Below are 144,179 nucleotides of genomic sequence, written 5' to 3'. Positions count from 1 at the left end.
TGACCAAACCTCTTTCACAGGTCAAGCATGATCAGCACACTAGGTCTATGGGTATTAGATACTTATATGATTAGGCCTAGTGTAAGTGGGAGATTGTTAGTGTATATGCCCTAGGCCATTATCTTGAACCTTTTTGTATGTCGTTTTGGTTATTAATAAAAGAGGTTTTTATCATTATTATTTGTTTGCATGTTACATAATAATGATTATCATCCCTGGTTACTTATTATTGTGTTGATAATAATAAAATATAACTGGTATGATTATTGATTGATAATCATGAGATGATTATGTATATGTTGATATAATTCAATAATCATAAATACTTGTTAGAGAACAAAGTATTGGATGGACTCGCATTTAGATCACTACATGGGTAATTGTCATAAGTGAATCTCAAAGTAGTTATGTCTTAATCCTTTAACTTGAGATTGTCATAGTTTCCAACATAAGGACTATTATGTTTTGACATAACCAAACGTTGTCTTTAATCGGACAATCATAAGGTTATGATTGAGCATAATAGAAATTATGTAGAGGATAATGAACAATCAAGATAGGATTTTGTAACGACCCCAAAATGGACCGTCACCAGTGCTAGGATTCAGATCGGCTTAAGGCCGCCAGAACCCGTAGCAAGCCTGCTATACTCTCTGAGTACCTGTAAAATCTCATACATTATCATACATTTTCTGTGAAAATAAAAACTTTTCTCTGGACCAAGGCTTAACCTGTGCATGCACTATCTCTGTACTCTGTACCCCTGACTAGAGCTTGCTCTAGATGGGTTATATCATACCTGTTAAGCCTGGTATTTCACATACTTTATAAAACAGTTCTATAAATAGACCATGTATACAAAAGATTTACAACACAAAAATAACTAAGTCAAGCACAAGTCTAACTTTATACACAACTGTTACATCTCTTTAAATTTACATGTCCACTATCTTCTATTACAAAACTCTTCTCTCTTACTGTACTCTGCTGGACTGCCCTGTACACTGTACACTGAACCTGCAAAACTGGGGTTAAGGGAGTGGGATGAGCTCTATAGCCCAGTGAGTAAAACAGTAAAACAAGTCATTAACACATGATTTTATGGAATGCGTCATATCACAGACAATTCACATCACGAGTAAACCTGTCACCATATAGTCCCGGTAACTCTGCCGTGCCAGGGTGTAGAATCGAGCACCTGGTCTTCCTATCATATATGTATATGTGTATATAACACCTCTATACTTACCATTGCCAGGGCGTAGTCAAAGGCTCCTGGACTTTGCTATACCTGCCAGGGCGTAGTCAAAGGCTCCTGGACTTCTCTATACCTGCCAGGGCATAATCAAAGGCTTCTGGACTTCTCTCAGAGACTATTGGATCATTCAGCATTCACCCACATCAACAAATAACTATGCAATGCAACATATTCGTAGATTCTAATGCAAACAACCTACTGTATACTCATGATGCATGAACTATGCTAAAAGCATTTCATTTCTCAATTAAAAACATTAAGTTTAGTTCCACTCACCTCTGGCTAGCTGGACTGACTCTGCAGGCTCTGACAAACTCTGGAGCAGTACTCACTGCTGCTCTCTCTGGTTCCTCTGGTCTGTGTAGGCACAGATAAACTCAAATGAGGGACCAAACTAGTTTAGGAACACCTCTATTAAACTCCCCAAGAATCCCCTTAAACTCACTCAAACATCCATGCAAAGCATGCAAAGGAAGGCTGGACAGAACACTTTCGGCGGCAGGTTCGGCGGCCGAAAGTCCTCTCCAGAGACGAAACTCATGCTCCTTCGACGGCCGAATCTCTACTTTCAGCGGCCGAATCTCTACTTTCGGCAGCCGAACTGTAACGACCCGAAAATCGGACCGCTACCGGCGCTAGGATCCGGGTCGACTTAAGGCCGCCGGGACCCGTAGCAAGCCTGACATATAACCTGTAAACCTGTATAATCCCATGCATGATCACAACATGCATAAAAAATTTAAAACTTTTCTTTCATTCATTTCTCATACACCAACTCAACCTGAACATACATGTACATAGACATGATCATAATCATGATCCCTCTGTGGGATCTCATCAATGCCTCAACGGGCGATACAACATGAGATGAGTTGGTTTAAACATAAACATTATAAAACATTTCTATAAATCATGTATCAAAGGGGTTACAATACTCATGGGGTCAAGCACATCTATAACCTCAATATACCTCATTACATAACATACTGTAATCTCTTACATTACATCATAATACATTTGTCATGTCCACAATCTAACTATTACATAGATAAGACATACTTCAAACTCTGGCTAACCTCCTGGTCTACCCTGTACCTGCACATCTGGGGTTAGGGGAGAGGGGTGAGCTACAAAGCCCAGTGAGCAGAATAGTGGAAACAATATATTAAAATTTCATGCTTTCATGGAATGCAACACATCACAACTAATCACATCTCGGATGGTATTGTCACCTATAGTCCTCTACATAGTCCAACTGTGCCGGGACGTAGAATGGGTACAACCGGTCTTTCTCTTAACATAACATATCATACAGTCCAACTGTGCCAGGGACGTAGAATGGGTACAACCTGGACTTCCTCTTACATCGTGCCAGGGACGTAGAATGGGTACAACCTGGACTTCCATACCATATCATGCCATAACATCATCATCTCGTGGGAGGACTAAAGGATCATCCAATAACCAATCCACATCAACATCAATATCATAAATGCAATGCAACATATTCGTGAATACTAATGCAAACAACCTACTATAGCTCATGGCATTCATGATGCATGGGTCATGCTCAAAATTCATATTTCATTTATTTTAAAACTTAAGGTTTATTCCACTCACCTCTGGCTAGCTCTGACAAACTCTGTAGCAGCTGGCTCACTGCTGGGGTCCTCGGTTCCTCGGGTCCGAACCTACACAGGTGGACTCCAATGAGGGACCAAACATACATAAACATAACTCTAATATACTCCCCAAAACCCCCTATAACATCATGAAACAATCACATATAAACATGCAAGAAATGGTTGAACAGGGCACTTTCGGCGGCACCTTCGGCGGCCGAAAGTCCTGGACAGAGACGAAACTCAGGTAGGTTCGGCGGCACCTTCGGCGGCCGAAAGTCCCAGACAGAGACGAAAGTCTCCTTTCGGGGGCAACTTCGGCAGCCGAAAGGCCTGCCTCCCCAGCCATGTTCGGCGGCCGAAAGTACCTTCGGCTGCCGAACCTGGTTTCTGCCAAAGGGCAGAAACTTGGCTCCCTTTGCACATTCCGCCTCCAAACCTTCCAAACATGCATATTTTTCAACCAAAGCATGCATACAAGTTCCTAGGGGCCTCAAACATGCATATACCCCATCTACAACACTTCAATCATACACAATCAAGCTACATTGTTCAAAAAGTCATCAAAAACCCATAGGTTCAACATATACCCTAACATGCATTCTACCCCTTAAAACTTCATAAAACTTGTTTAAATCATACATTGAGCTTAAGATCGGCTCTTACCTCTTGAAGATCGAGGGTTGAGGAGATCTAAACTTGGAGATGGGAGAAGTTCCAACTTTTGGTCTCCAAGCTCCAAAACTCGTTCTAAGCTCAAAGATCTTCAAAACCAAAGTTATAAACTTGTAAAGATCATGGAAAAAGGAAGGAAAAACTCAAGATTGGGGAAGGATGGCGGAAGGCTCACCTTGGCCGAAATGGGGAGAAAAAGCTCGCCCATTTTCGGCTAAGGGACCCTTTTATAGGTGGCTGGCCAGGCCACGTTCGGGGGCCGAATGTGCCTCCGCATCCATGCAATGTTCGGCGGCCGAACTTGACTTTCGGCGGCCGAACCTGGAATGCCCTCACTCATGCTTTCGGGGGCCTAACGTGCCTCCAAAACGCATGCATGTTCGGCGGCCGAACTTGACTTTCGGCGGCCGAACCTGGGTTTTCCTCCAAAGACTTTTCATGCAAAAACTCATTAAATTTTCATACTTAAAACCATGAAATACCTTAAAACATTTTAAGAAAACATGTTTCTACCCTACTAGAGGCTTCCGACATCCGAGATTCCACCGGACGGTAGGAATTCCGATACCGGAGTCTAGCCGGGTATTACACGAACCCTTTCGGGGGCAAGTTTCGGGGGCTGACAGGCACTCCAGAGACGAAAGTCTCTAACCTTCGGCGGCCGAACTCCCCTCCAGAGCCGAAAGTCCAAAAGCTCGGGGGCAAGCTTGGGCAGCCGAAGCCACCTTCTCATGGGTTCGGCGGCCGAATGTACCTTCGGCGGCCGAACCTGAATTCATCCGCAAGGCAGAAACTTGCTCTGCCTCTCGCCAAAAGCACAAAACTCTCCCAATCTCAAACACCTCAATTCCTCAACTTGCATACACCTAAGTATATGCTCAAAGGGGTCAGAAACTACCTTAAAACCCCAATAACACAAACACATAACACACAAACAAGCTTTTCTCACAAAAATATCAAAAACTCTCCTTTAACCCTATTCATGCAACTCTCCCCCAAAACCTAAAAAATCTTTCATAAATCATGAAAACAAGCTCAGGATCTTCACTTACCTCTTGAAACCAAGAAGATAAATGATCCTAATGTGGAGTTTTGGAGCAACTCTTCTTCAAACTCTCCAAACTTCAAAATTCAAGTTTCTAACTCAAAACCTTCAAACAAACATAAAAATTAATCAAATCTTTCCATGATTTAATGAAAACATGAAGAAAACTCTAAAAAGGATAGGGTCTCACCTCAGAAGGTAAAAGAAACGGTGATCTTATCGTTTCAACCGACTGAGGGCAATTTATAGGTGGCTGGCCAGACCACCTTCGGCGGCCACACGTGAAACCGAAAGCCATGCATGTTCGGCGGCCGAATGTTACCTTCGGCGGCCGAACCTGGCTTTTCTGCCTTGGTTCTTTTCTTTCCAAAAACTCATTTCCTTATACTTTAAAACTATGAACATATCAAAACATTTTAGAAAAAACATAAATCTAACCCTTCTAGAGACTTTCGACATCCCGAACTCCACCGGAAAGTAGAATTCCGATGCCGGACTCCAGCCGGGTATTACATTCTCCCCCCTTAAGAACATTCGTCCTCGAATGTTCCGAAAACAAACAACTAACATATAAAAAGGAGGAAACTAACCTCAAAACAAAGATGGATACTGCTGAAGCATAGACTCCCGCGTCTCCCAGGTGCATTCTTCTAGATTATGGTGGTTCCACAAAACTTTCACCATCGGAATTTCCTTGTTCCTTAGCTGCCTGATCTGCGTGTCTAGAATCCGTACTGGCTGCTCTATATAGGTGAGATCTGTAAGAATCTCCACATCAGGCTCACTCAGAACCTGACTCGGATCTGACACAAACTGCTGTAGCATAGAAACATGAAATACCGGGTGAATTCTCTCCATAGAAGCAGGTAAATCTAGCTTATACGACACATTCCCGATCCTCTGCAAGATCTCAAAGGGTCCAATGTACCGTGGAGCTAACTTACCTTTTCTTCCAAAACGAACCACTCCTTTCATTGGAGACACCTTCAGCAATACCATATTACCCTCCTGAAACTCTAACTACTTTCTGCGAACGTCTACATAACTTTTCTGTCTGCTCTGAGCTGTTCTGATTCTCTCTTTGATCATGGGCACCACTCTACTGGTAATCTCTACTAATTCTGGTCCTGCAAGAGCCTTCTCTCCTACTTCTTCCCAACACACAGGGGATCTGCACTTCCTCCCATACAAAGCTTGATAAGGAGCCATCCCTATGCTAGCATGATGGCTGTTATTGTAGGCAAACTCCACCAGAGGTAGATGCTGCCTCCAAGAACCGCCAAAGTCTAACACACACAGTCGAAGCATATCTTCTATGGTCTGGATGGTCCTCTCTGACTGTCCACCAGTCTGTGGATGGAAAGCAGTGCTAAAATCCAATCTCGTGCCCATCGCACTCTGCAGACTCCGCCAAAATCTGGAGGTGAACTGAGGTCCTCTGTCTGAGACTATAGACACTGGAACTCCATGTAATCTCACTATCTCATCCAGATATACCTGTGCCAACTTATCCACAGAATAGTTACTCCGAACTGGAAGAAAATGAGCAGATTTCGTGAGTCTGTCCACAATCACCCATATAGAGTCTATCTTGTTGGACGCTGCTGGTAAGCCCACTACAAAATCCATAGCTATGTTCTCCCATTTCCACTCTGGAATCGGTAGTGGGTTAAGCATTCCAGCTGGTTTCTGATGCTCTAGTTTCACCCTCTGGCAAACCTCACAGGCTGTCACGAATTGCGCCACTTCTTTCTTCATGGCTGGCCACCAATAGACCCTCTTCAGATCCTGATACATCTTGGTGGCTCCTGGGTGAACACTATATCTCGCATTATGAGCTTCCCTCAAAATGTCTTCCTTCAAACTGCTACTATCTGGTACACAAAGTCGACTCCCATAGCGAAGGATCCCTTTGCTGTCAAATCTGAACTCTGCATTGTTGCCTGACTGAACAGTCCTGGCAATTTTCATCAACTCAGGGTCCTCATGATGTTTCTGAGCTATCTGCTCCAGAAACACAGGTGTCACTCTCATCTGTGCTATCAATGCACCTGTACCAGACAACTCTAGCTGTAACCCTTCCTCTATGAGCTTGTAAAGCTCCATCACTACTGATCTCCGCTCTACTGCTATATGGGATAAACTGCCTAGTGACTTCCGGCTTAGGGCGTCTGCCACAACATTCGCCTTACCCGGATGATATTGGATCTTACAATCATAATTGCTGAGCAATTCTACCCATCTTCTCTGCCTCAAATTCAGCTCTCTCTGACTCAAGATGTACTGTAAACTCTTGTGATCAGTGAAGATCTCGCATTTAACCCCATAGAGGTAATGCCGCCACATCTTGAGTGCAAAGATAACTGCTGCCATCTCTAGGTCATGGGTAGGGTAATTCAACTCGTGCTTCTTCAACTGTCTAGAAGCATAAGCAATCACCCTATCACTCTGCATCAAAACACAACCCAATCCCACTCGAGATGCATCACAGAACACTGTGAAATCCTCATTACTGACAGGCAGAGCCAACACTGGTGCTGATGTCAATCTCCTCTTGAGCTCCTCAAAGCTCTCTTCACACTGGTCTGACCAGACAAACTTCTGGTTCTTCTGAGTCAGTTTGGTCATAGGAGCCGCTATTTTTGAGAAGTCCTGAACGAACCTCCTGTAGTAACCTGCCAGTCCTAAAAAGCTTTTAATCTCAGTCACTATAGTGGGTCTGGGCCAGTTAGCTACAGCCTCTATCTTCTTGGGGTCTACCTCAATCCCTTCTGCTGATACTACATGTCCCAAGAAGGAAATGCTCCTTAACCAAAACTCACACTTAGAGAACTTGGCATACAAACCATGCTCTCTCAGTGTCTGTAGAACTATCCTCAGATGCTGGGCATGCTCCTCTGCATCTCTGGAATACACCAAGATATCGTCAATGAAAACAATAACAAAGTGATCCAGATACTCGCTGAACACTCTGTTCATGAGATCCATGAATGCTGCAGGGGCGTTAGTCAACCCGAACGGCATCACTAAGAACTCATAATGCCCATACCTGGTCCTGAAAGCTGTCTTTGGCACGTCTGCCTCTCTGACTCTCAACTGATGATACCCAGATCTCAGATCTATTTTAGAAAAACAACCTGCTCCAGCTAGCTGGTCAAATAGATCATCAATCCTAGGTAGAGGATACCTATTCTTGGTAGTGACCTTGTTCAACTGTCTATAGTCAATACAAAGTCTGAGGGATCCATCCTTCTTTCTGACAAAGAGCACTGGAGCACCCCAAGGTGAGGTACTCGGGCGGATGTAACCTTTATCTACCAAGTCCTGCAACTGTTCTTTCAACTCTTTTAACTCTGCTGGCGCCATCCTGTAGGGAGGAATAGAGATAGGTCTAGTACCAGACAGCAATTCTATTTCAAACTCTATCTCCCTATCAGGTGGTAGTCCTGGTAAGTCGTCTAGGGACACATCTAGAAACTCTCAAACTACTGGTATCAAAGCTGGTTCCCTAACCTGACTGTCTAGCTCTCTCACATGAGCTAGAAACCCCTGACAACCCCTCCTAAGCAAACGACGAGCCTGAAGGGCTGAAATCAAACCTCTGGGTGTACCTCTCCTGTCTCCCTTGAAGACACACTCTGACCCATCCTGGTCTCTGAGACTAACTATCTTCTCTCTTGACAGGAGCGGTTGTCGAAGCCGGTCAAAAATAACCTTCTTGGTTACCTATAATTTATAACTGCAGATAGTGGTGAAGGATTGAATCCACAGAGAATTGATTACCTATCTATTTATCTCAATCAAGACCAAGAGAACTAATTGAAAGCACAAGTGAAAGCAAGTAATTGAAAGAGAAATAGGAACAAGTGCAAGGAAAATAAAAAGGGGGGTTTTGAGATGATTTGACTAACCACTATTGAAAGCAATTAAAACAGCAAGTAATTAAAATAAAAGAAGAAATCAATATGAGAAAAGTCTAGTTGAAGATATGGATCCACTTTGGTTGTTTGGGTTGATCATTGAAACATGGTTATCTTGATTGATTCAATAGGTTGGTTATGGGAGTGGAAGACGCTTCTCACCACCATGTCTTTCCTTATGAACAAACTGATTAGGGAACGTCCTCTAACCAATTACTAATCAACAAATTGCCAAGGAACGTCCTTGGGCCATAGGCATCAAAACAATTGCCAATTGCATGAAGAACAAGAAAGATCCAAACCCTAGCTACTCAAACGCATGAGATGTTGCTAGATCATGCAATTCCTTAGTTTTTACACCAAGTGTTCTTAGATCAGAATATTTTCAGCAATTACGGACTAAAAAATATCCTAATCAACAATTAATTAACTTTGCAATTAAGAATCAAGTGGCCAATTTGATCAAAACAACAAAGCAATCTTGGAATCAAAGCATAATTGCATGAATATTGAATAAAATCAAAAACAAAAGTTTCTGTTCAGATCTCACAACCTTTTAAACAACCTTAGTTTCAACCAATCCTCAACTAGAAAGAGAGTTTCAGCCACTCATGGCTGAACCAAAACAGAAAATAAAAGAAAAGAAAGCAAAAGATGAAAAACTAAGGTGGAGAGAGCCTTGGAGAGGCCTTGCCGATTTTTGGGAGGATCAAAAGCTGTCTTCTTGTCTTCTTGAAGCCTTTAAATAGATCTTGAGAGGCTGCCTAGGGTTTCATGGAAGTCTAGGAGACTTTTAGAGGCTGTCCAAAGTGTCCTTGGTGTTGCATGTGCCTTCTTTGTGCATGTATGAAGGCAAAAACGAGTTGCATGTGATGGAAGGCAAGTAGGGGCACTTTGGTCTTTTCAATTGCTGTCCAAGGTCTTCAAGATGTTGCCCTAAGAGTTAAGAGGCTTCCCATGCACTAATAAGGAAGGTGGAGCCTCCTTTTGAATTTTGAATGTGCATGACACTAAGTGGGAAACATGTGATCTTCAAGATTTGGCTTCCTTAATAAGCTTGATCTTGAAATCCAATATTTGAATGTGAATCTTGAAGATTTGGATCTCAAAATACTTCCCTTGTTTAGCTCCTCAAATATGGCAACTTGAGATATGGCTTCTTGAATGAGGAAAGAGTGCATTGGGAGGCATTTTCGGCTGCCTAAAATGAGTTTCGGAGGCTGGACTTTCTAGGATCCAGATCGGCTTAAGGCCGCCGGGACCCGTAGCAAGCCTGACATATAACCTGTAAACCTATATAATCCCATACATGATCAACAACATACATAAAAATTAAAACTTTTCTTTCCATGAACATCAACCAAACTCAACCTGTGCATAAACATTAACATAACATTGATCCCTCTGTGGAATCTCATCAATGCCCCCAAGGGGTGACATAACATACGTTGAGTTGGTTTACATAAACATCATAAAAAAATCTCTAAGATCATGTAATAAAAGGGATAACAACCATCTATGGTCAAGCACACCTCTAACATCCATATACATCATCTCATTACATAACTATAATGATTAAGACATTACATTACAATTCGATCATGTCCATTGCTAGCTATTACATAAACATGACTCCTTTACTCTATCCGGACTCCCGCACTATACTGTACCTGCAAACCTGGGGGTAAAGGGAGAGGGGTGAGCTAAAAGCCCAGTGAGTAGGACTATAAAACATATTAACACTATGCTCTATGAAATGCATCATAACACAGACGATTCACATAAGGGTTGGGTGAACTTGTCACCAATTAGTCCAAGCTAACTCTGTGCCAGGCCGTAGCATGGGGTCCTGGTCTTCCTGTCATACATACATTACTTACCATTATCCCAGGGCCTCCTCTGGGCTCCTGGTCTTCGAGTCCATAACCGTGCCAGGCCGTAGAATGGGGTCCTGGTCTTTCCTTACTCTGTGCCAGGCCATAGAATGGGGTCCTGGTCTTCCTGTCATGGACTAATTGGGTCATCCAACATTCACCCACATCAACAACAATCGATGCAATGCGGCATATTCGTGAAACTAATGCAATCATCCTATTGCATAATCATGATGCATGAAACATGATAAAACATTTAATTTAAAAGATTAAGTTTAGTTCCACTCACCTCTGGCTGACTCTGACAACACCGAAGCAGCTGAACTCACTGCTGGGGACCTCGGTTCCTCGGGTCCGAACCTAGACAGGTGGACTCAAATGAGGGACCAAACATACTAGAACATATCTCTAAACTACTCCCCAAAAACCCCCTAAAACATCATGAAACAACCATAGAAAAACATGCAAAGGAGGCCTGGACAGGGCACTTTCGGCGGCAGGTTCGGCGGCCGAAAGTCCCTCCAGAGCCGAAAGTCAGGCAGGTTCGGCGGCACCTTCGGCGGCCGAAACTCCCAGACAGAGACGAAACTCATGCATGTTCGGCGGCACCTTCGGCGGCCGAAACTGCCAGACAGAGACGAAAGTCTCCTTTCGGGGGCAAGTTTCGGCAGCCGAAAGGCCGCCTCCCCAGCCATGTTCGGCGGCCGAAAGTTCCTTCGGCTGCCGAACCTAGTTTCTGCCAAAGGGCAGAAACTTGGCTCCCAATGCACATTTCGCCTCCAAACTTATCAAACATGCATCAAACCTATTCTACAACACACAAACGCAAGCATACATGTTCCTAGGGGTCTCAAACCATCATAAACCCCATCTACAACACATCAAGCATCCACATTGTTCAAGAACACACATTTATACCCATAAACATAACCATAACCTAAACATGCATTCTAACCCATAGATCTTGCATAAAACTTATTCAAAACATAAAACGAGCTTAAGATCGGCTCTTACCTCTTGAAGATCGAGAGAGACAACCCAAAAACTCGGAGTTGGGAGAGATTTGGTTCTTGAACCTCCAAGCTCCAAAACTTTGCTCAAAAGCTTAAATCTTCAAAACCAAGTTAAAACAAGTGAAAATCTTGAAAGATTTAGAGGAAGAACATCAAAAATGGGTGAGGGACGGCGGAGAGCTCACCTTGGCCGAAAATGGGGAAAAGCTCGCCCGTTTTCGGCTAAGGGACCCTTTTATAGTGGCTGGCCAGACCACGTTCGGGGGCCGAATGTGCCTCCGCATGCATGCCATGTTCGGCGGCCGAACTTGAGGTTCGGCGGCCTAACCTGGACTTCCCTCACTTATGCTTTCGGGGGCCTAAAGCACACCCGCAACGCATGCATGTTCGGCGGCCGAACTTGAGGTTCGGCGGCCGAACCTGAGTTTTCCTCCAATGCTATTTTCAAAAAAAAAAACTCATTTTCTTTCATGCTTAAAACATAAAACACATTAAAACATTTCATAAAAACATGGTTTTACCCTACTAGAGGCTTCCGACATCCGAGATTCCACCGGACGGTAGGAATTTCGATACCAGAGTCTAGCCGGGTATTACACTGGACGCAAGGTTCGGCGGCCGAAGGTGCCCCCGAAGGTGGATGACTTTCGGCTTCCGAAAGTGCTTCCGAAAGTGGGTGACTTTCGGCTTCCGAAAGTGCTTCCGAAGGTGCTTCCGAAAGTGGCTGTTTTTTGGCATTCTTTGGCACTTTTAAGAGCATTTTCTCCAATTTGTTTCTTCACACCTAATATTTGCAAAACATGATTAAAACCACAAAATTAGGTAGAATAGGTGCAAATAAACATCAATAAGATCATGAAAATATGGACTAAAATATGCTCTATCATCTCTACAGTCCAAAGTAGCACTATATGCAGATAGCCAATCCATCCCCAGAATGACATCAAAATCTGTCAAGTCTAGAAGCACAAGGTCAGCTGGAAGGCATCTACCCTCTATGAACACTGGACTGAAATGACAGACTGACACTGCCACTGATGGGTCACACTTGGGTCCACTGACCCAGAGAGGATACTCTAACTCAGAACTGATCAAACTCAATCTCTCTATGGCTCTCGAAGCAATAAAGGAATGAGAAGCACCGGGGTCCATCAAAGCATACACATCTGAACACCCAATGATGAGCTTACCTGACACCACTATGTTCGACGTGTTCGCCTCCTCCTGTGTCACAGTGAAAATTCGTGTTGGGGCTACCGGATTTCCACTTCGGGAACCTGCTGCTGAAGTAGAGGCTGCCCCTCTCCCTCTACCTCTGCCACTACTCTGAGGTATGACTGGAGCTGCTGGCTGTACTACTGGCTGTACCATACTGCCTGAACTCATCTGCTGGGATGGTGCCATAAAAGTCACCTGAGGACAATCCCGAGCAATATGCCCTTCCTGTCCACATCTAAAACAAGCTGTAGATCCCAACCGACAAGCTCCTCCATGTGGTCTTCCGCATCTTCTGCATACTGGATAAGATGTGCCAGAGCTTGAGCCACTACCCATTCCCAGACTAGACTTGGCTTTACTCCAGAACTTATTCTTTAATCCTTTTGCTCTATCCCATCTCTTGCTGCCTGACGTTCCTGAACTGGGGGCCTTAGAATCCGAAGCCTGTGCCTTTGACTGTTTCTGAATATTGGCACTAGCTTCCATTTTCCTGGCTGCGTCTACTATAGAATGGAAACTCTCCTTCTCTGCTGGAAGAATCAAGGAAGAATACCTGGGATGCAGTCTCATAGTATATCTCCTTGCCTTCTTCTGATCAGTATCATAGGCTTGACCCACATACTGAAGCAAATCCAGGAACTTATCTGTAAATTCATCTACACTCATCTCGTCTGTCTGTCGCAACTGTTCGAACTCTATTACCTTCATCTCCCTAGAACATGGTTTTACCCTACTAGAGGCTTCCGACATCCGAGATTCCACCAGACGGTAGGAATTCCGATACCGGAGTCTAGCCGGGTATTACATTCTCCCCCCCTTAAGAACATTCGTCCCCGAATGTTCTTCAACTAGCACATGCAAGGTAATACAACATATCATACACCTAAAAACACATAGAGACTAACCTGAAAAGAGATGAGGATATTGTCGGAGCATAGACTCTCGTGTCTCCCAAGTGCATTCTTCCATATTGTGGTGGTTCCAAAGGACTTTCACCATCGGGATTTCCTTGTTTCTCAGCTTCCTGATCTGGGTGTCTATGATCCGCACTGGCTGTTCAACATAGGTGAGATCCTCTTGGATCTCCACATCAGGCTCACTAAGAACCTTGCCCGGATCTGACACGAACTTTCTCAACATAGAAACATGAAAAACCGGATGGATTCTCTCCATTGAAGCAGGTAAATCCAGCTTGTACGATACATTCCCAATCTTTTGCAAGACTTCAAAGGGTCCGATGTACCGCGGAGCCAGCTTACCTTTCTTCCCGAACCGAACCACTCCTTTCATTGGAGACACCTTGAGCAATACCAGATCCCCCTCCTGAAACTCTACTAGTCTTCTGCGGATGTCTGCATAACTCTTCTGTCTGCTTGCAGCCATCTTGATTCTTTCTCTGATTAAGGGTACCACCCTGCTGGTGATCTCTACTAGCTCAGGCCCTGCCAAGGCCTTTTCTCCAACTTCCTCCCAGCAAATAGGTGACCTGCACTTGCTTCCATATAAAGCTTCATATGGAGCCATCCCGATGCTAGCATGATGGCTGTTATTGTAGGCAAACTCCACCAAAGGCAGATGCTGCCTCCAAGAACCGCCAAAGTCCAGCACACATATTCTTAGCATATCTTCTATGGTCTGGATGGTCCTCTCTGACTGTCCGTCTGTCTGTGGATGGAAGGCAGTACTGAAATCCAACCTGGTACCCATGGCATCCTGCAGACTCCGCCAAAACCTGGAGGTGAACTGGGGTCCTCTATCTGACACAATAGAAACAGGAACCCCATGCAGTCTGACGATCTCATCAACATACACCTGCGCCAACTTGTCCACAGAGTAGCCACTCCTGACAGGGATGAAGTGAGCAGATTTGGTGAGTCTGTCCACAATCACCCATATGGAGTCCAATCTGTTGGACGTCGCCGGTAACCCCACTACGAAGTCCATAGCTATGTTCTCCCATTTCCATTCTGGAATAGGTAGCGGGTTAAGCATTCCAGCCGGCTTCTGATGTTCCAGCTTCACCCTTTGACACACTTCGCAGGCTGACACGAACTGTGCCACTTCTTTCTTCATCGCTGGCCACCAATACACTTTCTTCAGATCTTGATACATCTTGGTGGCTCCGGGGTGAACGCTGTATCTCGCATTATGAGCCTCCCTCATAATGTCTCCTTTTAGCCCTACGTCATCTGGTACACATAATCGACTCCCATAGCGGAGGATCCCCTTACTGTCAAATCTGAACTTACTGTCTTTGCCTGACTGAACAGTCCTGGCAATCTTCACTAACTCTGGATCCTCATGCTGTTTCTGAGCCACTTGCTCCAGAAACACAGGTGTCACTCTCATCTGAGCCACTAAAGCACCCGTACCAGACAACTCCAACTGTAGACCTTCATCAATGAGCTTGTAAAACTCCTTCACCACTAGTCTCCTCTCTGCCATGATGTGGGATAGACTGCCTAGTGACTTCCGGCTTAGGGCGTCTGCCACGACATTCGCCTTACCCGGATGATACTGAATCTTGCAATCATAGTCACTCAGCAGCTCTACCCATCTCCTCTGTCTCAAATTCAAATCTCTTTGACTCAGGATGTACTGCAGGCTTTTATGATCTGTGAAGATCTCACATTTTACCCCATAGAGGTAGTGCCTCCACATCTTGAGTGCAAAGATTACTGCTGCCATCTCAAGGTCATGTGTGGGGTAATTCAACTCATGCTTCTTTAGCTGCCTCGAAGCATAAGCAATCACCCTCTCATTTTGCATTAGTACACAACCCAGTCCCACACGGGACGCATCACAAAAGACTGTAAAGTCCTCATCACTAGATGGCAGAGCTAAAACTGGCGCTGAAGTCAACCTCTTCTTAAGCTCTTCAAAACTCTCTTCGCACTGGTCGGTCCACAGAAATTTCTGGTTCTTCCTGGTTAGCCTGGTCAGAGGAGCTGCTATTTTCGAGAAGTCCTGAACGAACCTCCTGTAGTAACCTGCCAAACCCAAGAAACTCCTGATCTCCGTCACTGAAGTGGGTCTAGACCAGTTAGCCACAGTTTCTGTCTTCTTGGGGTCTACCTCAATACCATTCTCTGACACTACATGCCCCAAGAACGAAATGCTCCTCAGCCAGAACTCACACTTAGAGAACTTGGCATACAAGCCATGTTCCCTCAAGATCTGTAGAACCAACCTCAGATGATGGGCATGCTCCTCTGCATTCCTGGAATACACTTGGATATCATCTATGAAGACAATAACGAAGTGATCCAGGTACTGGCTAAACACTCTATTCATGAGATCCATGAATGCTGCAGGGGCGTTGGTTAGCCCGAACGGCATCACAAGGAACTCAAAATGCCCATATCTGGTCCTGAAAGCTGTCTTTGGCACGTCCTCTTCCCTGATCCTCAACTGATGATACCCGGACCTCAGATCTATTTTGGAGAAACAACCCGCTCCTGCTAGCTGGTCGAATAGATCGTCGATCCTTGGCAATGGGTACTTGTTCTTGGTAGTGACTTTGTTCAACTGCCTGTAGTCGATACAAAGCCTAAGGGATCCATCCTTCTTTCTCACAAACAAAACTGGAGCACCCCAGGGTGAGGTACTCGGTCGGATGAAGCCCTTGTCTACCAACTCCTGTAACTGCTCCTTCAACTCTTTCAATTCTGCTGGCGCCATCCTGTAGGGAGGGATAGAGATCGATCGGGTTCCAGGCATCAGTTCTATCTCGAACTCTATCTCCCTAGCAGGTGGTAAACCTGGCAGCTCGTCTGGGAACACATCTAAGAACTCTCTAACCACTGGCACCGAGGCGGGCTCTCTAACCTGACTGCCAAGCTCTCTCACATGAGCCAAATACCCCTGACATCCCTTCCTAAGCAACCTACGAGCCTGAAGGGCTGATATCAGACCTCTAGGTGTACCCCTCTTGTCTCCTCTGAAGACAACCTCAGACCCATCCAGACCTCTGAACTTGACTACCTTGTCCCTGCAGTCCAAGGTAGCACCATGGGTAGATAACCAGTCCATCCCTAGAATGACGTCAAAATCTGTCAAATCTAGAACCACTAGGTCGGCGGACAAGCATCTCCCCTCAACAAACACAGGACTACACTGGCAGACTGACTCTGCCACAGATGGATCACACTTGGGTCCACTGACCCAGAGAGGACACTCTAACCCAGAAGTCATCAGACCTAACCTCCCCACGGCTCTCGGAGCAATAAAAGAATGAGATGCACCAGGGTCCATCAAGGCATACACATCTGAACAACCAATAATTAAGTTACCTGCCACTACGGTGTTAGATGCATCTGCCTCCTGCTGTGTCATTGTGAAGATCCGTGCTGGAGCTGATGGACCTTCACCTTTGAAACCCGCTGAAGAAGAGGATGCTCCTCTCCCTCTGCCTCTGCCACTGGCCTGAGTCATGGCTGGAGCTGCTGGCTGCGCTACACTGCCTGAAGCTGTCTGCTGGGACTGAGCCATCGGGACTGCTCTTGGACAATCTCGAGCCATATGCCCCTCCTGACCACATCTGAAACAGGCGTTCGTCCCAAACCGACATACTCCTTTGTGTGGCCTACCACACCTCGCACAAACTGCATTATCCGCACCAGAGCTTGAGCCACTCCCAAATCCCAGACTGGACTTAACCTTATTCCAGAACTTGTTCTTCTTACCCTTGGGCTTACCCCATCTCTTACTGCCTGAAGCTGCTGCACTCAGGGTAGAGGGATCTAATCTTCCCCCACCCGGAGTTTTAGAACCGGAAGACTGTGCCACTGACTGCTTAACTGTCCCCTGAACGATGGCACTGGCCTCCATTTTCCTGGCCATATCTACTATGGCATGGAAGCTCTCCCTGTCCACTGACTGAATCAAGGAGGAATACCTGGAATGAAGCTTCATGACATATCTCCTTGACTTCTTCGAATCTGTATCCAGACTTTGCCCCGCAAAAGGCAACAGCTCCAAAAATCTGTCGGTGTACTCCTCTACACTCATTTCATCCGTCTGTCTCAACTGTTCGAACTCTATCATCTTCAGCTCCCTTGAACTGTCGGGAAAAGCCCATCCTGCAAACTCGTTTGCAAACTCTTCCCAAGACATGCTGTCCACCCTCGGGTTCGCATAATTCTTGAACCACTCCCGTGCCTTCTTGCACTTAAGCGTGAACCCGGCCATCTGAATGGCTCTACTGTCATCAGCCCCAATCTCATTTGTGATTACTTTAACCCTTTCAAGATACACAAATGGGTCATCCCCTTTTTCATACTGGGGAGCACCCAATTTCATGTAGTCAGTCATCTTAACCTTGCTCCCACTGGCTGAGCTAGGTCTAGATGGCTGAGCAACCGGGGCTGCTAGTTCTGTAGGTGGTAGAGGTGGTGCAACATTTTCTGAGGTAGGGTTTACTGGATTTGGATAGTAAGGTGGGGGTGGATACATTGGGTACTGTGAGTATGGTGGGTAGTATGGTGGGTATGGCATCTGTGTGGGATAAGGAGTGAAGCTAGGGTAATCCGATGTGCCTCCCATCGAATACCCGGGGTTTTGTGAGAAGGGTGGGTAGTAAGGTGGTTGAACAAATCCCGAGGCCTGAGTGCCTCCTTGGGACTCTCCCATACCTTCTTCTGACATGCTAACTCCCAGACTGCCATCCCTTCTCTGTTCTACATCCATATCATCCCCCATGCCCTCAGACATTCCTCCCTGAACTGTTCCTCTGACTGATCTGCTTCTACCCAGATCCAAAGACCGTCTAGGGTCTCTTGCTGCTCTTTCTCTGTTAGACCTACTAGACATTGCCCTAGGCAATGCTGGAGGACGGGCGCTCATGCCCTCATCCTCAGGTGGTACTCCAGTCAATCTTGCTGATCGACGAGTTCCTCTCATCCTGTTTTCTGAAAAACAGTGCACAACACATAAACATTAGCATCATATGGTCCATGTGAGCACACATGAACCCGCATCACATACATCACATATCATAGCATATCATTAATGCACATGCATATCATCATGGCATTTCACATCATCATGCAAGACAGGACTCCACATCCTATCCTAGTGGACATGATCTTTCCTACTGTGCTTGACCTTCTATAACATCTATGAGCCCAACACTCTAGGTCTGACCATATGAACCTAGGGCTCTGATACCATTCTGTAACGACCCGAAAATCGGACCGCTACCGGCGCTAGGATCCAGATCGGCTTAAGGCCGCCGGGACCCGTAGCAAGCCTGACATATAACCTGTAAACCTGTATAATCCCATACATGATCAACAACATACATAAAAATTAAAACTTTTCTTTCCATGAACATCAACCAAACTCAACCTGTGCATAAACATTAACATAACATTGATCCCTCTGTGGAATCTCATCAATGCCCCCAAGGGGTGACATAACATACGTTGAGTTGGTTTACATAAACATCATAAAAAAATCTCTAAGATCATGTAATAAAAGGGATAACAACCATCTATGGTCAAGCACACCTCTAACATCCATATACATCATCTCATTACATAACTATACTGATTAAGACATTACATTACAATTCGATCATGTCCATTGCTAGCTATTACATAAACATGACTCCTTTACTCTATCCGGACTCCCGCACTATACTGTACCTGCAAACCTGGGGGTAAAGGGAGAGGGGTGAGCTAAAAGCCCAGTGAGTAGGACTATAAAACATATTAACACTATGCTCTATGAAATGCATCATAACACAGACGATTCACATAAGGGTTGGGTGAACTTGTCACCAATTAGTCCAAGCTAACTCTGTGCCAGGCCGTAGCATGGGGTCCTGGTCTTCCTGTCATATATACATTACTTACCATTATCCCAGGGCCTCCTCTGGGCTCCTGGTCTTTGAGTCCATAACCGTGCCAGGCCGTAGAATGGGGTCCTGGTCTTCCTGTCATGGACTAATTGGGTCATCCAACATTCACCCACATCAACAACAATCGATGCAATGCGGCATATTCGTGAAACTAATGCAATCATCCTATTGCATAATCATGATGCATGAAACATGATAAAACATTTAATTTAAAAGATTAAGTTTAGTTCCACTCACCTCTGGCTGACTCTGACAACACCGAAGCAGCTGAACTCACTGCTGGGGTCTTCGGTTCCTCGGGTCCGAACCTACACAGGTGGACTCAAATGAGGGACCAAACATACTAGAACATATCTCTAAACTACTCCCCAAAAACCCCCTAAAACATCATGAAACAACCATAGAAAAACATGCAAAGGAGGCCTGGACAGGGCACTTTCGGCGGCAGGTTCGGCGGCCGAAAGTCCCTCCAGAGCAGAAAGTCAGGCAGGTTCGGCGGCACCTTCGGCGGCCGAAACTGCCAGACAGAGACGAAAGTCTCCTTTCGGGGGCAAGTTTCGGCAGCCGAAAGGCCGCCTCCCCAGCCATGTTCGGCGGCCGAAAGTTCCTTTGGCTGCCGAACCTAGTTTCTGCCAAAGGGCAGAAACTTGGCTCCCAATGCACATTTCGCCTCCAAACTTATCAAACATGCATCAAACCTATTCTACAACACACAAACGCAAGCATACATGTTCCTAGGGGTCTCAAACCATCATAAACCCCATCTACAACACATCAAGCATCCACATTGTTCAAGAACACACATTTATACCCATAAACATAACCATAACCTAAACATGCATTCTAACCCATAGATCTTGCATAAAACTTATTCAAAACATAAAACGAGCTCAAGATCGGCTCTTACCTCTTGAAGATCGAGAGAGACGACCCAAAAACTCGGAGTTGGGAGAGATTTGGTTCTTGAACCTCCAAGCTCCAAAACTTTGCTCAAAAGCTTAAATCTTCAAAACCAAGTTAAAACAAGTGAAAATCTTGAAATATTTAGAGGAAGAACATCAAAAATGGGTGAGGGACGGCGGAGAGCTCACCTTGGACGAAAATGGGGAAAAGCTCGCCCGTTTTCGGCTAAGGGACCCTTTTATAGTGGCTGGCCAGACCACGTTCGGGGGCCGAATGTGCCTCCGCATGCATGCCATGTTCGGCGGCCGAACTTGAGGTTCGGCGGCCGAACCTGGACTTCCCTCACTTATGCTTTCGGGGGCCTAAAGCACACCCGCAACGCATGCATGTTCGGCGGCCGAACCTGAGTTTTCCTCCAATGCTATTTTCAAAAAAAAAAAACTCATTTTCTTTCATGCTTAAAACATAAAACACATTAAAACATTTCATAAAAACATGGTTTTACCCTACTAGAGGCTTCCGACATCCGAGATTCCACCGGACGGTAGGAATTTCGATACCGGAGTCTAGCCGGGTATTACACTGAATGCAAGGTTCGGCGGCCGAAGGTGGATGACTTTTGGCTTCCGAAAGTGCTTCCGAAAGTGGGTGACTTTCGGCTTCCGAAAGTGCTTCCGAAGGTGCTTCCGAAAGTGGCTGTTTTTTTGGCATTCTTTGGCACTTTTAAGAGCATTTTCTCCAATTTGTTTCTTCACACCTAATATTTGCAAAACATGATTAAAACCACAAAATTAGGTAGAATAGGTGCAAATAAACATCAATAAGATTATGAAAATATGGACTAAAATATGCTCTATCATCTCTACAGTCCAAAGTAGCACTATATGCAGATAGCCAATCCATCCCCAGAATGACATCAAAATCTGTCAAGTCTAGAAGCACAAGGTCAGCTGGAAGGCATCTACCCTCTATGAACACTGGACTGAAATGACAGACTGACACTGCCACTGATGGGTCACACTTGGGTCCACTGACCCAGAGAGGATACTCTAACTCAGAACTGATCAAACCCAATCTCTCTATGGCTCTCGAAGCAATAAAGGAATGAGAAGCACCAGGGTCCATCAAAGCATACACATCTGAACACCCAATGATGAGCTTACCTGACACCACTATGTTCGACGTGTTCGCCTCCTCCTGTGTCACAGTGAAAATTCGTGCTGGGGCTACCGGATTTCCACTTCGGGAACCTGCTGCTGAAGTAGAGGCTGCCCCTCTCCCTCTACCTCTGCCACTACTCTGAGGTATGACTGGAGCTGCTGGCTGTACTACTGGCTGTACCATACTGCCTGAACTCATCTGCTGGGATGGTGCCATAAAAGTCACCTGAGGACAATCCCGAGCAATATGCCCTTCCTGTCCACATCTAAAACAAGTTGTAGATCCCAACCGACAAGCTCCTCCATGTGGTCTTCCGCATCTTCTGCATACTGGATAAGATGTGCCAGAGCTTGAGCCACTACCCATTCCCAGACTAGACTTGGCTTTACTCCAGAACTTATTCTTTAATCCTTTTGCTCTATCCCATCTCTTGCTGCCTGACGTTCCTGAACTGGGGGCCTTAGAATCCGAAGCCTGTGCCTTTGACTGTTTCTGAATATTGGCACTAGCTTCCATTTTCCTGGCTGCTTCTACTATAGAATGGAAACTCTCCTTCTCTGCTGGAAGAATCAAGGAAGAATACCTGGGATGCAGTCTCATAGTATATCTCCTTGCCTTCTTCTGATCAGTATCATAGGCTTGACCCACATACTGAAGCAAATCCAGGAACTTATCTGTAAATTCATCTACACTCATCTCGTCTGTCTGTCGCAACTGTTCGAACTCTATTACCTTCATCTCCCTAGAACTGTCAGGAAAAGCCCACCCTGCAAACTCATTGGCGAACTCTCCCCATGACATACTGTCCATTCTAGGCTCCACATAATTCTTGAACCATTCTCTGGCTTTCTTACATTTCAATGTGAAACCCGCCATTTCAATGGCCCTACTATCATCAGCTCCCAATTCACTGGTTATCATCCTAACTGATCTGAGGTATTCAAATGGATCATCTCCCGTGTTGTATTTAGGAGCATCCAATTTCAAGTACTCTGTCATTTTCACCTTATTTCCCCCAGACGAGCTAGGCTGCTGTATTTGGACTACGGGAGCTACTGGTTCTGATGGTGGTGCTGGTTCATTTGGCTCTGGGTGTGCTACACTTGGGTGGATAGGGGAGGGTGGATACATAGGATATGGTGGGTAATAAGGAGGATAAGGCATACATGGCATGTATGTAGGATATGGAACAAAACGAGAGTACTCCGACATACCTTCCATCGGATACCCTGGGTCCTGAGAAAAAGCTGGATAATCAAAACCTGAGGCCTGAACGCCTCCCTGAGATTCTCCCATACCTTCTTCAGATCTACCCATGCCCATACTTTCATCTCTAGACCGATCAATCTCCATAGCCTCCCTCACTTCCTCTGATCTTTCTCCTCTCATTGTACCTCTTCTGCTCTCATCTACAGACCTTCTAAGGTCTATTGACGTACCTTCCCTGCTAGATCTCTGAGACCTTGCCCTTGGCAATGCAGGAGGACGAGCAGCTGTTCTCTCACTATCTGGTGGGACTCCAGTCAATCGAGCCGATCGACGAGTTTCTCTCATCTTAACTCTGGAAAACAACACATAACATAGCACTTTAGCATATAACATCACATATCAATAATGCACATGCATATCATAGCATTTCACAGCATTAAACAGATAGGACTCAACACTCTATCCTAGTGGACATGATTTCCTATTGTGCTTGACCACCTCTAGCCTCTATGAGCCCGACACTCTCTCTATAGGTCCGATCATATGAACCTAGGGCTCTGATACCAATCTGTAACGACCCCAAAATGGACCGTCATCGGCGCTAGGATTCAGATCGGCTTAAGGCTGCCAGAACCCGTAGCAAGCCTGCTATACTCTCTGAGTACCTGTAAAATCTCATACATGGTCATACATTTTCTGTGAAAATAAAAACTTTTCTCTGGACCAAGGCTTAACTTGTGCATGCACTATCTCTGTACTCTGTACCCCTGACTAGAGCTTGCTCTAGATGGGTTATATCATACCTGTTAAGCCTGGTATTTCACATACTTTATAAAACAGTTCTATAAACAGACCATGTATACAAAAGATTTACAACACAAAAATAACTAAGTCAAGCACAAGTCTAACTTTATACACAACTGTTACATCTCTTTAAATTTACATGTCCACTATCTTCTATTACAAAACTCTTCTCTTACTGTACTCTGCTGGACTGTCCCTGTACACTATACACTAAACCTGCAAAACTGGGGTTAAGGGAGTGGGATGAGCTCTATAGCCCAGTGAGTAGAACAGTAAAACAAGTCATTAACACATGATTTTATGGAATGCGTCATATTACAGACAATTCACATCACGGGTAAACCTGTCACCACATAGTCCCGGTAACTCTGCCGTGCCAGAGCTTAGAATCGAGCACCTGGTCTTCCTGTCATATATGTATATGTGTATATAACACCTCTGTACTTACCATTGCCAGGGCGTAGTCAAAGGCTCCTGGACTTTGCTATACCTGCCAGGGCGTAGTCAAAGGCTCCTGGACTTCTCTATACCTGCCAGGGCGTAGTCAAAGGCTTCTGGACTTCTCTCAGAGACTATTGGATCATTCAGCATTCACCCACATCAACAAATAACTATGCAATGCAACATATTCATGGATTCTAATGCAAACAACCTACTGTATACTCATGATGCATGAACTATGCTGAAAGCATTTTATTTCTCAATTAAAAACATTAAGTTTAGTTCCACTCACCTCTGGCTAGTTGGACTGACTCTGCAGGCTCTGACAAACTCTGGAGCAGTACTCACTACTGCTCTCTCTGGTTCCTCTAGTCTGTGTAGGCACAGATAAACTCAAATGAGGGACCAAACTAGTTTAGGAACACCTCTATTAAACTCCCCAAGAATCCCCTTAAACTCACTCAAACATCCATGCAAAGCATGCAAAGGAAGGCTGGACAGAACACTTTCGGCGGCAGGTTCGGCGGCCGAAAGTCCTCTCCAGAGACGAAACTCATGCACCTTCGGCGGCCGAATCTCTACTTTCGGCAGCCGAACCCTTTCGGGGGCAAGTTTCGGGGGCTGAAAGGCACTCCAGAGATGAAAGTCTCTAACCTTCAGCGGCCGAACTCCCCTCCAAAGCCGAAAGTCCAAAAGCTCGGGGGCAAGCTTGGGCAGCCGAAGCCACCTCCTCATGGGTTCGGCGGCCGAATGTACCTTCGGCTGCCGAACCTGAGTTCATCCGCAAGGCAGAAACTTGCTCTGCCTCTCACCAAAAGCACAAAACTCTCCCAATCTCAAACACCTCAATTTCTCAACTTGCATACACCCAAGTATATGCTCAAAGGGGTCAGAAACTACCTTAAAACCCCAACAACACAAACACATAACACACAAACAAGCTTTTCTCACAAAAATATCAAAAACTCTCCTTTAACCCTATTCATGCAACTCTCCCCCAAAACCTCAAAAATCTTTCATAAATCATGAAAACAAGCTTAGGATCTTCACTTACCTCTTGAAACCAAGAAGATGAACGATCCTAACGTGGAGTTTTGGAGCAACTCTCCTTCAAACTCTCCAAACTTCAAAATTCAAGTTTCTAACTCAAAACCTTCAAACAAACATAAAAATTAATCAAATCTTTGCATGATTTAATGAAAACATGAAAAAAACTCTAAAAAGGACAGGGTCTCACCTCAGAAGGTAAAAGAAACGGTGATCTTATCGTTTCAACCGACTGAGGGCCTTTTATAGGTGGCTGGCCAGACCACCTTCGGCGGCCACACGTGAAACCGAAAGCCATGCATGTTCGGCGGCTGAACCTGGCTTTTCTGCCTTGGTTCTTTTCTTTCCAAAAACTCATTTCCTTATGCTTTAAAACTATGAACATATCAAAACATTTTAGAAAAAACATAAATCTAACCCTTCTAGAGACTTCTGACATCCCGGACTCCACCGGAAAGTAGAATTCCGATGCCGGACTCCATCCGGGTATTACAGATTTGTCCCTCTCTATGAGAGAGATATCTTCTGGGCCCCTCGATAAGTGAGACTAAGAAATGCATAGCCGTGCTCAAATGAATTGATAGTGTGATCAATATCATTTGAATTTATCAGTCTACTTAGAGATCGAGAAATCATAAGTTTGAATATTATAAGTTTGACATTGACCATGACTTATGTTCAAACTAGATATCGTGTGACAAAGGGATTAATTCATGTTCTATTTATTAGGCTTTATTGGACTATTGATCCTCATATTAGTTGGGTAGTCATAATGTCTTGTTAGAGGCCACTTATGACTTATGGGCCTTGTGGGACTGGGCCTATTGCCAATTAATGTGAGCCTATTGGGTCACACACAAAAGAACGTTGTTGATGTGCTATGTCATATTAATGGGCTAAAAACCCAAAGCCCATTAATATAATTAATAATAATAAAGTGTTATTATTATTAATCATTAATATAATTAATAATAATAATAAAGTGTTATTATTATTATTGATATTAATTATTAATATAGTCAATAATAACAAAGTGTTATTATTATTAATTATTTATTATTATGAGATAATAATGTTTAAAAGATTTGCAGTCTATCTGTAAGTGTTACATATAAAGGACTCTATCACATAAGATATTTGAGTATCTGCGAGATTGTGATAGTGGGTTCTGAGCACAACTCTTTTAGGAAAAGAGTTGGTGGAAAACAAAAGACTGAAATATATAAATACTCCTACTACAAATTGTGGGGTTGACGACGTTTTGAGAAAACTCAGTCTAATAGCTGCAGATTGTGGAGCACATAATCTATCCATCTTTGAGAGAGCTAGCACTCTAGAAGGATAGAAGACGTTCGTGTGGATACCATAGAGGGTGTTCGTTTGAAAAAGCAGCACCATCAGTCCAACATTGTATCTTCTCAATGAGATTAATAGGTTAGTCTCATATTCTTCTTGTGAATTAAACGAAGCACTCGGATTCTGGGAAAGGAAATTAGAGAAATTTTATTTTTCCGTTGCGCCTTTGGGTTGCAATAATCTCGGAATTTCCTAACATGAGGTGCACACAAAACATTCTGTAAACGAAAATCTTTGGATGAAGAGGGTAGAGAAACAGAACCTGTATGAGTAATCATTATACTAGTACCGTTGCCCATTGTAATACCTTCAAGACCAAAATAAGCATGTGGTGGCATCAGATTCATTGAATTATCAGTAACATGATGAGTGAAACCACTGTCAACAACCCATGGATTTGGTTCATTGCGGGCAGCATACATGGCTTTGGCATCAATATGACTATGAGACTTGGATCGACAAACACTGGCAACATGACCGATCTTGCCACAGAGTTGGCATTGAACAGTAGAGTATGAAGATTGCTGCCATTGTGGGTGAAATGGCCGTTGATGATTATAGTGTGAGTAGCGATGCTGAAATGATCTCTGGTGATTCTGATTATGCCGAAATGATCTCTAGTGATTCTGATTGTTCCATCGCCGTTGCGGTCGTTGATTAGTTTGCGATGTAACAGTTGATTGAGCAACCTGCACAATTATTATAGGCTGAGGCTTCTTGGCATTTTCATGTTTAAGAAAGAGTTCATGATCTGTCAGTTTATCATGAAGCTCTTCAAGGCTGATTGGAGTGTCCCTTGCACGAATAGCCGCACTGATCTCCTTATAATCTGAACCAAGCCCACTAAGAATTTTCACAATTAACTCAGTGTTGTCAATTGGAGAGCCTGCAGCTGCTAATTCATTTGCCAAGTTACGAATATCTCTAAGATATTCCTCAACAGTTTTCGTGTCTTTCTGCACTTTGGTAAGCAAATCGCGAAGAGTAAAAATCCTTGTTTGTGATTTATTAGCATAAGTGATATGGAGGTGATCCCAAACTTGTTTTGAAGTGTGAGCATTAGCAATGGAAGGAGCAATCGTGGGCTTGATAGACGGCATGAGAGCATTGCGAATCAAATTGTCTTGACGAGACCATAATTTGTATTCTGGGTTCAAGATGTCCAAATTAGCTTGCTTGATCATCTGAGTAGGAGGTTCAACAGAACCATCAACAAAATGAAGTAAATCATAACCACATAAAAGAGTAAAAATCTGGGCTTTCCATGTTGGAAAGTTTGTACTGCCGGACAGCTTGATAGGAAGCTGTGATGAAGGGTTGAATGTGATGATTTGATTGCTTTGAAAAATGGTTGATGTATGTCCAGTGTTAAGGACGGTGGGAGTTCTTGGTGAGGATGAGTGAGATTCAGTTTCAGTTGCCATTGGATCGATTTGATGATCGTGGGAAGGAAGGAAAAGAGAAACGTATCAATTTGGCTGTGGCTCTGATACCATAAATAAGTTAGAATAAACTGTGTTTCTTGTATATCTGAGTTAACAAAGATTACCGTGTATTTATAATACATATACAGATAAGATAAGAGTCAATCTAAAATACAAATTTAAATTGTGATAAGTGTGGTTGTTAACTACTCCTAATATCACGTTAAGGTAGTTTCACTAATAGAAATAAATAATAATGTATTAGTTTAGTGGATAAGTAGATTTGCTCCTTAATCTCTTATTATTCACTTTTTAAACTAGCACTCAAATGTTCAACTACTAAGTTTATACTTATTTGCCGGAAATAATAAATTATTTTCCATAATAAATATTTTTTTTAAAATATTTTATAACTAAATAATTTATTTTTTATTTTTTAATTTTAATTTAAAAAATAAAAATTATTAACAAATTTAGATGAATGTTCAACTCTTGGATACATTGTTTATTTTGAAATTTGTTTAATAAATGTTAGATTTGTGTTATGCAATTAATATATTTCACACATTGATGTTAAGTAATATATTAAATTTTATAGTTAAATAATAAGAAATTAATTGAAAATAGGTAATATTATATTATATTACATCAATTTTTTTTCACAAATAATTATATATTATATTCAATAGAAATGTATTCACGTTTTTAAAATATTATTTATTTTGATTCTTAACTTCATTATTTTAATTTTTCAAAAATGCTTCCTCTTCTAAAACTCTTAACTCTCTCCATTCTTGGTGGATGTAATATTTTATATTATCCTCAATCAATTATTAATACTTAAATTATTAAACATGAATCATTTCAATAACTTAATTTTCAAAAATATGATTATAATTTTCTCATTTATATATATATATATAATTTGATTATTTATAATTTATGTCGAATAAATTTATTAAGAGTTCAAAATATTTTCTTTTAATTTTAAATTACTGTTCAATATCAAATTTTTTTATTAAAAAATACGTATTATTCTGTTAAATACTTGTAAAAATGAAAATTTAGTGAAAAAGAAAACAATAAAAAATTATATAATTGAAAAAAAAGGAGTTATCAAATATTATCTACTAGCTAGACTTTTCAATTCCATACCAAACTTAAACATATACAAGTCAATATTAGAGACTCCCAGTCTACACGTCAAAGGAAAATTCCCTTGCCATCTTGAACTGCAATTCTTGCAATTTAGCAGCCCTAACCCTTATGTAAAAATCTATAAATACCATCTCTAATTCTCACTTCCATGCATCTCACTCACCACCTTTCACTTGCTGTTTTTAGGCCAATCTCTCTCAAAATGGTAACCCAGCAAAGAATGATGAGCCATCTGTTTGCGATCACCCTGGCAATTATTCTTGCAGGAGCACTGCCTAAAAATGTGATGGGCCAGTCTGTGGCAGACCTTGTCACACAAGATTTCTTTAATGGGATAATTAATCAAGCTCCTGCTGGTTGTCCTGGAAAGAACTTCTACTCCAGGGATACTTTTCTTCAAGCTCTCAATTCATATTCTGATTTTGGAAAATTAGGTTCTCCTGATGATTCTAAACGCGAAGTTGCTGCCTTTTTTGCTCATACTACTCATGAAACTGGATGTAAGTGCATGTCTCCTCCATTTCTTTTCTTTTTCCTTGTTTTTTTTTATGATCTTGTTGTCGATGTGATGCGTTCGATAAGAGTCTCACGAATATACTCTTCAATTCAAAATTGTAACAGTGTTTTCTGAGTCTTGCTTTCATTTTGATTTCAGTTTTCTGCAACATAGAGGAGAAAGACGTTCCTCCTACTGAAAACTACTGCGACACAAACTTCCCACAGTATCCATGCACCCCAGGGAAGAGATACTTTGGGCGAGGTCCAATTCAACTATCATGGAACTACAACTATGGAGCAGCTGGTCAAGACAACCGCTTTGATGGCTTGAACAATCCTGAAATCGTAGCCACAGATCCTGTCGTATCATTCAGGACTGCCCTGTGGTATTGGATGAAGAATGTTCGGCCTTCTGTTTCCCAAGGATTTGGAGCTACTATCAGAGCCATTAATGGTCCTGTTGAATGCGATGGAAAAGAACCTGCCAAAGTTCAAGCTAGAATTGATCTCTACACCAGATATTGTGGCCAATTTGGTGTTGCTCCTGGGGGTAATCTCCAATGCTGAGATAGTTCTGCAGTTGAAGATTTTAGAATAATAATGCACGCGATTGTACGAGCTTCTACGAGTAGATTTCCAGTTTGAATCTTCTAATTTATTATAAAAGAGAATGAATTATCTCTGGTTATGTAGCTTGAGACTCTTGTATGTGTGCAAATAATAAACAGAATAACAAATACATATTTTTCTTTAATTTATTTCCCTGCTACTTTTTCTTTTTAATTGGTAGAAATAAATAATAATTCAAGTGGAAAATGACTTATTTTTAATTAAAAAATTTATTAACAAATTTAGAAAGGTTTTAAGGCTTTAATAAATTTAATAATATTAAAATAATTTCTTAGATTGTAAGATTTCTAAGAGATTGATGAAGCTATTATATTTGGGAAATTAATGTGGTTTAATTAATAAAATGTGAAGATAAAAGGTTGAAAGTTTGAGATACAAATGAAATCAGATGGATACATTGTTTATCTTAATAAATGTTAAATTTATGTTATGCAATTAATATATTTCACACATTGATGTTAAGTAATATATTAAATATTATAGTACTAAAAAATATTGAATTTATATTGTATAATTAATATTAATATATTAAATTTACAAAAGTTAAGTGTAAAATATTCAGAAAATTATACTATATTATCATTGAGTCGATCGAATATAATCTACAACTAGAAATATTTAGAAAATCATACTATATATTAAATTTACACACGTTCAAAACAAGTTTCGTATATAATCTACAACTAGAAATTAACAAGAAGAGGAGCTGCGCAACTTCAAATATAATTACCACTATAATACCCATAAGCCTCAAGCTTTTCAGAGCACACAAACACGTGTATTTTTCTCTCCTTGCATACCAAAACCAGTTTCCAAAAATGATAGCCCTCCGTCTGAGTCTGAGAATAAACCTAGTGACCATGGCTCTATCTATATTAGTTGTGGCTGGAGCCATCCCCAAATTGGTAATAAGCCAGAACTGTGGTTGTTCAGATAGCGCATGTTGCAGCCGTTATGGGTATTGTGGCTACAGCGAGGACTATTGTGGGTGGCCGGGGTGCCAAGAAGGACCATGTGACCCTGCACCAACCCCTAATAATGTTTCTGTTGGAGATTTGGTACCTGCATGTGTGACTCAGACAAATGTTATTTATTGCCAAAATTCTTTTCATTTTAATATTCGAAGGTCAAATTGCTTAACAATTTTTCAGGTATATCTGACTGAAGGGATGTTACAAATTATTTCAATTTACATTAAATATCAGTTTCATTCCAAAATTTTTACAACTTTTCTTTCTTTTCTCTCCTTACTTTTCAAATCTGAGTTTATGGAAAATCATAAAATTTTTTGCCCATAGTTTTTAAAAGTTTTGTTATATTGTGAAAGAATATAATAAAATTTTTTGTTAAGAGTTTTGAACCAAACGAGTGCTACGAATCTAAAAATTATATCAGAACCTTACATCAAGTTTCCGCACATCCCGTTTAGATCTCTTATAAAGATCAGGATTGAAGGTATCATGAACCACATCTCTTACATATTCTAAATGAATCTCCAATCATCAAGAAAGATCTCGGCAAATAGTTAAAGAATCCTAAGCCAATGCAACTAAACATCATATCATGCACTAATTGTGTATCCAAACCAATAAAGCACTCATAGTCTATTTCTAATAGACCAATCCAGGATTGAGATGGATTTCACAAGGAAACCTATGTTAAAAATAATTACATAATCAAATAATAAGTATGAAAAATAAATAACATAGATTTAAAGTGATTTATTAATTTTGCTACGTCCATGGCCACTAAGATTTTTTTTTATTTTTCTAAGAATTTTCAATCAGAATATACTAGAAAAATATTACATATTAGGTATGGCCTACGATTTATAATATATCATTAAATTTCATATTTCAACAACCTAGTTTCATAAAGATTTAACTAATTGAGATTATATAAGGGCATCTCCAGGTATGTCTCTAATATGATTATCCTCTTAACCTTTATCTTGAAATTTCCGATAGATCACCTACTGATTTCAGTACTAGAAAGGTTATCCACAATCAACCACTCATTATTCTTTTATTTTGCATATCAAAACCCAGCAACTAATTCCCAGAATCCCACAAAGCTACAAAATAATCGAGAAAAAAATCAAGGCAATTCAATATCAAAATCCCATAAGGCAACAATATCATTAAGGAAAAAATTAAGACAATTTAATGTCAGAGTCACCAAGGAAAATCTTTTTCCATCTAAGGGGAATATTTGTTTATTCAGTATCAAACCATCCATAGCAATTATATCAACTATATTAAGTTATTCAGTAACTCTTTTTGGCATCTTGATACTTTCTTGATTCTAAACATTAAAAAATTTTGTTCTCTACAGTGCTAAAAATTCTTGCATAAAATCAATATAATTCATTACTAGAATCCTACGTCAAGTTCATCAAAGGAAAAATCAAAGCAATTTGTTAGCATCCCAAAAGGCCATAAGTTCATCAAGAAAAAATTTAAACAATTCATTACCATAATTCCACAAGGCAATAAGATTGTCAAGAAAAAAATCAAGACAATTTCTTAGTAGAATTCCACAAGGCGACAAGTTCGTTAAAGATAAAAAAAGACAAATCATTACTAAAATTCCATAAGACAAAAAATTTGTTAAGAAAACTATTAAGGCAAACTTTACTAGAATTTCACAAAAAAAAAAAGAAAAAGATACTTTGATGGTTCCACCTAAAAAAGCCAAATCTTGCTTACGTAAAAGAAAGGCGCTTCGATCGTTCCATCCAAAAAAACCGAATCTCACTTTGCAAAAAAAAAAAAAGCACTTCGATGGTTCCATCTAAAAAAGGTGTAGTTCATTGGTTCCACTAAAAGAAGCCAAATCTCATTTACGCAAAAAAAAAAAAAAATGCTTTGGTGGTTTCTTTTAAGAAGCTAATTCCCACTTATGCAAAAAAAAAAAAAAAAAAAAAAAAAAAAAAAAGAGAGATGCTTTGATGGGTCATTCCTACAGAGGTCAATCGAAGAAGGCAGATTTGATCTAATAGGGTTAAGCTAGGGAACTCAACACAGCCTTGAGGAATCTCTCCCATGAGAGGTTAATGTAATACCCGGCTAGACTCCGGTATCGGAATTCCTACCGTCCGGTGGAATCCCGGATGCCAGAAACCTCTAGAAGGGGTAAAAGCATGTTTTTATAAAATGTTTTAATGTTTTTAAGTATGAAATTAAAGGAGTTTTTCATGAAAAAGTCTTTGGAGGAAAACTCAGGTTCGGCCGCCGAAAGTCATGTTCGGCCGCTGAACATGCATGTGATTAGGAGGCACGTTAGGCCCCCGAAAGCGTGAGTGAGGGAAGTGCAGGTTCGGCCGCCGAACCTTATGTTCGGCCGCCGAACATTGCATGGATGCGGAGGCAACTTCGGCCCCCGAACGTGGCCTGGCCAGCCACCTATAAAAGGGGCACTTAGCCGAAATGGGCGAGTTTTCTCCCATTTTCGGCCACAGCTAACTTTCGACCTCCCTCTCCCCAAATCTTGTGTTCTTTCACTAGATCTCCTCCATTTTTCTTGAGTTTTAAACCCACATTGCAAGTTTTAAGCTTTAAAGGCAAGTTTTGGAGCTTTGGAAACTCAGGAACTCTTTTGCTTGGATCTCCGAGTTGGGTCGTCTCTTTCTCGATCTTCAAGAGGTAAGAGCCGATCTTAAGCTCAATGTATGTTTTAAACAAGTTTTAAGAAGTTTTATGGGGTAGAAATGCATGTTTGAGTTAGTTGAGCATATGTTAGGTTTATGTGATTTTTTTTTAGCAATGTATGTTGGAATGTGTTGTTTGAAGTGTTGTAGTTGGGGTATATGTTAGTTTGAGACCCCTAGGTGTGATGTGTGTGATATATGCATGTTTTAGAGCTAGTTTATGCATGATTTATGGTTTTGGGAGGCAGGAGGTTCATTTGAACCAAGTTTCTGCCCGTTTGGCAGAAACCAGGTTCGGCAGCCGAAGGGAGTTTCGGCCGCCGAACCCCTCTTGTGGAGGCAGCATTCGGCTGCCGAAGGTGCCCCCGAAAAGAGACTTTTGTCTCTGTCTGGCACTTTCGGCCGCCGAAGGTGCCGCCGAACCTGCCTGACTTTCGTCTCTGGAGGGACTTTCGGCCGCCGAACCTGCCGCCGAAAGTGCCCTGTCCAGCCTTTTCATGCATGTATTCCTATGAGTTTTTCAGGATGTTTTAGGGGGTTTTTGGGGAATATATTAGAGTCATGTTTAAGTATGTTTGGTCCCTCATTTGAGTCCACCTGTGTAGGTTCGGACCCGAGGAACCGAGGACCCCAGCTGTGAGCCAGCTGCTACAGAGTTTGTCAGAGCTAGCCAGAGGTGAGTGGAATGAACTTTAAAGTTTTTAATTAATGAAATTATTAATTTTGAGCATGAACCATGCATCATGATTGCCATGTAATATAGTAGGTTGCTTGCATTAGTTCACGAATATGCTGCATTGCATAATTGATGATGATGATGTGGATGAGCATTGAATGATCCTCTAGTCCTCGATATGATATGATGAGATATAGTATGATATGTTATAGTATGATTGCCGGTTGTACCCATTCTACGTCCCGGCTTATAGTAAGAGAATGATACCAGGTTGTACCCATTCTACGTCCCTGGTATATTGGAATGTCATGTTACAGTTATAGTAAGAGAAAAGTCCGGTTGTACCCATTCTACGTCCCGGCACTTTGGATTGTAGAGGACTATTGGTGACAATATCATCCTTATGTGATATGTTTATGATATGTTGCATTTCATGAAAACATGAAAGATAATATAATATTTTACACTATTCTGCTCACTGGGCTTTATAGCTCACCCCTCTCCCCTAACCCCAGATGTGCAGGTACAGGGTAGATCAGAAGGTTAGCCAGAGTATTGAAGAGATATGTTATGTAATAGATAGAATGTGGACATGACCAATTGTATAATGTTGTAATGTTATGTTTAGACATATATTGTATAATGTTATGGAGGATTAGAGATTGTGCTTGACCATATGAGTTTTTGTTATCCCATTTGATACATGATCCATAGAGAAAGTTTATGTAAACCAACTCGACTTATGTATTTTTGCCTCTTGAGGTTTTGATGAGATCCCACAGAGGGACTATAGTTATGTTTTTGTATAGTTCATGTACGGGTTGAGTTTGGTATGTGAGAAAATGTATGAAAGAAAAAGTTACAGGTTTATGTATATGTTTGATCATGTATGGGATTTACAGGTTTACAGGTTATATGTCAGGCTTGCTACGGGTCCCGGCGGCCTTATGCCGATCTGGATCCTAGCGCCGGTAGCGGTCCGGATTTTCGGGTCGTTACAGAGTGGTATCAGAGCCCTAGGTTCATATGGTCGGACCTAGAGTGTCGGGCTCATAGAGTTATAGAAGGTCAAGCACAATAGGAAAAGTCATGTCCACTAGGATAGGATGTAGAGTCCTGTCTTGCCATGATGATATGTTATGATTGCTATGTATGTGATGAGGATTCATGTGTGCCCACATGAACCATATGATGCTAAAGTTTGCTTGTTATGTGTTGTGTTTCAGAAACAGGATGAGAGGAACTCGTCGATCTGCACGATTGACTGGAGTACCACCTGAGGATGAGGGCATAAGCGCCCGTCCTCCAGCATTGCCTAGGGCAATGTCTACCAGGTCAAGCAGGGAAAGAGTGATGAGAGACCCTAGAAGGTCTTTAGATCTGGGAAGGAGCAGATCAGTCAGGGGGACAGTGCAGGGAGGAATGTCAGGAGACATGGGGGATGAGATGGACGTAGACCAGAGGAGGGATGGCAGTCTGGGAGTAAGTATGTCAGAAGAGGGCATGGGAGAGTCCCAAGGAGGCACACAGGCCTCGGGATTTGTACAGCCACCCCACTACCCACACTTCTCACAAAACCCCGGGTATTCGATGGGAGGTACATCGGATTACCCTAGCTTCACTCCTTATCCCACACAGATGCCATACCCACCATATTACCCACCCTACACACAGTACCCCATGTACCCACCTCCACCATATTATTCAAATCCAGCAAACCCTACACCAGGGAATGTTGTACCTCCTCCACCCCCAGCAGAACCAGAAATCCAAATACCTCAACCTAGCTCATCTGGAGGGAGCAAGGTGAAGATGACAGACTACATGAAGTTGGGTGCCCCACAATTTGAAACGGGTGATGATCCCTTTGTGTACCTTGAGAGAGTCAAGGTAATTACAGATGAGATAGGGGCGGATGACAGCAGAGCCATACAGATGGTTGGGTTCACCCTAAAATGCAAGAAGGCCCGTGAATGGTTCAAGGCCTATGTAAAACCAAGGGTGGACAGTCTTTCTTGGGAGGAGTTTGCCAACGAGTTTGCAGGATGGGCTTTCCCTGATAGCTCAAGGGAACAGAAGATGATTGAGTTTGAACAGCTAAGGCAAACAGATGAGATGAGTATAGATGAATACACAGACCGGTTCCTAGAGTTGTTGCCTTATGCTGGGCAGAGTCTGGATACAGACCAGAAAAGGTCAAGGAGGTACATCATGAAGCTACACTCCAGGTATTCTTCCTTGATACAGTCGGCAGATAGAGAAAGCTTTCACGCCATAGTGGATATGGCCAGGAGGATGGAGGCTAGTGCCATCATTGAGGGCAAAGTTAAACAGGCAGTGGCACAACCTTCAGGTTCCAGGACCCCAGGTGGGGGGAGAGTTGACCCTTCATCCTTGAGTTCAGGCAGCAAGAGGTGGAGTAACACCACCAGGAAGTCAAAGAAGAGCAAGTTCTGGAACAAGATCAAATCAGGTCTGGGATTGGGAAGTGGTTCGAGCTCTGGAGCAGGAAATGTTGTATGCACAAAATGTGGAAGGCAACACTGGGGAGTGTGCCGGTTAGGGACCACGGCCTGCTATAGATGTGGGCAAGAGGGACACCTGTCACGGAAGTGTCCTAAGACAGTTCATACAGTACAGCCTCAGCAGACAGCATCAGGTAGTGTGGCACAGCCAGTAGCTCCAGCTGCTACACAGGCCAGTGGCAGAGGCAGAGGGAGAGGGTCAGCCTCTTCTTCAGCGGGGTTCAGAGGTGAAGGTCCATCAGCTCCAGCTAGGATCTTCACCATGACATAGCAGGAGGCTAACACATCCAACACCGTGGTGTCAGGTAATCTCATCATTGGATGTTCTGATGTGTATGCATTAATGGACCCGGGTGCATCTCATTCTTTTATTGCACCGAGAGCCGTTCAGAGGTTAGGGTTGATGGTCTCTGGGTTAGAGTGTCCCCTATGGGTCAGTGGACCCAAATGTGACCCGTCAGTTGCAGAGTCAGTCTGCCAGTGTAGTCCAGTTTTTATAGAGGGGAGATGCATGTCCGCCGACCTGGTGGTTCTAGAGTTGACAGACTTTGACGTCATTCTAGGGATGGACTGGTTATCTACCCATGGTGCTACCTTGGACTGCAGGGACAAGGTAGTCAAGTTCAGATGTCAGGATGGGTCAGAGGTCGTCTTCAGAGGAGACAAGAGGGGTACACCTAGAGGTCTGATATCAGCTCTTCAGGCTCATAGGTTGCTTAGGAGGGGATGTCAGGGGTTTTTGGCTCATGTGAGAGAGCTAGACAGTCAGGTTAGAGAGCCCGCCTCAATGCCAGTGGTCAGAGAGTTCTTAGATGTCTTCCCAGACGAGCTTCCAGGATTACCACCTGCAAGGGAGATAGAGTTTGAAATAGAGCTGATGCCTGGAACTAGGCCTATCTCTATCCCTCCCTACAGGATGGCGCCAGCAGAGTTGAAAGAGCTAAAGGAACAGTTGCAAGAACTGGTGGACAAGGGTTTCATCCGACCGAGTACCTCACCTTGGGGTGCTCCAGTGCTCTTTGTGAAGAAAAAGGATGGATCCCTCAGGCTTTGTATCGACTACAGACAGTTGAACAAAGTCACCATCAAGAACAAGTACCCGTTGCCAAGGATCGACGATCTATTCGACCAGCTAGCAGGAGCGGGTTGTTTTTCCAAAATAGATCTGAGATCCGGGTACCATCAGTTGAGAATCAGAGAGGAAGACGTGCCAAAGACGGCCTTCAGGACCAGATATGGGCACTATGAGTTCCTTGTGATGCCGTTCGGGTTAACCAACGCCCCTGCAGCATTCATGGACCTCATGAACAGAATATTCAGACAATACCTGGATCACTTCGTTATTGTCTTCATAGATGATATCCTAGTGTATTCCAGGAATGCAGAGGAGCATGCCCATCATCTGAGGATAGTTCTGCAGACCTTGAGGGAACACGGCTTGTATGCCAAGTTCTCCAAGTGTGAGTTCTGGTTGAGGAGCATATCATTCTTGGGGCATATAGTGTCAGAGAATGGAATAGAGGTAGACCCCAAGAAAGTAGAGGCTGTGACTAACTGGCCCAGACCCACTACAGTGACAGAAATCAGAAGTTTCTTGGGTTTGGCTGGTTATTACAGGAGGTTCGTTCAGGACTTCTCAAAGATTGCAGCTCCTCTAACCAGATTGACCAGGAAGAATCAGAGATTTGAGTGGACCGATCAGTGTGAAGAAAGCTTTGAAGAGCTGAAGAGAAGGTTGACTTCAGCACCGGTGTTAACTCTGCCGAACAGCAATGAGGACTTCACAGTATTCTGTGATGCATCCAGAGTAGGCTTGGGTTGTGTGCTAATGCAGAATGGAAGGGTGATAGCTTATGCTTCTAGACAGCTGAAGAGGCATGAGTTGAATTACCCCACGCACGACCTTGAGATGGCAGCAGTTATCTTTGCCCTCAAGATGTGGAGGCATTACCTCTATGGGGTAAAATGTGAGATCTTCACAGATCATAAGAGCCTGCAGCACATCTTGAGCCAGAGAGAGCTGAATTTGAGACAGAGGAGATGGGTAGAACTGTTGAGTGACTATGATTGCAAGATCCAGTATCATCCGGGTAAGGCTAATGTAGTAGCTGATGCCTTAAGCCGAAAATCACTTGGCAGTCTATCCCACATTACAGCAGAGAGGAGACCAGTGGTGAAGGAGTTTTACAAGCTCATGAATGAAGGTCTACAGTTGGAGTTGTCTGGTACAGGTGCTTTGATTGCACAGATGAAGGTAACACCAGTGTTTCTGGAGCAGGTGGCTCAGAAATAGCATGAGGACCCAGAGTTAGTGAAGATTGCCAGGACTGTTCAGTCAGGCAAAGATAGTGAGTTCAGATTCGATGACAAGGGGATCCTCCGCTATGGGAGCAGACTATGTGTACCAGATGACATAGGGCTGAAAGGAGACATTATGAGAGAGGCTCATAATGCGAGATACAGTATTCACCCTGGAGCCACCAAGATGTATCAAGATCTGAAGAGAGTGTATTGGTGGCCAGCTATGAAGAGGGAAGTGGCACAGTTCGTGTCAGCCTGCGAAGTGTGTCAGAGGGTGAAACTGGAACATCAGAAGCCGGCTGGAATGCTTAACCCGCTACCTATTCCAGAGTGGAAATGGGAGAATATAGCTATGGACTTCGTAGTGGGGTTACCGGCAACATCCAACAGACTAGACTCCATATGGGTGATTGTGGACAGACTCACTAAATCTGCTCACTTCATTCCAGTGAGGAGCAACTACTCTGTGGATAAGTTGGCGCAGGTGTATGTAGACGAGATTGTCAGGCTGCATGGGGTCCCCGTGTCTATAGTGTCAGATAGAGGGCCCCAGTTCACTTCCAGGTTCTGGCGGAGTCTGCAGAGTGCTATGGGTACCAGGCTAGATTTCAGTACTGCCTTCCATCCCCAGACTGATGGACAATCAGAGAGGACCATCCAGACAATAGAGGATATGCTCAGAATGTGTGTGCTAGATTTTGGCGGTTCTTGGAAGCAACATCTACCTTTGGTGGAGTTTGCCTACAATAACAGCTATCATGCTAGCATCGGGATGGCTCCATATGAAGCTTTATATGGGAGGAAGTGCAGGACACCTGTTTGCTGGGAAGAAGTTGGAGAGAGGTCCTTAGCAGGGCCTGAGCTTGTAGAGATCACCAGCAGGGTGGTACCCATGATCAGAGAAAGGATCAAGGCTGCTACCAGCAGGCAGAAGAGTTATGCAGACATTCGCAGGAAACATGTAGAGTTTCAGGAGGGGGATCTAGTATTGCTCAAGGTGTCTCCAATGAAAGGGGTGGTTCGTTTTGGTAAGAAGGGTAAGCTAGCTCCACGATACATCGGACCTTTCGAGATCTTGCAGAAGGTTGGGAATGTGTCGTACAAGCTGGACTTGCCTGCATCTATGGAGAGAATCCATCCGGTTTTCCATGTTTCCATGTTAAGAAAGTTCGTGTCAGATCCGAGCAAGGTTCTTAGTGAGCCTGATGTGGAGATCCAAGAGGATCTCACCTATGTAGAGCAGCCAGTGCGGATTCTTGACACACAGATCAGAAAGTTGAGGAACAAGGAAATCCCTATGGTAAAAGTCCTTTGGAACCACCACAACATCGAGGAGTGTACCTGGGAGACACGGGAGTCCATGCTCCAGCAATATCCCCATCTCTTTTAGAGGTTAGTATCTATGTGTTTAGTATGTATGTTACGTTAGTGATATGCATGTGCTAGTTGAGGAACATTCGGGGACGAATGTTCTTAAGGGGGGGAGAATGTAATACCCGGCTAGACTCCGGTATCGGAATTCCTACCGTCCGGTGGAATCCCGGATGCCAGAAACCTCTAGAAGGGGTAAAAGCATGTTTTTATAAAATGTTTTAATGTTTTTAAGTATGAAATTAAAGGAGTTTTTCATGAAAAAGTCTTTGGAGGAAAACTCAGGTTCGGCCGCCGAAAGTCATGTTCGGCCGCCGAACATGCATGTGATTAGGAGGCACGTTAGGCCCCCGAAAGCGTGAGTGAGGGAAGTGCAGGTTCGGCCGCCGAACCTTATGTTCGGCCGCCGAACATTGCATGGATGCGGAGGCAACTTCGGCCCCCGAACGTGGCCTGGCCAGCCACCTATAAAAGGGGCACTTAGCCGAAATGGGCGAGTTTTCTCCCATTTTCGGCCACAGCTAACTTCCGACCTCCCTCTCCCCAAATCTTGTGTTCTTTCACTAGATCTCCTCCATTTTTCTTGAGTTTTAAACCCACATTGCAAGTTTTAAGCTTTAAAGGCAAGTTTTGGAGCTTTGGAAACTCAGGAGCTCTTTTGCTTGGATCTCCGAGTTGGGTCGTCTCTTTCTCGATCTTCAAGAGGTAAGAGCCGATCTTAAGCTCAATGTATGTTTTAAACAAGTTTTAAGAAGTTTTATGGGGTAGAAATGCATGTTTGAGTTAGTTGAGCATATGTTAGGTTTATGTGATTTTTTTTGAGCAATGTATGTTGGAATGTGTTGTTTGAAGTGTTGTAGTTGGGGTATATGTTAGTTTGAGACCCCTAGGTGTGATGTGTGTGATATATGCATGTTTTAGAGCTAGTTTATGCATGATTTATGGTTTTGGGAGGCAGGAGGTTCATTTGAACCAAGTTTCTGCCCGTTTGGCAGAAACCAGGTTCGGCAGCCGAAGGGAGTTTCGGCCGCCGAACCCCTCTTGTGGAGGCAGCATTCGGCTGCCGAAGGTGCCCCCGAAAAGAGACTTTCGTCTCTGTCTGGCACTTTCGGCCGCCGAAGGTGCCGCCGAACCTGCCTGACTTTCGTCTCTGGAGGGACTTTCGGCCGCCGAACCTGCCGCCGAAAGTGCCCTGTCCAGCCTTTTCATGCATGTATTCCTATGAGTTTTTCAGGATGTTTTAGGGGGTTTTTGGGGAATATATTAGAGTCATGTTTAAGTATGTTTGGTCCCTCATTTGAGTCCACCTGTGTAGGTTCGGACCCGAGGAACCGAGGACCCCAGCTGTGAGCCAGCTGCTACAGAGTTTGTCAGAGCTAGCCAGAGGTGAGTGGAATGAACTTTAAAGTTTTTAATTAATGAAATTATTAATTTTGAGCATGAACCATGCATCATGATTGCCATGTAATATAGTAGGTTGCTTGCATTAGTTCACGAATATGCTGCATTGCATAATTGATGATGATGATGTGGATGAGCATTGAATGATCCTCTAGTCCTCGATATGATATGATGAGATATAGTATGATATGTTATAGTATGATTGCCGGTTGTACCCATTCTACGTCCCGGCTTATAGTAAGAGAATGATACCAGGTTGTACCCATTCTACGTCCCTGGTATATTGGAATGTCATGTTACAGTTATAGTAAGAGAAAAGTCTGGTTGTACCCATTCTACGTCCCGGCACTTTGGATTGTAGAGGACTATTGGTGACAATATCATCCTTATGTGATATGTTTGTGATATGTTGCATTTCATGAAAACATGAAAGATAATATAATGTTTTACACTATTCTGCTCACTGGGCTTTATAGCTCACCCCTCTCCCCTAACCCCAGATGTGCAGGTACAGGGTAGATCAGAAGGTTAGCCAGAGTATTGAAGAGATATGTTATGTAATAGATAGAATGTGGACATGACCAATTGTATAATGTTGTAATGTTATGTTTAGACATGTATTGTATAATGTTATGGAGGATTAGAGATTGTGCTTGACCATATGAGTTTTTGTTATCCCATTTGATACATGATCCATAGAGAAAGTTTATGTAAACCAACTCGACTTATGTATTTTTGCCTCTTGAGGTTTTGATGAGATCCCACAGAGGGACTATAGTTATGTTTTTGTATAGTTCATGTACGGGTTGAGTTTGGTATGTGAGAAAATGTATGAAAGAAAAAGTTACAGGTTTATGTATATGTTTGATCATGTATGGGATTTACAGGTTTACAGGTTATATGTCAGGCTTGCTACGGGTCCCGGCGGCCTTATGCCGATCTGGATCCTAGCGCCGGTAGCGGTCCGAATTTTCGGGTCGTTACAGTTAATGTCTTAGTTAATCCCCAAACTCTCATTCAGCTCAATGACAACAAACTGTTATGCTCAACCCTTAATGGAATCCTTATATCTCGCAAATATTGACAACTCAGCTCGAGAACCAAAATAGTAAAACCCGTGATTAGATCTAACCAAATGGAAGAAGATACAGAATAACTCGAGGGAAGGGGCAAAACTTCAATACAAGCAAATGGACTCAAAACAACACATAAACAAGATGGAGTTGGGAGATAACATTTGAAGGGTCACTCTAAAGTGACAGAAGACATCGATGAAAAAGGGAGTAAATGGAAAAGTAAGACCGAACTCGTGCTGCTTTACAAAAAAGACCAAATTACGCTCCTGTTGAGCATCTACCAGGCCTACCGGTGGTAGATTTGGGAGAACTATTCGCTCATTAGGCAAGGGAGCCCTAATTTTGAAGATTGTGGTGTCAACAAGGTTGTGAGAAAAATAGTGGGAGAAAGAAGAAAGAGTGACAGAAGACACCAGACCAAGCACCTCAGAAACCCTAGTAGAAGCCATGAGAGGAGCAAGACGTACCTCAGATTGAAAAATCAGAGATTACAGAGAAGAGAAAGAACAAGATAGCAGAAGCAATGCAAAAGGCAAAGCAACAAACAAAAGCACAAGTTTGAAATGACAAAAGGCAGAGAAATGATATTTTGACAGAACTTTTCTAGAGCCGCGTGGTAATAATTGGGATCTCGAAATTTACCCCCCTTATAAATCATAAAATAATTAATGAGTAGGTAAATGGGTACTTGATGACAACCGGGCTCCAAGCGCTTGGACCTTGGTGAAGCCTAAGTTAGAAAGACTAGGCCTAAACTCCTGGAGAGCCCAATGTGCGGCTCTAAGTCTCGTATGGAATCAAAGCCAGTCTGGACAAACCGGGTTGGATATGAATCTGTCTTTAGGATCATTATCCCGAATACCCATCCTCCTCATGGTAAAATAGACCCCATAATGCTTAGGATCGTGTTCAAGTAGCACAGAAAAAATTAAATAGCCACCTAACAAAAGAGAAAAGAATACCATACATTCGTACGTACTGCCAGTGTGACTGCAGCAGGAGAGTACGAGTACAAGACAATAATTACACCATCACTAAAAAAACAAAAGAAATAGAGAATAAAATAATATGTAAAGAAAATAAAAAGCTAAACTTATAAAAATATATTCTAAATCTAGACTCACTCTTAGATCTTAGACATCATAATTATGTAGCTGATTTTCTTGTCAAAATAAGAAGGTTTAGGTAGAATTGTTTTGTAGTCTTTTTTTTTTGTTTTGTTTTATTTTACTTCTTTATCTTTCTGGGCGTTTTTATCATCACCAATGGTTATTAATTTTGTATTTGGTGTATTGAGTCGGACTTATTGGTCCTGAGGGCCACCATCGATAGTCTTTTTTTTTTTTTCAATAAAATTTTAACTTTTAGAATTTAATTCAATTACATCCATTCATGCAATATTCATTATAAGTGTAATTCATCACTTTATGTAATTATATATACATAAAATATTTATTTTTTATTACTAAATAAAATAATTAAATTCACAACAGGTCATACTTAATGTAATTTTAAATTAGATGTTCCGTAGATTAATTTTAATTGATATATAGATATATTTAATTAATAAAAATTTATAGTTTAATGTTGATATAATATAATAATAATTTAAAATAAGTTATAAACTATTATTATAAAATAGAATTACGTGATAAAAATTTAATAAATACGTATATAGTTTCATATTTAAAAAACAAGAATAAAAAAAACTCAAATATTGTTACTTTTGATTCAAAAATATGAAATTAAATAAATCTATCAAGTAATATGTTTTTAACTAGATCAAGACACATAAAATTTTAATTTTTTAAATATACAATCTTTCCTACTTGTATAGCATGTGTACAAGAATTTTCAGTACAAAATATTCATTCTAGGCTTTAGCCAATTTGAACAGAATGACATAAAACAAATGCCAATGTTTTATTTACCCTTTTCTTTGGCATCCATTTCCTATAACCCAATAGCTAAAACACAAGTATACTTTGATTTCTTAATAAGTATATATTTTGATTTCCAAAATGAAGAACAAAAGAAATTTCTTTTCTAACTATCTTTTATAATTAAAAATAAATAAATCAATAAAATCTCGCTCACTCTCACCCATCAAGAATAAAACAAACTAATGACCAGGTCCTTTAGGGCTAGGTCCTGATGCCAAGCGTTCAAGCCAACACCCCATAGCACTCTTAGCCTTCTCATAAACAGACGAATAACTCTCCAGATGATTTGCAGCCGCAAAATCCTCCGGCAAAACCCTAGTCGCCTCCACCTTAACCTGGCCAAAAACACCCACCAAGATCAAGAAAATCGCCAGAACAATGGTTGCCTTGCTGAAGCTCATCATCTTCTCCAAAAGAAAAGCACTGCAGTAGCTTGAAAGAAAGAAGTTAATTTTCTGAATACCCAGAAAGAGAAGAAGAAGAAGAAGGAAGTTGTGTTGGAGTTGTTGAGTGATTGTGGATGAGAGGAGATGGAGAAGGTAGGTGGTGTATTTATAGGAGGACATGTGTAGGACTTGACTTGCTATGGCTCTTTCAAGTCTGGACACTGGCGTTTATGCGCGGTTGGATTTTGGAAGGCTACGTGTTGACCAAAGATATTTATATATGTATATATTTGAAAGAGTCGTATAATGCAGGCTAAAGTTTATTTGTTTAGCTCTGCTGGGTAAAGTTCAAACATGTGAATTTTCCTTGTTTTTTTTTTATAGTTTGAATGCGTCCCCTCATAATACTTTGATAAGTTCAAAAACGGAATTTGAATTAAATCTATTTGATTCGATTCGATTTTATTATTCCACTCTTTACATTTTACATATTATTTTTAATATTATAAAATTTAATTAAAATATTATAATTATAATTAAAATATAATTTTTATATACTTATATTACACCATATTATTTTTAATATTATAAAATTTAATTAAAATATTATAATCATAATTAAAATATAATTTTTATATACTATATTATAGTAATTTTGGCTGATCGATTCAATTCAATTTTATCGAAATTTTTTTTATTAAAATTAAATTAAGTTAAAATAATTAAATTTTTAAAAATAAAAAATTTTTAAAAATTAAACTGAATTAAATAAAAAAAATATAAAATTAATTAAAATTTTAAATTATTTCAATTCAATCAGCTATTTCAATTTAAATCAAATACTACTTAATAAATCATTATCAAAGTCACCTACCACCCACCATAGATCAGCAACACATATTTAAAAATTCTTTGATAATCAAAGTTAATTGTTCTTTCCCAAGTACCTATCGCCAAAAAAAAAACATTAAAATCTGTATTTTGCCAAATAGTTTCAATATATCATAAAAAAGATTATTATTACATTCTTAAATTTTTAAAAAATTCACTAATTCGTTATTTTTTAAAATTATTCAATTAAAATGCCTCTAAATTTTATAAAATTAATCTATTTATACTTTTTATTAGAAAAATCATTAATCAACTTATTTTATCATTAATCTAAAAACTGAAATAGTAATATTTAAAATTATAAAAACTAAACTATATAAATATTCAAAGAGGTTGATAGTTTTTAATATAAAGATTAAAGGGTTTAATTTTACAAAGTATAGAAATGTTTTAATTGAATAGTTTTGAAATTAGGATGAAATAAGAAATTTTCTAAAAATCAGGAACCTAATAATAAACCACTCTAATATATATATATATATATATAAAATTCTTTCTGTTAACGAAAATGTTAAAGAAAATATTATTATTTGTTTAGTGCTTATAATTTAAAAATATCCATCTTATTTAGTTTTTTTACCAAAAATTAAGTTTTATTTGATATAAATATTAAATAATTTATAAAATATATAAATATTTTAATTGAGTGATTAAAAATAAAAATTAAATAATTAATAATAATTTATCTTTGCTTCTAGTCAAATGCCCCTGTTGATATTATGTGAATAGTGTGGCAATTTGGTCGTTGCAGGTGGAGTTGGTAATACTGAAATATTTAAGGGAAAGAATTTTAGAGTCAATGCATGATTTGCAAATTTAAGTCGAAGATTGGAAATTTTGAATATTGACTAATAATTTTTATTTATTATTTTTCAAAGGAGTATGTAAGAAAAATGGAAAATCGTGTAAACCAAGCAAGGAATTGTTAAAGCTCAAGAGGAGAGGGCATGCCTTCACATGTTTTGAAGTCTTAGAAATTTTTGAGAAGATGGGTGGGTGAGTGAGTTGGTGATTAAAGACTTTGTGCCTATGACTATGACTTGGGTTCAATTTTAATGTGCATCTTATTCCTTTCTTTCATGGAATTTTTACTCTTGTAAAATTCATTTAATTTTTTTTCTTACCAAGAAATACGAAGAAAATTCCGAGTAGAGTAATAAATTAACACATTTTTTTACTGGCTACATAATTTCAGTCAAGCATAGTCATATTGTTGAAGGGAGACTTTGAAGTAAAATGTAAAGAAATTGCCATGTTTACAGAAGCAAGATCACATAGCAGAATCACACAATTCATACCTCTTAACAGCAATACAAGCCATCATAACTTGACCAGCAGCCTACTGCTGTGGACCTGACTGCATCCATGGAAGTCAGCAGCAACTGCTACACAAGAAATTCTTGATTTGCTGCAAATTTTGAAGGCTAAAATACTAAAAAAAAGCTGTTGCAGCTACAAGCTAAATCACATGGTTTGCTGCAACAGAAATGCATGTAGATTACAATTCCATGGAAGAAGGGGAAAAGAAATTACTAGTTTATTCAAGTTTGGTGCGACTATACAGTGGTTTCTGTTTGGATTTCAACTGTAAAATCTAATATTTTAGCAGAAGAGAAGACCAACTCCGGCTTTTGTACCTGGAGATATGGATTCCAGTTTTTGCACATTCAAAGGAAATAATTTTAGTATTCCCTTCTCTTTTGTCTCAATTCATTGAGCTCCATCTCGATCTCAGGATCTCGAATCCCGCTGCTGACAATTGTTCTTCCGGGCGGTAATTCTCCTCTCTGTTAAGCAGACAAAGAAAAAGAAATCGTCAAGAGACGATTGAAATACAAATTGAAGGAATTTTTACAAAGAGATTTGTACTCTTTACTTAGGTTTTTGGATATACTTTTTTGCTGCCGGAGATTTCTTTCTTCAGATTCTCAAGATCATCATCAACTGATGAGCTCTCAAGCAATGCAAACTGCAAAATGTATGCAAGCACATAAATCAATTGTACCCTGTTAAACTTTTCATCAAGAAATCACCACTGCTAGCTCATCCATGCTGTTTGATATAGAAGAAAGGAAATAAGTCCAATTAAGTCCCTGTAATAAGCTCAATTCAGTCTTTTTGGCCAAATAAATCCCTAAACTTTACCTTTAAGGCCAACTAAGTTCTAACCTAATAAAATATTAGTTTTTTCACAATAAATTATTATTTTTTGTAATTAGAAATATCAAAGATTTAGTATTTTAATTAACATAAAAATTTTAAAAAATACATACAAAAATGAAATTTTAATATTAAAAAATAATATTTTATTACTAAACCATAATATTCTATTAGATCAGGACTTATTTGGTCTTAAACGTAAAGTTTAGGGGTTCATTTGGACAAAAAAATTGAATTGAGCTTATTTGGAGGGCAGGGGGCTTAACTAAACTTATTTCCATAGAATAGCTCGTATGATATTCAAGTTCTGAAGGTTCAATTGGACATTGGGGTAAGATGCTTTAAAATCTTGTACATACCAAGGACCATGGATTGGTATGTACAAGAAGTCCAACAAGCCTACACCAACATTTCTAAAGTTGTAGTTTTTCAATAATATTCCATTGAAAATGTTGAATCCCACATCGGTTGTGGAAAGGGGTAATGTGCCCCTTATATGGGCTATAGGCATTCCTCCCTCTTGAGCTAACTTGTGGGGTGAGTTAGGCCTGGCCCAAATTTAACAGAAAAATAAAAATAAAAAAGGCAAATGTTAACCTTGAAAAATTAAATACCCATAATCTCTACAATAGTGGCATAAACAAATACCACTCTGGGATCAGTCATTTTGAATTTAAAGGATGAGGGAAGAAGCAAGAGTCCAACCCGAGTCCTCGACTGCCTATTCTGCGACGTAGATATTACTGCAGTAACATAAATCCCTTTTTTTTTCCCCTTAAAATAACTCTAGTAAGTAGAAACGCCACAGAATATTTCCCAATAATACTTCCAGATTACAAAGATCTTCATTGATTTAGAATCAACCTAGTAATAAAATTCCAAAGACTATGTTTCTTCTCTAACAATGAAGTAAATGCTGTGTCCATTTGTGCCTAACAAACAAGTAGCACAAAGTCTAGGTCTAACAATATTACATAATGAATGGACATGCAAACATCAAGAAATGCGACTAAAAATTAGATTGCTATGACTTCATAGTTCATAACCCACTGCTTTGCATGAGAACCAAAGATAAAAGATAGTGAAGGACAGATGACCCCAGAAATTCACAAGCATAATAGGAAAAGGAGAAACATGATAATACCTTTCCGTCCAGCTCACTTGTGGCTAACTGGCCAAGGGCTTCTGCTTCTGATTCCATTGCCATTACTATCAAGATGAAAATTACAAAGAAAGAAAAATAAAAGTTAAATCTGCTCGACACTGCACTAATAGCACTGTGACAAAATCGTGCACTTAAATATTTTGATTAAAAACAAATAAAAATTTACTTGGAAGTATTTTTGGCATGACCTAGACAAAAGCTCAAACAACTCAAAAGCATCTAAAGGTCACTTCTACAAATCAACTTCAATAATCAATGCCCAAGATGGCAAGCAATGCTCAATTTTGATTAACCACAAAGCACAACAATCATAAGACATACCCCACGACAAACATCAATCCAATGAAACTAGCAGTAGGTTATTCAATAAGGAAATGTGATCATTGTGTTTTGAGAATTTAAACTACAACTAATGGCAAAGACTTCATTGTCATAAATAAAGAAATGGTGAAGCTACAGGCAAGAATAGCGAGGAATCAAGCAAGCACTTTCATAAAGTATGGTGCAATTTATTCAAAATAAACAGGAGAAACACCACTAAATTGGTTTTCCTCGTGTACATCTTATGCATGTAATGCAGGATACTGTAGCAGTGATCCAGTTATGAAATATGAATAAGTTTGGCAAATATGGGGGAATTAACAAATAAAAAGAGGACGATGATCAACAATAAGAAAAGAGAGGCTGATATGCTCTTATGTACACTGAAAAAGTAACTAATCAACGATATAAATCATTTAAGCATAAGTGTGCAAGTCACTGTCTAAAAATATAATTGGGAGATACTAACACAAAATAGATAGGGATTAAGAATTAGATGAGTTAAGCCAAAGTGGGGCAGAGAGACAAAATTAACACACCAACACAACTTTATCAGTGTTGTATAAGCACACCGCTTTTATATAAAGACAAATATAGATGTGAGAAAAAAGAATTCTTTAGGATATTAAAACCATATGAATAACCTCATGAATTACAATAAAAAGGTAAAGACTTATGAAACACCTGATTAGTTACAAGTACAATGGTAAAACTTCAGATAAAGAAAATTGACAGAATCTTTCCACATAAAAATAGTTGGAAACCAAAATCAAGAGGCAAAGCATGCAAGCAGACACATATATTGTACTCCATGAGCTATTAGTCACACAACTGAGTCCATTCCATATTTCATGCAAGTGCATGTAGTTGAGATTAATGAATTGCACAAAATAGCAGAGGTATTAGATACAGAGAAATACATAGATTGATTACAGATGTGTTACCTTTCTCTTCCATTTTTTCAAAAGCTGAAAGAGCATTACTTGTATTCACATTCCCCAGCATCTCATTCACTTTGGTTTGAGTTCTAAAGCAACAAAGACAGGCCATTAACAGCAAATATAAAGAGCTGCACAGAGGAAAAGGGGTCTTCACAACAGGAAATGGTGGCAGAAACAAACTTTGCAGACTGAGCGCGTGCTTTCAGTGTATCTTTCTTAGACTTTGCCTCCTGTATCTTGCTCTCCAGAAGCTACACAATGGAATTCATTGAATAAAGCAGTAAAAAGTTCATGAATACATTATTCTAACAGCTGAAAAAGATAAATATCAGATAAAAGGAAATTATAAGATGTACAGTCACAGGGAATTTGGCAAATTCAAATTTGCCAATTAGCAACCTAAAAAGACAAATCATTTCTTGTTATATCTCTGGAACCCAATCAGAATCCAAAAATAGGCAGAATTTTTTTTTTTTTGAATAATTGGTTCACACCTTTCCCAACTCATCCCATTTCAATTATAACTCAAAAAAGTTAACTCTGATTTATGAGGAATACATGGTGCACTAGCTATTGACACTAGAAATATGATGCAGGACAAACAAGAATTAACATACCCGAGTATTAGAGACAAGGTTCTCAACAACACTTTTCTGTTGATCCAGTTGAGCTTTCAAGGAATTAGCATTATCCTGCAAGAATTAAAACAGAAGCAAATAACTTTAAGAAGTATTTTTGGAAATATGGTGCCTGCATGGCCCAGCTTGCAGCATCTATATCTGCATTCTGAGCATATTGCATCATACATTATCACAAAAAGAATGATAAAGAATCAGTTCAACATTTGCTATTTATAAAGTAATTGGAAAAAACATAAAGCCAAAGAAGGGGAGAACATCCTAAACAACTGGATCAGTACTTAATTAGGCATCCTTGCATGCAGTCAAAAGCTATGACAAAGATGCAGCTCTCAACAATGCGCAAGATTCATCTCCACTTATCCTATTGTGCTCTTACTTAAAATTTATGGATACTCATTAAGAATGCATGCTTGAAGACTATGAGCAATTTAGACATTGATGTGATATTTTAGAACACGGACCAGATGAATTTTCTCTCTGTTACCAAGGCATTAGAAGTCAGCTGTGTTCATTATCAAATATAAAAACACACAGAATAACAAATGAACAACAAGAAAGGAAAAACAGAAGGGCTAACTTAGAGAAAAGTTGCTCGGAATTCCACCTAGATCAACTGGATTGTTGATTTTATTATAAAAATATCAAATTTGAACAAACTTAAGTACAAAATCTTTCAGGAAGAGGCCAACTTACAGCATAAGATTTACGTCTTTTAAGTGCTTCACGTGCAAGATCTTCCTCTCCTTTCTGAAGAGCAAGCTGCGCCTTACGATACCTGCATGGAATTTTTAGAGTGAAAATGATACTTCATTGCTACCGCACTAAAATAATTCTAGATTTTGGTTGTGGATAGTGTAATAAATCCAAATTATCAACAGAAGTTGGCTCATTTATTAAACTTATAAATAATTGAGTGGAAGTAATAGGTTCAACACTCAAGTTTTCTGATGAAAGAAAATAACTTAATCAGTAAATAAATTTAGCCATGTTTTACCAATCCTCAGAAGCTTGTTCTGCAGCTTTGTATTTATTCTCCAAACGTTTTTGAGATGCCAATACCTGAATAGAACATGAAGAGGAAAACTTTTAAAGAACACTAGCAAAGTAATATTGAGGCCATAGGTGATCCTTTTTTTTTTAGCAAGTCTCATGCAATTCATTAATAGTGCTTAATTTGTAGTTCTTAAAAATAGAAGAATATGGAAAAATAAAACTGAAAACAAGTATAAAATATGAACAGAGAATGAAAATCAGAGGAGGAAAAAGAGAACAAACTAAGATATTAAAACAGAGAATAGGAAAAAAGAATTAAAGATCATGATACTGACTTGTGCTGTGGCCTGACGCATCTTTGTCAAGTCATCATTCATTTCAAGCACTGTTTGATCTAGAATTTTCTCCGGGTCTTCAAAACTACTCAAGATTGAATTTGCATATGACTGTAATTAGAAAAGAACTACATTATGTTGTTTGCTACAGCGAAAACTGCAATTAGTCAATTACTAGTAACAATGATCATATAAAGGATAATACTGCGTTAATGCATAAATGAAGGTGAATAATTGTTATGAGTCTCACCTTGACAACTCTAGCGAACCGATCAAAAAGGTTCATACGAGTGCCAAGAGCACCTCCACCTTGTCTATAGCAATGGGACCTAGTTGAAGAATTAGTCCTTATCCTAACTTTTAGAGCTTTAACTGCAAATGAAATTAAAATTTTCACCCAAGACATCCACATGAGTTGAAACATGCAAGTAGAGGGGCACTGTCACAGTAGCATACATGTATGCGCATGAAATAGGCAGAGACATATTTCAAGCCAACAATAAACTAGAAAACTGAAAATTACTAAACTTCAGAACATCTGCAACAAGGTTTCCACTCAGAAAATCTGCAACAAGGTTTCCACACAGAATATCTTCTATAAATGATTAAACTTCAGAAAGTTAGAACATCTCCTACAATGACACTTTCAAATAAACTTGAGCATAATCTCATCCTTCAATGAAGGAAATTTAAATTAAGAACATAATATTGGACAAGAAAAGCAATTCAAGCTAAGAGCTAAACTCTTACATCTCTTGTCACGTGGCATTATCACAGATGATGATCAGTTTGGCTTAGAATTGTAATTCGGACAAGGAATTTTTACTAGTCACTCACATAATGAATGATAATTAGTTATCTTTCTAACCAATTTTAAATACTTGGAAAGTTAGTTCCTTCCCCACACAATCAATTAGCCTATTTCGGTCTGTTATCAACCACATTAAACTCTATCAATCTTCTGCTTCACATAGTAGCATCAACGTCTAGCTCTAAAGAAAACCCAAAAGCCCATATCACCATAGAGGACAATTCTCGAGTTATCAGAATAAAAACTGAAAAATAAGAGGTACCCAATAACATATAAGCAAAGAAGACATGGACGCGACAGAAAGACGGTACCTCCGCCATTGAAAAACGACGTCGTGAGATGTGGCCGGTTGACCATAGAGAGAGTGCTACTGCTGCTGTGGTTGGAGGAAGAAGAAGAAGACGAAGTGGTGGAATGCGGCGGTGGCAATGGCAAGGTCAATCCTGTGATTAACTGGGATTTTGCAGCCATAGTTTTGCAACGAAAGAGAAATCAGTTTCGGTTGATTGCTTCAAAAAATCTATTTTCTTTTTCTGGATAGGAAAGAAGAGACCACTGGGATCACTTGGTTCACTCTGTCCATTATTTTGTTTTCTTTTCAATGTGATTTTTACCAAAACTGAACCGGGCCGGATCATTCGATTAACCAAGGTTGGGCCTTTTCCTTAAAGTTCCTATCATTTCAATTTAAAAAATTTATTATTTAGCGATAGAAAATTCTTTAATTAAACATTTAATTTTAAAAATATTATTTAGATATTTTTAAAATATTAAAATATTTATTAATTAATTTTTTATTAATTTTAATTATTTAATATTTTATTATTTAATTTTTATAATATAAAAAAAATTATTAATTAATCTCTCAATTTTATAAAATAACTACTAATTAATTCTTTATATTAATTATTTTCTCAATTTTATAAAAATAACTACTAATTAATTTTTTATATTAAAAATATTTTAAAATCTTCTACTATACTTCTAAAATTAATGAATCGATTAATCAATAAATTTTTTAAAATATTAAAAATATTTTAATATATTTTTTAAAATCATATACTAATTAATAAATTTTTTTCATCATATAAACTAAATAATAATTCTCCCCCTCAATTTTTCAGACCTCATAAATTTATATTTTTTTTTAATCAAATTCATACTCTTCAATGAATTATTTTAATGGATCTCGTAGCTAAATTGTAGACTCTGCAATGAATTATTTTTCAGGAAATCCAGCTGATTACCTAACAATGATTGTCAATCTCATAAGAATGTTCATGAAGCCATTTTTGAAATTCAACTTTAATGGTTTCAAGCTGCCATGAACAAATAGTTTGAGAAGCTCATAAAACACCCGTCATTTAGTACTAAATGGATTGATTGGTAAGACATGTTTAGAAATTCCTGTTCGATTTCTCTCCCATCTCTTAAATACCTACTGTTAAAAGAAAATTCATAAAACAAGCAAAATACTAACCTTAGCCAATGTAAAAGGATGCTCAGTGGCTTAGATTGCTTGTCCTCTAATGTTAGATAGAGTGACCACCTCTGCAATTCCACCAAACTCGGAAATGGAAGTAATGGGAAGTGAAGAAATTGGCCTCAAAGGCCTATATTCCTGATCGTCATTGTCGCCGTCCTCATCATTTACAGACGAGTGAACAGAGATAATTCAAACTTGTTTTTGCTTACCATTTGGTCAATTTTTAACCTAATGGTGAGTTTGAATGGAGGAATTTAAAATGTGAAATTTGAAGTTTAAGAGCTATGAATTTAGAAAATCTGTGAGCACAATATTTCAAACAAAAATTTTAAATTATAAGGCCAAAGTTATATGTGCTTTTATAAGGTCAAGACGCATAAAGATAGTATTCACCATAATTTTTAAAAGGTCACCAAGTTCTAAAAACAGATGCACTGCAAAAGACAATCATCACTTCTCTTGCCAGGTCAGCTGCATAAGACACTGAAGACAAGTGACACAATCTCTGTAAGGGCAAAACTTCTGTCCTTAGAGCCAAAAACTAGAATGATTAGGGCTTCACAGCTTCCGTATAAGAAGAAATAGCCTCTGATCAAGCTCAAAATGAGAGACATGAGAAGGATCTCCTTTCAGCATCATTAGAAGCCCACCATATGAAACATATATCTCCCTGAAGCCGAAATCGAAAGATTGGTCAGGCTACTAAGTTTAATTAAATCTCAACAATGCACTAGTAAAAATGAAGATCAAGATCCAAACAGTTGAGTGTATTTGACAAAAAAAAAATCCAGAGTTCAGTTGCATACCCTTTAATTTTTTTTCCTGAACCTTCCTCTGAGATCTTGTATAACTTCCCATGCATTATGTATTCATATTTGTCTGCAAGGGTTCTCCTTGCTCCCTGCATCAGGGGAACAATCCATTAGCTATACAACATTTGTCCTCCAATAGCTTGAAAATTTTACTTGACATTGACAGGAACCAGTTGATATGATTTAAAAAACATATGAAGTCAAAGAAACACTATTAGCGGCATAGTGTTGTGGAATCATTATTATCTTTGTTATCATTGATGGGATATTGATAATCCAAGAAAAGATATGATTTCGGAAACATGAAAAACAAAATGAAGGATAACAAGACATGCTACTTGGTAATATCTAAGTTGAAGAATCATTGCACAGTGCACATATAACATGTGTGTGTCTGTGCATTCAATCATCAAACAACTATCTCTCTCTCTCTCTCTCTCTCTCAGCTCACATACACACGTGTGCGTGTGTGAATATCAGCCATCATACAACTCCTTTCTATACCATCTCAACATGTTATACCTTTAACCTAACGGATTTAATGCTACACATAACATAAACTCATCCAATAGCTATGGTACATTCAACTAACTCTTTCATTAGACATGTCAAATAACATTAATCATCAATCTAAGACTGAGGCATGCACAATATATTGATATTAGACAACTGAATACTTGTATCACAACCAGACCTAAACAAAGATTTGCTAAAGGGATAAGAGAAATTGGTAAATAATCCCGTGCAAACAAATAATCTGCCAGCTCGCCTCAGAGTGATTGCCCAGCTAGGTGCATAAAAGGAAGAGAAGTACAAAGACCATTCTGACTTGACACAATCATACAAACAAAACAAAATGTACTACTACAGAATAAAAGTAAAACAGGTGACATGCATCTCTAATCAACTGATAAACCAAAAACAAAGAGGTTTCAGATTAAGTATTGAGAGGATTTCCAAACCAATAACTTTGTAAAACTAAAACAAGCACAAGGTTTACCTGAATATAATAGCCAGTGTCGGGTGTTCCATCCAAATTTAGAGTGTGTGCCAATGCCATGGTGAATTTATCGCCTACATCCATTGGATATATTTCCGTGTTCACATCTAAGTGCATGAACATGTCACAGTTCTGGCTGTGTGCCTCAATTCGTGAAACTACAGACATAAAAATAACTGGTAAATTTGAAATTTCTATATGAAAAATTTAAGTATAGTTCACATGAAGTAAAGAGCAATTACATGCACAATGCTGACAGATTTCACAAAATCATATTTAGAAGTGCTTTATGAATTCCTTTTCCTCATAGTAATATATAAAGTATCATAGCCATCTGTCAAAACTGATGTTAATAAATAAAATATAGTGTTATGAAGATCAAGCAGTCACTGAAGTTCAATATGTCATAGCCTACAAGGTAATTTCATATCCATAAATTTCCTACAGATGGTGGGACAGAGGGAAAGGGTTTAACGATACCAAAATCCCTTAAGACTTAGGAACTCATTATTGTCATGAAGCTCACAATTCTTAAACTATGTGCATGCTATGAACCACTTGTAACAGAGTTGACCTCAGGTTTCACCAAATAACTTGCATTAATATGCTATGGTCTATGGACAAACTTAAAAGTATAATAATACAGAATAAGAATCACAGAATGAAAAGCAAGTGATTTTCATTCACAAGATCCAGTTAAAAGATAATTGAGATTCACCACCATATGATTATCATACATAACGTGGATCTAGCATATATATATATATATAGATAAGCCTTTGATGATCCTGATAAATCTTCCATGATTTTCTCCATATGCTTTCCTTGAGTTTTTTTTGGCGGCATTAGCGCAATGGATGAAGCTCTCTCTATCCTCGAACCATAACAAATTGGATGAAGCACAGATTTTCATTTAAAAATGAGGATTATTTTGCAAACTAGCATGATAACCTTAAGCAAGTTGGAAGTTGCATGTCCAAGTTGGTAATATGCTACAAGAAAGTTCCCTAGATGACGAATCCAACAAATCATAATATGACTTAAATCTCTTAATCAATAATACAAGAGGCATGGAAATAAGGAGAAACTCAAAAGGACAAGTCAAGAACCAAAATCCATTGTCATTATATAAGCAATGCAAAAGAAGAGATACAATGAGCTGAAAGAAGTTATAAAAAAGCATACCTTTATCAAACTTTTTACCATCTGGATTTAGTTTATCAACCACAAAAATATCCTCAAAAAGAACTATGTTCGACATGAGTACTGCAGAGTTCAACCCCAACACAAATGAATACCCAAAAATATGCAAGGAGAAAGAAAGAACAAGAAAAAAAAAGGGCCAGCAATGGAATATCCAAGTTAACGTAATTAAGAGACTTATTAGTCAGTCTCTCATCTACTAGTTAGTCCTTTCATATTAGCTATTAATAGCTAAAATTATTTTCAAAACATTATTTTTCAACTACCGAGTTCTCCTACACTAAATAGTAATTTTCTTAATTAATAACAAGAGAAAAGAAAGCAGAAAAGAAAGCAACCAATACTTTCAAGTGTAGCAGTTAGTGAACTAAAAGCTCAAATCCTCGAAAGGCAAGTTGAATGAGACTAAATCCACAAGTTAAGAACTTTGGTACAAAAACTGGATTTTCCGTTTGCTGTTCCAAAACCCAATAAGGCAAACGGATTCCAGATTCTTCCAGTTTCCCAGAAACCAAACATGGACGTAAATAAAAGAATTATCGAAGCCCTTAACCACAAATTGAAATTCCTAGCAAAGATAACATACTAATCTTGTTTCTGAACTGAAATCAAATACGAGGTTTATGTCGGAAGAGAAGGAGAGAAGCACTCACCGTCACAGGAGGTGAACAGAGACTCTCGCTCTACAGGTTGCAGAGAGGATGAGACAAAGGGAGAAGCGAGAACGAGAATAATAGATAGGCGCAAGCCGCATATATAGTGTCTGCAGCCCTTGGCCAACTGGACAACAAAAATTCAATAATTTTATCTCCATTCTAAAATCATTATATTTAAAATTTATATATATTTTATAAAATTAAATTAATTCGTCATTTATTAAAAATTCATTACTTCAACTTATTTTAATTTAAATAAAAAGACTTAATAATAGTAATATTTAAAATTATAGCAATTAAATACTAGATATAATTAAATTATATAATTGAAATAATATAAATATTTAAAGTGGTCAGTAATTTATTTAATAAAATAATTAAATTAAAAAATTTTAATTTTATAAAATATATAAATATTTTAAATAAATAATTTTAAAATAGAAATAAACTAATAAATTTTTAAAAAATAATATTAATTCTACTAAAGAATTTCTTTTTAAAAAATTACAACTAAGGAATTTTAGCAAAATCCATATATAAGTCTCTATTTTGAATAAAAATAATAATTATATCCTAAAACTTTTATTTCATCTAACAAATTATATCTTCTATTAAAATTAGGTAAGTTTACTTCGTTCTACAATATTTATCATTTAATATTTATTAACTTAAACTAATAAGAATAATTAAATAACCTTAATTTTACAAAAATTTATAATAATTTATTAAAATACTTTTTAGTCATTTTTTTTATATATGTTCTGCAGTTTAATATTTAGTTTGACTTGAAATACTAATTTTTATTATTTAATAATTATTATTTTTTAGTAATATTTTATAATTAAATCAGTGAATATTGAAAAAATTACTCTCTTAACAATCACTAAGCTGTATTTTTTAATATTTATATTTTTTATAAATATACATACTTATTTATATTTTTATTATTATTTTATATTTAACAGTTAATTTAATATTTATTTCGAATACTCTTGCTTTAAAGATTATATAAATAATTAGCTATTAATATCTAACTGATAATCAAACTGATAATATACCGAATAAGGCTTAAATAATTTAAATACTATTATCTCCCGTCTTATAATTTTTATATATTTTATTTTTTCATATATATTAAAAAATATATTTTTATTGATTTTTAATTATATTTATTTTAAATATATTAAATTTTATTAAATATTAATATATATTTTGGAAAGTTTTTTAAAGATTAAATAAAATTATAATAGTAAATTTGTATGTGATTATAGTTAAAAAAGAGTGAAAGATAATTATAAAAAATTATAAAAATTATTAGATAAAATAAATAATAAAGATATATATAAAAATAATAATTAATTTTAAATTTTATTTAAATACATTTATTGCCGGTTGTAATTAATATTATATTAAAATTTTTAAAGAATATGGGAAAAAAATTTTAAAATGACATTTATTATCAAACGGAGATAATATTAATTTATTATAAAATAATAAAAATGTCCCCCAACATTAAATACACTAAATAGGAGAAATTATAAAATAATAGATTATGGTTTAATGCAAATCTAATTATAATGTCGGAAAAGAAGGAGAATAATATGATTTTTATAATTTTTTATAATAATTTAATTTTATTACTATACAAGATAAATTTAATTGGTATTCAAAGTTAATTTATTTTAATTTTTATCTTTAAATATTTTAAAATTTATATAGATTTAAAATACATAGTTCCATTTGTATTTAAATTTTATTTATTATTGTTTTATTTAAAATTCTAAAAAATAACTACAGTTATAAATTATTAATTACTCCTATAAAAACGTAAATTAACATATTAAAATTGGATTTTATTTAAAAAATTAAAAAACGGATATTTTTAAAAAATTGAAAACATGTAATAATATATACATAAAAGATTATCCTTTTTACATAAAATAAATTTACTAAACAGTCGAATCATTTTTTTTTGGAAAAATTATTTTATAGTCCCTGAGCTTTAACGTAATTAATACTTATGTCCCTCTATTTTGGCGACCCAACACTTAAGTCTCTCACTTTCTTTTCTGTCCGAATTCGTAGTCCTTCCGTCCAAAATAGTCGTTTGGGACACGTGAATTGACAAAATTAACCCTCTTCTTCTTCTTCTTCTTTCTTCTTCTTCTTCTTCTTTTTTCTTCTTCTTCTTCCTACTCTTTCTGCAGCTTCTTCTTCTTCTTCTTCTTCTTCTTCTTCTTCTTCTTTCTTCTTCTTCTTCTTCTTCCTACCCTTTCTGCAACTTCTTCTTCTTCTTCTTCTTCTTCCTACTTCTTCTTCTTCTTCTTCTTCTTCTTCTTCTTCTTCTTCTTCTTCTTCTTCTTCTTCTTCTTCTTCTTCTTCTTCTTCTTCTTCTTCTTCTTCTGAAATTTCACATTGAAAGAAGGGTATTTTTGGAAAAAATTATCACATCTCACCTTTGACTCTTTGACCAAACGGTTTAAATGGACGGAAAAACTACGAATTTGGACGGAAGAGAAAGTGAGGGACTTAAGTGTTGGGTCGCCAAAATAGAGGAACATAAGTGTTAATTACGTTAAACCTCAGGGACTAAAAAGTAATTTTCCCTTTTTTTTAATTTTATAACCTTTATTTTATATATTAGTAAATAAACGGTATACAATTTTATTTATTAATTATTAATTCAATAAACTAATTCTAAATTTTAATTTTTTTATTGTATATCATTATGTTAATTGATTTGAGATATGAAATTATAATTTATATGTATCTATTTATAATTTATAATTAATTTATACATATTATTGATACTGCACAAAAAATTGTCTACAATGAGTTACGAATTGTCCAATATGAGTTATGAGATATTATCGCAAAATAGAGCTATGTGCCAAATATCTGATAAGTTAATACTCAGTTCCATTCGAGAAAAAAAAAATCTGAACACTTTCACACTCGATTCTTCACCAAAACCCGCCCTTTCTTGAAGAGTCGAGCCTTCACATAAAGTTATTGTCAGCAGATACAATCCAGCAGACTCCTGTTACACCTATAATAATGGGATCACCGACCAGCTAAACCAATATGATCCTTATCAAATAGCCGCTCCATCATCATTGGATTATCAGAAAATACTATATTTAACTCCGTTCTCTTACAGTATAAAAGCCAACTATCACAAAGACAAAAGGTACACAATTCTCTTACACAACTACTCTTAAGTTCTAAGCCATTCCATTCTCTCGCCCTTCTCTTCAAGCTTACTAACTTGAACGTCAGAGTGGTTGCTGTAGGCGCCAACCATTCACTTTTTCTTTTTTGCAAGTTTAGCCAACCACATCACAGTTTCATTCTGACCGCATCATTTGGTTCCGTTGTTAGAAAATCCATTGAATCTTTTCTGCCTATTTGGATTAAAGCCGGTCTCTTACTCATTTTCTCTTAGGAAGAAATCTCTCTTTTCTTTTTCTCAAAATAGCCTATAGTTCACGAGTTGTTGCTAAGGTTGCTACCAATGAGGGTATTATCATTTTTTCTACTCTTGGAAATGGAAAAAACACGCCCCAAATGGCCAATAAAGCATATTTCAGCAATCTAAACAACAAGCAAATGATCCAATACATTCAAAAATTGCAAGCTACTCTCAAGTAATATAAAGCTCGGGTAGAGGCATCAATGATGGCTTCTAGGGAAAGGGAGGAAGCCTCCATTGACACCTCTAAGACTTGGACAAAGGCGATCAAAAAGTGATTCAAAGGGAAGGTCGAGTTAGAAGAAGATGAATCAGACGATACTCCGAGAGATGTTGACTGGAAGCTGATGCAGGCTATTCAAATGTACCAGAAGAGCAAAAGGAGGACTTTGGCCTAGATGTGCCTTACCTCTTTCGGAAGAAATCTTAGCAGAAGCATTTCTAACCAAGTTTAAACTGCCTAGCTTAGACAAATATGATGGAACAACAGATCCCATGAGTCACTTGGCGATCTTTAGGATGACCATGCAACTTTAGGATGTTAACGCCTTCATTTTGTGCTGAGTGTTTCCGTCAACACTCACAGATTTGACTCAGAAATAGTACCAACATCTGAGTCTAGATTTAATTCAGAATTTTATGCAATTCGCTACTTTGTTTAAATCTAAATTTATTACTTGTATATTTTCTAAAAAACTCTCCTCTGACTCGCAGATGATCCGCCAATGAGAGGGCGAGTCTTTAAAAAGCTTTATCTCATGGTTCAATGCTGAAGTAATACATGTGGAGAAGTTAAATTACAAGATAGCGTGTAGAACATTTAAACATTTAAGAAGTTTTATCTCATGGTTCAATGTTGAAGTAATACATGTGGAGGAGTTAAATCACAAGATAGCGTGTAAAATATTAAAGAAAGGAACACGCAATATCAAGTTTATGGATTCCTTAATAAAAAACCAAGTCGCAACGTATCAATAGTTGATAAACAATGCACAAAAGTATATCAGACTGGATGGCTAAGTCAAAGTAATGAGAGAGGACAAAAGGGCGAACCAAAAACAAAATAAAAAACTAGAGAGACAAGGACATGAAGGAGACCACATGAATTACTCTGTCTTCCGAAGAAGGGATGATCAAAGTAAGTATAAGAATTATACTCTATTAAATGACTCATAGACTCATATTTTAATGTAGATCAGGAAAAATAACAAGGAGGTAAGGTGGCCCTCCAAACTCAATCTTGAGAAAGCGAAAATGCGAGATAGGACCAAATATTGTCGTTTTCACGAAGATCATATGGTCATACAAAGGAGGAGTGTCGGTAACTAAAAGATGAGATCAATAGGCTAATAAGGGACAATACTCTTTGAAAGTTCGCCAAAAAGGATAGGGAAGAGAGGAGATCTGAACCCGAGGCAGCAACTCCTGAAATCAACCCTGACTGGAAGCTTGTGGGGATTATTCATGTAATTGCAGAAGGGCCTAGTAATAATCAGGGAAAATAAGCAAATCAAATATGTAACAGCCAGTCTAATAAGTTTGGCGAAAATCGAAAAAGGACTATTTAGGATTTTGAAGGTTCTTCACATAGGCTCTTGGTCTTATAGGTTGACCAAATTAGATGGCCGAGTCATGAAATATTTGTAATATTAAGGGAATTTTATTAATAATGGTTAACGAGGTTTTTTTTTTCATGTGTTATATTCTTCAGTGATAAAGAACAATGGGGTTGCCTTCTTCCAAAAAGATTAAGAGGCATTCATGACAGATCACAATGGGGTTTTGCCAGGGCAGAAGACCGGACGTTGGTCCCACTTATCAAAGCATTCATGTTACACCACAAAGCGGATTTTATCAGGCCAAAAGACCAGACGTCGGTCCCATTAATTAAGACATTCATACCAGGCCACAAGGCGGGTTCCGCCAGGCCAGAAGACTGTCGTTGGTCCCAGTTGTCAAGGCATTCATGCCATATCATAAGGCGAATTCTGCTAGGCCAGAAAACCATCGTTGGTCCCACTTATCAAGGCATTCATGCTAGGCCACAAGGTGGGTTCTACCAAGCCAGAAGACCGGGCATCGATCCCATTAATCAAAGTATTCATACTAGATCACAAGGCAAGTTTTGCTAAGCCAGAAGATCGAGTGTCGGTCCCACTAATCAAAACATTCATACAAGGTCACAAGGGAAGTTCCTCTAAACTAAAAGATCGAGTATTAATCTCACTTATCAAGACATTCATGCCATATCATAAGGCGGGTTCTGCCAGGTTGAGATACCGAACGTTGGTTTCACTTATCATTATAATATTATTTTATCAATTTTAAATGCCTTTTAAAATATCGCTCTAAATCATTTTATATTTGAATTAAAGTCTTCGTGATATGAATATCATAAAAATTTTGTAATTTTTTGTGATTTTTTTTTCATAATTTATTCAAACAAGCGATTTTATAATATTTTGAATCTAAATAAAAATAGGCTTATATAACTATTGACTTTTTTTAGTAGGGGAAGGGGCAATAAAGACTAAAATCTGGAGTCCCTAGAGGATTATATATGAATTTAACCATTGAACCAAATCAGACCTTAATTGATTATTTATACTTTAATGACTAGAATAGGTATTTGGACTTTAATGAAAAATTCAGGGGCTGATTTGAACTTTTGTGCGCATTCACGTGCGGGAGAGTCCAAAAGTCCGTATCGGTGCACTAGCGCTCAATGCTTATGCCCTCTCGATTGGTCCTCCGCCAGCCAAAGCTGGTACATGCATGGCAATGGAGTAACAACTAACAATGACACAGAGAGAGAGAGAGAGAGAGACGAGAGACGAGAGCAAACGAACAAGTGAAAAGGAAGCTGCATAGAGGAAGACGATTTCTGTGATTCTTTCAACAGAGGCAGCTCCACCAATGACCATTTCGCAGAAATTGCTTCCAATAAGGACTAATCTCATTCTTGAGGTGCCATTTTTGAGATTCTAAGTGGAGGTTGGCTGATTATGGAACACATTCTTCTTCCATGTCCTTCTTCCATCAATCATCTCCTACCTCATTCTCGTAAAATTCATAATATCCCTCTTTGCAATTCAAAAAGTTTCATGACAATTGCAATTTTTATTGTTACGGTCGATCACATTTTCGCGAATTCTTGTAATTTAACTAGCAAATTGGGTGTTAAGAGTCTGATACCGTTAATTTGCGTCTGAAAAGGAGCAGCGGTTGCAACCTGTCGCAAGCGCTTCGTTGTAAGCTGACAAAGGGCCTAAGCGGCGTCGTTTCTTCTCTCACATTCTCCTGAACTGGGATTTTCTCGTCTTCGACAAGTAATGTACTTCTCAGTATGGTCCTTCGGTTTTTAATGCTGTTTGAAAATTTTGATTCTACACTGCTAAAGTGGCCTTATTCATAGGAGGAATCAAATAGCTTGAAGTATATAGAATGCATGACCATACTGCTTCTATCAATCTGGAATTATAAAAGAATTCTCTTTTAGATTAAATGTAAGCCTGTTTTGTGTCCTTGACAGTGTGCATTAATGGTGTTTGCTAAAGAAAGGTTAGTATTTATGATGAACTAAAAGGGAAAAAAAATAATAATAAAAAGAAGTCCAGAGTTTAAGGACTTTGTTAACTTTTAAAGGTTTACAATCACATTGAATAAACAATGCTAGTTTGAGGCTATATCTAGACTTATACCAAATCAAAGTCAGTATTCTCTTGCTTTACTTAACCTCTTAACCTATTGCAAATTCCTAGCTTAGCCTTTTCTACATCAATCCTAAAACAGTAAATTGCTGCTGGTCCTGAAAGCCTGCAATCCTAACATTTTCAACCCTTTCATTAACGAATGCTAATAATCTTTAGCTGCCTTCACAAATGATAAACTTTGAAATCTACCCAGCAATAACCCACCGCACTATGCAAAAAAACCTACTCTACTCTATATTACATTACAAAACCTTGTACAGAAAATTTGAAATTAAGAATTGGTTGCCCTGAGTGTTTATTGTACAGTATTATATCTTGTAATTTATGATAAGTAGAAATGCTAATGATAGTCACTTTTTTAAGTGATTTTATAACTCTCTATTCTATTGGTTGAAAAGTGTTTATAATATTCATTATTATTCTCTCTTTTAATTAATCATTAATTATTATACTCTTCAATCAATAAAATGGAGAGTGTTAAACAATCATTTGAAAAAGTAACTCGCAAGCGTTCGTCTTATGACAAGTATCCAATGTTTTAAATTTTGAACAGTTTAAATTGTGTTTCAGCGTGGAGAGGGGATATCAACAAAAGAATTACTGAAACCTGGACACTCAGGACCATCTGTGAATCTTTTGTAATATATATCCTTCAAGTTAATCTTTTATTTTGTGTTTGCCTGTTTGTAGCAGTCACAGATATGGAAATAATTGATTTTCTTTTGAATAAATACATATAGTGTAAATTAATTTTTAATGAAACTGAGAGTGAAGTCTCTTACTGCTTTTCTAAGATTGCTAAACATAATCTGACACAATTCTCATCCTTGAGCATTTGAGGCACAATTATGTTATGCCATGGAAGTGTCAAGCTGTAATATATCAGGGTAAAAACTGGTTCATTTTGCCTTGCAGTACCCGTTTTCTTTTTACTCAAAAAGCTCATAGAGTTACTACGTTGCTCATGGGAATTTTATCTATGATAACTTTCAACATTCTTTCTATTCTGATTAGATATTAAACATTGTAACATCTCCTTGCTATCAGTTTTTAATTTTCCAATTGACTTCTCTAGAAATACTAACTTTTACTTTGTTAGGAAGGAATTGCATGTAGATTTCCTCCATCAGAGGACAGAGACAAGTTACCAGAATTAATTGTAGAACTTTGACTTTTTGGTGGTACACTAACAGAAGAGGGAAGTGTATCCTTAGTATGCATTAATTGATTCTGAGAAATGTACAGACAAACATGATCAATATTTGAAAATTCTTGGAGTCGCTTTGAATTATAATGAAAAGATAGCATTTGTTACTATTTGCTTCTGTAATATTCTTACGTGGTAAGAAATGAGAGCTGTCAATTCCATGCTTACCTTCTTATTCTTATTTGTTCTTTCTCTCTCTCCCCTCTCTCCTTTTTTTTTTTTTTTTTGATTGAAGGATTGGGGTGGGAGGAGGAGACACAGGGAATAGGAGTCATCTTAATCACAAGGCCATTGAGAAGGGCTTTGAGTATTTTGAGAGTCAATGGTAGCTTCCTTATTTGTGTCCATGGGGAACTTTTGTTCTCCCACATTTAAGCTTTCGTTTTGCTTGTATTTAAGTGTGAATGATGCTTTTGGAACTTATTTGCAGTTAGGATCTATTTTTCAGTAAATGCAGTAAAGCTGCTTAAACATGCAGATCCTGTTTTGTATGCTACAATAACTGACCAAAGCTCATCCATGGTGTTGCAGGTATATAAACTTATCTCCATTGTTCTGAATTCTTTACTGCATGTTGTAAGGTCATATAAGGGGATAAGAATATTGGCTATTTCACTATTTCAGGACATTCAACTATCCTACAAGTGCCTTGACCAAAATATGTAACTGGTAAAACAAAATTGGTAAACTTGCTAATCAGTTTTGGAAAATTTTCCTGAGATCTGCTCTTCCCTTAGTGTTATAGATTGTGTTGATACAATTTCTAAACAACAAATACATGAGATGGACTTCTTGCAAGTCATTGTTGCAGTTTGAAATAAAGGGCTCATCATTTACTTGCCATACAGCTATCGAAACTTATGCATGCTTAGCACTCATCTAATACAAGCACTTTTCTTTTAAATGCAGAATGAATTATAATGCCAAGAAATTATTAATTTTCATCACGTCTAGTGTAGAGGATGCCTGTCATTAATGCTCAACAGCTACTTTTGCAGAAGAGACTGATGATCCACTTCTGAGCATCTACCTTCTGTATCCTCTCATACCCTTCTGTTTCTTGAAACATAGTACTGACAGATGTTATCACATGAGGTATAAGGAAGGTTAGTACAAGAAAAAAAAGTTTAAGTGAAAAATAAAACAAGTATAAGGACTTGATCTCAGCTTTTAAAGCTTATTAACATTAAAAAGCATGGCTAGTTTGAGGGCTAAATCTAGACTTGTTCTAAATTTTCTTCTTTTCTTGTTTTATTACCCCTAATAATTGAACATTCAAAAACCTAATCCTTATGTAATTACCTAACCTTTTCTCAGCAATTGGTCCATCATATTTAATCCTAAATCTACTAACTTCTCATTGTCCCTGAAAACTTGCATTCCATATCTTCATTTCCTGCATGTAATGCAGCCCAAGCAAAGAACATCTTTACTCAATTTTATTCACTAATGCTAATATCTTTATGCAAGTTATGAATTCAAGCCAGAACGCCATAATTTTCTTACTCTGCATTACAAAATGATGATTATTCATGAGTGGTAAGAAATAATTTGACATAAATTTGTTCTTACCTCTGTTTACAGATGGTTTTAGGTGACAAACTTGAGTGGAAGGCATTAAATACACAGGAGTTGATGTTACTAGTTAAACTTTGAGTCATTTTTAAAAGACAATGCTTTTTAGTATACCATCCTTGCACTTGAGAAGTTCAAATTTCAGTATCATGAGTATCAAATATGTGAAAAATATTACAGATGAATATGATTCTAAAATGAAATAGGTAACACCAAACCACCTTTTTCATGGACATTCAAGAGAGAATGACAATGATCAAGGATCAAGTATGTACTTCTAATTTCTATGTTATTTTCCCTGCTAAACACCACAAATATTTGTTCTATTTGGTTAGTTGATCCTGTTTGACAGAACTCATATTGCATTTTTATTACAATTGGTTAGCAAACATCCTCTTCCTTTTTAAAGCAAATTTTATGTTGTTTTGTGTTTTCAGCATGCATCCCTATGCAACAAAATCTGTATGCTAATAGTTAAGCTTACAACTTCCTTGGGGGATAAACCCTCAGTATTGACATGTCAAGATGTAGCACTTGATGTTAAAATTCTTAACGTCTCATCATCAAATGGTGACTTTTCTTGTTACTGAATGAGGCTATAATCACTTAATGTTCCCCACTTATTTTGCCTCATTAATTAGTTAATGGAGACACTTTGAAGCTTATCCTTAGTATTTCTACTTGCTTTTCTTGTCTCTTTTGTGTATTTTCCTGTACGCCAGGTGTCCGCTTTGGATATTTGTAATTAATATCAGCTAACAAATGTGCTTTTCTTTTTCCTTTTTATCCATCAGTATTATGCACAAAAGTATTCATCTTTTTCTTTATCCTAATTTGTAACCGGTGTATCCTATTTTTCAATTATTATCATTTTCTTTCCATTTGATTGATATCCTGCTTTTAATATCATTCACTTGATTCTGACTTTCTAGAATTGTTTAGTTGATACGGGCTCATCTCATGACGCCAAGATTATTATTTCTCATTTTTATGTGAATATATTAATGGGCTTTTTTTTTGGGGGGGGGGGGGTGTTTTACTTCTTCTGTTGTATGAATCCTTTGCTAAATTAAATTATTTGTCCTCCATATACTTCCAATTTCTTCTCACAGTAACTGAAAAGTGTAAATACAAATTTATGGATTGAGCATAGAGTACTATAATATTAGGATCGCCCTTATGGCTGACTACCAGTCTACCTTAGAGACAGATGGACCGATATGTATGTGATTGTGTCAAACTGTATATTTTAACTAAAGGCATCTAGCTCAGGAAGTGGAACAGAAGTCGGTCATTGATTAACCTCATAAATCAATCTAGTATATCAAGAAATTTGTTACCCTTCCAATCCTTTTAAATCACCAACAACCAAATATATAACGAAAGAAGTTATCATGTCTCACTAAGTGTTTCAATTATGGTTCTTCAGTTTCCATTTGGTATCATTAGTTTTTGACTGATAAGTCTGATATACATCAAAATAAGAGATCGTGAGGAACAGTAGACTTCTAACATATTCCTTTGTCTATATGCAGACATTATATAATGATTTTTCGTTTGTGGAATAAACTGTTGCGCAGATTTTGACAATTTAAACTCTTGAAATTCTCCAATGGAGAGTAATCTTGTCATCATATTAGTGGCCTACACTATGAATGTTGCTGCACTTGCGTAGTGTTCAAGATTCTTGCTGCTTTTTTTGTCCGTCTTTTGCGGTTGTCTTGAAAGGGTTGTTATGTGAATATGGGCTATCTGTCATCAAATCTAAATGTGACAAAATTTTGCAATCAACTTGGACTTCCAAGTTTATTGCGTCAATCAACACTTGAGCCGAAAGAAATGGTTCAGTGCATTTGTTCTTCATGCTATTGATATATTTTCCTACTTGAAATGTTTTCTTCAACTACACTTCATTGTCATAGTGGGTTCACATTCACATAGTGGAAGCTACATATTATTGAAAACTACCTGTCGATGATGGCAGGTGTTTATTTTTTAAAATATCCCCTTCAAATATACCTTTTTGAGGGTTAAACTTCAAACTAGTTAATGAAACCCTCAAAGATTATTATTGTTTCTTTAGTTCATGGTGGGAGCTATACATTATTTGAAAAGTACCTTACTGTGATGAAGGCATGTGCTTATTTCTGCAGATATCACCTTCAAGTGCGCTTTTTGGATGGAAAGTCCAAAACTAAAATAGTTGTTGAACCTGTCAGAAAAGATCTGTTTTCCCTGTTTAAAGAAACATAAAGTTATTATTCTTTGATCCCTGAAGTATACATCAAAATGCATCTAGTTTTTATTAGAGAATGTAAAGTTGTTGTATTACATCATGGTTAGTATAAAAATTCATTTGAAGGAATGAATATATGCCAACAGTTGACATTTGCATCCTTGTCTTCTACCTAATACCCACAAGCTGAAAAAGTGTGTTGCACTCAAAAGAAGAATTTTTTTTTATTCTACTTCTTAGTTTCCACAACTAAATTTTATTTTTCAAAGAACTATATTTTATCTTCTGAAGAAAAAAAAAAGTCAAGATAGTTGTGAGAGGTATTCATGATATCACAAAATAGGAAATGAAAATGATTGAAATAGAATATACATTGGAAGAAGCATTAGCAATGAGATGTTTTGTAATGCTTAGTTTGGCAGGTAGGTGTACTCTTCTTGTGTTAAGATAAAGAAACTAAGGAAACCTTTTCAGATGGTTCTGAAGCTAGCTTTCAGCAGTTATACAGTTGAGAAGTTTAGTTAACTTGTGGCCCCAGAAATCCTTATTCTCAAAATTAGGTGACTAGGCATCCTTTCACACCATATCAACTAGGGAATTGTCCAACCTTTTTCATCCAAACCTCAAACAGAAAAGGACTTTATCCGACGGATCTGCTATGACTATGAAGATTACTTGTCTTTTGTATTTGCCTTAGTATAAGCTTTCCACCAATTAGATGTTAATTAGCAACAACATTAATTCTCTCCACCAATTAGATTAAGTTAAGCATCTTTGATTTGAATATGATCACTAGACTCATACCAGTGACTAGTCGTAGGCAGTTCAAACAAATGGCAATACCTTGTCAATGGTCATATTCTGGTGATCAAATGGGAAGGGTATGTGTCCCAAGAAATAGAAAAAGAAAATAATCTAAATACAAGTTGTACTATTTTTTCTATTGTTTTACTTTTCTTTTGGCATTGAACAGCGGCTAAGAGACTGATGCAACAAGAAATTGTAGAGCCTGGGCTGAAGTTGTTATCAATGCACACGTGCAGAAGAAATTGAAGAGCAAAACTAAGTCTTGGTTGGGAATGAAAAAAATCTGTGAAGGCTACAGGAGTAGGTAAAACAGGTGAACTGTGAACAGTAAAGAAGCTGGTCCATCTGTGATTGTTAACCTATATTTATTAAATACAATTTATTTCTTCACAGGTTTACTGGAATCTGCTAATCTGCTAGAGGTGGAGATTGCCATTTGCCATTAGCCATTGCAGGGATTGCATTTAAAATTGTTGAGATTATGAAGGTCAGAAATAAGAGAGAGAGAGAGAGAGTTGTTAAGAGTGGAAGAAAAGGGCTGAGAGGTAGCAGTGAGAGTAACCAATCAGTTGGGAAATGGTGGGTGTAAGATGGGAGATGGCTTTCCCTCGCTGTTTCAACAAGCAATTTCTCCTACTTGGAGAATGGTAGGCCAACGGTCAAAAGAAGACGCGCCATCTCTGCTATCTCCTTTTTTTTTTCTTTTCTTTTCTTTTCTTTTCTTTTTAATAATTCTTTTGTTTTTAATTTTATATATTTTACAGAAAACATATTTCTCTGAAGATATGTGATTTTTTCCTCTGGCTTATGTTTCTGTTTGCCATACTTTACGAGCTAATTTCATATACGAAAAGTTGACATTATTTATTTATTTATTTTAAATGTTATTCATGCAGGACCAGAAGGAAATGCCGACAGTTTTCTCTTTTTTAAAAAGTCGGACTGGGGACTCAAATATAGATTTATCTGCATTATGCCTTTAATTTAAGGTAAAGGTGAGAAAAATAAGGTTATGTAAGTGCTGGATTTTTCATTTTTAACTGTCGGGTTATGAATTGAAATTTAATTAAAAAGATAATTGAATTTTGATATTAACATAACTTTGTAATAATCCTTTATTATGTTAAGAAAATTTTTAAGGTGATTTGCAATTTAAAGTCATCTTATATATATATATATATATATATATATATATATGAAAAGTATTTTTGGACTTGTAATTTGTTTTTTAACTTATATTTAAAAGGATATAACATTATTTAATATTGTCTAATTTGAGTTAAAGAATATTTAATTAGTTGAACTAATATTGTTAAAGGTTATGTCTTTTTCTCTTGCTAATGAATCAAAACAAAAATACTTGTTTTACAAGAGACAAAATTCTTAAATCCAAACTTAAAAAAGTGTTACGTTTGGTTTTTTTAATAAAAAAAATTATTAGATAAATATGATGGACTTTAATGAATAAAGAACATTTCAAAAATAAAAAAGAAATGAGGAATTTCTGTTTAAATAATTTTATTCAGACGGAAATTAAATTTATAGAGAATATTTTGTTTTAATAAAATATATAAATCTTAAATTGGTCTCACCCATCACACCTTAGCTGCAACTAAAATAATATTCTTTTTGTGTCATAATTTTTATTAATTTTATTTTTTTATATATTAAAAATATAATTTTTTATTAATTTTTTAATTATATCATTTAAAAATATTAAATTTTATTAAATATTAAAAAATATTTTAAATACTTATTTAAAAAATACAATAACTAATAAGAGATTTTTTTAAAATGATATAAAATTAAAAAGAATTATAATAATTTTTTATATGTTATTGTGAAAATAAATTTTTAGAATAATTTAAAAATAAAAATAAACACAAATTATAAGACTGACTGAAGAAATAAATTTCATGGACCAAACATCCCCTTACCAAAATGAGAAAACTTTTCAAAGAAGGTTAAAATACAAGGTTACGGTAACAAATTAGTTTTGCAGCCGCCGGGCCTTTTGACAAAGTTGGTTTAACTAATATTAGTCCTTTTTTTTAAAAAAAAAAAATTACTATTTATTCTCTTATTTTTAAAAAATATATTTTAAAAATTTATTAATTAATTTTTTTATTAATTTTAATCATTAAAAATAGAAAATTTTAAAATAAAAATTAATTAATAAATATTTTTACAAAATAAAAAAATCAACTAATAATTTTTTATACTAAAGAAATTAAATAGTAAAACACTTAATAATTAAAATTAATAAAATAATTAATTAATAGATTTTTTAATATTTTAATATATTTTTTAAAATTAAATAATTAATTAATAAATTTTATCATAAACTAAATAATAATTATTTTATAAAAAAATATAAAATCAAACATAATTAATGAGTTATATAATAGCAAATAGCTTTTTTTTCTCGGTCAAATTGAATATTTTAAAAATAAAAAATAAAAAAAATTTTAAATGCGAATTTAAAATTTAGTAGTTAGTGTTCAATAAATACAATACTACTCTTCCAAGCTGCTATATTTCCATTTTAGATTATCAAAGAAATCTTTTTCAATAATGTTATTTGTAGAAATTTTTTTATTTATATATATATATATATATATAAAAAAGAAAAGTTTACATATCAAAAGTTATTGGAGAGATAGGTCTTATAAATCATTATTTGCACTTGCAATCCAAAGTATCCGATAAAAATAATCGATGATCCGCATTATATTTTTGAAAATTAAATAATTAATATGAATATTTAAAATTAAAAAATAACTAAATAATGCATATAATTAAAATTATATAAATTAAAATTTCTTTATAAAAAAAATAAAAATTTTAATGAGTAAAAGTGTGATTTAATCGAATTGTTTTGAAATAAAGAGAAATTAATAAATTTTTAAAAAATTCACTAAATTAATAATAATTTTCGTTTGAGAGATTTATTATTTAGTCTCTCGGTATTGTCATTATTAAGAAATTAATTTTTATATTTTTAAAAATATATTAAAATATATTTATATTTTCTCAAATTGTTAAAATGTACATATTATTTTCTATATTAACAAAATAGTCTTTTCTACTTCTCCTAAAAAAATAAATAATAATGAAAAAGAAAAAAATAAAGGAGAAGAAGAAGAACCGCCTCATTCTTCTCCTCAAGAATTGAAAAGGAATTGAAGAAGAATAAAAAAACAAACATTGAAGAAGAAGACAAAGAATTGAAGAAGAAGAAAGAGAAAACAAGAGTAATTTAATTTTTTACTATATTTTTAGAAAGTGATTATTTCGTCGAACTAGAAAAATTTAAAAATATTTTAATAAATTTTAAAAAATACAGATATTTTCTAGTTAATAATAGTAATAACCAGTCAATAATAGTAATACCTAAAAACTAAATAATAAATCTATCTGTCTTTTAATATTTTTTTTTTAATACTAAACTACTATCTTTAAATTTTTTAGAGTGGCATTCAAAATCATATGACTGATTTTTATTGCATAAACTGGAGTTAAGAAGTTGTACCTAATATAATTACCATTCACTAAAGCTTTGTTATTTATATATACTAACTTAAAAGCTTCACCAATATGCAAATTAACAAAAATTAATAAATTTTAGGTTAAATATATATTTTTATACTCCTTTTCTACCATAATTTTTATTCACTTTATTTTTAAAATATATTAAAAAATATTTTTTTTTTATTTTTTAATTATACCATTTTAAAACATTAAATTTTATTAAATATTAAGAAAAAATTTAAGAGATTTTTTTAAATAAAAAAATAAATAAAATTATAATAATTAATTTATATATTAATATAATATAAAAAAATATACAATAATTTTGAAATAATAAAAAAAATATTAATAAAAATTATGAAATAAAAAGAGTATAAAAAATTAATTAACAGCATGATTTTTTGTCGCTAACTTCTACCATTTATAAAAACATAATTATTTAATCTTAAATTACATAAAATAATTATTTAATTCTTAAATTTTATAAAATATATTTATTTAATTATTTTGATAACAATATAATTATTTAATTATTTAAAAATACAGAACGCATCTAAATCATATATGCATATAGATATTAAATAGTTTTATTTTTATAAAAATTAAATGTTAAAAAGTAAAAAAAAAATTCATTATGCTAACTGATTTTTAGATAAATATTGGGAATTAAATTATATATAAACCTAAATTTTTTTACTAATAATACTCTCCACCTATAAATTACTCTATTACTAAATTATCTATAAAAATAATAAATTTTATGAAAAACGTATTAAAAATAAATATTATAAAACTGAAGGATTAATATATTAATGCAATTAATATTATATAATATTAAGAGATTTGCATATAATATATTAATGTAATTTAAGATGGATAATATTTTTTTAAAAAAATAATAAACACAATATATCAAGAGGAATTTTAAATGTAATTTTTATATGTTTATTAATTTTGTTATTAATTATTAATTAATTATAATAATTTCATTATAATTGAAAATATATTTATTATACATGATATTTATTAATTCCATGGTTGGAATGTGAAAGATAAATTCAAATTACAAATCCTAACATTACACAAAAATTTACTAATCAGTTATTTCATGAATATTTTAAATTTTTTATGATATTTAATAGTTAAAATTAATGGAAAAATTAATTAGTAAATTTTTAAAAATATTTTAATATATTTTTTAAAATTAAAAAAATAATTAAAATTTTTTTTATATTATAAAAATTAAATAATATTTTTTTATATAAACAATTAAATGAGTTCTTCACGCGGAATTTGAATACGTGCATTTAACCTTTTTCACGGTCATGATTATTGATATTTTGACAATATAAATGACAAAAATATTAATTTAATTATTAAATTATGTGCTAATTAATATTGGACCCACAAAAACGTTTTCATCATTCTTTTCTGTCTTATTGTTGATTTTTCATATTTATCACGAGTTTATAAAATTAATAAAACTCATACAAATTTTTTCAATATGCAATCCCCCTTTTATATTTTAAAAAATAATAATAAAAATAAATAAATTTTAATTAGTATCTTATAACTAATTTTTCTTATTGATGTGTGAATTCTAACGATTATTTAATTTAACCGTATTTTATAAATTATATATAAATGTTACTATAACGAAAAAAATGACAGTTAGACACGTGGAGCACTTGAGCAATTCTGAAAATAAAATTAATTTTATATTTTAGTCTTACAATTCTAAATCCGTGCGTCTACCCTTTAATAACTGTTATAAATTGAAAGTAATCTTATAAATATATATATTTTTTTAAATAGAGATTCACCATTAAAAAAAGTAAATTTTAAAATTTTTTAAATTTATTTAAATATACTTATCATTAAATTAAATTTGAATGTTACCTCAAACTCTAAGAATTTGAGCCGATTTGCCGATTTCTTCCTTCTTGTAATATATTTTCTTTTAGTTTTTGCAAGGTGTGAACGTGAGACTCCTACATGCAATACATCAATTACTTAAATATTTTTTAACTCAATAATTAACATATGACGTTATGATTATTTGATGGAGATGAATAAATATAAAGTTGACATTTTACATTCATGCATATGGTATATATATATAGAGTAGGAGATTTAATTTAAATGCACCGAAGAAAAATTTCATCTCTCGAATAATTTAATTAATAAAATTAACAACAGAAATGGAAGGAAATTTAAAGTATTCTAAATGCATTGTATTTTTTATAATTATTCATCCGTGACTTTATTCGCTTCACTTTATTCGCTTCACAATAACAATATATTTTATGTTTTAAAATTTAAAAAAAATAGAATTTTACAGAGTATGTGTAAACTTAGTATGAGAGAACACGTATTTTTTATTTATTCTTTTTTTTTTATTATTATTTAGTGACATATAATAGTCATTCTGTTATAGTGCCATCTATTCTTATCACACAGTTTCGTACGTATGGATGTACCTGTTAGCCCATGCTCGTCAAGCGGCCATTTAATTCTCCTACAGCGTAGATGCTGATAAGGCCGGAGTGTAATCAAGCTTGTTCTCTTACTCTTTCTCACATCATTGGTGCTAGAGTCTCCTCTGGAGTTTAGGCCTTGAGTCAGTCTAGCCTGCTTCAATCACGGACTGGATAGAGCGCACTGAATTTTAAACCTGTTTTTTTTTTTTTTAATCCGATCTCAATTCGAATATAAAAAATCTGACGATGATCGATTTTAAATTGAGTTTGTCATCAATTTTTACAATAAAAGATGCATTACATGTAGTATGATTAATTAATAATTATTTAAAAAATTTTTAAAATATTTTTATATTATTTTTAAAAATTAAAAAATTAATTAATGAATTTTTATATATTATTAAGAATAAATAACAAATTTTAAAAAAGAAAGAAATCTCCGGTGTCTGACTATATATATATATAAATTAGCAGTCTGTTAAACGATGGATGAATGTCTGAGCTGAGTCCTCCACGTCCACTTTTCTTGTAATTAAAACTGTAGATATTGTTAGGTCCGATAGCTGATCATAAACCTAAACACCCCATTTTTAATTTCTTATTTAGTCTTAGCAAATTTACCAACCTCTTCTCCATTAACCCAACTCTTAACTATATTCTTACATTTTTTGGATAAGGTTTGTGTTAGCAGCCAAGCTAATTAATATCATCAACCACATCATTTCTAATTTAACAAAATTACACTAATTAATTCCAAACTTTCATAAATTCTCTCTCTTTTATAACTACTTTTCATATGTTTCAGTCTCCACATGTAGAAATTTCTGAACTGAATTTAATTTTAAATGATTGTAAATCTTTATTAAACTCTAAAATTGATATTTCTGTTAGATGTGTTCGTCTTCGTATCACTCTAACTAGTCATATTTTGGCTAGAGAATCTATTAGACATGATCGCCTCTCTGTTTAGAATGATATCTCTTTTTATTTGATAGAATCTTATTAATACAACCAGTAATTTTACTTTAAAAAAATTACTATAAAATTTACTGATTAAATTATTAAAAAATTATCATCGTAATAAATTATCGATAATTTATGGACTATATATTTAAAATATCGATTTTTTTTAATGAGAAGTCATAATTATATATATATTTAACATTTTTAATAGTATCATTAGGATAAAATGTTCTAATTAAATATTTATTCTATTTGTAAAAATCGATTTTTCAATGGTTGGATCTTAATATCTTCGTAGGTTTAATAATTAATTATTGAGAAGAATATAATGAATAAAAGAAATGAGCTAGGTGGGTTATAAGTAGACGTTGTAGGTTAGAAACTTGGGAATAAGACGTTGAAAGCAGAACGGAATTCACCCCACCAAGCAACCTCTCTCTCTCTCTCTCTCTCTCTCAGAGATTACACACACAGAGATTACTTATAAGGGTTTGTTAGCCTAGACGTTTGCATCAATCTCTGGTAGAGAGAGACCTCTTTGTTTAAGCCTTCCTCGCCAGCTTTTCCCTTCCTTTGCCTTTCAATCTCTAACGAAACACACATCTCCTTATATATCTCTCCTTTCTCTGTCTCCTTTCTCATCATCGTCTTCTTCTTCTGCTTCTTCTGCTTCTTGTTCTTCGGCTGTTTTGCCTTCCACAAGTTATTTTACTCTCTACCCACTTCAACCCATGTCTTCTTTTCTATGATTATTGAGAGTTTGATTGCTATCTCTTTGATTTATTTGGATTCTTCAACTAGCTAGACAGCTAGGGTTTTCCACTACTGCTACTGTTTTATTTGGATATACAGATATTAAAGTCTTCTTCTTTAATTAGAAACTCATCAGATGTGTACCAGAGGTCACTGGAGGCCAGCTGAAGATGAAAAGCTTCGGGAGCTGGTCGAACGATATGGTCCTCATAACTGGAACGCCATAGCTGAAAAGCTTCAAGGAAGATCAGGTGAACATTAAATTTACCAAACTTTCTTTCTTTCTTTTTTATGATTTAAGGAATATATGTCCATGCTTGTAGAAAAAGAAACAAATTAAGGAAGCTGATGCATGAGTGTGACTAATAACAAACACAAATAATTATCAGGGAAGAGCTGTAGGTTGAGATGGTTTAATCAGCTAGATCCAAGAATCAATAGAAGCCCTTTTACAGAAGAAGAAGAAGAGAGGCTTCTTGCATCTCATCGGATTCATGGGAATAGATGGGCTGTTATTGCAAGGCTTTTCCCTGGTCGGACTGATAATGCTGTGAAGAATCACTGGCATGTTATTATGGCGAGAAAATGCAGAGAAAGATCCAGACTTCAAGCTAAAAGAGCTGCTCAAAATTTAGTTAACGATCATAAGCTTTCATCTTCTTCTTCATCCTCCAAACAAGATCGTGTGTTGTTCAATTCTGAAACTGGAAATAATCTTGCTTCTTTTATCGATAAATACTACTGCGATAGATATTACAATCAGTATCCTTTCCCTCACAACTATCTTCTGCGGCCCTTTTGCCAAGCCAGTGAAAATAATCCAAGTCTCTGTGAAGGTATTAATGGTTTTATTTCTTGTTGAAATAATCAATTTTTGTTTATATATATATAAAATCTCATGAGTTTTCTCTTAACTATACTGTTAAACTCATTTTGTTATATTCCATATCTTTGAAAAATATTTTCTATAATATTAAAATTATTTTTAACTTTCTCTGAAAAATGTTCTAAATTATTCTGCATTCTTTTGCACAAATATTCTAAAAATATATAAAATACTCTGCATTTTTTAAATCTTTTGTACTATTAAGTTTTAATCCAATAATATTGAAATTATTTCCTGTTAATGTTATAAGATCTGAATAAAAAAAATAATTTACATTATGTGGAAAATTAATATTTTTAATAATAGACATGGTGATTTGTCCACTGATTTTCTTTTGCATGTTTCATTGGCTATTACATAAAAATAAACTGCAGGCAAAAAGCAGGCCATAGAGTTTTATGATTTTCTGCAAGTGAACACAGACTCTAGCAGAAGTGAAGTAATAGACAATGCCAAAAGGGATGATGAGGAAGTAGATCAACAAGCCATGGAACAGCAGAGAAAAGCTGGTTTGCAATTCATTGATTTTTTGTCGGTCGGGAAGTACTCTTCATAACAAAAGCTCGTCTTCAGATGAAGAAATTGCCTACATGGAATAGCGGCGATAGGATTTAAATTCTCGTCGCGACGATGATGATGGTGAAGAATTAACCTTAGATATATACATTGTCAGCAAACAAAACTAATTTAAGGAATATATACATATGTACATGTAGGTAAGCATGCAGAATTTGTATGCAGAGGTATAGAAAGCAAAGCAAAGCAAAGCAAAAGCTTCATGTGCAAGATGTTAATGTGAAACTCATATATACGATTAAGGCTCAAATCCTCCGATTCTACCATTTTAATTTATTGGTTTTCGTAATGAGTGTTTCGATTAATTTAAATTTATGTCGAATAGATTTACCGTGAAAGAAAATGCTTCTTCTTAGGATTTGAAATTCAAAATTATTAATTAAGAGATATAAAATACTCGTTTTATTTCATTTTATCCCTCCTTAAGTAATCTTTTTTTTTTTTTTGAATCAACTCCTTAAGTAATCTCTAAATATTTAACTATTTTTTATATTTCATTCCCTAGATAATCCACTGATATATTGGGGCATGAAACCGAGTTATCTCGTGCACTTATTGGAAGAGGTACACCACATGTTAAACAATTCCTTTTAAATATAATTATTTAATTTTTATAAAGTGATATATGATAACCGTCGGACATTTTTCACCGGCTATAAGACTTGATTTTAGAGAAGGATATGGGTCCAAAATCCATCAAGTCACAGACAGATAGGTCGGCCCAACATGGCATGATTCAAACCTGTGATGAGAGACAGACCAGACTGATTAGATGCGTGGGTCTACCCATAAAAAATCCAGCTTTGTGTTGTGACAAAAGATAAGAGAAGCAAGCCAATCACTTCGCAACCATGTCCACACGCGTCATGAGGAATTAAATGACTATCTGGCATGGAGGGGTGCTCTGACATGTCCATATATGCAGATCTGAGTGACAGAAAGAAGTGACACTTTAATAGATAGATAAACGGTTAAACGTTACTGGCAGACAAAAGAAAAAGAAATAAAAGGAAAGAAATATCTCTTTCCCTAGCCAAATTTACGGTACTATCAACTCTATTTTCTGAATTTCAGAATATTAATCTACAACAAAATTTATTTATTTATTATTGTTGAGTTCATTTCATATAAATTAATGATGTTATTTTATGTTTGCTATTATATATTTTATTTTAATTGAAATTTAAAATTAAAATCTAATAACTTTGTAATAATTAATATTATTAAATAGAAAAATTACTTCTAGATTCAGTACATCAAAATTAACATATACACGTTTCTATTTTAAAAATTCAACAGTTAAAACATTACCTTTTATTTTTATTTTGATAAAATTAAAATATATGGATTAAACCTTTTATTTTTGAAAAATTTAAAAATATAAGATTCAATTTTCTTAATTTCTTTCAGTTAAATTTGCAAACACAAATTTCATTTATTTAAAAACATTTCAATAAATATATATAAGGAAATTAATTTTGTATAGCCATATTGTGATGAAGGAAACTGAAAATTAATTTATTTAAAAAATAAGAAATATATTTATTGTTAAACTAAATTTTTAAAATTGAAATTTAATTAATGACAGAATTTTGGATATATAATTTTTAACGATCTTATACAACATTTGAATAATGTAAAGAAAGAAAATTGGTAAGAGCGTGACGTGATTCTTGATAATGAAGAGCATGATCTTGACAGGACTTATAACCACCCATTAATTTTAATATTTTATTATTAATACTTGGAAATTATTAAAAATTCTAAAAACCTAATAGATCTCTTTACATTCAACTCAAGTTAAAAAGCAGACTAAAAATTTTACTGAGACTCAGGCCTTTTTTTTTTTTATCAAAATCTGACCACAATCACAAAATTTAAATTTTATCAGAATAAAATTATTAATAAACTATTTAAAAAAATCGTTCGTTCCTGGAGTATTTCATATTTTCTTTAAATTTATTTTGGATATGCAAAAGTTAGAGATTTTAGATATGGATTAACATTTAGTCGATTCAGTTTAAAATTGAATTGAATCGAATAAATTAAAAATTAAAATTGTGTATTTATAAAAATTAAATCCAATCAATTTTTATAAAAAATTGAATCGAATAAAATTAATTTGATTTAATTTAATTCAGTTCAATTTGATCGGTTTAAATTTTTAATAATTTTTTATTTTTTATACTTTATTTTTAATATTTTAAAATTTAATTGAAATATTTTAATTTTAATATGATCTAATCTCACTATGTTATTGAAAATAATATACTATTATTACTAGTTGATTCGATTCGAATTTTTTAATTTTTTTTAATTAAAATTAAACTGAACCGAAATAACTGAAATTTTTGAAATTAAAATCCAAATTAAATGGAAATAAATAAAAAATTAAATTAAAATTTTAAATTATTTCAATTCAACCAATTTTTTTAATTTGAATAGAATACGAGTTGAAACTAATTTATCTACTAAATTTGGTATTTCTTGTTATTTTATAAATTTATTAGCAGCATCAATTATATTAAAATTAAATTATTAAATTAACCATTTTAATCCCACCCCACCATCAACGGTGCAAAATTTGTTATTTATCTCTGTTAATTAATTATTTTATTAATTTATAAATTATTGTGAGCTTTCCTAGTTGAAACGCTGAGTTGATCATTCCTTAATCTGATTTTGACATTTGTTATTCTTCACACATTGCTTCAATTTATTAATTAATCACATCACAATCTTAATTAATAAGCTGAAAAGATAAAGTTACTTTTATTTTATTTTTCATTTATTTTAAATTATAGGCTTTTTTATTTTTAAAAAAATTCCTCCTCCTATAATTTTTATTCATTTTAAGTTTTATTAAAATAACAAAATTATTATTAATAATATATAATTTAAATTAAATACCAAATAATGATTAAGGAGAGATTATATTAAAATATAATAAAATTAAATAGTGTTCATTAATCAATTGATATGTTAATTATATTATGAAAAAGAAAAATAAATAATATTTTGAATTAATTACAAAAAAAAAAGTGAACAAAAATTAATTTATATTTAATATGTATTGAGAAACTAAAACCCATTAATTTAAATAAAATTTTAATACCATAAATTATTTAATTTTTTGATGGAGCAATAGGAGAAAAACGTATATTAAGAAATATGAAACAAATTTTTTTTTTTAATTATATATTAAAATTTTAATTTATATGAAAATATTAGTAAGATTATTTTTGTAGGACAACAAAAATATTTAAATTTTGCATTGGATAAAGCTCTAGTTTTTATTTGAGATTATTTTATATATAGAAATTTTATTAATAATATAAGCAGGAAAAAAAAAACAAGCAACTGAATCGCTCTTTATTGAAATTTATAAATATACAAGTAGAAATTTATTATTTAGATGTGAGTTTATATGAAATTAAAATATAAATAAATAAGGTTTTGTAATTATTATATACTTCTTATTATTGTGGTCATGACTAGCTAGTGTAGACAAATTTATAATAATTACTCTCAAAAAATTTATAAAAAACTAATGAAAATTTTAAAAATCAAATGTAAACGACTATTTTAAGAAAAAAAATTATAAATGTCACTTTTATTTTTTATTTATGAATATATATATCTCTAAATTCATTAAATTGAAATTAAATTTTAAGAGTCAGTAAAGTATTTCTAGCAAATATTTATAAATTAAATTCTTGATTTTAATTATTTATTTTATATTTAAATAATTATTAAATATAAACTTAAAAAATATCTTTTAAATAATAAAAAAATTACAACAAATTTTAAAATCATATGATCTATAATTTTACGTAAAAAATAACAATTGTTTGAGACTAAACACATGTAACCCAATCCTTTTTTTTTTTTTTTTCCTTTTCTTCAAAATTGTGAAATTCTTCTCTCAGTTTTTCATAGCAGTCCCACAAACATAAAATGATAAAATAAAATAAAACAAAATCAAAGAGAAGATCTTGAAATCATTTTCACAGGCATCAACAGTAAAAGTTTCTGAGTGAAGATCTCAAGAGTATTCATTTTTCAGCAGCCTGATTCTGCTGTGCATCATCTTCTATCTTCCCCTTTACCAGAATAGAATATCAAAGCCAAGCAAATTATCAAATCTGTGAGGATAAGACCCACCACATCAAAAACAAATTTTGGTGCGAACAATCCCCATACCTACATGCAAAAAGGCAGATAAGTAAGCAAATCACAGTTGCTGCTAATTATATATGAGAGATAGAATACATATTTTCACTTCTAAATTTCACCACAATAACCTTTGGCACCTTAAATTTTAAAAACGTCCTATGATACATCTGAATTCTTTAAGGAGTGAAATTAAAATGACCTTTCAATCTCAATCACTAGGTATCATAAATCTTCTATAGCTTCTTAAACCAATTTAAATTCAAAAAAGAATATTCTTTGCGTATAAAAAATACAAGGTGAGATTCAAATTCAAAATTTCTAGTGTATACGATTACTATCGTTAAGTTATTGATTGTTAACAATGAAATTAAGTAACATTTTAAGTTTTGTTGGTATATGTCAATGCATTTGTAGTCCATGCTATCTTATATTAAGATTGCAAGATCATTTTAATTACACTTTTTATCAAATGGAAGTCATTACCATTAGATGCCGCCTTTGAATGGTGACGCACATTAGAGTGGCGATGACAGTGGTGGTGGTGATGAGTCCAAACATCATATACATCTGAAACATAGAAGATCCATTAGCCTGTGAAGATGGCTAGATAAACAAATCAATCATTTGTGTGATTAAACGTTAACAAACTTTCGTTTAGACACTATCAAGGAGAATCATAAACAAAAACTCTCAGGAAAGAATGTGGATAAACAATTTTAGAACACAACAAAATGAAATAAACAAGAATATTAGGAAGGAAGAAGTTGAAAATTCCAGATAACAAGCTCACCGGATATAGCAGTGAGAAAATAGAACTCTTCCCATGGTTGGTCTGACCCGGTGAATACCGGCACACAGCAAGAAATGGAAGCCCCAAAATAGGAAGAATATGAGAAAAGCCAAATGATTCAACTGTGAGAAGGATCGCTTGACGAACAAGGACGAACTCATCAAACCTGAAAACATAACAGACTCCAAATATTTATCAACTGGTAACAAGTATTAGAACTATTTAATAGTAATCTCATTAAATCATCCATAAGGGGTTACCAAAAAGAAGAAAAAAAAAAAATCATGAATGTTGTTAAACAAGTGCATACTTGCACATTGACATTGCACGAGACTCACCCAACAAAAGCAGCCCCATAGCGAAGGCCATCAAAAGCGCACCTGAAAATTGTAGAAGATTATGAAATATAGATGCATGGATTAATAAAGATGTTGATTGTGAGAAATGATGAACTAAACCCAAGACAAAGCAGAGTATATACAGGCTCATCATACACAAAAATAGACTAGAAACATAACAAAAATCAAACAACAAGCATCTTAACTAACCAGTGACCCGTGGCAAAAAATAGACACACTGCTAAAAGGTTCCATTGTGTTACAGCAAGGGGATTGAAGTTCAACTTTCTCACAGTCCCACTGATGGCATCCTCTTCCATACTGTCCAGCCTCAATATGCAATACCCTGCAAAGAGAGGCTTTTATACATATACATAATCCTTTATAATAGGCCAGTGCTAATGAAATATACCAACCAAAATATCAGAGAAGGGGGATTTAACTTAAAAGAAATATTAAAAATAAAACGCCATGCTACTAGTAAGAATAATTTTCAAAATTAGAGCTCATGATGCAATATAATTAAAGACTAAAGCTCTACCAGAGAAAGTACCTCCAATTACAGATGCTAAAGCAATCAAAGAACCTTGTTGTCCTGACAGAATAATGATTGTTGAACTCCAAGCAGATAACATGGCAGTGGTTTTCATTATTAAACTCCATTTTTCATCTAAAGCTTTTTCTTTAGAAAAAAGTTGACCAAAAGCCATTAAAAATAGTTGGCCCAGACCAACAGTATACACCATTCTGGGGATGTAACTTCTTCCAACTCCTTGAAGCAATGAAGACACACTTGATATGCTACTTTCAGATCCCCAATGCACTGCTATGAGTATATAACTTGAAATAGTTCCCATGATAACATACTTCCAAATCCCCTGACAATATATACTAGAAATGGTTCTGTACAGTAACCATGCTAATAAGATTAGAGCAAGAATTGGCCCAGATTCAGACATGTATGTCCACAATGGATGGTCTGGGGCAAACCGAAGCATCCATGAGGAAGATACATTCAGAAATAAGGAAGTGGCAGCCTGCTTTGACAGCCCTATTTCAATGGTAAATCTGAGAACAGAAACCAACAGAAGAAATACAACTGCCTGCAAAAAATCCCTTAAAAATGTCAGCAGCCCTTAAATAATCAAATATATATTTTATGATCAACTCATGATAATCAAACTTCAAGGTTAATATTACATACTTCAGGTAGCATCTTCTTCTTCATAATTGAACATTGTAACTTGACAATGCCAGTTGTGGCCAACAGAAAAATTGCCACTTTTCCTTCCTCCACTGAGCTCAAGGTTTAGGAGGAAAAAATGGAATGTCAGCAAAAGTAAGGGGAAAAGAGAGGAAAAATGGAAAATATCTTGGAAGCATTAGAGGCCAAAACTTACAAATGTAACTATTTGAAAACAAGCTGCATGCACGTATTGCCACTATAAAGAATGCAAATATCACATCAAAGGAAATCCTAGAATCTCCTGAAGGAAGAGGAAAAGCAATCTGTGGCCTATTAGACTGCCAAATAGCAAGAAATATGATGAAAACTGACATTAACATAATTGCAAGACCAATGCCCATCATCCTCAAATTGAACTCAGTCCATTTGGACCGTGCCAGCTCTGACACATTTGATAGAAAATTAGAATAAGCATCAATTTGCCTTCTAAGAGCAGGCAATAAGGAGTGGCCTTGTTCATTTTCATATAATAAAAAATTCTTAGTGTTTGACCAATTCCCCTCTGCCTGATTATAAATATCTGATATGTGTAGCAAGTCCTCAGAGGAAAAGCCAATCATTGATGAAGCTGAATAAACATCAATGTATCTTTTCACCTGCAGAAGAAGAGTACAGAACATCAGAAAATGAGGGACAGTAACTGGAAGCAATAGTGCCTTAAAAAAAGAACTTACAGCCTGCTAAATGCAAGAAAGACATACTAAACTTACTGTCAATTTTACAAAATGTATCATGCATTTCTCAGAGATTTCACATTAGCACCTTGAGCTTATTTACATTCCAATGAATCTGGGGGCTGGGTTTAAATCTTACCATTCCCCCCCTCCCTCCCTGTCTCTCTCTCAAACCACAAGAAAATAACAAATAATAAAAATTAAAAAAGAAAAAAAAAAGGGAAACTGTGGTATCAACTGTATAGAAAAAGTAGCAACTTCAGCATCGTCTACATCCACATAGAAAATTAATTAAAATGTTTGGGGTGTCCACCCCAGAGTCCAGTTTTGAACTGGAACCAGACCAGTGAAAACCAGACCAGAACCGGTCGAAACAGACTGATACCATGTATCCCCTTTGGTTCAGGTAAAGATTTTCAAAACTGGGACTGGCAGTTCCGAACTGAATCAAACCACATTACAAACAGAATCAAACTACCGGCTCAAGTTTAAAAAAAGAAGACTTCTAAAATGTATTATCAGTAACAAAACCATGCAATTGCGAAGACAATTAAGGTAAAGGGGGTTATTAGTTATGCAAGTAAAAAGTAAGTGAACTTTGTGGGTTTTGATTCCACTAAACCCTGAGAAGATATGTAAGCAGTAAGCACTTATTTTAAAAAACTAAGTTCAAGTCCTTTTCTTTTAGACTAATTTACTCTCCTTTTGCTAGTTTAATTTATTCTATTAAACTAATTAATTTCATTAATTTAATTTTATTTCATTTAATTTTCTTAATTTAATACAATGCAATATAATTTTAAAAAGAAGTTATTTAATTCTTTGTTTTATTTTAGTTAAAAGATTTTATTTATTGCTAGTGTTTTACTCATTTATTTCATCTTTTTAATGCCAAACTGCCTTTCAAACCATCTTGAACCGTCTGGTTCTAAACCATCAATTGAACTGTTTCAAACTGGGGCTCGAACCAGAAGTGGCAGGTCAAAAGCTGGGCTTCAAACTGTCCCCTAGCTCGTTTTAGGTTCAAGATCTCATTGAGCAAACTGGAGACTTGTGTTCCTGAATCGGGAATATGTCTAAATGCCAGCACCACAAGTGATGAGGCTGAGAGGAAGGCCATGGTTTTTCATGCCACAAATTTTCTTTCCACAAAGCAAAAAATAGAAGTCAAGGAATAGTGACTTAGGTACAAAGAAATGAAATCTCACCTTGAGAGTCGATTAGACCATGGGAGGAAAAATTTCTATTATTTTCAATTCCTATGACTTGAGAGTATCAAAATGCTTATTCCAACTTTCCATTTCTATCAGCCTAGACTTATCGTGTATGATTTGACTCAAACGTGTATTTAAGACTCAAAAGCAGTGAAGGAAATATACCTGCCAAGCATTGATGCAAAGTACATTTACATAATTTTGTACCCATTCTTGCAATTTTGCCTGATTTTTGCAATCTCCCGCTCCAGTGTCCTCCAAATTCCATTTACTGGCACCTAAAGCATATAGCTCAGGGTTAACACGCCCAATGCTGAAAAGAGTGGGAGAAAACAACCTGATGAGAATCAATCCTGATGCAACAGTTGCAACAACAAGCAAGCAATACAACAATACAGTGGAATAAAAGCACACGACACCTAAAGGGTGCAAACCCAATAGAATTGGCATAAGTACCTTTACAAGAACAAAATGAAAGGCATATTACTGAAGAAAATGGGAAATTTTGAGTTTTTCAACCATAGACATATGAACATAGGAGAACAGTTCCTTAATGTTACTAAAGGATCCACAGCGTACAAATTGCACAAAAAACCATGTTTGGCACATCCAGTTTTCTGGCATTTCAGATACAATAGATAAAATAAAAAGCAAATGATTAGAACTAGTCTCTGTATTAATTGATTGGTATTTATAGTATGAAGACAAAATAAAAAATACATGCCAGCCCCAATAAAGTTTTTGTGCATAACTGACCTAAAGGAGATCAACTTCATATGTACATTTATATAATCTGCCAACACCAGTGACTTTGCCACATAATAATAGGAAGGACAGATTGACAAATTAGAATACAAATTCTAAAATCATCACGTACACAGAAGATTATATGAAAGTGAAATTGAAGTTAGAATTCAAGGATGCTTACACGGCACCTTCCAAAAGGAAAGGAGACACCAAGTAAAGCTGACACTGTTACTGCAAAATCAAGCTGCAAAGAGTTACTTGAATAAGTACCTTTTTATAAGAGGTGCATGATTTGAGTGAAATCATAAGTGAATCCCAGTCCAAAAATAGAAACCTCACCTGTTGAATAGAGCTCGTACACATTTTCCTCCCATCCTGAAATAAGAATATGGAAAGGCAATTCCATTTGAAGAAGAATTAACTAAAGCAATGGCTTAAAAGGAGTTAACGTGATTCATTTCATCTGCCAACCAATAATGCAGTTTTCTTCTCTTGAATGTTAAAAGGGATAACTAAATAAGAGCATCCATCAAAATAATCAGATTCTGTCTGAGGATGCAGCAGATAACATGTATTTGGAATGCAAAATCACATTCTCGTTTGTCATCAATTTCCTATGCCTCATTCTCCTTTCCCTTATCATACAGTATATATATATATATATATATATATATATATTGAAGTAACATGGTAAAGAAAGCAATAAAAACAAGGACAAAAATAGCACTTGATTATAGGGGAAAAGAAGATATGCGCGATAAGCAATAAAATGAAAGTGGGAGATCATAGATATCTTAAAGCTACTAGTATGTCTGCGCACTTAGGAGTTAAGACAGCAACAATACCAAATCTTGTTCACAAGAAGAAGTGTCAAGTTCAGGTGGAATGGAAACTGGGGGCTGCTTAAAACTCATGGCAAAAATTGATGTTTCCACCTGCAAAATGTTATGCAAGTGTCCAACACGTGAAAAATAATAATAATAATAAATTATAAGAAAGCTATTTAAAGGAGAAGTAAACCAAATTGAGTTTGTACAGGAAAAGGCGCACAACATACCTCTTCAGCACTCCCTCCACCATGATCACCATTTAGGGTTTGTCCATGGTCACCCATAACAATGAGGAGAGTATTTTCATGTATGCCACCCGGACCAGACTGACTCTCCAGCACTTTGATTACTTTCTGAAGCAAAATATGTGGTCAAATTCAAAATATAATTATAGAGCAGAGATTTGAAAATCAGCATGTCACAGCTGGAGCACCCACTTCATTGCAGAATCAGGCATGCAGTTCTACAGCTGCCTGCTAAGAATATCAAATGTGAAATGGATTCACTCTCAGGCACTACAATATGGATGGTATGTGGTGCCTCTAATAATCTGATAAAATTCTTTCTATTTCACTCTTCTAAGCTCCTTAAATGGCAACACTCAATTTTCAGCACTTATTCACGAGTCAAAATTTTCATGATTCGAGCATATCCAAAATACACCAGAAAAGGTCTAGTCATTTAACCAGGGTAATCTTGCTATTTTCTTCAATATGTAGTCTGATCTCTCCATAATTTATGTTAGGTTCACAATGTCATGATCTACATCTATACTCCCTAATCTCAAAACGACATATTGCCATGGGTTGCAATTAGTATCTGAAATTGAGTTACAAAACCTAAATCTCCAAGCACTCCAACATATTCAGAAAAAACACTAGGTAAATTTTAATTTAATCGTTATGCTTTAGCAATAAAAATTACACTTGACTTTGGTGGAACAAGCAAATGCTTTGGTTTATTTCTCTAAAATCAGGTAAAATGGATATATCAAGTTCATTTCTAATTCCAAATGATATACAAAAAAAATTATCATAAAATATTTTACTCATAATTCATCCTTGAAAATTTACCAATTTGGACAAAGACCGCTTAGAATTCTCAAAGTTCTTTCTTGTATCATGTACAAAATTCTTTATTCTAAAATAGCCAATAGAATTGTTTTTTCTTTAGAAATAAAAATGAAACAAGCTATCTAATCAGTAGGTTTTGTTGAAACATGCCTAAAAGTAAAGAAAAAAGCACCTAAAAATATTAGAAGGCAACAAGTGTAGCATTTTTATTATATAATTTATCATATTGTGCACAATACAACGAAATTAGAGGGGAAAAAAATCAGAGATGCTTTCTGCTACACACTTGGATGCGATTTCAATTTGAACAAACAAGAAACTACCTCTAGTAAGAGGTTGTACTGCTCCAACTTTTCTATCATTTGCACAGAATCAACACCAAATATATGCCCAGCATGATCCTGCATCACATAGATCAGATGCATTAGGTTTCCCTATAAAAGGAGGGGCAAATAATTGTTTCTTGCATTAATCACTAAAAAGTTAGGTGAACTTTCTTTGGAATGGAAATAGCATTGATTCCAGAGCAGCATCTATTCAAGCACTAAGTCTAGATGTTGCCACAAATAATTAAACAAGAAAGAAAATAAAAAGTAAAAAAAAAAAGGAGGTAGGAGAACAACTTAATGGCTAGATTAGAAATTTGGTCTTACAAATTTACAAACATAATTATTATTATTTTAGTTCCTGAGAAACAAGCATGCAAACAGAGATTAATCCCAAATTCAGTTTGGTCACCCCACATAATGATAAATAGTTGTAGAGTATCTGAAAGGGCTTATAATGTATCAAAAAGTAATTGTAACATCCATCTGCAGAACCAATTTATTAGCACCAAATACACAAATGTAGAAACTTGCACTAATAACACACCAATATCTTACCACACCGAGAAAATGTGCAATAAGCACATCCCAATCTTCTTGATAAAGGGATGGAAATAGATGGTCAATGCATCCATTGTCTACCTGTAACATTATAATTTCACCACAATTTATAGTGTCAATTACAAAAATTAGAAAAATGAAAACTACATAAAAATGAAAATACAATAACATGTTAAAATGGCATACTGTGTGAAGATCTTTCACATTAAAAGACGGATAAGGATAAGATTTATTAAAATGATGAGGAAACAGCTGAACCCATGTGTCATCACCCATCATCACTACTCGCTTCCCATTTATAACCAACTGCAAGTATTTTGAAATGAGAATCAAATTACAACTAAAAAAGATGATATAGCCAAAAAAAAAAGGTTCAAAATTAAAATATTTAAGTAACTAAGAACTTGACTTGTCAGAAGAAGAGTTGGATAGATCCAAATCTCCAGGGAGGATTATAGGTAAACCTGATGTATGAAGTTATCTTCCACAATTGCAGGTGCACCAAAGCTGTTCCCAACATCAATAAATGTTGGAAGTCCACCAGTGGTCAAGCCCTGAAATTCAGAAAGGATAAAAGAGCAGAGGAACTTGCTTGTTAGTAGAAACTAATAAATTCACAGGCATGTAGTAAGAGTCTATTTTGGCATTACTACATACTATTTGAGCTGCTATTGAGAAAAGCACAATATCCTTAAAAATTTTAGCTAGAGGCCAATAAATATCAGTTTTTAAGTTAAATTTGACAAGCTCCAAATCAGCTAAACGGCTTTTTCTAACTGTTTTCTCAACAGCATCTAAAAAATGTTTCTCCACGAATCATATAGAAACCCCGATTCCAATCAGGCTGTGAGGAGGAGGCACCAATGACAAAAAGAGAGGAAAAAGAATTATTTATATACTTTCAAACGTTGAAGACTTGTGGTAGGGGGATCTGCAATAGCTTTGAAAATCCTGGCAGATGATCCTTGTTTGAATGCTAATCTTTGTAGAACAGGGAGCTTGTCCATCCATGGCTTCTTCTCTGTATCATAAAATGAAAATCATGTGCAATCAATATCATACGATCAAAACAAAATCAACTGCTAGGAGAGGCTTACAAGATTAGGAATTAGAATTAACCTGGAAAAAATGTACTGGGAGCAACAAAATCAAACCTGAAAACGAGAAATAAGTAAAGAATTCCACCTCAATTAATTCAAACTAAAAAAATCAAAAAATAAAATGAAATCCCGAATACCTGAGAGCATCAAGAACAATGATGACAAGGCGATCCACAGCAGGTTTGGTCCAGCAGTGCTGGTCTTGATTGATATTGCTACTATTAATACTAGAATCAGAAGAAGAAGAAGAAGAAGACAAAGAGTCATTGTTAGTGGGTGAGAAGCAAGGAGACTGAGAAACGTCGGAGCAGTGGCTGTAATAGGGGAGTTCAGTTCGAGTAAGCAAGAACCCTCTAGTGAATATCAGTATACCCACCACATGAACCACCGTCACCACCCAATAACACCATCTTCTCCGCCTTCCCTCCATTTTTTTTTTCTTTTTTTCTATTTTCTTCCTCTGCTTTCGGCAGCTACAGAAAGTCAGAAATAGCCCAAACGGGCCTGGCCAGGGTTCGAATTGATTTGCTGATTAAATCGGAACAGATCCGGTTTTAACAGTTTGAAAATGGTTTCAGGTTTTAAAGGTTCTGGTTCAGTTTTAAAACGGTTCTAATTACAGTTTTTCTTAATTTTAATTCCAATTAAATTTAAATATTAAACAGTTAATTCAATTTTGGTTCAGTAAAAAATTTAAATAAAATTAAATAAAAATAAACATAAATAATAAATATCATTAAATAAATAAATAAATTATAAAAACAATAAAAATTTATAAAATATAAAAATAAAATAATATTATATTTAAATATAAATAAGATTTTTTAAAAGTAAAAAAATAAATTTAAATTTAATTATTTGATAATTAATTTATTATATATCAATTTTAAGTCATATAAATTTATTAGAAAATTTATTTTAAAAATATAAAGTCAAACTGAAATAGAATCGGATTTTGCATTCGAACCAGCTGATTTTGATCTGCTTCCAATTTTCATAAAAATAACTCACAATTTGTTCGTAATATAAATTTTCGGTTCAGTTTAAAAATTAGAGCCGATTGACCGGTCCAGTTCACAGTTCGAATCGGACCATGGAAGGCCTACCCAAACCATAAAAGGCAGGCACGCGGAGCGCCTTTCACATCAAATGCATGTGGCTTTGACATCGTCGTTTTGACTCCAGAGTTCCAGTATCCTATCAACTCTGGCCCTTTCGCCCGCCTTCTATACCGCGGCCATGAAATCTACTCTAATGGGTTCTCTCAAATTCCAGTTTCCTCCACTGAAAATCTGCCAAATTCCCCAGAAACTCCACTTTCAGGCATCCATTATCACCTGCAGCCTGAGGGGAGGGCCAAGGAAACCCTTATGGAGGTCAAAGAGATTATCAACAGAAGCTATACAAGCAATTCAATCCCTGAAATTGGCCAAATCATCCACTCTCAGATTGGAAGAGGTTTTCAACAGTAAACTCTCCAGGCTCCTCAAAGCTGACTTGCTAGATACACTTGATGTCTTGCAAAACCAAAATGAATTGGATTTGGCTCTCAAGGTACTCTCTGCAACATTGTTCTTCTAAAAATTTTTTATCTTTTATCTAATTTTTGGAGGGTTTCTTTTGTTCTTTCTTCCTTTATTGTGTGTTCTTTTCTGAACTGAAATCCGTCAGGCTTTAGGTTTTCGAGTTTGTGCAAAAGGAAGTATGGTATAAACCAGATATATCATTGTATCAAAGCATGATTCAAATGTTGGGGAAGAACAAATTGATTGAAGTGGCTGAAGAATTCTTTTCTAAAGTAGAAGAGGAAGGGTTGAAGCCTGATACAAGAACATATACTGAAATGATTGGGGCTTATCTACGAGCGGATATGATTGATAAGGCAATGGAAACATATGGCAACATGAAGGCTTCAGGTTGTACCCCAGATAAATTAACCTTTACAATCTTGATTAGGAACCTTGAGGATGCTGGAAGAGAAGAGCTTGTGTCATCTATAAAGAAAGAATGTGGTGAATATATGGATTATCCTGAGAAATTCCTTGAAGAAGTTGAGCAGAAAAAACATGTAAGTCATCCTTTTCTATTTGAAGACTTTTGCCTTCTTAGCATTTAAAGCTCTTAGGAATGCATTACACGAAGGGATAGTTTCAGGATGAAACCTTATGCCTCTTTGTTAATCAAGCTACGCAGTCTAGGCATTATTAATATACTAAGAACAGTCAAATGCTCCCTTATCCTTGCCCTTTTTTTCCTTTCCATTTATGGTTTAAACTATTTCTATATATTGAAAAGTACACATGTAAAACAATAAAAACCCATAGCAGCTTATCAAACATGAGTGGTATCAACATCTGCATACTAAGCATTTGTTCAGAATTGAGAGATTTTGCTTTATATAATTTTTAAACTAAAAATTAAAATAATAAACTTTGCATGATATCATAATTTACTAATAAGCACAAAATTATCAATAAAAAATAAAATGCAAGCTCTTGATATACTTCATAATTTTCATTTGGTTGTTCTTGATAAAAAAATTTTGATTTGGGTATTTAAAATATATATATATTAAATCAATTTATTTTATTTTGATTTCAGTTACCTTGAATTATTTAGTTATTATCATTTTTATTAAATAGTTGTCAAATGATTTTATTTATAATAAAATATGATCCAGTGTTCTAATTTAATATGTCATGATTAGTAATTTGTTTACATTTTTATTTTTTGAAAAAAAAATATTACCAAAAATGTGTATTTGTTATTAATTTTTATATCCATTTTTATAATAAAACTGTGTATTTGTTATTAATTTGTTCATGCTTCGCCTCATAACGAGCCACTCTACTATGACTATCATAGGAAACGATATTCAGTTCTTTTGAATTTTCTTCTGCAAATATATCCATCTTTGACTGGTATTACAATGGCAGGTAAAAAGGCAAACGCTGAAACTTGTTTGAAGACTTCACCAATTCTTGTGTTGCCAAGATATCATGGTTGATTTACTGTGGTCAGGGACTTTGCTAAGCTCTCAGTTTTCATGAAGCATTTTTAATTTGGACGTCTCAAAGCCACCTAGCAGAAGAGCACATGCACATGAGAGTTGTTGAGGCAACAAAGAATCATTTGACAAATTGGCTTTTGCACCACGTTTACTTGTGTGCTCGTGGTACGTAAACTTTGTGAATAACTGTGTTTCTCTTATGTAAACAAACAGGTCTTGATAATGTGACAGTCCATTGTTCTTATGGTGGCAAAATACGTTTGAAATGAATGATTATGTTAGGTCCTAAATTACTTTGGCAAGAATAGTTTTTGGAGTTCTACATTGATTAGGATCCCCCAATAACATGATAGATAAGGTTAATCAAACCAAACAAGAGTCACCTCGAACCCACTTTGACATTTTTCTCAATAGCAGCTCTAACTGCAATATCAAAGTTACCTTCTTAACAATTTATACCATGCACTGCACACCTCATAGCGGATAGGTAACCGTTGGTTTGCCAAATGAAAAGTAACCAGGGATACTCACTTTCGTCCATTGTCAATTACGATTCAGAGTCATGCTACCCTGATTCTCGTACAGAGAACTATCACAGGGTTGGCTGACCACCACCTATAAAAAAAGAAAGAAATGGAAGGTTTACCTGCTTCTTGCCTTAGGTTCATGTGAAATAATCTATAAAGATTACAAAAGAGAGTGCAATCAGCACGCATTTCAAATAAGACTATCACTCTTAAAAATTTAAGATTGAAGAGTGGGTTATGCTTTACTAAATTTATTTGGTTTTTTTAGCTTTTTCATGATAGAGAATAAATTTAAATTGAAAGATGAAATTTAACCATTCTTAATTTCCACTATATAATTTATGTGCAAATTTAACATTTTTGCTATTTATAATCCAACCTGCTAGAATGCAGTAGCACAAATATTGAATAATTTTAACCCACAAAAGATACAAATAAAAGCTTGTTTGACATGCCAGGCCAGAAGTCCATAAGGGATTAAAAAATGCACTGGTACCATATCTCGATGCTCTTTAAGTCTCGACTCCCATTCATCAACTTCAAGAAATTGTTATAGAAAAATTCTTTTTCTTTTTTCTTTACTTTCTTCACTCAATGGTCAATGGTTACAATGCTAGAGAAAACAAAAATATTTCACAAAAACAACTCGTATAACAGAACTCGCCAATCACCTCTACCACATTGAGAAAACGTACATTTGCAGATGACAACTTCCTTGAGCAACCTCAAAAATAAATACAAAAAGTTGCAGGAAGGGAAATCAAATTGAAGCTGTTAACGGGTAGAGAATATTACTTCCTCTCTAACTACTAGCAAGATAAATGGCTGGGGGAGCTGTTGAACATACTGTGCCACATGTACGCTCTAGAAAGTACCATCTCCAGCTCTTGGTCCGTCCAGTTGTGAGTTGGAAGGTGTTGAAGAAACATCACCATCTCTTGGAAATCAAGTTTCTGAAGCTTATCTGACCACTGGAGAAAAGCCACAGCACACTATTAAGTGCTTGATGCATAACCTTTATGCACAGAAACTAAATTCCATCTCCATAACAGGCCAAATACTAAAATCACAGTAGCAATAACTGGAAGTCTTTAGAAATGAATTCGAAGCTGCCACTTTTGTTAGTGGAAAGCAATTGCAGTCCTATTATGAATTCACAAAATCCAAACTAACGTTGACTCTTGCCTTTACTATTGAAGTTTTTAAACATGCTTGTTTTAGCTTTTCATACGTCTAATAAACAGCAGCAAAAAGATATTTCATCATTCTCACAACACAACCATTGCAGGAGGGAGAAAAATAATTGCAGAGAAATAGAGTATTTCAAGCATGCAACTGTTAGTGCAGAGGATGTAACTGTGATTCTCACCGTCAAAAGAAAACTGGTGTATATGTACACAAGGAAATCTGGTAATGCATCTCCTTCAGCAAGGTATGTATCCCACAGGCGGGTAACAAGATGAAAAGGGATCTGACAAACAAGAATGTAAAATTGCTTCAAAATTTAATAATAAAAGCATGACTGGAACTCAACCTTACAGGTTCAGGTTAGTGAACAAACATGAAAATTGAAGTGTACGACAAGCAATAATTGCAAGTACTAGCAGCAGAGTTGATAATCAAACCTCACGTATTAAAAGACAATTAAACCAGCGAAAAGCAAATTGAAGAAATTCAAGCCCTTGCTCTTCCATGTGCCTTGAAACAGGTTCTGGAACAATTATAAAAACCAAATTCTGAGATAGCACATGCATGCTTCATTATTGAACTTAGAAAGCATAAAATAAACTTAAAAATAACCAAGTGAATCCAAGAGGTAATGTTGGCATTCTGAAAATACTGTGTGCATAAAAGGCAAATGTAGCAGTAATATGCATGTCTTGAGGAACAACCAAACCAAATAATGCCAGTGCAACCAAGAAAACAAACAAAGAAGCCATCATATAGCAGTTACAAAGATTTCTTCCCTACAAACATACAAATCAAAAATATACTCTAAAGGTCCTCAACCAAGGAAAAAACGGGTGGTTGGCATAGAAGATAAAGAATTTCACCACCACCAAGGATTGGCAGCTGGTAGTTAATATACCTAAGGGTAATATGAAATGGGAGTCATGGATTCAAAATGCAGACTATTCCTTGAAGAAAGAGAAAGAATCAGTGTTTACCATCAATCCGCCTAACCAATTCCTTTAACTTAAACACGAGTCTTTGTATTCCAGGTTGAGCAAAAGTGTAGTGGTCTTGCATGCCATCAAGTAACTTTGATAGGCACCAATAACAATCAGCCTCTATGTCAGAGATTTTATCTGGAGATAGATCATACATGGACCAGTTATCAATGTCTCCTTCTAAGTATTCGGACAAGAAAACAACCAGAAAGGGTGTAGCAAGATCATTAATTCCCTGAACATATCCACTTGCAGGATGACGAATTGCCCTGGAAGGAAATCAAGAGACATAACACCATATTTGTCAGCCTAGAGATACTTTGGTCACTCTATTTGTCTCCAGAAATATAAAATGTGATAAACATTTTGGTTGTGGATATACGGAGCTAGTTTTGGCAGTCAGAAAAGACAAGAAAGAAAATAGCCAGCACCCTGACCTCTAGGTGTTAATATAAATTAAGAAAATGCTTTAAAACATTATACTGTCCACCCTGAAAGGCATAAACCATTGCAATTAAAGGCCTTAATAATTTTCTTTTTTCAAATTCTCATTCAGTTTCCATGAGATCTTAGAATAAGACATCTAAAGGACACTCTTAATCAATGGAAAAGCTCTTATGTTGAATTTTCACATGCAACATTAACTAATGTATGAATTTGATAAAGCATCACAACTAAAAACCTAACTAGATTTTTTTCCCGAATTCACATTTTTTATCACTATGATATCTTAAAATCAAGGAATCTAAAGGACACTCTGGCATAAAAAAAGGTTTAAATGTTCAACTTTTACATCCAACACTATACGATCTATGAATTACAAGTAAAAAAATTTAAGCTTAAATCTAAAACTTTTCTCCAATATTTCTAAAACAATATTAACCAATTTGTACGAAAATCCTAAACCAATTTTATCTAAAAAAATGGATTAAGAGAAATTTCAAAAGGAAAATCTGGCAAGAGTTAGTATGAAATCACTATAGACTAGGGTCTAGTGTTTGACACTGTAAAACCATGGGTTCAATTTGCAAGACCCCCTAAAGTTGAGAGAGTTCTTTTTATATCCAATCAAATCTTCATCACCAAGAAACAAGAATGATGAAACAATTCCCTAGCAAAGAAATTAAAAATTTCCATTTCAAAAGCCTTTGTAATAAAGAAGGGAAGGATGGTAATAAAATATACAATGTATAAAGAATGCGCTCCAAGGATTTCTGAACTTGATGTTGTAGGAAGAAAGTGATATCAGGTGCAGTTCTTGGACAGTCAACAGAAATCTAACAAGGCGAGTTATACAAACGTCAAAAATTGAAAACATGGATTAAAATAACCTATGTGCACATTCAAGCAGTAAATACCTGGCGAAGCATGTTAATCTCATCATCTGAACGTTCAGTATCTGGAATGTCATAAAACTGAGCAACACAATCAAGATACTCGAGCCGCTTTCTTCTCAATACCCCCTCTCTTCTATCTGAATTAGATGGTGCATATCCCTGTTGTCAGTTCATATGTAAAAGCAACTGGTAGTTAAGAGCGTAAGAAGCAATATTAGGTTAAGTAAGCCCCACACTAGCCAGGGGTCATCATCCATCATAAATGCTAGTCACTAACTTTCAATCAGTAGGAAAATAAAACCAACAAAATAAGTAGACACTGGAATTTACTGGATTCACAGCTTCCTAAGACCCAGTTTGGCAGGACAAATAAACAACAGAAACCACACATAAAAGTTAGGTTATATTTATACCGTGTGGACAACCCGTCAGCTTCTGCATAATGTTAGAATAAGTCATACCATTGTGAACAAACTTTTAGCTTTTGCATCATTTTTCTCTCTCTTGGCCACCATAATGACATTAATCCTTTCCTTCACAATGCTCTGTGTGTGTAAGAGAGTGAATATAAAATAACAAAATGAGCTCTCTCTCTCTCTCTCTCTCTTGCTCTCATTCATGGCCACCATATAACATAAATGCCTAATTATCCTTTTAGTGCTCTGTGTGCGTGAGTCAGTGTGTATGTCAATATAAAATACCAAAAAGAGGTTGTAGACTATACACATGGAACATCAAGTTTTCATATGAAAGCAATTTCATAACAATTCAGACTAATTTCATTGGGGAATATCAATGGGAATTTCAATGGAAGGACATGTATAGCTGCATGAAGCTTACCAAAACAAGCCTCCAAACATCTGGCCGCATATATGGTGGTACACCACTCCAAGCTAACTCACGCAATCTCTCTGTACAATGAATTTCAAAAGAAAAAATTTGTAACATTGTTGCACATGAAATGCAATTAGTATCTATATTAAAAGAAAATTAAGACCAGGTGCACAGAAAAATAAATCTAAATCCCAAAAACCAAAGTGCATGATGTTGCAAGCCATTATCAAGAAATAACCACAGTAAATTAATTGTAAATAGAAATCTAAACTACGTAAGTCAATAAATTATAGCATAACCCAAAACATAGTTGATGAACATTCATATAAATGAATAATGAGAAGGGGGGAAATGGAGGGTGCCACCACTCAATAAATATAGAATTATGAATGCCACATAAACCACACATTTGTGCACAATAGATAGGACAAAGTACACCAAGGATATCCAACTACACGAAGATGTGAATGAAGAAGCACAACAATGGCATATCAATAAGCATGCCAACCTAATTACTCAATTTCACACAGCATGCCACAAGCAACAATTCAGTAAAGGTTGGAGTATCCTAGATTTGCACCGTGGCATAAAATAATTAAAAATTATGAACCCCATACCCATTATGTGCTATATATAATGGCAGAAAGGAAAAAAAAAACAATTGCAAGGGAAATGACCATAACATTAATGGCCATTATCATGTTGTTACCAATATGAAAGGGTCTCTTTTTTATGGTTGCCTTTTCCACATTTTATTCTCCAGAATCCCACTTCTCTAGCTGCCATTTCTCATGTCTTTTTAGCCTTCTCCAACCAAAGAACATTGAAGCATCCTAGATAATTCCATCATCCCCAGATGGTGCTAACTGCTATCTACAGCTTCCAATCATTGTATACACTTCAAGTTGCACCTTCCCTTGTGTGATCCTTCATCTAATTAGACATCATCATCTAGTTCAGTCATCACCTCATTAGGTTCATGTTCCTTTGCATGTCATTGTGATAATATAAATTGTTGTTTAATATGACAGACCAACTGGTTTTCCATAGTGAAGTTAAAGATTATGTACTTTTCATGCTACGTGAGTGTGGCAACACTTATCTTAATAAAGGAAAAAAAATTTTCTTAGGACTATGCATCCTTACATATATATTCTAACTTTTTATCAATAACATATTACCCAAAAAGTAAATGACTTAATTTTTCTAAGAAAACAAGAAGGCAAAAGTATATCAATGTACCTAATATAACTGTTGTAGCAGATAGCTCTTTAGTGAACTTCAAAACTCTGGCAGAATCTGTGGCTCTAGACCCCATGGGGAACTTCTGAACGTCTTTGGACATAGGCTCAGTATTGGAGTATGTAGGTTTGAACTTGTTTGCCGTTGCATTATTATTTATCTTACTTGAACTCCAGGCTTCAGCCTATATTAGAAATAAGATTCTCATTAATCAATAGACAGCACATTAGGAATGCTAGAAGAGCACAGCAATTGAAAACTTGAGTGTTATATTACCTCCCTTGACATGTCCACTCGATCACTTGTGCCAGCATCATTTTCTGAGAAGCTCCTTCCGGAACTAGGAGAAGGGTCTCGTAAGCCTGGATCTTCCGGTGGATCTGTTCTCCTGGTCAGTAATATTTTACCAGGAATACTGCGACCTTTAAGCAACCTTGATTGCAATAAAAATTTTGAAAAGAAAAGGTCTAAGTTACTTTGAAGACAAAATAATACAAAATCTAAATTCCATAGCCAGCAGCAACAGATATGATAAGAAAATCACCAAATCATATGAATTTCAAGATCAAGCAACTTTATTAGAACTAATAAAGATAATAGTATTCAAGCACATAATCACCAGACAAACTTGTAGGCAGTATAATACATACATGCATTCGTACACACATAATGGGAGGGAGGGAGGGAGGGAGGGAGGGAGAGCATCATTATCGTTTTGTCCAGAGTCTTAATACTATAAACAAAAGGGAAAATCTCCTTCAGAAATTTTTTTAAATAAGCATAAGTAACAGATAATACACTTTTATCAGGCTAATGTTAAAATTACATAGATATTCCAGGATCATTCTCTGCATAAATGCATATCAATGTGCTCAGGGCCTTCCACATCATGTGTAAGCATTAAATTAAAAAAAGACGACATTTTTGTGCATAGAGCTTAAATATCTTGCTCCTATGTTTGCATTGATTATTAAAACCAAAGCACAGTATTTCATTTTTCAGATGTGAATTTCATCAAGCTTATCACCGAAAAAACAAAAAAAAACAAAATACATATCAATATTATCATCCGTCATATTTAATTCTTGAGATTCTAATGCTACAATTGACAGGAGTTACCAATTTCAAAACCACTAGAGGAATTTCATATCCAAGGAATTCTTAAAAGTAAAATTAAGAGATCTGAAGCTTTTTTCACAAATGTATCCTCAAATTTAAGAGTCACATAGAACCAGTTAAAGCTAATACAGGTGAATGGGAATCCTTGCCTCCTTGGGAACTTAAACTCTTACGATACGGCATAAAATGAAATCATTCTCCCAGAAACTAAGAATCAGCATGTTCAACAACTCAATTTCTGGAACTAGAATGGAATTTTGAGAGACTTAAAGCTTTTTCAAATGGATTTCAAAGCCAAAAACCAAAATAAAAACACCAGAACTAAACAATGATGGAGAATTGAGAAATGAGAATTGAAAGGAAATGGAATTCTATACTTACTCTTGAACATTTTTGAGGGTCTGGTTGAATCTTGAATCGAGACTTGAACTACTGTTATCGCCGTTCTTCATAGCCTTCGTATTCGTGCTCTGTTGCTGCAACGGGGAAGAGCATGCTCTTTCTTTTGTATTTGCTCCGTTCACTTTCCTTGATCAGCCGGGAATTAAGAGCTCAAATAAGGATAAATTTTAACGTTTTTCTCATTCTATTTTTTCTTTTTTTCAATGTTAAAAACATGAAAAATAGTAGTATATATTTTTGAAATTACTAAACATAACATTTATTTTTATTAACGGTGTAAATAAATAAAAATATATTTTCTTATTATTGAGGAATTCATTTTAAAAAACCATTAAACAAAAAGTTTAACTCAATATATTATTTTATTAGTTGAATAAAATTTATCAAAAATAATATTATATTTTATTGTTAATTTTTTAATTAAATATTTTTTATTCTATTATCTAAAATTTAAAATTTTTAATATAAATATAAATTAATCGTAAATATTAAAATTTTCATCAGTCTTAGAAAAATTATATATATTTTTAAAAATAAAAAAAAATTTAAATTTTATATAAAAAAAATAAAGTTATTACAAAAAATAGAGACTACAATTTTAAATAAAAAAATTTGATAAAAAATAATAAATTAATTATATAGTATTTTAATAATAGTAGTGTTATAAAATTTAAAAACTTAAGTTATAATTTATGTTTAAAATAAAAATAAAAATAAAAATAAAAAATAACAATATTTTGTTGTGAATTTTATTAAAAATTAAAAATCAGAGGTTTAATATATTTACAACTTTTAAAGGCTAATAATGTATCCCTAATTTTTTCTCCAAAATAAAGGATATTAACTTTTTAAATTTTAGAGAATTTTTTTCCGAAATTTCAAAAGGACTAATTTTTTCTAAATTTCAAAATAAACTTAAAATATTTTTTAAAAATTTCTGGGTAATCCATGGTTTCACTTGAGGGAATCCGCCTCTAGTTCACACATTACACTCTCCTATAAAAGATATCTCAAAGACTAATTTTAATTTTCACGTGAAATTATTTCCTGCAATAATTTTAACGACTATTTTTAATTTAAATAAATTATGAGTTATTATTATAAAATATAATTTATTTTATATGATAAAAGTCTATACGGTCTCATTTATAAAAAAGAAAAATTTAAACACTGTAACATTAAATATTACATCAAAACTCATTATTTCCATCGAATTTTTATATAAAATTATTATTAATAGACACGATTCAATAAATTTTTGTTATCAATTAGTCATAAAATCTCTAATAAAATCATTTTATGGAAAAATGAGTAATAAGGATGACATGGCAAGGATAGAGAGTTAAAATCCATCAACAAATTATTGGATACATCAGGATTATCATTTCATGGGTTGTGAGATGCTATATCAACCAATAATATTATACTAAGTAATTAAAGAATTTAAAAATTAACAAATTTAAATTTGGTTAAACTTACATGTAAGTGTGATCTTTTTAGTGGCAGTATGAACTTAGTTTGAAATTTTTTAATAGCTTACTATAATATTATTGGCTTCGATCGCTTAATATAACATTATTTAACTCGTTGGCATATCATGATTTTTTATATATTTTTATTAATTTTTATATATTATATATTATTATTATTAATATTATTAGTATTAATTTTAAACTAATCTTTATTATATTAAATTCGTGAATATAATATAATTTTATAATAAAATATTAAAATTATAATATCATATATAAAAATTAAATATGGAATTAACTCAATTGATTTCTAATTTATTATTTATATGTTAATGAAATTTAAAATAAATATAATTAAAAAAATAATAATATTTCCAATTCTAATTCTTAAAAAAAATAACATAAATGTAATATCAGCTTATAGAAAACATTATGTATCATATTTTGGATTGGAAAGCTGCTCAATATGCTGGTATTTTGTATGGAAATACCACTACTGCTTTATTATTCTAACTCTACTCGTGATTTTGAAATCATTTCTCTTCAAATTCGTGAATCATCTTCAAATTTAGACAATTTCAATTGATTTTGTCAAGTTGATTGGGTTTTGTTTCAAATTCAATATTTTATTGGCTACGGTTTTGTTGTGAAAAACTCTGAGAGTATATTTCAACGTGGTGTTTTTGATTTTTCGGAAGGTAATAGTACGCCGGTAATTGTTGAAGTTTTACCTCTCCGTCACTGTTTACTTTTTGCGACGGAATTTTTACTTTTTAATTACTGCATTTTTATGAACTGTTTGTGAGTGATTCAAACTATTAAGTCTCCACTTTTAAATATTTGATTTAAATAATTGTAAATTTTTATTAGATACTACAACTGATATTTCTATTAAATGTGTTTATCGTCATACCACTTTAACTGTTCATATTTTGACTAGAGAATTTATTATATATAATTAACTTTCTATTTGAAATTATATCACTATTTAGTTGATGAAATTTTAATTTTAATTTTAAAAAAAATCACCATATATATGTATTAAGATTAGTTTATAAGGAATATTTTTTTTGATTTTATAGCAATACAAAATTTATTTTTTCTTAGTTGAATTATTTTGGATAGTGATGATATAACTACTCCTCTTAAATAACTCATATTTTATCTATTTGAGATAATGATGGTATAAGATTTTCATTATTTATATATAAATTCATCTTATAATTAATTTTTCATCCCAAAATATTTAAACATTAATGCTAAAAGTAATTGTGAAATTTACCATGGTAAAAATTTATTTATATGATTAATAATATAATTTTAATTTATATATTATTAAGTTTTTTACGATATAATAAAATTTGAATTTAAATAAAGAATAATCTATTTAGTTTAAAGCTTTTAAATATTAATAAATTATTACTTTTTTAACTAATTTTTAAAATTAATTTAACAAAAAAAGAAATTCCTCCATTCAGTAGATAAATTATAAAAATTGAAAAAATTAGAGATATTTAAGTGAAATAATTTTTAAATTATTAATTCACTGAAAAAATAGGTGATTTTATGCACTTCTTATTTTAAATTTTTGTATTTCATTAATATTTTTAATATTCTTATTAATTTAATTTAATTTTTTATTTTAATTTCTACTTCAAAAATATGAATTTATTATTTTAATAACATTCTTAATATTTATTTAATATTTAAACATATTATTTTAATAATTCTTATTTTAAAATTAATTTAGTGATGTTTAAATTAATTTAGATCCTTATTTTAGATTTTCTTAATAAACTCTAGATTTAATTTAAAATAATAAAATTATAATTTAATATATATCTTTATTTAAACAATTTAATCTTATTATATATTTATATATATTTTAAAATTTCCATGATTAAGTAAAATTAATTTAAAAAATGAAAATATCATATATTTTAAAAATTAAATTTTAAATGATAAAATTATTAATGATTTAAATAATTAAATTAAATAGTATTACAAATAATTTAAAAGTTAAATTATATATAGTAATGAGATGATATATTAAAAATATATAATAATTTCTTACATCTATAATTAAAAATAAGGCTAGCAGTATTTGATTTAAATTAAAAAAATTAATTAAATTAAATTAATTTAAAAATTCAATTTAATTCTTATTTAAAATTTATTTGATTCGAATTTTATAAATATTAAAATTTTAATTTATTTAATTTAATTCAATTTTAATAATATTCACCCTTCATTAAGGGTTTAATTTCCTAGCAAACCTAGGATTTTTAACTAGTTTAGACTTATGGGTCAAGTTTTATCAGGCATTGGCCTTGGGCTAGTAATATGCTATTTTAATCAATGACGCCATTCAGCTTATAAAATTATTATATAAAGAAAAGACTTTTGAGTCATTTTGTAAAAATATCCAATGTTTTATTATGAAACTTGACCCAGGATTAGAGAACGGGACTTGACCCGAGACAAATCGGGTTGAGTGAGTCTTAAAAAGGTGAAGGCTCCTCTACTTTATCCACCAACCCAGTTTACAATCACTCGGAAAAACTTTCTTGTTTCTACTGACTCCGCTAAAAAGCTCTGATTTAGGGTTTCTACCCCGCCCTTTTTTACCTTGTTTACCAAAATCTATTCGCTCAATCAAATGCTCTGATTTTTTTGACATTTCTTCGATCTCCATATCTTTAGCTCACTCGATTACTGGATAAAATCTTACATGGGTTCAACATCCTCAGGTACCTTTTTCTTTTCTTTTCTCCCTTCTTTCCTTTCCCTTTTCCTTTTTGCTTTCCTTTTTTGTTTGGTAGCTGAGAAAATGCGAGGAATTAAAAGAATTTTCAAGTTAGGTTTGTAGATTTTCGTTATGTGGGTAAGTTTCTGCTTAATTCAGCTTAGTAAGTTGTTTGGGTTGGTGTGAGTCTGCTTGCTCTTTTATTTTTCTCAAGAATGATTTACTACTTTGTTTGGTAGCTGAGAAAATGTGAGTAGGGAAATTTTTTAAAAACAAATTGTATTATTGACATGGTGATTTCTTTTATTTTGCAAAATACAGCCTCATGATATTTTTCCCTTTAATTTGTTTTAGGAAATAGGGGACATGTAATAATCCTTTGGATAGTACCTGAGAAAATCCAATTAAAATTTTGTTGGATCTTTCCTTCTTCACCTTATATTTGGCGAAGACTACACTTGCTCGGATATGATGAAACATTTTAGCTAGCATAAGGATATCATTTCTCAAAATCAAATCTTCCCTCGCACTTTCTTTTTCTAGCTTATGGTCTGTGCCAAAATAGAAATAGCGTATGTTACTTAGAGATGTTCTACTTACCTCAGATAACTGGAAGGTGTTGTTTGCTCATATCTCAAATGGTAGAGAATGTGGGATGTCTTACAATCAGTGATATGCAGTTTGTTCCAGGCGTAATAGAATAGACTAGTCAGTTCAGTGTACTCAAATAAATAGTCACCAGCTGTAAAAAATTTCATGGTTGTCGTTGATATTGTAATGTTCAGTGATTTGTGTGAATGATATCTAGCAAGCTCTTGTGGAATATGTCTTATATGGTGTTTAAATGAAATAAATTCTGGCTTTCAGAAGGATTCATTTGCGTAAACTCTCTTCCAATCAAGGAGATTAAGAAAGGATTAGTGTTTCAGGTAAAGCACTAAATACCATAACCATATATTTCATAAGAAATCAGACTGCACATTTTAGGGAGTTGGCTATGAACTCCCAATGTTAAGTTTTGCTCAAGTTTGATTGTTTATGGTATGTCATGGTAATATTGGCAGTGAAAATTGGGCATCATTTGAGGTAAACTTCTTATGGTCAGCTGAGGCTTTTGGTAATCTTAGTGTTAGTGTATGTTGTTGAATTTTGTTCTAACATTTCACGTTCGAACAGGTGATCTGGCATGCTGCATTGCTGTGAGCAAGTTCTGGGTGTGCATAGTTTAGGGCTGTTGGTTTTTTTTTTTGGTAAAACTCAATGGTGCCAGAAGGCTAGTAGAACTATGGCCTCTTTTTGGACCGTTACTCAATTCAAGGGTGAGCCACTGTAGTTCACTATTGAACACTGACTATTTGCATAATCTCTCTCTGTCTCTCTCTCTCTCTCTCACATGTGCCTGCGGTTGTGTTCTCTATATTGTTTTGCTACATTCTTAACTATAGTGAGAATGACCTGTGTTAGTGTTGATGGATGAGTTATATGTTTCAGGTTCCTTGCGGCAACTGTTTTTCTTATTCATTACTTGGGTATCCATTTTCCGAGATGTTGTGGCGATGCAGACTCTGCTTGAACCTAATCACATTTCTTCATCCGAGCTTGCGACTCCACCTATTTCTGGGCTTTTTGACCCCATAGAAATATCACCTGCTGTCTTCCCCCGCTACCCCTATCCTAGTGAATCCTTGCCACCTATGTACCCAACTTTTCCCACCACCTATGATCCAAATTTAACTGGGAAATGCCCTGTAAATTTCTCTGCCATGTCAAATCTCATGGATAAGACAGCATCTGATTGCTCTGTACCTTTAGCAGCTCTTGTAGGAAATGTAATATGTTGTCCACAGCTGGGCAGTTTACTCCATATCTTCCAGGGTTATTATAGCATGAACTCCAATAAGTTAGTTTTGGAGAATTCAGTTGCTAATGATTGTTTTTCAGATATCATTAGTATCTTAGAAAGCAGAGGAGCCAATGCCACAATACCTGGACTTTGTTCTGTAAAATCGTCAAATCTTACTGGTGGGTCTTGTCCGGTAAAGGATGTTGTTAGCTTTGAGAAAGTAGTTAACACAAGCAAGTTGCTGGAGGCCTGTAGTGCTGTTGATCCTCTTAAAGAATGTTGCAGACCAATTTGCCGACCTGCAGTTATGGAAGCTGTTCTTCATATTTCTGGAACACAATTGACCATTAATGAGAATAAAGAATTAGTGAGCAATCTTAATCATATTGATGCTCTTAATGATTGCAAAGGTGTGGTCTATGCATATCTATCTAAGAAACTCTCAGCAGACACTGCAAATGCTGCATTCCGGATATTATCTTCCTGCAAAGTTAACAAGGGTATATACGTTATCGATTAGCATGTCTCTTTTTTGAGCTTTTTCATTTTGGCTGGACCATTTCTATAAGGCTCTGTTTGGGTACATGTGCATGCTATCAAATTCAGTACCATTGTTTTAAATTCACAGCTATTCAAATGGAGCCTAAACGTTCCATCATAGCTATTTTTGTGAGTTCTTCTGAATCTGATTCTTGGTGGTGAAAGTTCCCTGTCTCTTGGACTGTCTTATGACATAATACTATTTCTTTTGAAGAGAGTAGTAAACGTGTAGGCTTTATGATATTAGCATATATCATTAGATTTCACTTGCTTCTAAAATGACGATATATTTGCATGATCTGTATTGGTTTGAGTGAATTTCTTTTCCAAACCAACTCAGGACTAGCAAAGAGAGACTTATAAGCTAGAACTCCAGGACTGTATATTTCAATTAAGAGTCGCCCATTTTGGTAGTTTTTATTTTCTTATCATATTAAACTTGGTCTCCTTTAGTTGTTGAATGAAGAACATGACTACATAAGTTTTTTAAATATGTAATTTTGCTTTCTTTGTGTATGGGCATCCTTGTGTTATTTGGGTGCATCTTACTTCATTTTTTTTTTCTCTGTGTTTGTGTGTTTTTGTGGAACGCTGTAGCAGCAGCAATTGTAAATGTTTATGACATGTTTAGTTTGTTACACTTTTTCTAAGGAATTTTTGTTTTTGCAGTTTGCCCTTTGAATTTCACGCAGCCATCTGAGGTAATTAAAGCCTGTCGCAATGTAGCTGCTCCCAGTCCTTCCTGTTGTAGTTCACTGAATAATTATATTGCTGGAATACAAAAGCAAATGATAATTACAAACAAGCAAGCCATAATCTGTGCAACGGTTTTTGGATCTATTCTTCGAAAAGGCGGGGTCATGACAAATGTATATGAGCTTTGTGACATTGACTTGAAAGATTTTAGCATCCAAGGTTATTTCCTTGCTTTGATGTAATTTTAGTAATTTTTCATTTTCATGTTCATTTATCTAATGTTCATTTGATTTGTGGATTCATGTGTGGATGGATGCTGTTGCAGCATATGGACAACAAGGTTTGCTTTTGTTTCTTCTCTTTCCTTCCTTCTATCTCTCTGCAATAGAACATATTTGCTTATACCATAGTCAAGATAATGCCTTCTTGAAATATAGGCACACCTGGTTCAAAGTGTTGAGTTAACAATCTGTTCCATATAAATTTATTTTATTCTTTCCTGGATGCCTTAAACGTATGGATTTCTGTTCTGTGCTAGAATGCTTATACTTGGTGAAAACTGTTGTATCTTATGTGGTAAAGATGATATGAGATTATGAGGTGAGAACTATTAGTGTGGTGTTTCCTGATGGAATTCAGATTGTCTATTTGACTTCATTAAAAACGAGGGGGAGAATTATTCTTATTGAAATTTATGAAGAACTGACTTTTTTTTGCCTGTTCTGGGCCCTGGAATGATTTTTTTTTTTAGTAATTTGGATCTTTATTCAAATATAGGGTGTTTACTCCGAAGCTGGCCTGCAGATGTTGTATATGACAATTCAACAGGGTTCAGCTTTACATGTGACCTAACTGACAATATTTTAGCCCCATGGCCAACATCATCCTCAATGTCATCATTGTCTCTTTGTGCTCCAGGTAAGTTATAAGGAAAGAAATTCTTTTATGGTGCTTTAGATGATATGAAAGAAATTTTCTACACTTTCACATTGATGTCTAAGTAGCTGCTACCTAATCTTACAGAGATGTCCTTGCCTGCCTTGCCGACATCAGAGACTTTAAAAAATCCTGGTTTGCACTCTCGCCCCCAACTCTTATAGCTCATTATTGTCAGCTTTAGTTGCATGATAGATGTTACGTGCTCAACGAATTCATAACAGACAGACAATCTGCAATTCCTATTGTAAATCATTTTCTATGTATAAAAGTTCAAAAAGATGCCTTGAGCATTTATCTAGTTATTGAAAGGGTAATGAATCTCACACATCTTAATTCTTAATGTGCTAATAACCATTCAATCAAGATATGACGCATCACTAATTCAATCTGAACCTAATTTTTTATGTTACAGTTCCATAATTTTGTTGAAGTCCAAATTTGTTATTGTTAGAATTGTGTGGGGTATTAGGGGTTATTATTCCTCAAGAAGCGCTTGTTTTTTATAGCATTTGCACATAGCATGTTAATTCTTTTGTTTCTTATTTAAGTACATTTAGCCCTTTGGATATGTATTGGATCATGTGTTAATCAGAACTATTGACATAATGGAGATTAGGGCTTCCATTCTGAATCTATTATCTCAGCAACCTGCCAATTTAAAATTAATTTAGAACACAAATTTTGCTGAGTTTAAATGGTACATAAAAGTATAAAACTAGAGAAGAGGTCAGTTACTTGTTTGGTTCTGATCCGAGAGCACGCTGCTGCTGCTGCTACTGCTTTTCTTTTCTTTTCCTTCATCCCTAACATTTATATGTTACCCGATAATGCAGGCAATCGTGGTGGTGGGTTGGAATTTGTGGTACCCATTTTTTCATTTTTTATTTTCAGTACATTGTTGTACTGAAAAAATTACTTGAGGGATGAATCAGTTTGGAATAGGTGCTTCTGGAAATTGATCTTGACTGGGAATTTTACATGTATATTTTGGGTAGCCTCCATGTATAGCAGTTTCTTTTCTTCTTTTTTCTTTTTTACTCCCATCTTTTCTTTTTGAGCTCTTTTTGCCCTTGCCTTTCTCCCTTCTCTTCCTGTCTCTTATAATCTTTGGTTGGTTTGTTTTGAAACTTCGAAAGACTTCTACTTCTGAGGAATTCTGTGTGGGTATTTTGTTTGGTTTATTTGAAGTTATTTATCTTTGACGGGAGGAGGTTGGTTATAATCAGGTGGACCCTACCAATCATGAGAACCCATGGCCATTGGTGCAGTGGGGCCTCCTATTCCTAACACTAGTTTGTTAAAAGGGCCTATCAGATTTGACAGTAAGAGCAAAGGTCACGAGTACTTTAGCAAGGCCAATCGGCCTTAGAATAGAAGTTGGGAAAGGACATCTTTCTTATTCTAATTAATGAGCTGCTGCTCTTTTCTCTTCTTAGAGAGAAAACAGGAGGGACTTCATCAGTTAGCCCTGGTTTGTTTGAATGACATTTTAGGGAGGAAAGAAATTGAAGGGTGGAAAACAGGAAAGGAAAGAAAATAAGCGATGAAAAGTGATTTTTTGAATAGTAAAACATTTATTTTACTCTTTGTAATTGATTAAAATCAATGATTGGAGTGGTCAAAACAGTAACTTGATTTGTTTTTTACTCGTTTTCTTTTTAAATTAAAGTAATTTTTATTTATGATATTTCACTTTCATTTTCGGAGAAAATACTTTAATTTTTCCTTCAAAATTTCCTTCTATTTTCTTGTTATCCAAACTTGCCAATTCTCATTTTTATGATTTGACCTTTTAAATTTTATTTTATTTTAATAAAAATATTTAATTTTTTAATTTTATTCTAGAAAAAGTCTAATTTATTATATTGTTCAACTAATTGATAATGGCATATTTTTATTAATTTTCTTCTGAGAATCTTGCTTCTCAAAATTCTTGGACCATCTACTATCGGCCTCGGTGAAGTACCCTTGAATCCCTTGTCCCTACGTGAAGGACCTGACAACCTTTTACACTTTTGGAGATGTTTTAGAGGGAAAGGAAAATAGTGAGGTATACAATAAAGAATTTTTAAGGCTAATGTTTTCTGTCTTAAATATTTTTTAATAATTTATTTTTCAATATTAAATTTTAATTTAAAAAATAAAAAATATGAATAAATTTATATATTGATGTTTTCATAAGATTTTTAAAATACAAAAATGATGCTCTTATCAATTTTTTAAAATAATTTAATTTCATCTTTAAATTGGAAAATATTTTTCATTAGTTAATTTTTATGTTTTGAAAAATATTCTTTTAAAAAATGATTTTTTAAAATAAATGGAGTCTAATAAGATAAATAATAAAGCCTTTGTGATTTTATAAAATTCGTGACATGTATAGGGGGGGATCATTTGGTTAAATTGACAGTTGAAATTTTAATATTTGTGAAAATCTAATTGGAAATTAATTTGAATTAGAATCAATTGGTGAGGTTTGGATTTTTTTATATTTTTATTTTAAATTTTAAAAAAATATTTTAATTTTAATTATGATTTTAATCTCTAATTTTTTTATATTATTAAAAATGATATTTTATTATCATTCAGTTTTTTTTTAAAATTTTCTGATTAAAATTAAAATAAATTAAAATTTTTAAAATTAAAAATTAAATTAAAATAAATAAAAAATTAAATTAAAAATTTAAATTTATTTGATTTGATTGATTTTTTTATTTAAATTGAATACTGATCTCTGTAGACATAAATAATTTATAACAATTCAGTTTTTATTTTAATATTATAATAGTTTAATCCATGTACTTTTAATATTTTTAATAATTTAGTAAAATATTTTTTAGGACAATATTTTTTATACTTGTTTAGAAAAATTAATTAATAGAAAATATTTTTTTAAAAAAATATTTTTTTAAGTATTTTAAGAATCTTATTAATATCAATATATAAATATATAAATATATTTTATTTTTAAATAAAATTAAATAAAAAAATATTATTCAAATAGAGTGTTAATCTTTTTCCATTATGATTTTGTAATGGTGAATTAATAAAATGATTATTTTGTTAAAAAACAATTCAGGGACAGGATTTGATTTAATTTAATTTTAAGGGGTATGTTGTAAATTATTCTTTTAAAAATAATGAGAAATATATTTATTCTCATATAAGTATAGAGAAAAAAATATATAATTACATTTTCATAAGTTTAGCATTATATTCTTATATAAAATGGTATACATTTTCAAAGTAAAAGTACATCACTTGGAGAGTATCTGATCTAAAAAAAAAATGACATTTTCCTCATAATTTCTCTTTCCAAAGGTGCTTGGCATCATCACCAAGACCAAGGTGGGTAATAGCAGCCTTGAGTTGGTGGCATCTATAATGTGTTTGATCTTCAAAGAGGGAAGAACCAAAGCTGTAAATTGGAGATTATTTTATTGAAATAACTTAAAACTTGTATAAATTAGATTTTGCATTGAAGTTAAGTAACATAAATGAAACAATTTTCAAGTAGAATTCTAATTAATCAAGCCCAAATTTTAAGAAGTCTAATAAATTAATTTTAAGTTGAAATTCGATTCACTAAAAAAGTAAGTTAAGTTAAAACTTGATTTGTAATAACTTAATTTAAATAAGGCAATTCATTTTAATTTAATTTAGACTTTCAGTTAAAAGTCCAAAATACTTTAAATAAAATTAAATATAATTTACTTAAAATCTCTTATAGATAATTTATTTAATTTAGACTTTAAATTAAAAGTCCAAAATACTTTAAATAAAATTAAATATAATTTACTTAAAATCTCTTATAGATAATATTTTAATTTAGAATTTTTCAAAGAAATTTCATCTGTCCATCTCTATAAACTTCTGATGTGAGCTCTATAAACTTGGGATTGTTTCAGTAATTTTATTCATAAAATAGGATGGATTAACATCAGTTTAAATACAACAAAATAATTTCATTAAATCTAATGTAATTTTTTTATTAATAAATATCTTGTGTTAGAATTCTAGGGCCTAGAATCTTTTATTTATTGTAACGTGCAATATTACTTGAAAATGGGCTAGTGGTTAATTAACAGTGGCTTTCTTCTTGGTTCTGGGTTTATATTTCAAATTCCCAACAAATGATTTTTATTCAATTTTTTTTTTATTTTCTTATTATTCAAATTTGTTGTTTTTAATTTTTTTTATTATTTAGGTAAAAACAAATTATTATTTATAATATATTAAATATTTAAAACATTTTAAAATTTATTTATTTCTAATTTTAAATATTATTTATTCATCAAATCATAATTATAACCTTTAGTAAATTATATAAAAATATATTTAATATAAGATCAATAATATAATACTGAATTTAATAATTATTTACTTAAATATTATTAAATTTTATATAAAATTAATTGTGATAAATTTTTTTCTCTTCCTGCTCCATGATAGATCTGACTTTCTTCTTGGTCCATCATATGGATCCATCAAATGGGTCTCTCAATATTCTGTTTGATGAAACGACCTGCAAAATAAGGAAAAATGGTCAGGGGTCTACCGGGGATGCCTCGGTGGAGACCCTCTGACGTTTAAGTCAGATTCTATGAATTAGAGTAGTATATTTAGGCAAGAGTTGTAGAGAGAAAATAAAAATGGAGTCCAGGAAGGAGAAGGAAGAAGAAGAGGAGAGCCCCCTCAACAAGTGATCCCCTCCACGTCTATAGTGCTACCTGTCTGTGTCCTTCAGGCCCGTACATATGGATGTGTCAGGCCTCTTCTCCACGCAGGCGGCCATTTAATTCACCCTGGCACGCATGCGAACAGGGTTGGTGAGTGATTGGGCCTACTCCCCTATTGGGCTGTGCTCGTATCTGATCCGGATTGTCTTGGGCCGCTGGCCCAGGCTCGTGAAGTCGAGCCGTTTTTCGAGCATATGATCTGATGGGCTTTGGACCTGTGGCCTTCTTTTGGATCCGACCTTATTCCTGGGCTAGGAAAGATCTGGAGGTTATCAATTGCCCCTTTACCTCCTCAGCAGCTATTCCATGACTGGTGAGGGGGTAAATACTTAGGCTCCATTAATGACCGTGCAGCTCGAGAACGGCTCTTGTCAAAACGTCCTTTACTTGACTTATTTCTTTATTTATTTACTTTGGTGTTTAAATGTATGGCGATCTGGAGATGTGTTCTTGATGATGAATGATATTTCATCTCGGCCTGTGCATCATCATTATTTTCTATGCAAACTATCTTCTGGCTTTGTCAATTTTACTTACTTGATGGACCAGACTGGCTCTACTGGGACTTTGCTAGTCGAACTGACCCGGGCTAAGAGCTCGGAATTTGGTTAAGCTTCTGACTTGCGAGTTTTTCTTATTCCCATGAGGGCATTTCTGTTTTTCACTCACGATCTCGTCATTGTTGCGAGCTCGGATACATAATACCTAGAGAAATGTCTTATTTGTATGAGTGCCCTACTTTAGATGATTTTAAATCTTGTTCTTGTTATGAGTGCCCTCCACGTCTATAGTGCTACCTGTCTGTGTCCTTCAGGCCCGTACATATGGATGTGTCAGGCCTCTTCTCCACGCAGGCGGCCATTTAATTCACCCTGGCACGCATGCGAACAGGGTTGGTGAGTGATTGGGCCTACTCCCCTATTGGGCTGTGCTCGTATCTGATCCGGATTGTCTTGGGCCGCTGGCCCAGGCTCGTGAAGTCGAGCCGTTTTTCGAGCATATGATCTGATGGGCTTTGGACCTGTGGCCTTCTTTTGGATCCGACCTTATTCCTGGGCTAGGAAAGATCTGGAGGTTATCAATTGCCCCTTTACCTCCTCAGCAGCTATTCCATGACTGGTGAGGGGGTAAATACTTAGGCTCCATTAATGACCGTGCAGCTCGAGAACGGCTCTTGTCAAAACGTCCTTTACTTGACTTATTTCTTTATTTCTTTACTTTGGTGTTTAAATGTATGGCGATCTGGAGATGTGTTCTTGATGATGAATGATATTTCATCTCGGCCTGTGCATCATCATTATTTTCTATGCAAACTATCTTCTGGCTTTGTCAATTTTACTTACTTGATGGACCAGACTGGCTCTACTGGGACTTTGCTAGTCGAACTGACCCGGGCTAAGAGCTCGGAATTTGGTTAAGCTTCTGACTTGCGAGTTTTTCTTATTCCCATGAGGGCATTTCTGTTTTTCACTCACGATCTCGTCATTGTTGCGAGCTCGGATACATAATACCTAGAGAAATGTCTTATTTGTATGAGTGCCCTACTTTAGATGATTTTAAATCTTGTTCTTGTTACGAGCTCAGACGCCTTGTCTCTCTTGAGATAACCTTCTGGCAGTCAGTGAGGTTTGAGCTGTGTGCTCCACTGGGATAGAGAGCTCGCTCTTTTGTCGTTTTCCTCTTCCTGGGTTATTCTTGCTAAATGTTTGTTTATTGCAAATTAATCCGAGCTGTGAGCACGGTCATTTGCCTTCGTTTATCCTTTTATGCGTTCCTGCATTTGTGGGCCTTTTCATAGAGGGAGCTCTATTCTTTTGTATCCTAATGAGTCAGGGCTTTCTACTGCCCCATTCGGTCGTTCAGAATGGTTTATTTGGCTTTTTACGTTGCTCCTGTCTCCTTAATTCTTTATCTGAGCATTTGGCTCTTGTGTATGTATCGGTTAGTTGGGTTTTTTGCCCCCGAGTGTTCTCCGGGCTATCTACCCTCGAGCGTTTTGCGGGCTCTTTGCTGCTTAGACTTCTCTCTAGGCTAATTGAGCTGGTTTAGTGCTAGCGGTCAATTCTCAAGGTCGGTGCCTTTTATGATTGCCCCTGATTCTTTGTTTGGTTCTGTATTTTGGTATGCATTTTGCTTAGGATTCGCCTCGCCTTAATTCGGTCTGCCTATTGGATTTACCAGTACCGAACTCATTTTCTTGAGATCGGCATGGTGCTTTGGCGCCGTGAGCGTTGCATCGGCCTTTAGCAGGTCGCACTGTTACACGATACAGGCGTTGGGGTGACTTAGTTTAATTTCGTTATATGCTGATTACTTTGAGAGATCGAGATCTTATTAGCCTGTAATCCGAGTTCTTTCGAGAGGTTGGATTCAAATTCTTTTATTTCTATATCGAGGTCTTATTAGCCTGTGATCCGAGCTCTTTCGAGAGGTCGGATTCAAATTCTTTTATTTCTATATCGAGGTCTTATTAGCCTGTGATCCGAGCTCTTTCGAGAGGTCAGATTCAAATTCTTTTATTTCTATTCCAGTACCCTCTTGAGGTTAGCATGGCACTTTGGCGCTTTTGGCTGTTGTGCGAGATCAAAGTCTCTTTACCTTATGACTCGAACTTCTTTGGGAGGTCGGAGTTTAGCTTGTCATTTATGGTCCCGTGCCCCAATCTTTTATGTGAGGTCGGAACTATGTTCTTATGAGTTGTTTTTGCGTGTTGTCATTGTATACCGCTGTTTGCTGTGAGCATGTGACACCGGAAGATCTTTGGGGATCCCGGTCTTTGTTGCCCCGGGAGATCTTGGGGATCTCGCTGGCCGCTTTTGCTCCTTGAGGTTTTTCGCAAGATTCGGGCTCTGTGCCTGCCTAAGGTCTTTGAGCGAGATTCAGGATTTTTCTGCAAAATAAAAGCTTGCACAGAGCATATATAATGAGGATGCTCGTTGTTAATTCAATAATATTCATCAATAAATAATATGTCGCACATGTCACTTAATTTCATATTTCGGATGAACGTAAATATTAGCTCTAACTAACAATATTAACTCATGCAATTCAAAAGTTCAATAAATAATATTTGCATGCGTAAATTTTTCCAAGATTTTTTCAATCTATAAAATGTAAGCAATTATCAGGATATCTAAACTCATAGAGGTATATTTTAATTAAATTTAGTCTTACTATTTACATGCGAAGCATGCCTTTTAATAATCTATGAAATCATTTGTATTCAATAATGTTTAATTAAAAATAATTGCCAATAAGTAAAGGCACTCTTGAAATTCTAAAGCAAAATAATAAATATACACAGCAAAGTACGATTTGGATAACTGGAGCATACATATATATCATGAGTTTTTAAGATAAGTAATTAAGGGCTTGTAAATTTCTCCAACAACAATTATGCTAATGACACGTGGCAAGTTATGTGTACCTTATTTCAATCATCAATCGGCATGATTATCCAAAATGTGGCGAGCAGCACTTCAGATGAGTGCAGGTTCTCGAAGACCGAGTGAGTGCGGGTCCATAGTTGGAAGTGCGGTTTGCGCCGATCCACTCACATGATGCCTGATCAGTGGATTTCCTTTGAAGATGTGGAGAGATTGAAGGGTTCATAATGAACCTGAATAAGTGGATCAAAACCATAGGAGGTTTCTGAGGAGGTGATGTTTGCTGCTGAAGGCAGAACAATTGTCTGTTGCTGCATTGGTATCTAATAGTCCACTTCCCTCATCAAAGTTCAATCCTGTCATGGGCAAGTTCATAGGTGGTAGAACTCCTGGTAAGCACATGGGATGCAAACTTAATCCATTTCTCATTGTTAACATCCCATCTCAGGAGTGCATGCGTGAAGAACCCAAATTAACTCATAGCTCTTTCACCAGCCTCAATAGAATAAATAAAAATGTGTTACAATTTGACTTGAAAACCACATGGAGTTCAAACACCTATTTCCGCCCTACAGACTGTGCTTGAAGCTGAAGCTGCTTCAAGTATTCGATTGCCTCATCCAGCATTGAAGCCTTATCGGTCTTATTGGAATTTGGAATAAGATTCTGTAAAGCCTTCATTTTCTCATTAATTCCGCTCCTCCTCTTCTTTTCGGATAAGTTATGAACCTCTGTAGCTCTGCTTCTCTTCGAGGAGCTTCTAGGCCGCACCGTTTCCGATGGCACCTCTGACACATCTGCACCCTTCTCGCTATCGCAGCTTAAGCCACCTAAATCATTCTCCTTAGAAACCCCTCTCTTTGAAATAACTTAAGAGACAACATTTTCCGCACTCTCTTTGGCGAAGTAACTACCGGAATCAAAGAAACTGATGCAGGAGTTGCCGCCATCTGCTCGGCAATCTTGGGAGCGGCCGAATAACAATTCAGCCGGAGGCTTAGTCTACGTCGGCGGCGGCGGCGGGGGAGAAGGAGAAGAGAGAGCATGGTGCATGAATTTAGCAGAGGGAGAGGAAGAGGAGGAATTATGAAGGAGTTGGTGAAGGAAGGAGGAGATTTCTTCGAGCTTCGGAACTGGAGAAGGAGCAGTTCCGTACAGATCGGCCATGGATAAATAAATCTAAGCAACTGTTCAGCTTTTGAGTGTCCGACCTACGGGCTTGACCATACAAATTCCTCGATGCTTCGATCAAGCGTCCTGGTGCTAAAGCAGGTCTGTTCAATCAGAGGTTGAAGGATTGCCGACCTCATAACCCAACCGACCTCATCTTCAAGTTGGACGACATACAGAGTTTGAGTTCATCCACCTCGATCAGCCTGGACATTTGATTATTTCTCATTGTCTCCATGTTGCCCCGATACTTGGGGGACGCTGCTGTGTAATCAAGTTAGATGGCCATGGATCGTGTCCCATCCGACCTCATGCCCTATTCGACCTGAAATGTTAGTCCGACCTCACCTATTTTTTATTTATTAATTTTCTCTCTAACTTGCTAACCTGGAATTTTACAGCCGATCTGAAATTTTGCTTCACCAGATTTCAAAGAAAAAATCAGCCGTAATAAAACCTAATAAATATTGAAACAAACTATCTGAAATACTGTCAAAATATATATATATATATATATATATATATATATTTTAACACAATGAATCTTTCTCTTCAGTTGGGTTATTTGCACAAACTTTCATACCTTATGTGGATCTGAAAACTTTAAAGAGAGTAAAATCCCCTTCGTCCCCACAGACAGCGCCATTTGATAAATCTTTTTGTCTTCCTGCTCCATGATAGATCTGACTTTTTTCTTGATCCATTATATGGGTCCATCAAATGGGTCTCTCAATATTCTGTTTGATGAAACGACCTGCAAAATAAGGAAAAACGGTCAGGGGTCTACCAGGGATGCCCCGGTGGAGATCCTCCGACGTTTAAGTCAGATTCTATGAACTAGAGTAGTATATTTAGGCAAGAGTTGCAGAGAGAAAATAAAAATGGAGTCCAGGAAGGAGAAGGAAGAAGAAGAGGAGAGCCCCCTCAAGAAGCGATCCCCCCACGTCTATAGTGCTACCAGTTTGTGTCCTTCAGGCCCGTACGTACGGACGTGTCAGGCCTCTTCTCCACGCAGGCGGCCATTTAATTCACCCTGGCACGCATGCGAACAGGGTTGGTGAGTGATTGGGCCTACTCCCCTATTGAACTTGTGCTCGTATCTGATCCGGATTGCCCTGGGCCGCTGGCCCAGGCTCGTGAAGTCGAGCCGTCTTTCGAGCATATGATCTAATGGGCTTTGGACTTGTGGCCTTCTTTTGGATCCGACCTTATTCCTGGACTAGGAAAGATCTGGAAGTTATCAAATTGAAGTATATATACTAGTATATTTAGATATTGAATTGAATAAAAATAAAATTAATTTTTTTTATTTTGAGTTTTTATTGATAGTATCAATACATATACTTATATTAAATTTATTAAAATATTATCATCGAATATTAATATATTATTATTTAATTATTGGGTTTTAATTTAAATATATGGTTTATATTAAATTATTTTATATTATAAAAAATAATATATAAAATAAATATATTAATATAAATATAATCAACTTAAATTATATATATATATATATATATATATATATATATATATATTATTCAAATTTATTGGATTAATTTATATTTAAATTATATAAAAAATTTTAATTTATAAAATTAAACAAACAATTTTTAATATAAAAATAATCATAAAAATACATATAAGTATATATGAAAATAGTAATAATAACCATAACCGATTGAGAAACGCTTAACAGAGATATGTTTTTTTAAGATGTAAAGAGAACATATAAAAAAATTTTAAATTAATAATATAATTACATCGATAGATACATCTATAACAATATACATGATTATACAATTTAATATTATTTAATTTTTTAAAAGTGAAAAATATAAATAATACAAATAAATATTAAATTTAAAATATTTATAACTTTTTTATTAAAGATTATTTATAAATTTATTTAATTTTTAAAGAAATACTATTTAATATTTATTAATATTATTTATTATTTTATATTAAAAATATATTTTTATAATATATATTAAATTTCTTCGATAGCATTAATTTATTTTTTGTTATAAATTTAAAATAAAATTACCAATAATTATAATTTTATAAATATATATTTCTATAATATTCATATTTAATGAATTTATAAACAAGATTATTATTAAATTTATTTATGAATTTTACAAATCAGTTTAGCCGGCGAACATGAGTTAGCTATGTTAACTAAAAAGTTTTAACGATTTAAATAATACTGAATTTAAATTAATTTGTTTATTAAATTATTATAAATTGTTTATTAAATTATTATAAATTTGAATTCAATTTTAATTTTTATTAAATTATTATAAATTTAAAAATTGAAATCGATATGGACAACGACAACATCGAATTAAATTTTAAATAACTCATAAATAATTTAATTTATTTACACTTCTATTTTCAAGTTAAGAAGGACATATAACAATAACTTATGTCACAACTCATAAGTTATATAAAATATAAATATGATTTTATATAATAACAATAAAATATTTCACAAATAATTTAGTCGCTCTATTTTAATTTTGTCAAAATCAAAAGTATGATCGGTTTGGTTTGATATCAAATCAAATCAGTCAAAATTGATTTAATTGAACTTATTAAATTTAAAAACCAAATTAAACAGAATAAGTCATGAATCAAATCAAACCGAACTGATTCAGTTCGGCTCAATTCAAAATTGATTTTTAGTTTTTTTGGCTTTGATTTCTCTAATTTTATTAAATTCTAATATATTTAATTAATCTAATATATTTAATATATTAAATTCTAATTCAGTTAAGCTTAATAACATTTGATTTAAATCTAATATATTTAATTAATCATAAAATTTAATTAATTAATCATAAAATTCAATAACTTCTAATCTAATATATTTTTATTAAACATATATATTACATATAATCTATATATTTTATATAATCCACCAACGACCATATATCCATATCGGATATATATCTTCCGTTTAATAAATATAAAACCTAATAAAATAGTTAATTTTAAAATATCTATAAATAACCATGTCACCGATAATTAAGATTTTATACTTACACTTTTTTTTTGCATGTATTTGAAGCCATAAATAATTTTGAGCAAGTTTCATATTTGTAATTCCTACTATTCATGTGTCGTAAGAAGGTTGTCACTTTCATTTTCTCACACATTGTAAGAGAACATAATTAATACCATAACAACCCATGTTCTTATGGCATGTTTAAAGAATTTATATCTCCAAAAGGAACTCTTCTCATAAGTTTGTTTCCTATTGTTTCTGGATCCATTATAGGTACCTGCCATAGTTTCATGAGCAATCTCGTTAAGTACACGAAGATTGTTGTTGAATTTTTGTTCCATACATGGTAGATGTGCACAAAGTTAGAATCTATGGTGCTGGCACTAAATTCAAAAGGCTGTTCATTGTGCCTGGTATTGTAAAGCTGCAACCCATTCAGTTGCTGAATCCAATGTTGTTTGAAGCACAATGTGACTTCAGAACCATGGTTTCATGAGGTCTAAGCACAAAGTATGAGCTATGAGGTGAAGCGGTGAAGGTGCTTGTGTGATTGAATACAAGTCTAAGATATGAAAAATAATTATAATATTAGATGAAGAAGTAAAAGATATCACAATTGTGATTTTTGCATCTCATTAAGCTACAATCGATAAAAATATACTAATTAATCTCTCGAGATATTTTAGATTTTTCTGTAATATTTAACCGTTAAATAAAAAAGATAATTAGTAGATGATTTAGACGTAAGAGATATTTTAATATATTTTTTAAAATAAATGAACCAACTAATGAATCCTCTTATATCAAATAACTAATAAATCAAAATATTAAATACTATTTTCAAATTTGTTACCGAGTCTTAGATTTACTGCACAAGCACACTAAAAGATATTGGCAGCATTATGTGATTCTCTCAAACACTGCCCAAGAGGCACTAGAAGCTGCCTTTAATCTATAGAAGGTTTGTATTGATTTTGTGGTGGGATAGGGAGTCCATCCGGTTGAACCTTTCTGGGATTTGTTCTAATTCCCAGCAACTTGAGCACAAATCTGGCTAACTCTCCATACAACATACCTGACCGATCAAAAAGCTGCAATAAAAATAATTAAACAACCAAATTTAGTTACCAATTAAGATATGAGAATTCAAATAGAAATGAAAGAGAAAAATTTTAAATATTTTTTAATTAATATTTATGTGTTTGCCAAGATGTAATATTTAATAATTTTTCTCGAGAGCATATAGACAAAAAAACAAGAGGAAAGTTGCGTTGCCGATTACTAATCCAATACAAAACAAGATTGAAGTAATGAAGACAAAAAGGAGTAGACCTGAAGAAGAGCAGACATGAACATGTGAAGGGCTTGTGTATTTTGGTCTATGAGAATTGCTACGCGACCAAAACAGTTCACCACACCCTGCATCTGTCATCAACAACAAAATGGCCAAAACATCATTTATCAAACATCTTTCATATTCAATGCCATAATTCTCAAATTAAGAATCAAATTTCAAAACCTAATTTTTGGATTGAAGTCAAATTTGACCACCCATCAACAATACCTTTGTTGTGTTCAAGTTCAAAGTATGGAACTAACAAATTAAAATTTTAAGAAAAAATTCCAACTTAATTTTTATGATATGGAAAAACTCAATGGTTGATTTATCAATTTTAAAAAATATATTAAAATGGTTAATAGTAAGAAACTCTAGCAGCCATTATTATACCAGAAGAAGAGAAGAAAAAAAAACTGTCTTACCATCCGAAGAAGTGAAATCCAAAAACCTGGTGGAGAAGAAGGTGCACCATAAGGATTATGAGGATCTGGAGCTCCATATGGACCCATTCCATAGCTACCCATTGGACCTCCAAAACCACCATTATGGATCCCACCACCATACATTCCAGACCCATGAAATCCACCATAGCCTCCTCTATACATGTTGTTGCCATACATCCCTCCACCATACATTCCTCCATGCCCACCATATGCATCATACACACCAAATCCATAGCCAGAGTTACAGGTCAGATTGGAACTACAACCTGGATTATGACCAAAAAAAAAAATTGAAAAGGTAAAGAAAAGTTACTATTTGATCCTTCTAATCTAAAAAAATTTATTAATTAATCCATCGATTTAATATATTTTTCAAAATCAAATTATCTACCGATGAGTTTTCTATACCGTAAAGACTAAACAGTAAATTTCATTAACAATCAATATGTAGGAGTAAAATAGTCAAAATTTATATTTGAGTTTAAATTTATTACTAATTATTATTCGAAAGTTAAATAAAATTAAATTAATTGAAAGCACAACTATTAGTTTTAAATTCTCGTAACTGATAATTTTATTTGGCGTTTAAATAATAATTTAAAGATAAATTTAAATAAAAAATAAAATTTAACAATTCTAGGGTTAAATTTAACGTTTTAGCCATTTATTTACCTCCAAAGTTGGTTGGGCCATAGTTATTCTCCCATGGAGTTGGAGGAACATGCCTTCCAATGGCATTTCTGTTGATTGAGGCATTAATGTCTGAACTTGAAAAAATTTCTCCAGGTTTTCCAGTTCCTGAAGCCTCCACTACATCACTTGTGCTGCCATATGATGGAGGTCTAAACGGTGTCCAACCAGAAGAACCACCGCCTTTCTCCCAAGGCTTTGGCGGAGGATTATTAGCTGCAACGTTGGAATAATATTATTTACATTAACTAACAGAAAGAAAAAATGGGTTTTGAAAATTTGGCAGTTCTATTAACAAAATCATCAACAATCTGAAAATGAGATCAAAGGAATCTGGGTTTGAAAAATACCCAGGAAACGAAATCCAAATAAAATAAAATAAATAAATAAATAATCAAAGAAATAAAAAAAAATTGATATGATGATATAAAAAGGAAGAAGGAAATTAGAAAAAGAGAAGAACCTGTTGCCATTGAAATTGAAAATAAACCACATTTGAATGCTATTAATAAAACCAACCTTCTCTCTTTTGCCTCCTTAATTTAGTCTTCTTTTAATTATTTTCTTCTACCTGAAACAACAATTTGTAATTCTTTAATTTAAATTAGAAAAAATTATTATTTAGTATCAAAAAAAAATACTAATTGATCTTCCAATTTTAAAAAATATATTAAAATATTCATAATATTTTAAAAGTTTATTAATTAATTTTTTTTTGATAATTTTAGTAGTTAACCATTATAAAAAAAAACTAAAATATTCATAACACAAAGTGACTGATTAATAAATTTTTTAAAAAATATAAGAGATCAACTAAAAATTTTTCATAAAATATTTAATAGCAAAATTAATAAAAAAATTAATTAGTAAACTTAAAATATTAAAAATATTTTAATATATATTTTAATATTGAACAATTAAACCAGTGAGTTTCTCATATCAAGAAACTAAATAATTTTCTCTTTAAATTATAAAAATATTAAATAGAGAGAATTACAAGCAAACATTTTATTTTTTATTTTTATTTTAAAATTACTAAATTAAAATGTAATTTATTTTACAAAATCAAACTTTTAACTCTTTTTTGAAAACACATTCAATCAGTTTATTTGAGTTTTAATCTAAAAGACTACTAATTTAAATATTTAAAATTACATATACTAAATAATATATATATAGTTAAATTTAAAAAGTCTAAACAATATAAATATTCAAAATTATTAGAAAAAAAATTAAATTTACCTTTTAATTATGTAATAAAGTAAAAAATATTAAATTTTATATTTCAATTCAAAATTTTTCTTAAACTATTATTAAAATGTTAAATAGATTAAAAAGAGCTTGAGTTACACTATTAAACTCTTTCTGATGATAATTTTATTTAGACTTTTAATGATAATTTAAAAATAAATTTAAATAAAGAATAAAATTTATTATTTTTAGCCACTCCTATAATTGGGAGAGAAATTTAGTCTTTTATGCTATGATTTATTTAATAGAAACAATAAAAAATTTTGACAGAATATACAAACATTTTAATTAAATAATTTTAAAATAACAACAATAAACTAGTGAATTACTTAAAAATCCAGTAATCTAACAGTAATTTTCCCCTTGATAACTCATACCACCTGTCCAAAAACCGTTTAATGGCAAAATTTTATTTTATTTATTGGTGGTTGGTCCCACTTTAAATTCCTTCTGTTTTGCTTAGAGCATTTAAGTTTTCACTTCAGGAAACAGAAGCATTTATTTCTGCCATAAAAACCATGACCAAGTGAGAAACTCTCAAAAACTTATTTTCATGCTGCCTTGTGCAGCCACGCATTGCAATTTCCATTGCAGGTAAAAAAAAAAACTTATTTTCTATTTTCTCAAATTAACATGTAGATTACTGCACAGACTAGGTTTAAGGCACTGCACAACATAGAAATATAATACAGTGCTTCCATAATTTCTACAGCTACAAGCATATTTTTTTGCTACAACTAGCATGTACAGACCTATATATTTAACATCTAATCAGCCATGGAGCTTCTGAATCTGCTCTTCTTCCTCTCTTTTCCTCCATCCCTGCAAATCCTAATCACCGATCAGAGAAAGAATCTCCTGCAGTTGGGGCTCATTCATTCTCACTGTTTCGAACTTTCAATTGTAAATTCTCCCCCATAAGCAAAGGTGGCTTCTCCTTTGATTGGTTCTGTAAAATTTTGGAAGGTATTTCGCCATTTTACAATTCTTCTTTTAACCTTCATACTATAATATCAACTTCTAGTAGAAACCACAATCATGCATACTTAGGGAAACAGAATGAGCACTCAAAAGACAGCAATTGCTACTGCTTCAGCTAGATTTTATGTTGAGCCATCACGTCAATTGCTAGGAGCTTCCTCCCAAAAAGCAATTGCTGCTTCCTGAGCTGCCCATAGTAAAAACTGAATCACGAACAAGGAACTTCACACTTCGTTTTCCAACATAATCCAGTATCTCAATGCACTCCTGCAAGTCGGAGTCAGTCACCAGCATCACCCACTCTTCTTCATCATCAAGATACTTGAGCTGGAACGTTCCATTTTGCAATTTGAACCTTTTTGCAACTTCTTCATACAATTGGAAACACCCTGCAGAAGGCTCAAATTTGAATCTAACTGTATCTTCTCTATAGGTGGCTTTTACACTAATTTTTGATCCACCATCATCACATTTGACTTTTAAATGCTTCTCCTCAAAGCTTGGAGAGCTTGATGCACTGCCATGAATCATTGAACCGGAACCATTTGAAGACTCGGTCATGCTTGAACAAGTAGGCTGGTTATGTTCAACCATTACATCATCACCCTCCTCTTTGGTATCCAACACCTCAGCAGCACCCAAGGAGCATGAGCTTCTAGACACAAAGTGGGTGTCTGAATTGTCTACTTTCGCGCTTCCAGAGTTAAGACTACCTTTCGTTCCTTTTGCAAATGCAGAGGCATTATCCATAGCAGCCCAAGGTCCACAGCCAAGCCTACCCTTTTGACATATTTCAGCATCTGTTGCTATCGACTTGGAATCTTCACTACAATCAATCACAGGAATGCTAGATTTCATTAGCACTTCCCCACATGTGTCCATACAGAACTCATCCTCTTCAACTTTAACTGCAGAATTACTGCCATCAATACAAGGAACTGAAGGTACAGAAACTGCTTCTTCAGTAGCAGATTGGGAATTTCTAGCAGGAAGGTTTTTGTCAGGAGATAGAAAGATCCTTTGAGAATCAAATTCTTGGACAATGGAACCTGCTGCAACAAATCCTCCAGTGGTAGGGTCAAATTTTAGTCCTCCTTCCACTCCCTGAACAGAGTCAAGCACAGTCTGTATCTTCTTCAATGAGCGATTCACTTTATTTATCTTGCGGGATGGCCATCTAGAGATCCCATGTTGTCGGCATATCCTTTTCAGTGTTGTTGGGCAAACTAATGAAAAGACAAGAAATTCAGAAGTCAAATTACAGATACTTCTAAATAAATCAGTAAAACTACTATTTCAAAAGAGAGCCTAAAAATAGTAGTACTTAAGGTCATTACTGTCACACAACTCTGGTTTGACACATTAACCTCCACCAATTCCAGGAAGATAGTTAGCAAATGATTTTACATGAAATATCAATGTTTATCTAAAACTATGAGGATATCTGCAGTTGTTTCCATATTCAATGTCAACAGGGAACAGGTGATATGAAGCTCAGTAGCTCACCACCAATGCTTTTGGCAGCATCCTTGAGACTCCCAGAAAAGTACTGCTGAAGGACGCCTAAGCTCACATTTTTCTCTGCTGTACTCCTCTTCTTCTCCGGCTGTCTTCTTGATGCATTGAAGCTCTAGTAAAAAAGAACTCCATCAGATAGTTGCAAGTGTGAAAAAATCTTGTTATGCACAAAATTATAAACATGTGTTCTTTAAAAGCATCTCATCAATCTTTAGGAGACTAAAAGTAATCAACCACAAATGATAGAAGCATTGATTAGTTTAAGTTACCTGTTCATGAGGACCATCTGATTTCATTGCATCATATTTGGAACTAGATGCATCAAGAGGTACTTTGTCAGTCAAATTTAAGACAGCTTCAGATGATGTGGTTTGAGAGCTAGTTATAGAAACCGACAATGGTGGGAAGCTGGATATTGCTCCCTTCTGAAAATCAACTGCAGAACCTTCTCCCCCCTTTAACTCAGCATCTGAAACTGTTCTCAAACTCTTACAGATTCTCTGCATGGTACCAGAGAGGTTGTTCAACAAAAGTTGCTGTTCGGAACTCCCCTTCATATTGACAGGAAGAAAGAACTCTAAAATGTAATCGTCGTCACCAGTGTATGTGCTTCTTAGCCTGATTGCAACTGCAGCATTCAGGCCATACTTGCGTGCATGATGGACAAGTGGATATTTGGTTATATCATATGCCTTAACATCAGAGAAGAAGAAAGGATGATTTGATTGAAGAGCTTTTCCAGCTATACCCTGTCCTTCCTCAATATAATGTTCTGAACATGCATGCACAAAACCTTGCATCTCTCTATCATTCACATAACAAGCTGTGCGCTCAATGCATAGTACAAATTTCCCAGAAGACCTTGAATTACCTTCCCTTACACGTACTTTCATTACTTCATCAAACGCTTCCTCCATGTAATGGCAAGGAATCCATGTTAGAGCTAGTGGCAAGCTATGTGCATGACATACAGCTCGTAAAACATCAGTTATTTCAGCTAAGGCAGCTCTTTGATTCCTTGAGAGGCTCTGAAAAATAAAATTTCCCTTATATGATGTAGCATGCACAACTAAAACCATCTCATTTTTTCAAATTTTCCTTTTCTTATTTCATTTTGATATGCATAGATCAGGGAAAAAAAATCGCAAGGTACTGATACATACCTGAGGAAGAAGTTGAGGAGGTGCTGTGCTTCTTAAATTTACAGCCTGCAAAGTTCAAGGCAACTTATAATGCCATCTGAAACCATCACGCTCACATATTTGCACATTAATTTTCAAAACAAATAGCAGGGAATGCCAAGCCTTAATTCAATGCATATGAATTTGAAATGTTTGCAACAAGTTCAGACTTCAGACAAAAACAAATGGAGTGAAATAATCCAAAATATTCAGCACAATTTCCAGAGTTCGCAATGGATGTCCCAATAAGGCATAGAGATATCATACACTTGATAAATTAAGAATATATCTTTGTTGTATACAACTGGTCTGCTTGTTAGTTTACAGAATGCAAGGCTGGTAGTGAATAGGTACTTGGACGGAAAGGGAAGAGAATGGAGGTGAAATCTGTCTTGTTTGTCGCAAATTTTTTCATTTATTTATTTTTTTAAGAGGGGGAAGGGAAGGGAGGGTGTTATTCCTCCTCATTCCCCTTCTAGGAGTTGAAATTGATTACACCCCGAATTGGGATGTAAAAAAACTCCTGGAGAATTTTATTACCCCCATTGTTTCAATAATAGTCCAAATTTACTCTTCCCTTTATTTACATTACACTTCCTTTCAACAACTAAACCTTCAAACTATATGGGATAGACTATGTGGATCCTTTTTCGACATTCAGCTCTACTAATCACCAAGTTTGCATTAATATCAGAACTCGTAAACCCTTTGATAACACTTTATTAACATCATATTAGGTTCCCCCCCCCCCACCCCCAATTACTTCGTACTCCCCTACTAACTTATCACACTTCCATACCGAGGCATTTGCTACTCTATGTTGAACATGAGTATGTTACCTTCTCATCTCCTTCATTCAAACAAAAACATATTTCCCCTCCCTTCCCTTATTAATAGATTTTTAAGTTCCCTAACACGAGGTTAACTCCCCCCTTCTCTCTCATTCTTATATCCATGCGTGGTGACAAATTATATATTTTTTAAACTAATGCGCCTTACTTGGTTCTAGTTAGTTCTTACTTCTTGTCGGGCACAAGTAAAGCCCACCTTTATTGTCTCGTCCTTCGTGTGTCTAAAAGCTAAAAAAATCTCTCGACTGTACATCTCTACCAACTAATACCAGAAAGATATTATGAGAACTGGAAACAAGGTGAAGCCACTTCATGGAGTCATTTTGAAAATAACAAAAACTTGTCTATAGTTTCGTGTATATTTAGAAACTCCTCTAGGCCACTCCATAGTGCAACTGTTTAAGAACTGAGAACTATGTAATGTTTCCACTTTTTCTCCTTTAATTTAATTAATATACATTTTGAAATGAATAAGTGTTGGTAGGCAACTTATATAATAAAGAGGGACAAGGCAGGAATGAAGAAACTCATCTACAGTAAAACACACGGAGAAATAAAACCAACCTGAAGTGCAAGGCGAACATTTTCCATTTCTGAATCAAAATTTGGTTTCTCCTTAACTGTGACAAGTTCCAGCACAGCACAACAGACATTATCAGGAGGTTCAAAGATTGGCAATGCAATGGATCCTTGGACCTTATGGTTGCGTGCATGCTGTCCACGCAAATACTCAGCAATGCTATAATAAACTACACTTGAAGTCCACTCTGGAACTCTAGAGATGAACACACGACCAGGAAGCCCTAGGGGAAGATCAGGCGTCACTTCTGCAGAGAATGTATATGTTCTTGAAACTTCACGATACCCTGCCAGAGACTGGTCAAGCAAGTATGGTTGCTCAAAGGTGGTCAAGATATATTGATCTCCACGCCTCATTGGAACCCAGACTTGAGCCAAAATGCCACCATCAGCAGATTCTCTCAACAAGGATAATGCCCTTAACATCTTTTCATCAAGTGAGAACCCAACAGGTCTAGAAATCATACAATTAGCCATTTCCTCAATTTGTCGCTGAGCACCAGTCCTCTCTTTTGCACATAAATCATCAGCATCCATCAAATCTGATGCATAAACATTCACTTGCTGAACTGCCATTTTGTCTCCAGAACTGTAAGACGTCCCAGCAGCATTTAATGCATTTCCACCAACAAGAGAGGTCAGACAACTCTGTTCTGCAAAACTTAATGCATCAAAAGTTGAATAGGGTGTTGACTGGAAAGACGATGACCCGTATGAGGCAAACATCTGGTCTGTTGCTGATGGGCTGGTGCACCAACCAGCATATGTATCAAAATTCATGAACTCTGAAAAAGAGTTGAATATGTCCTCTGAAATTGAATTCTTTGCACCACCGTCTGAAGGAGCCATGCCATCTGCCTGTGCTCTTGGCGAAGTCCAATAACCCTTTCCCTTCTCTTTCAATGAGAATAAGTTTTCCATTTTAGTTTATCTAACCAACAACTCTCCCCACTGCGTAAGAAGTCGTCAGAGAACCATCCACAGAAATTCTCCCCTCATATCTTCTCTCATTTGGTTACAAAGACCCTTAATTTTTTTCTCAAATCCATAGAAGTTTCACTTTCAGTGCTCCAACTTTATCCGCCCTATCAAAGTATTCCCCTTTCTTACCTTATAATAAGCACAAACAACTCAAATTTCACCAAAGGCCCCAAACTTCCCTTATGAAAAATCGCAGTGCCAACACTACCCACAGATCAAAATCTAACTTCTCTTCAATCCTATATATAGCACACTAGGAAAAATATTAAAAAACACATACGTCAATACCCATTCACCACAGAAATCAGATTTACAGTCCATAACAAGTTACCATTCTATAAATAGCAACACAAATCTCAAAAACTTACCTCAACTCGATGAAGCCCAGAATTATGCAGTCCCCAAAGCTGGCACAAATCACTGCAACATAAGTCCACAGATTTCAATCAACCACAACCCATCCAATTTGTCAAGTTATGCACAAAAGCTACCAACACACACAAATTTACACGTGTCAATATCTATTACCGGCACGTACTATATATGGGCAATTAGAACTGTCACAAAAAAAAACAATTGATTATTCCAATTCAGTTAATATGAACCCATTTTGGCAGAGAGGCCAAATACAGAAATCCCCAATCGACAACCCTAACTCTAAAACATAAGAAACACCGACCTAAATATCTTAATCTCCTCAAAAGTCAGATAGGATAGGGATTCTGTATGGCCAATAAAATCTAGAGCAAGAAAGCGGAAATTTTAGAGGGCGTGGAAGTTACTAAAAAGGGTAAGAGGGAGGGGAAGTTCGAGAGACGGTGGAGTTACTAAAAATGGAAAGGTGGAGAGGTGGAGAAGCGGTGGTGGCGGTGGACGGTGGTGCGCTTCTCTCACTGGGGAGGAGCTGTGGCTGCGCACTAGAAATGAATCTTAATTTTGGATCCACAAGCTAAATTTTGAGCATATTAGCATTTGGCTATACAAAAAGTTTTTTTGGATTTTGCATTTTGAATTTGTTTATTTTATTTATTTATTAGTAACCTTTTTAAGGGTTATTTTTTAATAATATTTTGTCTTAATATATATTTAAGTGCCTTGTTTGATATAGTCCGATAAATTATAATCTGGTTAAATTAATTTATCAATTCTAAAATTAATTAATTTATAATATTTTATATACTTATAATTTCCGTTTATAAATTAAAAATAATTAATTTTGATATTTATAAATTAATGTGTTGATTGAAGCTAATTAAAGACATTTTAATATTTAAATTAATAAATTAAAAAAAGTCGTGTGAGATATTTTTAATTTAATAATAATTAATTATTACAGTAAAAATTTAATTAGTATCGACTAATAAATATAAAATTATGCGATTATAAGAGTAATAGATCTGTTAAATTATATTATCTAATAGTAATTTTTATAAAATTTTAGCTTATTATTGATTGCATTAGTTTTAATGAAAAGTTGAAACTCATGATATTAAAATCTTTTTTTTCGCAGTAATAAACTTATCTTCAGCGATTATTCTACTATATCATAAATATTAAATTTATAAATTAATTTAATTAAGTTAATAATTGCTTTTTTTAATTAAAGTAAATATTTACTTTTATTTAATTTTAAAAACGTATGATATATTTTATTTAATATTTTTTAAATAATTTTAATAATAAATATATTTATAAATTATCCAATAAACATGTCAAATATTTATTAATTATGTATAAATATTATAACTGAATATATAATTGTTTAAATATAAGTGTTTATATGTCAATTTTCATAAATTAAACCAGAAATTTCTAATTTTTTATGGAAAATTTTAATTTAAGTATTTTAAAGTATAATAATAAGAATAAATAAAACTTTTAGATTTTAACTTTGCAATATTAAATTGACTGTTGAATATTAATATCTGATTGTTGACTTTGATACTTTTTCAATTGTCATGAGATCATTTGATTTAATTAATAAAAAGATAATTTATAACCATTTAATGCTTTATAAAATAATTAAGTTTATAAGTATTTAAAAATTTTAAGTAATTATATATTTAGATAAATTATTTTTTTAAATTAATACAAAATAATATTAAATTAGAATCTACGATAGTATTTTTAAAATTAAATATTAAAATATAATAAAATATAATAGTCAAACTAATTTATAGTAAAAATTTTAACGTAATTTCTCAATTTGAAATTAGAGATTTCATAAAAATTTAATTTAATTTATTTATTTTTTATTAATTTTTTTAATTTTTTAAATAAAAATTATGCATGATTTATAAAAATTTATTAAAATTTATTTAATTTTTTATAAACTCTAAAATTTTAATTTTTAATTTTTTCAATTTGATTTTGAATTACTGATGATATTTTAAATGTTTTACTTATTTAATTAATCGCGGTGTAATATTATTACCACACTACTTTTAAAAAATTAAAAATTATAATTCTCCTTACTTAAAATATTAATCATATTTATTTATATTATATATTAATAAAGTTATTAATTTTATATTAATATAATTAATTTTTGAAATATCTTTTTACAGTACTTATTTAATTTTAGTTATAAAAATATTGTCACATATTTTTTTATTATAAAAGAGTAATAATTTTCTATAAATAAAACAAATAGAAATTAAAATTTGTATTATAAAAAGTAAAAAAATATCTTAAAATTATTTTCCACATCACAATCAAATATTGGGAAATTAAAATTTTTGGTTCATTTAAAATACCGATACATGTGAAAATAAAATTCAATTTTCAATTTTCTTTAAATTTTTAAAGAAAACTGCTCTAGTTTTTTTATAAGTGAATAGACCTTATAAATTTCATTATTTATATATTTATATTTCATAAAAAAATCAATAAAATTAATATTTATAAGATAAAACAATCCCAATATTTAAATTAATTCACATTTATATCCATAATTATAAATTTTGGATAAATTTATCAAAATTTATAATTAATAAAAATAAATTAAATTTAAAAATTTAATGTCAAATTATGATTTAGTTCTTAAAGTTTTTTATTAATATAATATAGTCTATTAATTTAAATTTTGTATCAAAAGTGAATATATTTCTAATTTATCATATATAATAGTAAATATATTAATTTAATTAAGTATTTGTTTATCATATATAATATTATATAAAATTTTATTTCGTTTCACATTTTAAATTTTCATTAATCTATAATATATATAAATAAAAATAAGGAAATAAATAATAGAAGTGATAAAAAAAAATATTATTAAAATAAAAATATTTATTTTAAAACTATTTTATTACATAAATAAAATTTTAGTTATTATATTTAATTTATTATTAATTTTTAAAAATTTAATTTAATTATCTAAATATAATTGTAATATTTTATTTAAAATCAATAATTTCATAAAAAAATATTTTTTTATTTAAAAATTTTTCATACTAAAATAATTTAAACTTTTATTCGATTTTATAAAAAATTATTTAATTATTATTAAGACGTATTTAAATAATAATTAGGTTTGAAATACATTTAAATAATTTAAAATAGATTTTAAATATTAATTGAGTTTAAGTCTCACAGAATTGCTGCTTACGTCTACACCTAGACAACTACACACCATATGACAACTTGGATCCAGGTGGCGTAATTAATTATTAATTAATTAATTTTATTTAAAATAAATAAATATAAAATAATTTTGGATGAGCTCAGCATTGGAATCCATCCCCTTCGCTGTCGTGGCTCAATGTTCCGCGCCATTCCAAAGATTCAGTCTTTCGCAATTTCTTTAAATAGGAGAAAAGCAAAGGTAAAAGAAACACTAAATACATATTTTTTTTACATAAATATTATTTTATAAAATTAATTAGAGTTTTTTATTATTTAAAATATAATATTAAATTTAATTATTTTATTTTTATTTATTTTTTATAATACTTTCTAATTTATATTTTTCAATTTTAATTTTATTATTTTAGCAAATATAACTGAGTGATTTGCCGTTGATAATTAAATATCTCTCTATTTATTATTCATAATTAGTATAATATTAATTAAATAAAATTTATTTTGAGAGTGGGATAATTAAATTATTTATAATTATAAATTAATAGTTAATCAATGAAGGAAATGCATTGCATTATATCGGTTTACAGTTTCAAATCTAAATAACTAATTTTTAAAATAACAGTATAATTTTTAAATTTTATAATATAATTTTCAATCTTATATTTTTATAAAATAAATATATTTAATTCAGAAAATTTTAGTGTGCTTAAGTTTCATCTGTGTATAAAATTAAATAGTTCTATAAAGCTCGGACATTAAAAATTAATAACAAAATATCAAAATACCAAACAATTTTCACGTAAATATTGGAGACAAATTATATATTTTAAAGAAAATAAATATATTTATTTTATACAAAATAATTTGTGCATAAACATAATTTTTTATAAAAATAAATTTTAAAATTATTTTATTTGTATATAAATTTTAATAAATTGATGTAGCTGTGATTGGCTAATAAAAAAAAAAAGTGTAAAGTGATTGGCGTTTATAGTAGTCACTCCAATGTTTAAACCAGTCAGCTAAATAAAGTAAAGTGCGAATGCAATTTAATTATTTAGAATTTAAAAGTAGTTGTATAAAAATTATATATTTTTATCAATATAATTATTAATTTTTATACTATAAAGAGAGTTAATTATAATATTTTTTTATAAATTTAATAATAATACGATCGACTTATTAATAAGGGATATTATAATATTTTTTTATAAATTTAATAATAATACGATCGACTTATTAATAAGGGATTTCAACAGTTAATTGATTGAGAATCTTTTGATTACAGACATAAAAATATTTACTGAATTGTAGTATTAATAGTAATTTCTTATGAAAATATGAAGAGAGAATAGCGAGTCTTGACGAACAGTTGAGACCTAAAGTTTTTAAGTCTATTTTTTTCTCGATAGAACAGAATATCATCTTGTTGGACTCTTATCATGTGATTCTGTTTTTTAGTGTCTGAACTTTTTAGATTATTATTATTATTATTATTATTATTATGTAATATAACAAATTAAATTTAATAAGTTTATTTATAAAATTTAATCGTGTAGGTAAGATATTTAAAGTAATAAAAATATTTCTTGAAAATGCCATTTTTTAGAGCTCTATTTATTTCATTAAAAGTAATTTATATAAGGAAAATATTTTTCATATAAAGCAATTGTCAACAACATAAATTTTATTATTATTATTAGTTACAATGTTAAAAGTTCAATAATATTAATAAATTTATATAAAAATTTTAGTGAGTTATAAGATTTTTAAAATGGGTAAAATAACACATTTTTAAATATTATTTTGAAAAAACTTTAATTTTCTATTTAATCAGAAAATTAGTTTCAATTTATATTTTCTCTAATACTCTAAAGTTCATAAAATATATAAAATATTTATTAAAAGTATTTTAAAAAAATAAAAGGAAGATAATACTTTTTTATTTAATTAGAAAAATATTTTCAATTAAACTTTTTAATTGTGTTATAACTATAAAAACATAAACATATTTTTTCAATATAAAATAATTTTTCGCTCTCTACCAAGTTCCAAAGATTTTACATATCATTAAGGATTCAGTCATTTGCACCTTGTTTGGATTAGAGGAAAATAAATGAGAAAAAGAAAATAGTGGGAAAAAATCTCCATTCACTTTCGGTGCTCAAAGATTCTACACATTTCCAAAGATTCTACACATTTCCAAAGATTCGGCCCTCTGCACCTTGTTTGGATTATGGTAAAATGCTAAGCTTCAGTCTTTTATTTCTTTTTATATTTCCTCTTTAATTTTTTTATTTTGTAGGAGAAAATAGCTAAGAAAATAATATGATGGAGTTATGAATTACTTTTTCTCTAAATAAAAAAAAGGTAAATAGAAAATTATTAAAATTACTTTTATTGTTATAAAATTTATATAATTACAGATAAAAAGATAAACTAGATATTTTATCATATAAAATTTATTTTTTCTTAATATCCAATAAAAAATTTTCTTCTTTTTTTCTTTATTTAAAAAAACTGTTTATAGTTAAATAATTATGAATTTTCAAAGGTATTTAAATTTTTTTATTTATTGTTAAAGTTTATTTAACCTATTTTAATAATTAAAAGACTCATTTGGATTAAAAACAAGAAGATTTAAGCTCTTTGTTTTCCCCTTAAGGTGGTTGTCCAAACATAGTGTTGGTCGTTCCACCTCATGAACACGTGGCAGTCACTTGTGCAACTACTTCTCCTTCCATATTATTTTTGTGCACAATGACCTTGTTGCCCTCATCAAAGAATATTTTAAATTATTCAAGTGATTTTTTAATTAAACCATTTTTTTTTAAGTTCATTTTTTTATTATGTTATTTCTTCTCTCATTTAACAAGAAGTTGACTTCGTAAAAAATCAATGTATTCAATCCAGCTCAATTTGAAATCCAACTTTTATTTTTTTTTTAGGAAATATTTTTTATATTTTAATATTTTGATCACTCAAAAAATTAAATAATTAAAAAATTTTCAATAAAAAAATCATTTTATTATATTTTCAAAATAACAAGTTATTGAATAAAATTTTTTACTTAAAATATTTTTAAAATATAAATTATTTTTCAAAAATAATTAAAATTAAAGTAACCTACGCGATGTTATGTAAAGTAGGGCGAATATTCGATCGGTTCGGTTTAAAACCAAATCAAATTGAATAAATCGAAAATTGAAATTTTAGTGTTTATAAAAATCGAATCGATTTTGATCAGAAACTGAACCAAACTTAATCGGTCTGATTCGGTTTGATTTGGTTCAGTTTGATCGGTTTCGATTTTTAATAATTTTTTTATTTTTTACACTTTATTTTTAATATTTTAAAATTTAATTAAAATATTTTAATCTTAATATAATTTAATTTTTCTATATTATTGAAAAAGCATATTATTATCACTAATCGATTCGGTTCGATTTTTTAGTATTTTTTTAATTAAAATCGAATCAAACTGAAATAATTAAAATTTATGAAATTAAAAATCAAATCGAATTAAAATATATAAAAAATCAAATCAAACTTTTAAATCACTTTAATTCGATTAATTTTTTAATTTAAATTGAATACTGATCACCTGGATATAACGCAGTCATTTACATAATAACCTTTGCGCTCGTTATTTATTTTTCTTTTAAAATAATTAATTTGAATTGAATTAAAAAGCTGTCAGCTTTAATTATGTTAAAAAATCGGAAAGAGAATTGAAATTGACTTTATTATTATAATTCCAATCCTTAAATAATTAGTGGTTGGTTGCTAACCCAAACGTTGACATCCTGATACAGGATGATAATTAATGATCAATCTGCATAAACAAAAGAGAAAACCAATTCACTTTTAACGTTTAAATTAATAAAACGCTTAATATAAAAATAAGAGAATATAAAAAAATTAATTAATATTTTTTTTGAAAGCAAATTTAATTAATATTTTATAAATACATACTTGAAATATATGTTACATATCGTGTACGGTATTGAAAGATGATCATTACTATAAATTAAAAACAATAAATATTACTATTAATATAAAATTGACTAATCAATAACGAAATATTTTAGATAGTAAGGTCAACATTTAGGTGTTATTCTGATTGCCACAACTAAGTGTTGCAAATAAATATCATTCCAAATCTAAAGTTTTATTATTTAAGTGTCAGGTAATAATTTGAGATAAAACTATTATAAATATCAAATATTAATTTGGATGATAAAATATTTTTCTGAGTCTTCATACTCGAAATGTGGCTTACATGTGGATGCCAAGTTATATAAGAAAGATTTTAGTTTATTGTGAATTTAAAAAAAAAAAAAAAACATGGTGATGAGTGATGTGACTGGAATTACGACTAGTCAACCTGCAAGAAAGATAATATAAAGTGGTTGGGGTCTACAGCAGCCACTCCGACGCTCAAGTTAGTAAATTGAAGAGAAGGGCAAATGTAATGTAATATTTTGAATTCAATAGTAGTTGCGTAAGAATTGCATATTTTGATCTATGTAATTATTAGTTTTTATACCGTAAAAAGATGGAGTTAGTTGTAGTATCTCCTGAAAATTCGATTGATATCGGCCAGTGGATAGGGGATCTCATGATTATAGGTGTAATAGGAATATGTTGGATTATATTCTCTAACGGTAACTTTCTATAGAGTATTGCCTTATAGTTAAAAGGGCGAGTTTTGACGAAGGGCTTATACCTACGATGTCCGAGTCTTCCTTTTCACCTGTGGGATTGAGTATCATTTGATCAGGCCCTTGCCAGGTGGCCCTGTTTTCGAGTGCCAGCTCATGACCTACTTTGAACGATTGTTGTACTATATCAGAAGTCCCCCATCGGTTTTTGATTCTTTAAATTCGAAGATTGTAACTATTTGTCCATGGCTTTGGACTAATACTCGGTCATGTGCCCTGCAGTTACCCGCCTTGTGGCGCTTTTGGTATAAACTTGCTTTTGTCTTTTGGGACTAATACCCAAAGACTCACCTTATGGTGCCCACCTCGTGCCACTTTTTGGTAGAAACTTATTTTTGTCTTTTGGGACTAACACCCAAAGACTCACACGATGGTATCCGTTTCGTTGCACTTTTCTGTAGAAACTTGTCTTTGTCTTTTGGGACTACACCTAAAGACTCGCCTGACGGTTACCTGCCTTGACTTGAGTATAGAATGCCTTAGAAACTTTTTATAAAACGGGACTAACACCCGGTTGCGTAGCTTGGCGGATACCCGTCTTGTAGCCATGGCATAAAATGTCTTAGTTAATAGGACTAACACACGGTTATATGCCCAGGCATAAAATGCCTTATTAGCGGAACTAACATCTGGATTATGGGCCTGAAGGATACCCGCCTTGTGGCCGTGACATAAAATGTCTTAGTTAACGGGACTAACACCCGGTCATGTGGGCTGGCAGATACCCGCATT

The 144,179-nt window shown here is 34.1% G+C and overlaps 10 protein-coding genes, 1 long non-coding RNA gene and 1 pseudogene across 25 annotated transcripts; 5 read left to right on the top strand and 7 right to left on the bottom strand.

Annotated features, from left to right (window-relative positions):
* Positions 1-29,131: 29,131 nt before the first annotated feature.
* Positions 29,132-30,242, top strand: LOC110625533 (endochitinase EP3). Its single transcript, XM_021771158.2, has 2 exons — positions 29,132-29,490; positions 29,646-30,242. The coding sequence occupies exons 1-2, from the start codon at positions 29,139-29,141 to the stop codon at positions 30,053-30,055; spliced, it is 762 nt and encodes a 253-aa protein (XP_021626850.1). The 5' UTR covers positions 29,132-29,138; the 3' UTR covers positions 30,056-30,242.
* Positions 30,243-47,547: 17,305 nt separating this feature from the next.
* Positions 47,548-54,292, bottom strand: LOC110626582 (probable membrane-associated 30 kDa protein, chloroplastic). 3 transcript variants are annotated; one of them, XM_021772582.2, is made up of 12 exons: positions 54,016-54,292; positions 53,144-53,265; positions 52,894-53,004; positions 52,560-52,624; positions 52,259-52,340; positions 51,542-51,616; positions 51,105-51,175; positions 50,928-51,010; positions 49,642-49,706; positions 48,232-48,306; positions 47,975-48,124; positions 47,548-47,813 (listed from the first exon to the last, which is right to left on the bottom strand). In XM_021772582.2, the coding sequence occupies exons 1-11, from the start codon at positions 54,173-54,175 to the stop codon at positions 48,020-48,022; spliced, it is 1,014 nt and encodes a 337-aa protein (XP_021628274.1). In that variant the 5' UTR covers positions 54,176-54,292; the 3' UTR covers positions 47,548-47,813; positions 47,975-48,019. The 3 variants fall into 3 exon arrangements, with proteins under 3 accessions (XP_021628274.1, XP_021628275.1, XP_021628273.1); XM_021772583.2 differs by having other exon boundaries at positions 47,548-48,124; positions 48,214-48,306; XM_021772581.2 differs by having other exon boundaries at positions 47,548-48,124.
* Positions 54,293-55,503: 1,211 nt separating this feature from the next.
* On the bottom strand, positions 55,504-58,980 carry LOC110626583 (DNA-directed RNA polymerases II and V subunit 8A). Its single transcript, XM_021772584.2, has 5 exons — positions 58,859-58,980; positions 58,188-58,268; positions 57,003-57,160; positions 55,997-56,091; positions 55,504-55,860 (listed from the first exon to the last, which is right to left on the bottom strand). The coding sequence occupies exons 2-5, from the start codon at positions 58,261-58,263 to the stop codon at positions 55,749-55,751; spliced, it is 441 nt and encodes a 146-aa protein (XP_021628276.1). The 5' UTR covers positions 58,264-58,268; positions 58,859-58,980; the 3' UTR covers positions 55,504-55,748.
* A 6,043-nt stretch (positions 58,981-65,023) lies between these two features.
* Positions 65,024-72,941, top strand: LOC110626264. Of its 6 annotated transcripts, XR_006352448.1 has the most exons (8): positions 65,024-65,396; positions 65,550-65,662; positions 67,489-67,578; positions 67,684-67,784; positions 67,878-67,922; positions 68,163-72,184; positions 72,265-72,518; positions 72,768-72,941. It is a non-coding gene; the product is annotated as an uncharacterized LOC110626264 (long non-coding RNA). The 6 variants fall into 6 exon arrangements; XR_006352450.1 differs by having other exon boundaries at positions 65,024-65,327; positions 67,878-72,184; XR_006352449.1 differs by having other exon boundaries at positions 65,556-65,662; positions 67,878-72,184.
* Positions 72,942-79,242: 6,301 nt separating this feature from the next.
* LOC110626321 (transcription factor MYB52) lies at positions 79,243-81,345 on the top strand. The gene is made up of 3 exons (XM_021772145.2): positions 79,243-79,849; positions 79,988-80,434; positions 80,859-81,345. The coding sequence occupies exons 1-3, from the start codon at positions 79,735-79,737 to the stop codon at positions 81,038-81,040; spliced, it is 744 nt and encodes a 247-aa protein (XP_021627837.1). The 5' UTR covers positions 79,243-79,734; the 3' UTR covers positions 81,041-81,345.
* Positions 81,346-84,854: 3,509 nt separating this feature from the next.
* Positions 84,855-94,657, bottom strand: LOC110626462 (GPI ethanolamine phosphate transferase 3). The gene is given in 21 exon segments (XM_021772376.2): positions 84,855-85,160; positions 85,162-85,263; positions 85,720-85,803; positions 86,027-86,192; positions 86,365-86,406; positions 86,575-86,710; positions 86,918-87,467; positions 87,569-87,660; positions 87,765-88,206; positions 89,664-89,811; positions 90,434-90,489; positions 90,585-90,620; positions 91,091-91,180; positions 91,303-91,428; positions 92,472-92,549; positions 93,033-93,116; positions 93,222-93,341; positions 93,500-93,589; positions 93,935-94,056; positions 94,155-94,189; positions 94,273-94,657. Coding segments are annotated over 21 exon segments (2,937 nt in total). The 5' UTR covers positions 94,566-94,657; the 3' UTR covers positions 84,855-85,115.
* Positions 94,658-95,273: 616 nt separating this feature from the next.
* LOC110625895 (protein THYLAKOID ASSEMBLY 8-like, chloroplastic) lies at positions 95,274-99,092 on the top strand. 2 transcript variants are annotated; one of them, XR_006352609.1, is made up of 4 exons: positions 95,274-95,689; positions 95,814-96,203; positions 97,072-97,310; positions 98,961-99,092. XR_006352609.1 is itself a non-coding variant. In XM_021771583.2 (3 exons), the coding sequence occupies exons 1-3, from the start codon at positions 95,375-95,377 to the stop codon at positions 97,099-97,101; spliced, it is 735 nt and encodes a 244-aa protein (XP_021627275.1). In that variant the 5' UTR covers positions 95,274-95,374; the 3' UTR covers positions 97,102-97,435. The 2 variants fall into 2 exon arrangements, 1 of the variants encoding a protein (XP_021627275.1); XM_021771583.2 differs by lacking the exon at positions 98,961-99,092 and having other exon boundaries at positions 97,072-97,435.
* LOC110625952 (TBC1 domain family member 22B) lies at positions 98,220-104,947 on the bottom strand. The gene is made up of 10 exons (XM_021771663.2): positions 104,757-104,947; positions 103,533-103,689; positions 103,257-103,440; positions 102,021-102,091; positions 101,202-101,339; positions 101,029-101,120; positions 99,841-100,112; positions 99,298-99,383; positions 99,042-99,143; positions 98,220-98,643 (listed from the first exon to the last, which is right to left on the bottom strand). Exons 1-10 carry the CDS (start codon positions 104,825-104,827, stop codon positions 98,482-98,484), a joined length of 1,335 nt encoding a protein of 444 aa, XP_021627355.1. The 5' UTR covers positions 104,828-104,947; the 3' UTR covers positions 98,220-98,481.
* Positions 104,948-108,775: 3,828 nt separating this feature from the next.
* On the top strand, positions 108,776-114,220 carry LOC110626619 (uncharacterized GPI-anchored protein At1g61900). Of its 3 annotated transcripts, XM_021772637.2 has the most exons (9): positions 108,776-108,999; positions 109,863-109,924; positions 110,172-110,314; positions 110,487-111,338; positions 112,048-112,293; positions 112,400-112,414; positions 112,852-112,992; positions 113,098-113,145; positions 113,847-114,220. In XM_021772637.2, exons 3-9 carry the CDS (start codon positions 110,182-110,184, stop codon positions 113,918-113,920), a joined length of 1,509 nt encoding a protein of 502 aa, XP_021628329.1. In that variant the 5' UTR covers positions 108,776-108,999; positions 109,863-109,924; positions 110,172-110,181; the 3' UTR covers positions 113,921-114,220. The 3 variants fall into 3 exon arrangements, with proteins under 3 accessions (XP_021628329.1, XP_021628331.1, XP_043817839.1); XM_021772639.2 differs by lacking the exon at positions 109,863-109,924; XM_043961904.1 differs by lacking the exon at positions 113,847-114,220 and having other exon boundaries at positions 113,098-113,315.
* A 7,100-nt stretch (positions 114,221-121,320) lies between these two features.
* On the bottom strand, positions 121,321-122,305 carry LOC110625689 (annotated as a pseudogene).
* Positions 122,306-126,268: 3,963 nt separating this feature from the next.
* LOC110625688 (peroxisomal membrane protein 13) lies at positions 126,269-128,266 on the bottom strand. The gene is made up of 5 exons (XM_021771323.2): positions 128,257-128,266; positions 127,776-128,009; positions 127,083-127,369; positions 126,654-126,746; positions 126,269-126,412 (listed from the first exon to the last, which is right to left on the bottom strand). The coding sequence occupies exons 1-5, from the start codon at positions 128,264-128,266 to the stop codon at positions 126,269-126,271; spliced, it is 768 nt and encodes a 255-aa protein (XP_021627015.1).
* Positions 128,267-129,632: 1,366 nt separating this feature from the next.
* On the bottom strand, positions 129,633-136,106 carry LOC110626125 (protein NLP9). 5 transcript variants are annotated; one of them, XM_021771879.2, is made up of 8 exons: positions 135,815-136,106; positions 135,664-135,692; positions 135,504-135,555; positions 134,140-135,388; positions 132,707-132,751; positions 131,813-132,571; positions 131,532-131,655; positions 129,633-131,251 (listed from the first exon to the last, which is right to left on the bottom strand). In XM_021771879.2, exons 4-8 carry the CDS (start codon positions 135,073-135,075, stop codon positions 130,173-130,175), a joined length of 2,943 nt encoding a protein of 980 aa, XP_021627571.1. In that variant the 5' UTR covers positions 135,076-135,388; positions 135,504-135,555; positions 135,664-135,692; positions 135,815-136,106; the 3' UTR covers positions 129,633-130,172. The 5 variants fall into 5 exon arrangements, with proteins under 5 accessions (XP_021627571.1, XP_043817701.1, XP_021627573.1 ...); XM_043961766.1 differs by having other exon boundaries at positions 134,140-135,374; XM_021771881.2 differs by having other exon boundaries at positions 134,140-135,374; positions 135,664-136,106.
* Positions 136,107-144,179: the final 8,073 nt, after the last annotated feature.

This window comes from Manihot esculenta, chromosome 11 (assembly GCF_001659605.2).
Source record: "Manihot esculenta cultivar AM560-2 chromosome 11, M.esculenta_v8, whole genome shotgun sequence".
Taxonomy (NCBI): Eukaryota; Viridiplantae; Streptophyta; class Magnoliopsida; order Malpighiales; family Euphorbiaceae; genus Manihot; species Manihot esculenta.
Note: the sequence above shows the minus strand (reverse complement) of the source record. Positions and strands in the feature narration are given on the sequence as shown.

Bases quoted from the DNA above. Each gene is read 5' to 3' on its own strand.
- LOC110625533 (XM_021771158.2), top strand. From the start codon at position 29,139: ATGCATCTCACTCACCACCTTTCACTTGCTGTTTTTAGGCCAATCTCT. The intron at 29,491-29,645 runs GTAAGTGCATGT...TTTTGATTTCAG, and splicing joins TACTACTCATGAAACTGGAT to TTTTCTGCAACATAGAGGAG.
- LOC110626582 (XM_021772581.2), bottom strand. From the start codon at position 54,175: ATGGCTGCAAAATCCCAGTTAATCACAGGATTGACCTTGCCATTGCCA. The intron at 53,266-54,015 runs GTACCGTCTTTC...TTTCATTTGCAG, and splicing joins GTCGTTTTTCAATGGCGGAG to TTAAAGCTCTAAAAGTTAGG. The intron at 51,617-52,258 runs GTAAGTTGGCCT...TAATTCTTGCAG, and splicing joins AAAGACGTAAATCTTATGCT to GATAATGCTAATTCCTTGAA.
- LOC110626583 (XM_021772584.2), bottom strand. From the start codon at position 58,263: ATGTCGAACATAGTTCTTTTTGAGGATATTTTTGTGGTTGATAAACTA. The intron at 57,161-58,187 runs GTATGCTTTTTT...TTATGTCTGTAG, and splicing joins TGGTAAAAAGTTTGATAAAG to TTTCACGAATTGAGGCACAC. The intron at 56,092-57,002 runs GTAAACCTTGTG...CCCCTGATGCAG, and splicing joins ACACTGGCTATTATATTCAG to GGAGCAAGGAGAACCCTTGC.
- LOC110626321 (XM_021772145.2), top strand. From the start codon at position 79,735: ATGTGTACCAGAGGTCACTGGAGGCCAGCTGAAGATGAAAAGCTTCGG. The intron at 79,850-79,987 runs GTGAACATTAAA...AATAATTATCAG, and splicing joins AAAGCTTCAAGGAAGATCAG to GGAAGAGCTGTAGGTTGAGA. The intron at 80,435-80,858 runs GTATTAATGGTT...AATAAACTGCAG, and splicing joins TAATCCAAGTCTCTGTGAAG to GCAAAAAGCAGGCCATAGAG.
- LOC110625895 (XM_021771583.2), top strand. From the start codon at position 95,375: ATGAAATCTACTCTAATGGGTTCTCTCAAATTCCAGTTTCCTCCACTG. The intron at 95,690-95,813 runs GTACTCTCTGCA...GTCAGGCTTTAG, and splicing joins AATTGGATTTGGCTCTCAAG to GTTTTCGAGTTTGTGCAAAA. The intron at 96,204-97,071 runs GTAAGTCATCCT...TTACAATGGCAG, and splicing joins AAGTTGAGCAGAAAAAACAT to GTAAAAAGGCAAACGCTGAA.
- LOC110625952 (XM_021771663.2), bottom strand. From the start codon at position 104,827: ATGAAGAACGGCGATAACAGTAGTTCAAGTCTCGATTCAAGATTCAAC. The intron at 103,690-104,756 runs GTAAGTATAGAA...ATTGCAATCAAG, and splicing joins ACCCTCAAAAATGTTCAAGA to GTTGCTTAAAGGTCGCAGTA. The intron at 98,644-99,041 runs GTGAGAATCACA...GCTTTTCTCCAG, and splicing joins ACACCAGTTTTCTTTTGACG to TGGTCAGATAAGCTTCAGAA.
- LOC110626619 (XM_021772639.2), top strand. From the start codon at position 110,182: ATGCTGCATTGCTGTGAGCAAGTTCTGGGTGTGCATAGTTTAGGGCTG. The intron at 110,315-110,486 runs GTGAGCCACTGT...TATATGTTTCAG, and splicing joins GACCGTTACTCAATTCAAGG to GTTCCTTGCGGCAACTGTTT. The intron at 112,993-113,097 runs GTAAGTTATAAG...CTAATCTTACAG, and splicing joins ATTGTCTCTTTGTGCTCCAG to AGATGTCCTTGCCTGCCTTG.
- LOC110625688 (XM_021771323.2), bottom strand. The intron at 127,370-127,775 runs GTAAATAAATGG...GTCATAATCCAG, and splicing joins TGGCCCAACCAACTTTGGAG to GTTGTAGTTCCAATCTGACC. The intron at 126,747-127,082 runs GTAAGACAGTTT...TGTTGATGACAG, and splicing joins GGATTTCACTTCTTCGGATG to ATGCAGGGTGTGGTGAACTG.
- LOC110626125 (XM_021771881.2), bottom strand. From the start codon at position 135,075: ATGGAAAACTTATTCTCATTGAAAGAGAAGGGAAAGGGTTATTGGACT. The intron at 131,656-131,812 runs GTAACTTAAACT...CTTTTTTACTAG, and splicing joins CAGATGGTCCTCATGAACAG to AGCTTCAATGCATCAAGAAG. The intron at 131,252-131,531 runs GTGAGCTACTGA...TCTTTTCATTAG, and splicing joins TGCTGCCAAAAGCATTGGTG to TTTGCCCAACAACACTGAAA.